Below are 140,814 nucleotides of genomic sequence, written 5' to 3' on the forward strand. Positions count from 1 at the left end.
CAACTCTTGGTTAACCACCTTTGTCCCTATTGTTCATTATCAGCCCCAGGTGTAGCTGATCTTGATGGTGCAAACATTTTTTTTAGTTGTTCAGGTATCCATTTCCTCTGCCCATTTCCAGCCCATTGCTCCTGGAACCACCCTGCCCAACCTCCTTGATAAAGACCTGGACATGAGTCACCATGAGCTTGGTGCCAAGAGAGTGAATCCTCTGTTGTATTAATAGGTGCAGTCTGCATCTACCGAGCAGAAAATGCTTCTGACTGAAGCCTCCCTAGAGCCAAGCTGAGCAATGTGCTGTTTAGGGTCCCCTTGTTACAATAAAAAATCAGAGAAAAATTGGCACGTTGAGAGGAGAGGAACCAAATGGAAGAAAGGCCTGAACAGGGGTGAGAATGGCCGGGAGCCCTCAGTGCCCAAAGGGAAAGTGGGATTGCTTTGTCGTACTTCTAGTGTTGTGTGTGCCTCAGTTTCTCTGCCTGCCTGTTAGGGTTTAAGGACTACCTTGGACTATGCTGAGAGAGGGGTATCACATGTAGTGATGTGGAATGGGGTATCAGGCACTGATTGGGGTAGTCACTTGAAGAAGGACCCCCTTGATGAAGTGGATGAAAACCCCAGCTACTGGAGAGTAACCTTGAACAACTGGCAACTGGGAGCTGGGATCAGACAAACCTAAGGGACAGCAAGAGGTCAGGGAAAAGCATAGAGGTGCTATCCAAAAGCATCTCCTGTGGTGGTAAGGACCCTAAGGGCTGAAGACCACAAAAGGCCTTGTAGGAAGGGCTCCCTGTGGGGATGGGAACTCAGTTGGGGTCCTGGCTGCCACTCACTTGCATTTAGGAGCAGTGCTTCTAAAACAAATGCCAGACATGCCCTGCAGAACTCACTGCTACAGGAGGAAGCATTTCTTGTCCTTTCTTTTGCAGTGAAGAGCTCTGAATGAAGGTCTTGACCTGCACTACATTAGCTGTGACGCCTGCTGCCACATATGCGCTAGGTCTCCCTGCCTTGGAGAGGTCAGGAGCGGATCAGCAGTTGGGGAAAGGGTCCTTGCTATGGTAATATTGCACCAGCAGGTGCTTCACTTGAGGTTTGTCTCCCCGAAGCGTCATGTGCTGTCTCTCTCTGTTTTGCTGGGCTGCTGAGCAGTTTTAGGGCTGCACTATCACTGACCTGAACAGAGCAGAGCCAGAGTCCTAACACCAGGATTGGGATCCTGAAGGCTGGGGCCTGGGTTTGGGTCATGGGTACAGGGAGACCTGTGGAGTGATGAGTAGACTGGGCAGGCTCCAGAGTCAGGAGAAAAGCGTCTTGATGTCTGCAAGTCTGGAGTGGAAAAGAGCAGAGGATTCAGTCATTCTAAGCCAGGCCAGACCAGGGCCCCAGCACTAGCAGATTAAACTGGCTAAGTAGCAGTCAACCGAGGATAATGAATTGCTGGACACGCTTTCCCTCAATGCCAATACAGTATATATTTAAAATTCCCCAGGCCCTACTCAGGGGCACTCATTTTGTAGTCTACTGCCATCTCCTGGGCAAAGCCTAGCTTTGCATCTCTGAGCCTCAAAGGAGGGTGTAGCTGAGCTGCTCTGGGAACAGTTTCTTTCCAGGGTTGTGATAAACAGCATGGAAAGGAAGTCAGTAGAGTGCTTTTTTCCAGGTGCGGAGCTGGGCATGCACCATTGACCCTGAAGCATGCTTGATCCTGTGAGATATGAGCCAGGGCAGGGCCTGTGCCCACCTCCTCATCCCCATGACCAGCTTTTCCCACGCTTTGCAAGTCAATGGGCTTGGTCTTTCTGCTGTGGGGAAAATGGAAAAAGGCAGGTGGAAGGGAAGGTGGTTCCACATGCCCAGGGCAGGTGCCCCTCTGCTCTGGTGCTGCCGCATTGCACTCTGTCGTCACCCCAAAGGTGACCAGAAGAACTCCCGGTGTGCAGAGACTGCCCCGGTGTTGCCAGAATTGTCTGGGTAATGGACACCCTCCAGCCTCCCCTCCCCAGCAGCCACCTGCCCCCACCTCACCCTCTTCACTAGGTCTTTGCTTTGCCTTGGCCCTTCTGTCTGTGTGCTGAGCCCAAAGCACCACTTCATTGCTTCTCCCATCATCCCTTTACCGAGCGACTTGGATGAGGGGGTGAAAAGCACCTTGTTCAAATTCATGGATGACAAAGATGTGGGGAGAAGTGGACATGCTGGAGGAGAGGGAGAGGCTGCAACTAGATCTAGACAGGTTACATGGGTGGGCGGATGAGAACAGGATGGGGTTCGGTACTGACAAGTGCAAGGTACTGCACCTAGGATGGAAGAACCAGCAGCATACTGCCTTCTAGTCAGCACAGAGGCAGAAAAGGATCTTGGAGTCATCATTGATGCCAAGATGAACATGGGCCCACAGTGGGGGGACACAGTCAGGAAGGCCAACCGCACCTTGTCATGTTTCCACAGATGCATCTCGAGCAGGTCCAGGGAGGTGATCCTCCCCCGCTATGCGACACTGGTCAGGCCGCAGCTGGAGTACTGCATCCCGTTCTGGGTGCCGCACTTCAGGAGGGATGTGGACAGTATCAAGAGGGTCCAGAGGAGGTCACTCACATGATCAGGGGGCAGCAAGGCAGGCTCTATGAGCAGAGGCTATGGGACCTGAACCTGTTCAGCCTCCACAAGAGAAGGCTGAGAGGGGACCTGGTGGCTGTCTACAGACTGGCCAAGGGAGACCAGCAGGCTATGGGAGAGTCCCTGCTCTCCTGAGCACTACTGGGAGTAATGAAGAATAATGGCCATAAGTTGACAGAGGGTAGATTCAGGCTAGATATCAGGAGACGCTACTTCACCGTCAGGGCGGCTAGGATCTGGAACCAACTTCCAAGGGAAGTGGTGCTCGCTTCTACCCTGGGGGTCTTCAAAAGGCAGCTTGTTAATCACTTAGCTGGGGTTGTTTGACCCCAGCATCCTTTCCTGCCCGTGGCAGGGGGTTGGACTTGATGATCTGCCCAGGTCCCTTCCGATCCTAACTACTATGAAACTAAGGCCTGCAGGACTTCAAGGGAGATAGGGGTCCTGTCCGGACAGTGTCTGTCCTCGTTGCAGCTGTCAGAAGACACCTTTGAAGCTTGAACTCTTCCCGCCAGCACTGCGTGCACATGGGTATAGCTGTACCGATGGCTGAAATCAGGCCAATACCAAGTCAGGTAATGCCCCAGGTACCCATGTCACCTTGTGGTCAGCAGAGAAACCCAGCTAAAACACATGCTGGAGGACTGACTCTTCCACCAGAGAGCAGGACTAGGTTTACCTGTTGAAAACCCTGTACCAAGGCTCAGTGTGGGGCCTCTGCTCTTTCCTAGATATCCAGAGTAAGAGCAGCCAGGAAAGTGCCTGCTATCAGTCAGTGCTTACTGGACCCTTGAAATCAAAGGCTACATGTGGGTGGGGTTGGAGGAAGGGCTCTTACCAGAGCAGAGCAATCACAGTTCACACTGCCTTAAAGTCCCCCCGCTTGAGATGGCTATGCCAGAATCGAATTAGGGTACGTTCATGCTCAATAGGCACTGGACACGCTCTGCCTTCTAGCAACAGCGTCTAATCCAAGCTCTGTGCATGGGCAGCTGGTAATAATCTCTCCTTATTCAGAGCTCACCCAGTGGCAGTGCTGCTTGGGTTTGAAGGCTAATTGTTTGGCAGGTAATGAACCTGAATATGCTGCTACCGCTGGAATAAGGCCAATGCAATTATGAAATCAGACCGGCTGGCAATGAGAATTTTAAAGGACATAAAGGCTTTGTGAGGGAAGCCAGTGAACTCAATAAGTCAATAAATCCAGAGGTGAGAGAAGGACAGTTGATACCCCAGAGTTTTAGCAACCTGTTTAACAGTCTTGGTGGCTTTGATTTTTTTTGTAGCCTGTGTTTTAGCTGGAAGGATGACTAACAGTCAGTGAGAGAGGAAAGTGGGTAGGATGACAGAGGTGGAGTGGGATTAGTAAGGGATGTGGGGAAGGAAGCACAAAGAAATGTTGCATCATGAGAAAGGAATCCAAGTGGAGTCAGGAGGTGCAGGATGCCTCCAAAAGGCAACAGGATGACATGGAGGGTAGCGAGCCGATCCCTAATGACTGGGTTATCCCTTGCCCTGGTTCAAGTGACACTCAAGGAGTTCCCAAGAGGCAAGGTTTCTGTAGGCACATCTACATGAGATGCTAGAAGCACACTAGACTAATTCTACTGTGCATTAGCACATCACAGCAAAAGCCATGCTAATGCACTAATGTGCAGAAGAACTAGTCTACTGCGCATTAGTGTCACATAAAAAAATGTACACTGGTGCTACTGTACAGTAGTGCTGATTACAGCACATTAAGTTAGTTCCAGTTATTACAGGTACTAAACTTAATGCACCCTAATTGCGGAGCATGAACGGACATGTAAATGTGCCCAGTAAGTCAGTGCCTCCCACAGCAGTGAGCAAGAGTGATTGCTAGGCCTGGCCTGAAGTGTGTTTAATCCAGGAGGTAGGGCAGTTCCCAAGGTTTAGGCCTCTCAACTACAGCCTCATGAACCAAAGGAGCTGGGCTAAGCAGCCCGGCTTGTTTCCTGGGAGCCCAGAGCTGCTGTCTTGTGGTGGAACAGGCCCTGTTGGCTGTGACTGGCGTTCAGTGTGGTCAGAGGGGCAGATTACTCCCCAAAGAGAGATGCCTGATCCCCTGGGAAAAGGACAATGCCCTGCTTTCATCCACCGCTGAAGGGAGGGGCAAGAAGTCCTCTATTCGTCTTGGGTGTATTGCTTTAGAGCTGCCCTAAGCAAGGCTCCAGCCAGAGGATTTATTGCTGTGGGCCATTTGGGAGCTCTGCCTGCACCCAAGTGACAATGATGTCCTTGGAGTTTCACAATGAAGCCAGACCCTGCTCTGAGGAGCCCCAGCTCAGAAGACAGGGTTGTGGATGAGAAACCACTGCCCCCCGCCCCTTGCTTAGGAATGCATTGGTTCTGTACAACTACTGACCCAGCAGGAGCCTTCTCAGACATGCCTGGGCTCCTGTGGGGCATCTCTCATGGGATTTTCCATCAATCATGACAGTTGAGCAGTACTTGGGTCTCTGACTGTGCCTGAGCATTTAGCTGGCAAGCAGGCATGCTGGTACTGAAGCTAAAACCCCAGGCAGCTCCAGGGTTCCCCCCTCAAGTGTGAAGCCATGTTGCTGCACCCTGTTACCCAGCCAAGCACGAAGCCCTCAGCCGAGGGGCCTGGTGTCCTCAGCTCAGTGCTGCAGAAGCTGGTCCTTATAGGCTAAGAGCCTGAGCTGTGCTCCCAGCCAGTCCCGTGGCGGGGGCCTAGCTTCCTTTTCCACCTCCCCACAGCCCTTGGTTTGCTTCAGAAGACCCAAAGACTTGCCCTGGGAGAGTGTCTGTAAACTTTAAATCACTATAAGAGCAGCTACAGGGATGCGGCAGCCCCTTGGCTCAGAGACTGACCAGTGACACCTGGTTTTTGCTCAGGGTCCAGCCCCATACCAAGTGCTCATTTTCCAATCCTGCTTCCCCAGCCTGCACCAACTGGGCCCCTGCTGGGGTAGGAGGCATCTTGCCCTCTGCAGTGACTGTCAGAGGGTAGCTGGGCAGGCTGCACTGCCACCACTCCTGCTGTCTCTGCTCTGGTGATCCCACTGGGCTGTTTGGCATGGATCCCTGTTGCGTGGATCCCCCTCACCTTCCCCTAAATTGGTGACCTTTGTTCCATGGGCCTGAAGAATGCTGGTCTCTAGCCCCCTGTGCCCTCCCCACCACACCTTGCTGTGCTGAACCCACCCCTGGGGCTTGCTCAAGGACAGGGGCTTGCTTTTCCCCTTGCCAGTCTCTCAGGCTGGTCCCTGTGGCTGTCTGACAGCTGGCCAGACGCCAGCCCTGCTTGCAGAGCCTCTGTGTTGAAAGCTCAATCAAAGGAGGCCCAGGGAGCATGGCACAAGTGTGGGCCTGTGTCCACAGAGTCCAACCCAGCAGCAGAGCCAGGGCGCAGCCAGCCTGGCTCCTCTGGGGCAGATAGCAGGGGCTGGAGCCGGGCTTGGTGAGCACGTGGGGCACTCGTGGGAAGGTGGTGTCCAGGGTCAACTTTCAACATGAGCTAAGGCGGCAGTGTGCTGGGAGGTGCCAGGCCCCTGAAGGATCTCTGCAGCCTTTGTACTACAAAATCCAGCCCATTCCATAAGAGGCCATGCCCCTCTTGGACCACATGTGAGCTGCCTTCACCCCATCCTGGCAAACGCTTCCCCCAGCCCAGTTAGCTTCTGTGCCTGCCTCAGCTTCCCCAGTGCAGAGCTGAGCAGTACCCTGAGCCAAGTGTCTTGCTCACCTTTCTGTAGCAGCTCCTCTGGCTCTGCCAGCATCAGCAGCATGGGTGGCATCCCAAGCAGAGCCCTGGTCAATGGAGAAGCCCCTGCAGTCCATGAGTGCAGGCCAGAGCTGCCTTTTAGCTGTGAACTAAGGATGTCATCAGATGCCACCCATGGGTGCCACCAGATCCTTTGAAGGATGCCCTTAGGTGTGAGAAGATAAGCAGATAAGGGCAGGCTCAGGCTTGTCTCTACTTGTGCATCCCTGCACCACCCCCTGCTCTCGCTTCAAGGATTAAGCATTGCAATATATCAATATATTTTTGGAATTGGGCGTCACTCAGTTCACCAAAGTTAGAGAAGGGTGCCTTGAGGCTAGTGGTGGTGGGGGTGCCTCAAGTCCAAGAAGGTTGAGAATCACTTATCTTTCTGCATCCCCCCACTACGGGGAGCCTCCCTGCCCTGGGACATGGGGCATTCATTCTGCACTCTGCAGACGTGGTGAGAGTGGGGTGTTTAACCACCCTGCACACGTCCGGGGAGAATGGAACTACACAAAAGCCTGCAGGACTCCAGCTCCCATGTGCCAAGAGACCTGCTTTGAAGTCCCTTCCATATGACACACTAGAACTTATATGCAACCCCAGCAGCTGGGTTTGGGCCAGGGACAGGCTGGCAAAAGTCAGTCTGCCTGCCTAGGCATTCATACCAGTAAGCAATAGTTTAGTCCCCTGTCCAAGGCCCAGAGCACGAGGTAGTCTGCAGAGAGCCTCAGGTTTGCTGAGCTTGTGGAGTCACTTGTTCAGTGCTGAGTCATTGCACTGCATGGCCCAGGGATAGGTGAATCTTATCCCACTAAAGCATAATGGAGACTAGTTCCTTTTCACAACACCTGGCAGAAGGGATTACATGTCCATGATCCCCTTTAAGCTTGGCTAATCAGGACTGACATAGCCAAGGGCTGTCATTTTAGCTTGATTATGAACAATTGTATACACTACACTCCTCTCATCTCTGGTGGGCTGGGGCTGTACAGACAATGATATCTGGCTCTTAACCCCCCAGTAGGCATGGGTGCGGTTGAGTAAGAATACAGGTGACCATGAGTTGCAATCATTGTGAGGGCCTGATTGCCAAATGCAATCAACACCCAGCATGGACAGCCCAGTACAATTTCCTCACTTATTTTGGTGTCTTAGGGGGAGATGAGCTCTTCTGAAAAATCTAGCTTAGAGTCAACATGGTTTATATGCAGCATCACCTGGAACGCACCAGACTACTTCACTGGCATAGACAGGGGCTTTTTGACAGCATGGTCTGGGATTTGGACTGGGAATTCCCAGGGCACCAAATGGACAATTGTTTGTATTGCAGCACTGCTGGCCCTATGTGGCAGCAGTGACTATTCTCCATGATAGAGGTTGAAGTCACTGGCCTTGGGGTCCAAAGGCCTTTCCACAAATCCTTGACTCAACCTCTCTTTCCCCAGTTGTTCTAACTTGTCCCTTTCCTGGCAGTACCAGCCCAGTCCCCACAGGGTTTCTTCTTGAGACATCCAGGCTGCTGTCTGAAAGGGGTGGGGGGATCTCAAGGTGCTCTTTGCCCAATGTTGGCTTTGCTTAAGTTAAAGTCTGGGTTTATCACCAGCTGATTATTTCAGGCAAATGTTTGGAATGGGGGGGTGGGGAGGGGAGCCCCAAGCAGCCTGGTACATGGCGGAAACAGTGTGCTCCCTGTTTGTTTGAACTGTGTTATGCTGCTTGAAAAGCTCCAGCGTGGAGTTTTTCAACACATTCCTATTCCCTGGTGCAGGTATAATTACAGAGGATAACAAAGAGCCCTTCAAACCGGTGGCCAAGGGCTGGTTTCCTTGGACAGTGGGGATCACATGGCATCCCAGGAATTCCTGCCTGGGATCAGTGGGAGTGACTGTGTGAGGCAAGGCTGGGTGCAGGTGGGTGGAGGGCTCGCTTTGCTAGCAATGCACCCATACACAGCAGGGATCTGGGCAGAGGCAAAACTAGCGGCTTACAGCTGAAAACAATCCAAATGCTTTCTGCCCCTGAACATGGGACTGCAGGCGTGGGTCATGGAGGCCAGAAAAACTCAGGCATGGAAGGTGCTGCTTTCCTTTGAGCCTGAAGCCCATAGGGCAGCTGGATTCTTCTAGTATAAGTCAGTCTAGATACCCCAGCCAAGAAACTATACTGCCAAGTGTACCACATGGCACCTTGACTGTGATTCTGCTCCACCTCCTTTGCAGTCCCTCAAATGAGCCTTTAATAAGGGATTAGCACTCCTTAATACTTCTTCCCTTCAGTCCCCTTGAATAAAGCAAGGGTCTGACAGTCACACACTACCCTCTATGTGAGCCCTTCCTGTTGGGCAAGAGCTGCATTGCAGCCAGGGAAAGCATCTGTTTCTGGATGAGGCACCAGCAGGAAGGGTGCAGGCTGCTGGCAGCTTGGCCTCAGTCAGAGCCCAGGCCAGAGACATGCAGTGGAAAGGGATGCTGCTGGTGCAGATGGACACAGAAAGACAGACTCCTCTGGTCAAACACTGCTGCTTCAACATGCCACAGTAAAATAGTGATTTCCCACCTGCCCCGGCTTGCTATCGGCTGCCCGACAGCCTCCCAGGGCTACTAACAGCTGCACTAGGGCAATGACATGGGCTGACATTGCCATCTGTGTGAGGAGCTGTGGCAGCAGTCCTGGCAATGGTCTGCTGGCTGGGTTCCCTGCCCATCAGTCAGTCCATGGTCTGCAGCAGGCCCTTGGCTGGGGGATGTGGGGGCTTTGCCCTGTAGCCAAGTTACCAATTTTGCAGTCATAGGGAGCAGAACATAGCTCAAATCCCTTCCTGCTTCTGAATTGATTCTGCTTTTTGTTAATCCAGCTGGGAACTGAAACCAGTTTAATAAAGCTCCTTTTTTTCTGCCCCTGGAGTGGCTCATCTCATGCATGGGAGCCTCTGGAAAAATCCCTCACTTGCAGAGCATGTTCTTTTCCCCTCCACAGTGTCTAGCACATACCTAGAGAACCCACGCTGTTCTCTACCATTCAGGCAGGTAGCTCCTGGCAGCCCCTGTTTGCTGGGCTGCCTCTATGTGCTAGTCAGAACCCAGGGAGCCAGGGGAAAATGAAATTACCACTCAGCACAGATTAGCACAGCGGGATACAGCAGTAACTGCCAGGGCCTGTCTGAAAGCAGCTGAAGAGACAGTGGATGAGGTGCCAGCTATGCAACTGAGCTGCAATCATGTTAGGATTTCATATCTAGGGGCCACTGGGTTGAAGAGAATGTGTGCCTGCATCCTCCTGCCTGCTGGTGCCAATGCCCTGCCCAAATCTGTGGTTACAGGGACCACTAATTTGTGCAGCTTCAAGGCTCACTCTTTGACCTGTGGCATGAGCAGTGCGCTGCTTAGGGTCAGATCCTCATATGCTGACAACCCAGCCGCAAGGCTCCCAGTGGTTCCCCCACACTGTTGCTTCTTCTCAGCACTGCAGCAGAGCTTGGCTGACATGACATGCATGCACAGCATTGATGTTTTCCTTGGAAGCAGTTGCCTGCTGCCAGCCCACCCCCTGCTGAGATACAAATGGTGCCTACTGCGTGTGTCTGTCGAGCTGTCTGTGTGGCTGCATCAGATATCAGAACAAATTTTCCCTTAGACAAGAAGCCTTGAGCTTCCCATCTCTGCCTGATCTAGGGGCTGATTCTTATCTGTTTATCACAACCCCCTGGGTTACTTCACTAACTTTGCTAATGCACTTCTGACATAATTATATCAGTGTGGGGTCTGCATTAGACCGTGATGCACACTGCCTGTTTTATGTGATTGGAGGGCACAACCAAGAGCCCCTCTCAGTGCTGAGGCCTTGGAAGCTGTCTGGAGACAGGTGTAGTCAGTGGCCTGACATCTGGAGTCTGAATAATGGGATGCCCCTGCCTAGAGAGGGCCACTGCTCCCTCCTGTGCCAGTGCTAGAGCACCCTGAAAGCAAGGCGTGTCAAGCTGCCTATTCAGCTGGATGCTTTGGCTCAGGCCTCAGGGTGCTGCAGCTGGGTGCGCTGCCATCTGCCCTGAAGGAGCTGCTGCCACTGTCCAGCATTGCGGGGAGAGCAGTCTGAAAAGAAAAGACACTGAGCTGAGAGGAGGAGAAGCCAAGTGCACTAGTTTAATAAGAAATGCCTTGCATCAGTTAGCAGGATGTGACACACCAGACTGGAGCTACCTGCCAGCTACTTGGGGCCTAGTGGGGAGTCTCCTTTTTATGTCACTAGAGCAAAATACAAGGCTCATGTTATAGAAATCCTGGGCAGAAGAGGGCCCACCAGGAGGACTTTTGCTGAGCGTGGCAGAAGTGGTGCTAGTTTAAAATGGATCTTGATCGGAGAAGGCCATTGTGTGGGTGGACGCGTGTCAACAGAAGAACAGCATGGTTTATGTCTCTTTTCTTCCTGCTTCCAAGCTGGGCTTGCCCTCTGTCTTCTCAGGGTGAGGTGGAGTTGCACATGGCTGAATGAAGGTGTTTGAAGCTTCCCCTTTGCAGCCAGCGTCTAGTCTTAGCTGGAGATCTGCACCACATACTTGCTCTTAGTGACTTCATCTGCCCTTCATAGGGCACTGGCTCCACCCAGCCTTTCCCCTTCCCAATGCTGGTTTGGACTGAAGGACTGTCTGTTATTCCCTTGTTTTCCTCTGAGGACTGCACTGCAGAAGCATCCAGTGGAAGCAGATCTTCCACAACAGACCTGCTGGAAAGGACTTACAGGGAGTGGGACTGATGTTGGCACCTCTTTTCCTGGAGCCAGTCACTGTGTGCACCAAGCATGGTGCTCCTTCCTCAGCCACACTGGACTCCAGGCAAAGGAGGGGCCCTCCTCTGCAGGGGCTCATTTTGAAATGGCTCAGAGTTGGATGAGAAAAGGCCTCTGAGAGCCAATTCATAAAACACACACGTTGGGGGACAGGGCACGGCCTCTGAAAGGAGATGACAGGAGCTCCGTGCTGAGTCTGCCATCCAGGCCGTTCTGTTGGCAGCATGTCTCAGGCTCTGTTCCTGGCATGGTTCCCCTGGGGAGGTTCCCAGGGCCAGCATCACTTTCTGAGAACATATTTGCATTTGACTGAACTCTGTCTGTGCATCCAAGTGTTGGAATTTCTTCTTTTTGATGAATTTCCTTTTCGGCCAACGCCCCACACTTCCCAGAACAGCCAGATCGCTCAGACTCACTGCCTCAGCCAACAGGCCTCTTGGGCTCTTTGTCACAAGGGCAGAGCACCCAAATCTCCAAGTGAAGGTGGTGGGAGTTGGGGATGCTCAGCTCTCTTGAGAGCCAAGGCCTTGCAGCACTAGTCCAAGCGTGTCCTCATCATCCCAGATTTCCTTTATTTTTCTAAACTCGAATGTAGAGGAGAAGGCATGAGATCTAATAGTTGAGTAGGGGGCTTGGAGGCAGGATTCCTGAGTTCTGTCCCTGGCTCTGGGAGGGGTATGTGTCCTAGAAATAAGAGAGGAGAGTCTCATGTTGACTTCTGCAAAGGCCTGTAGTTTAGCAGCTAGCATGGGAAGGCTGGAACTGAGGACTCTGAGAATACTGGTCCCCTGAATGTGCCTGAGTTTTCCCATTACAAAAATGGAGGTGATACTTACTTCCTGGGGAGGTGTGAGGCTCAGTTATTTATTGGTGTATGTAAAAGCCCTTTGATGGAAAGGGCTCAAGAAAGAGCAAAGAATTGTTGCTATCAAGCAATACCTAAAACAACCATGTTCTGTCCCATGACACCTGCAAACCGTGCTGGGCAGACCAGTGTCTCCTTGTACCTCTGATAGGCAGAGTCAGCATTTCTGGCTCTCTGAGATCTCTCAGGATTTCTTTACAGCTGCTCCATGCAGCTGAGTCCAAACACCTTATTTCCCCACCCCCCGGAAATGCTACATAAAGGATATTTTTCTGTTCTCTTTGTGGACATAATGGACCAAATTCTTGCCCAGTGTAACTACTCAAGTGGCTGGATTTATGCCAGCATCTCCAGGTAATTCTTCAAAGCCTGGAATAATTCCCACAACTGGGACTCATGCATTTGTCTTGGAAGTGGAATAAACAGCCATGTCCAAAGCAGGTCATATGTCCTGGGAGCCACATGAGAGAAGGGGTTACTGTTTAATTGGTCAAGTAAAATAAGACACAATTAAGGCTAATTTATTCTCTCAAGCCTTAGATACATAATTCTACCTCTTACCCTTCCACTGTGGGAGCAGGAACCATGGGAGGGGACATGATTTGCTCAAACTGTGTCCTGTTTAATTTGGCTGGTGCTTTTTGTAAGTGGTTGCTTTATAGACCTCACTTCTCTGCATTCATCCAGCTGGACTGTGCAGTTTTTAACATGGCTTTTTTAAATAAATGTCGAGAATGTTTTGGATCAGGTACAGATCACACAGGGCTCTGTGCACAGAGTGTGGGTATGTGCATGTACGCACTTAGTGGTGGGTTCACGTGGACGCTTGTGTGCATATGTATAATGTACAGCTTTGTTTTAAAATGTCTTGTTCCTCTGGTAAGACTAGGAGGGTTTTTTTGTGCAAACTTCCCCAAAGCTCCATCCTAGCCCCCTGTAGATTTACAACATAATGGTTTCCCTCCTTCTGGGCTGCCTTTCTTAGTAAAGCTGATGATGGTAGTGTAAAATTTTCTGCCTGATACATAGTGAGATCACAGTCTCGTGTGCATGATGTCACTGCCATCTTGTTGATAAGTGACTGTTACTGCTGAAGTCAATCTGCCACTAGAAAGAAACTGGATAGAAATGGAATAATTTCCCTGATTTGCAAATAACTTCTGGGTAACAGCACTGCCAAAGAGGAAGTGTCAGGAGCATGGGCAGCATTTATTGGTTGGTAGCTCTTTAATCCAGGAGTGGGCAGTTATTTTGGCTGGAGGGCCACTTAATAAGTTTTGGTGTCCTCTCAAAGGCCACACTTCTCTCTCTGGTGCCCAAATCACCATGAAGCCTGATCACGCCACCCAGAGCTGCAGCATACCATGATCCCCACCCTGCCCAGAACTGCAGCACGCCCCAATCCCCACCCATCCTGGAACTGCAGCATGCCCTGATTCCCACCCCTCTTGGAGCTGCAGCACTTCTTAATGATCCCCACCCCACCTGGAGCTGTCCCATGCCCTGATCCCCACCCCTCTTGGAGCTGCAGCATGTCTTAATCCCTACCCCACCTGGAGCTGTCCCACGCCCTGATCCCCACCCCTCCCCACCCCACCCAGATTTGCATGGAATCCAGCCCAGGGGCAGGCAGGGGTCAGGGCGTGCTACAGTTCCTGGTGGGGTAGGGATTGGACTGCTGTACCCTACACCCCAATTCCCACCCTGCCCAGAGCTACAGCACGCCCCAGTCCTCACCTGCCCAAGCTGCAGCACCCCGCAATCCCTTCCCTGCTGGGGACTGTAGCATTCCCTATCCGTGGGCTGGATTCTGTGAGTTTGTGGCTGCCGACTCATGGGCTGAATACAATCAGTTGGTGGGCCGAATTCATCTCACAGGCCATATTTTGCTATGCCTACTTTAAGCACTTTAATTTAGCTCAGTGCTATGTAATCTCTTTGTTCACAGTGCAAATACCATTTGATTCCATGAAACCCTAGTTAAAGACTGGTGTTTTGTCCCATCCCAGACTACCGAGTGGGAGAATGGGCTATGCAGGTGTTATTGCAGTGCTTCTCAATGAAGGTGCCTGCTTATTTTTTGCTTCTTTTGCCAGATGAATCACACTAAGGCCAGGCAGGTCACTGCAAACTTGGCATCTTGTGTGCACATCCGGTGGCTGCTGTTTCATGTAAAACTGGAGGGCTTGCCTGTGCCATGATCATAGCTGGCCACATGCCTGCCCTGTCTGCTAGACTGAAGCACCCAGTTGCAATACCCTGTATGCACTAGGTGCACAGTGTCTTTGGTGACTGCTCGCCCAAAAAAATTGCTTCAGTCATTCTATTGATACCTTTGCTTGGCCTTGCTACCCTATTTGCTATGATCCCTGATCTGACCAGGAAGCCAGCTAAGCCCTTACCTTCATTTCTCACTGGCAGAACATGAGACATTCATTGTCAGGAAAATGAAGAGGAAAATCAGGCTATCATTTTGGTTTCCCAGCGGTTCCTGGTAGTTTTTGTAGGGTGAGACCTGGTTATGTCTCAACTTAGTGATTCCACTGAGTTGGAGAAGGGCCTGTGGGCGTCAGCTTGGTTTGGGTGTTTATCAGGCCCTTTCTGGACATGACTTGAAGCAAGAAAATTGCCTTTGATATGAATCATGCATCACCTCCAACCTTGATCCCTGATTGCTTGGAAAGAGTATTATTAAAAAACTAAAGACAGGCTAGGAAAGTAGAGACCATTACTCAGGGAAACAAGTTCCACCATGCAAGCAGAGCCCTAGGAATGTTCTTCACAACATCACTGGTGTCCCAGCTAGGATGGGAACATACTCTACCAGTGGGACAAGCACTGTGCCCCTGCAGAAGAGTCTCCTTGGCTGATAGTACCCCGAGGGCAATGCTGCTTCTGCAGTGCTGAGCTAGTGGCTCAAAATCTCTTTGGATCCCACCCAGATAGCTAAGGGCATTGGAGATGGGGCACATGACATGACAGAAGAGGAAGCTGGCAGTGAACAGCGGCTAATTGGGAGTAATTGGATTCAATAGCCTGACCCTGTTGCCATGCCTGGGCGCACGCAGCTCAGCAGCCATCCAGCAGTACTGGGGATGGACTCAATGTCAGAGATGTTTTTGTCTCCATGGAAGTGTGTCCGCTGCCCAAAACTACTCCTCCAAGCCAAGTCTCAGAAGACAGAGGCCTGAGTCAAGGCCAGCAGGGTGGTTGAGGGACGCTGACGGCATTCAGTGAGGCTATTCAAAGGACACGCAGGGATGCGATGGAACCCAGGCGCCACCGGAGGCCTAGTAAAGGAGCAGTGTGAAAGAGCAAACAGGGGCTGAGGCTGGCTGGGCTGGCACCCTCTCTGCATTGAGCCCTGGGCTGCTTGCTGCCAGTGTTTACTCATGGCTGCTGCTCTGTGTGGTCACTGAGTGGATACCAGCTGAACTGCATGAGAGAGAGAGAGGGAGTGTGCCTCATGTGTCCAAGAGGCAAACCTCCAGCTGTCCAGGCAAGAGCCAGAGGACTCCAAAGAGCTTCAAGTTAACCCAGATGGAGGAAGCTGGTGAGGTGTTGCCTTGTCCAAAACAGGGACCTGGAGGAGCCTTGTGGGTGCCCAGGTTTCTCAGAGCCTAAGATGTGGAAGGGCTTGGCTCCTTTGTTTTAGGATCCCCTGCAAATCCAGCAAGATAACAGCACTGAGCAGGGAAGGGAGAAGAGTGGGTGGCAGGACAGGGCTGCAGCAGGGCACAGACATTGTGACAGGAGGAGGATGGCTCTGTGGGTGCTGCTGACTTCTCCACTTCACTACTGAAGGCTGCTCAAGTGCTCTGGGCAATCACCTGCACCACAAAGAAAGCTCCCCAGAAGGTATGTTTTCGGCAGCAGCTTGAGCCATCTTCTCTGCGCCCTCTCTTCTCATTTCAGTTACTTTGTGTAGGGAGCTTCCTGCTCCCCTCCACACATCTCTCCCCCATGGTGGCAGAAAAGGAGACCCCTGTCGGGTTTATGAAATGGGAATTGAGGCCTGGTCTTTTCTTTTAAAGTTCTGAAGGTAAAGACAGTAAGAGTGAAATTGCCTGCCTTCTTTGCATGAGTAATTGCTGCAACTGGGCATGGGAATTAGGCCTGCATTTTCCATGCCCAATTGTTTATCTGAGCTGTTTAAAAATCCACCTCCCTCTCTGGTGAATCCTGAGAAAAATTGCAATGCGTTTCTCTGGAGACAGCGACTGAAGAATATTGCCAGCAAACGCCCGATGTCGCTCCCCAGCACTGCTCTGCCTCCTGCCTGGCTTCTCACCCAGCACCCTGTACCCTGCCTGGACCTCCCAGTAGCACCGCAGCTTGAGAAGTGCTTAGCAGGAGCCTTAGCTTGATTTATATTCCTGTTTCCATGTCTGATGACTAGCTGAGAGCCATAATGCCAGATACACTTGTCCAGCCAGTGTTTATCGGTCTGCCTCAATGGCACACGGCCCATGCCCGGACCAGGAGCAGTAGCCAGCTCAGATCAGGCCAATAGCTCGGCTACCTTTATATGCTGCCTCCAGCCAGAGAGCTTGGAAGAAAAGAACAAAAGCCTGCGCTTTGGAGAGTAGAAAACCTCCTTGGCCCTGCCTACTGTTATCCGAAGACCTCCAGCATGAGGCCTGAGGTGCAGAGCCCTTCGCAGGAATCTACAGGGAGGTGCTCCACTCTTACTTCAGCTCTTCTAGTCACCGTATCATGAGACCTACTGGCATTTATTTCCAGCCTGTTGGCAGCAGACAATGTCCTGCAGACTCTGCCTGTCTTGTGGCACTGGGAAGCTTTTTTGGGGTGTACCAGAGGGCACATGTCCCACACGCTGGGGAGAGAGCAGCCTCAGTGTGGCTCTCTGAATGGCACCCCTCTGAGCAGTGTCTAATAATACCAGGGCCCGGTATCTGTTGGTAATTCTGGTCCTGGCGGGCATTTGACGTGCTGTGTGCTTACTGTTCTCTATGTTTGAGTCTGGTCAGCATGCCCATAAGCACAGGCAGCTTCTGATGTTCTTGGAGTCCTTTGAGGGGGTAACTGAAATTCCTAAGGCACATAATTAAGCTTGTTTTGGCCAATACAGAACGCCACGTCCAGCTGCCATTTATGGCCCTGACAGAAAAAGGGTAAAGTCAGCACAGGTTTCATGGGCGTTGCTGCTTTGCAAACCTGCAGTGTAAATATGCCGGTTGCCAAAGGCTGAAACATGGGAGGGAGGCAGAGTTGAGAAGACCTCTAAAAATGGTCAGCTAAAATGAGCAGGGGATTTGGTCTGATGTGAGCTGTGGCCTGCTGGGTAGGTTTTAGTGTTCCTAAGGCCTGCTGTGTAGGCTGAAATCCAGGCCTGGAACTCACTAGATGGGACATGGCCAGGGTTCACCTGCCTTGGAAGTTTCTCCATCACACATGCTCCCAGTTTAACGCACTGTGTCTGCACAGCTGTAGGAGGAAGGGCTGAAGTACAAGTCACTTCTTCCTGAGGATCTCCAGGTCTATGATGGGGCTGCCCTAGTCACTAAGCCTGCACGATCCCTTACCCAGGCTCTAGTTTGATATGGATATACTATGTGTAGTTCCACTGTGGATACCTGTTTCTCTCATCCCTGCGTTTGGGAGAACGCTGAAGGCTTAGCGGTCCAGTGCTCTTTTCAGCCCACAGCAGATGGGCAGTTCCCATATGACCACTGACACTGAAGCAATGGCTTTGATGTCATACATCAGCTTGGGAGGAGCTGCAGTTACCCCACATATTCAGGCAGCTGCTCTGGGCTTATCGAGGGCCATGCCATCTGTGCCAAGTTGCCTGAGAAGAAGCCCTCTCTATGGCAGAGTTTAATTTTGTCTACTACCCCCATCAACCCTCTGTGTCTCTTCTGAGTCATCATCCAAACACTTCCTTCCCTAGCAGCACTATCCTCCCATTACTGCCGTGGCTCTGTGCTCAGCTGCAAAAATTCCCCTCCGCTCTGAGTTTTTTTGTAGCTTGCAATTAAAAATTACCAAACGCTTGTCAACAAAATAAGTGCTTCTGACCCCTTCCAGGTAAAGAAGACTCTCCGCAAATTGGAATTCCAAGGGGCCTTTCTGAAGTTGGGTCATTATCAGAAAATGAAGGGGAAAGATGAATTTTTCCAAAGCTGTACGTTCACTCACAGTCTCCCACTACTGAACATGGGAACTTCACCTAGAGCTAGACTGTGTAGTCACTTTGGGCTTGGACTGCACATAGACACTGAGATGATACCGGAGGGTCTCAGTAGTCTCAGGCAGAGCTTGGGGATTTCTAGAAGATAGCAGAGTTCACAGATCATTTAGGCAGCTTTTGGATCACACTGGGACTTGTGGACTGTATGTGGGGTCACCTTCTCTCTCCGCAGACATCTGGAGAAATGTCAATTCATGCAGTAAATTCTCATTTGCCACTAGCTAGCTCTCAAATGACAATCCACTCTCTCCAGTTGTAACTGAATCACTGAATTCAGATATCGTGTGTGGACAACAAACAAATCACAGACTATCGAAACATACATAAAAAGGACGCACTGAACCCAGATTCGTTTCAAAGCTGAGGAGCTCTGACACTAGGGCAAGGCACACACAACAGGTAGTTAGCTCCCCTTGACACCACCACATCATAACACGAGGGCCACAAAACAGCCCTAGGGATGAAAAAAATTTGCAGGGGTTAGGCTAGTGTTTCTCAGCCTTTTTAGACTTGAGGCACCCCTCAATAGACTTGAGACTGCTCAGAAAATGCCAGCTCTCAGCTTTCACCTCTTTTTTTGACTACGGAAAAATAACAACGCAATTCTCGCATTGCAAAGAACTCAGAAGTTCAGGAGATTTTTTAGCCCTATGGACTCCTACGTGACAACTCTGGGTTCATCTTGTGAATCATGTTCACACAGTTAACAGTGCTAATAACATCACTAAATTAGTCTAAAAAACCTGGGGTGGAGGGGGATGCTGTGTGCAGTGTAGCACACTAGATGGCAGCAGTTGCTCTCCTAAAAAAGCCAGAACGCAAGGATTGGGTGGGAGGCCCCTGAGCTGATCCACGAGCACTGCTGATCACAGGCCTTAAGGAGGGGAATGTGCTTATGGGAAGCAAAAGCAAGCAATATAGTGCTGCTGCATTGTGCTGCCTGCTGACGGGGTGTAGCAGTATTTGAAAATATCGAAGGCCACAAGCCTGTCCCAAAGGTGAAAGGAGCACAGCTTCCAAACCCATCCCTGACTCATGCTTTTGCTATTACATTATGGGGAAATGGAGCCTGATTTTACACTTCCCTGCCTCAGTGTAAACCGCTGCCTCAGTGTAAATCCTCTGCTGTAATCAGTGAAAATCAAAGATCAGGCTCCTGACTTAAAAGTAGCTTGAACAAATCTTCAACAAAGCTTCAAATAAATTTCCCCACATGCCATGAGAGTGTTCAGCTCACTGGCTGCCTTGGCCAGTCTTCCTCCTGAAGACAGCCCACTGTGCAGACAGAAATGTAAGATTCAGGTGGCCAAGGAGGAAAAAGTACAGGCAGGAGCCTGATTCAGACAGGGATTAGGGCATTTAGCTAGGGCCAGGGAATCCTGAAGAGGTTATCAAACCCTCGAGCGTGTTCTGAGAGGAGTCAACCCCATCACGCAACTCACAGGACAGAGGCTGAACCCCCAGGCTGTACATGAGACCGTGGTTGAGAGGGGATTTTCCCACTCCCTACCTTGATACTCTGCCTCTGGGCAAGGTTCATGGGGTGGAAAAGAGAGAGAACATTAGAAGATCTCTGGTTTGGGTCCTTATCTAAAAGGTGGGAGGCCTCAGTTTTGATCTGTAGAATCAGTCCTTCAAAGACTTTTTTTCCTCACAAAGTTTTGTGCCTAGCAGCTAACCTCCTACATATTACACATATTTCTTTTAATAGAAGCAAACTTGCAGATGGCACCTTTTAGATCAATATGTTCCATTGTACAAAATTAAAGCAAGGCCCACCAGCAGGGCCTGAGCCATTGCAGAACACATATCTATCTTTAAGAATATGGTAAGAGAACTATAAGATTTGAAAAACTGATCTCTGTTGACAGGCCCTGTAATCCTGCATGCAATGGAAAATTTGGAAACGTGGACCAAAACTTACTTTTGTCCAGAAGCTCCACTGTAGCTTTGGAGCATGTTTCAGATTTCAGCCATCTGCCAAGAGCTTGACTTTTATTACAAAGATCCAGGACTTGTTTTTTTCTAATGATTTTCTTTTTAAAAAATGCACTGTGGATCTAAGTCTTTGGGAGAGATGTTTGGTATTTCACTTCAAAAAGTGAACCGATTATGGTTCTCCTCAAGTTGTGAAACATATCTCCCTGCAGGTCAATTTAGGAGAGTATCCCAAATGTAATGGTAAAAGATTGACTGTGTAGTTTGTTTGTTTTTCTGGATTATTAATGGTTCATTTCTTTCTTCACAATCAAACGTGCTCTTTTTGGCTACTAGTTTAAGTTGTTTTTTGCAGGAGAGGGATGGAGTGGGTTGGAGGAGGGGAGGGCAGGCTTCAGTTTATAGCTCATTAGCCAGTACATTAGTATGAATCAAGGCACTTGCAAGTCAGAACGGTAGTTTACAAGGAAATCCTTCAAGGCATGTAGGATGCATGGCTTGCTCAATATTCCCTTCAACTTCTTGAAAGGTTTTACTTTCAGTGTTGACTTCATGGGGTATATCATGCCAATATACTGAACCACACAGGGATTTATAGCTGCAGGTTTTGTGAGGCTATTTGGCCTCGCTTTGAGTTTTGGCTCCTGTGGGTCTCTTAACTTTGAATCATTGGCAATTGAAACCCAAGCATCACAGGCTGCTGAAACCGGGGACTAAAATATGCAGATCACATCATTTTGGCTTTCTTATCTTGTTTCACTTGTGGGTTTTGGGAACAGGTGGGTCACATGCTGGCATATTTCATTTTAGCATTGTGGTGCGGCCACAGAAAAGTATAATCACTTTGAACCATGTCAAAAATAACATCGCTTCAGTGCAACAGCTTGTGTATCTTCGAGTACAAGATTTAATGAATGTGCCTTTCATGAAAGAAAAATGCTTTCTTGCTAAGGCCCTAAATACTCTTTTGAAATACATTGGGTTGGTCTTTCATATTGCTCTATTGTTGTAACCTTAGCATGTCCAATCAGTGCATGATAGTCCCATGACTTTTAACTGTTCAAAGAGAGCTTCTGTCATGCCACCCCCAGTAGAATCTGTCATGTTCAAAAATCCAAAGCACTGATCTTTGATTGTCATGTTTCCTTCTTTCACCTCAACTGCTGCCTCTTTAGAAGTAAAGCCTAACAGTCATTGTTATCTCCTTTCATTTACCAATGGCTTGGGTGCAGTCGGGTATAATAGACTGATACTTAGTAGCTTTGAAGTTGGAGATAATTTTCTTGATCATCTTACCATGAATTTGAATGAATTTATTTTTAATATTTTTGCTGGGGAATGATCATGAATTTCTTTTGAGCTTATCCTTAGTCTGAGACGTTATTTCATCTGTCCTAAAACCCTCCACAACTTTTTTTAAGTCCCGTTATAAGATGAATAGATATCTTTTGAATCTTCCAGTAGAATGGTGAGCGATTCAAAAAAACCTTTCCAGAACAGCTTGCTACTGTTCCTCCAGAGAATTAATTTGGTGCTGTTTTCTTCATCAGTTGTACAATTTTATGTCAGTCTCATCTCTAAGGCTAAGTACATATGCTCAAAAAGCCTGAGGCGGAAGCAATCTAAGTTTTGCATTTTGCTCTAAGCACCCTTGGTTAGGTTGGGAGTGAACAGAATAGATGTTTGCCTTTCCGAGGAGGGGGGCAGCAGGCTGCCTGTACTGGCTGAGGCCAGCAGATTGGGGGTGTTCCCACACACCTCCCAGCAGGCTGCTGGAGAGTGCTGAGCCCAACCAAGCAGCCAGCCCCCCCGATTTGTGAGCACAGGGTCCCTCCCCAGCTTTGCCCCCCTGCCAGCAGCCAGCTGTCAGCAGTGGTGGGAAGGGGAGCAGGAGAGCAGAGGCCCCCATTGCATGGACTCAGCCCCCGCCCCCAGACCTGAGTCAGCACAGCTGGCGGATGCTGCATCGTGGGGGCTCCCCCTCCCTGCTGCCTGGCCTGGCTGGCCCCCAGCCCCACCCCTCCGCTAGTGGCTGGCTGTCAGCAGCAGAAGTCCCAGCCATGTGCCCCCCAGCTTTTCTGGCTTCGGTGTTGGGGGAGAAAAGTCCACATGGCAGGGGCCTCTGCTCTCCTTCTTCTCCCACCTCTGCTGCCTCTGACAGCTGGCTACCTGCGGCCGGGTGGGGCTGGGGAGAGGAGCTGCACTGGCCAGCCAGGCCATGCAGTTGGGGGTAAAGGGAGCCTCCAGTGTGCCATCCCCCCACAAGCTGTGCAAGCTTAGGCTGGGGCTGGGAAAGACCCCCCCACTGGCCAGCCACTTCTGACAGCTGGCACAGTCCTGCCTCCTGGCTGTGGCTGGCTCTGTGAGAGCCTGCTTAGAGCAGATGAGTGTAGCCAAGGCCAGCACACCGCCTTGCGATGGGTGCTTAGCAGGGGCCTGCAAAGCAGCTTGGGATGCCATGGGACTACGACCTAACTTAAATTGAGAAGGGATCCAGTACAGAAGTTTGATAGACTGGTCTAACCTAAATCGCTTAAGACTGATACTACATCCATCCAGGTCGAGCTTAAGACCAGTTTCTGCCATTTTTAAAACTGGTTTGTGTGCCAAACTTCTGTACTGTTTCGGATTTAGACTGATTTTTGATCACTGCTACCAGTTTATGTGTAATGTCTGTACCTGCCCTATGTCTCTCCACATATGATAGCTGAGCTGCCAATTTCTTATGTTTTAGCAGAATACTTACTTAATTTTTCCAGCCTTGAAAACTATTCCTGGCCAAAGTAAAATCTCTGGAGTTAAAAAACTCACAGAAGAAGAAATAAACAGAATCAGCAGACGTGGAATGGAGAAGCCAACCGTACTTCATTGAGCCTTCCATATTCCTTGAATAACTGTGCAGTTGCATCAAGTTATTATTGTCTGAAGACAAATATCTACATCTATGGATGGAGCTGCCTTGCTAGTAACAACCTTTTTATCTGTCTCTCTCTTCTTTTAGACCTAATGGGATAATCAAAAGAACCCTTTGCTTAAAAGGTTATTTCCAGAAATAAGACCACTGATATTCTGGTTGGATAAACATTCACAATGAGAAGACTCTGATACGTCAGTTGGAAATGAAACAGTTGGCATTAGCAATTGTAAAAGAGCTTGGTTTTGTTTTGCACCACTGGCATCTCTTTCAGCTTTCCTTTTGCAATAATTAGCTCTAGCCAGACATTTCCAGGTTTCTAAACGATTATTGCTGTCACGCTCAGTTTTGGTCAGGATGCTTTAGGCTATTGCTGGAGTCTTCCCAACTACCTGTATGCAGAAGCTCCAGATAATTTAGGGGCTTGCAAAAAACCAAGTGCAGATTGACTCATCCAGATAGAAAATGCTGCCTGTTATCTGCCGCTGTCTGAAAGCAAATTACGCAAATTACCAATTTTAGCAAAAAGCAATGATAGCTGATGAATAATAAATGCTTCTTGTATGCAGATCTGCTTTTTTTGCTGCTTACTTTGCCTACCTATAAAGCTGTCCCAGGGAACTGGTATGTGATCCACCATGCTGCAGGCTCCTCCAATGCACTGAGAGTGTAGGGTCCACAGGGGAAGTTGTTTCTAAATCTTGTTAAATCATGCATGGCTTGTCTTCCCCCTCTCATGCTTGACTTAGAAGGAGCAGGAAGGAAGCACATACTGCCATGAGCCAGACAAAGGATTTCTCTCACAACTGCTGAGGCCCCAGTCCCATGGGGCAGGTACCCTCCTCCCATCAATCAGGGTTTCACTCCTTCAGTGCTTTTTATTACTGTATCATCAGTGCCTCTCACCCCTGTGTACAGTGGGGAATGGGACCTACAGCTGCTCTTGCTCCCCCAAAGAGGTTGGAGGGCAGATTCTCCATGCAACTGGTTGGAAACAGGAACCTTCCCAAGGACTGGTGAATCTAACCAATGCTTGGTATTTATGGGAGTATTAAGACTGGGAGAGAGGCTTCTTCCCACTGCAGAGCAAACCCCTATACCGTGTCCCATTGATTTGCAATGTGACCTCTTGGCAGGTAGGCCATCATGAGATGGGCCCCATGACTGTTTCATTCTGTGTGATGAAATCTGGCCTGCAGCCTCAACTACCGAAAGGTCCAATAGGGGAAAGCAGACAGAGATTCCCTTGCCAGGCAATTGGGAGGGACAGGAATGTGGCTTTATCTTTTCAATGGGCTGCAGCATAAAAATCTGTTCAACTGCCAGTTTGATCCTACTGAAACCCTAAGAGTTGCAATACGTGGGCCCAAGTGTCTCTTGGGTGAGAAAGGTGCCTTGCCTTACAGCAGACTTCTGGGGAAAGGATTAATGGCAGGCCAGAGACTGAGTGCTGGTACACAACGCTCTTTTTTGTAATCTCAGATACACGTGCTTTACAATGTGCTCAAGACATCTAATTAATATTAAACTTTTTACTAACCTTGTAAGTTAGAACTATATGGATGCATATGTGGCTAAACTTGCTTGCATGGCTTTACTCTAGCCCATTTGTGTCTGATCTCCTGAACCTCGCCTCCCACACAACACACTCTGAATAACTTTGATTTCTGCTCCAAAGTTCTTACAATCATTATATTCTTGATCTAGATCCTTCTCAAATTGCCTCAGTACGCAGGAGCATAGGGAACTGACTACCCAGACAAACAAGGGAAATCGTTAGAAAATGTGGGAAACTATAGTAAATCTCAGCTGCTAACTTGTAAATTGACCTGTGCTACCTAAGCTGCAGGTGATGCTGCTCTTTTGTGGGTCTGTCAACCTTGTTCCTGGATCAGCTGGAAGTCATGTCTGAGGAGAATTTCTAGTGCTACTTATCCAAGTTGCAAAGGACAAAAACTCAGCTCCCTTTCATAGCAGTATTGCCAGCGAGCCTGACATTTACCCTTCATGCAAAACCCCACATTAAGGTGAACAGTTAGGGTGACCAACTACCCCTAACCGGGCAGGACAGTCCCAGCATGGGAACCTCAAGTCCCAGTCCTGGGCTGCATGACCCTGGGACAGTGTTTGTCCTGGATTTGCAGCGTTGTGCAGGGATCTGGAGGAAACGGCAGGTTCCCCCTTGCAGGCTGGCAGCGTTGCAGCCTGCAAGGGGCTGCCGGGAGTGGGATGCAGGGGGCACCATATGCATGTGCACATCTGTACACATGCACATTGCCAGGAATACAGCCAGGCAGTGTGGAGAGCAGCTCCATGAAGGTAAGTCTATGTAGGAGGAGGAGGAGGGGCTGTCAGGGGGGGCAGATCAAGGCCCCTATGGTGAGGGAGAGAGTGGGGCAGGGTCTGGGGGGTGCTGCCCAGCCAGACTGGGGCCTGGGGTTGGGGTGGGATATGAGAGGGAGCCACAGGAAGCTTGTTTGTGGGAAGGAGGCGTGGCTCCCCACCACTACGCATGCTCTCAGGGGGGCATGTGCCCTTCCCCCCAAGTTGTGCATGTTGCAAGGGGCAGATGCAGGCTACTTGCTGTGGGTTCGAGGCTGCCCTCCCTCTGGGAGACCCACACCACCATGGTGAGGTACCCCCCGCCAGCCTGGCAGCAGCATGGGTGGGGTCAGGGGTGGCATGGAGTTGTGCACCCTGCTGCTGCTGGGTGGGCAGGGGGCTCATGGCTGGTACGGGGTTCCTGGGGAAAAGGCAGCAGGGTAGGGAGTCCCAAGCCCACACTGAGCAGCCCACTGCGGCCCCTGACTCTGCTCCGGCCATGCTGCTGGCGGAGGCAGAGAGGGAGGAGGTGGGCATGTGCCCCGCCTTCACATTTTAAAAAGGTGGTCACTCTACCCCACACACTGGGACATCCATGCAGCAGTGGTACCAACTCTTGACATTTTACTACAAGTCTCCCCCTTCTTTGAAGCTCTTTACATCTGACGCTCTTCTGAAAACCCCAGATCCTGGATTCAGATAATTAGAGGAGCCTCTTAGCTTCTATTAGTTTTACAAAATAAGTTTCCAGCCCTGCAGGCTGGGGATGAAAGGTAAAACATGTAGCTTGACTAGATCCAAAAGGCTCAGAAAATACGTAAAATAAGCCAACACTGAATATATTTTTAAGCATTTCATGATTTTTTGAGGCCTGACTCCAGTTTTCTGAATGCTTGGGACTGGCGTTTGCTGCAGGGACAAGAGAGAGACTATGGAAAACCCCAGAGCAGGCCTGAAAGGAGAAGTGTGTTTTGGATTTTCCCCCACTGTCACAGACTGAATGTGCAGGGCTGGCTCCGTGCTCAGAAGCAGGAGTCCTGAAGGCAATGCAAGGGCCTATGGGCAGACTGGGCCAGACAGAAACTATCGGAGAAGGCTGGGCTCACGTTCCTCAGTGCTTGCAGGTTTATTTTACATTCTAGCAGGGAACAGGAACTGGTGATTTACAGCTCAGAAGTGAGAATTTATGACTGGAGAGCAGGCTTCTGTCAGAAACATCCGTGTTAATCAGCCATTATGCAAATAAACAGCTCAGACAGCCCTGCCAGTGCTTTGCAGAGACACAAAGCACATGATCCCCACAGTAGCAGGGTAGGAGTGGTCCCTTTAAGAGCTGCAGAACTTAATTTACAAAGCATTTGCAGGGCCTGGTGTGAAAAACCCAAACCAAAATACCCAGAGGCTGGTGGAGTTTCCGGCTGGTTTAAGGGAGACTGAAATCAATCCTGCCACGATGCCAGAGGACCGGCTGGGCAACCCACTCCAGTTCCATCCAACCCAAAGGAGCTGCTAAGTTTCGTTTCCGCCATGTGATTTAAATTACTGCAGATGTTTGCTTAATCCATCAGGCTGGAAGAATGCACTGCTTGCTGCCTCGCTGGCCCTTCCAGCAAAGCTCTTTGCAGTAAACAAAACAAAACTCTATTGTTCAAAACCCTTGATGTCTAGGAAGAATGTTCCCTCTTCCCATCAAAATGCAAACTGGTCCTAAATATAGCAGTGCGCTCTTTCCATTCACAGAGTCTGAATTACCCACCATGCTGTGGAAGCCACAAAGCGAAGGGGAAGCAGCCCCAGTGGATCCTTTGTTCCAATCATCCATCCAACAGAACTTGGGAATTTAAGGCACCAATTTAAAAGGCTCTCCCATCCGTTCATGCAAGTCCAGCTCTTCTCTGAGATCTGAGCATGAAGGCAATTCAGAAGGTGATTACTGGAGGGATACTTCAAGCTGGTGGGTGGTCTTCAATTAATATAGTGAGTTTCGGAGCAGTCCTGGAACCTCAAGGCGGAGGTCTCCGAAATGGAAGTTTTGTTCTCAATTTGAAAAACAGCTCCAGGATCAGTGCCAGGTCTGGGCTGGTGCTCGCTAGCTGTGCAATTCTACCGGTTGATCTGGTTGGGGGTCCATATAGCAGCCATGAAGCCATCTAGGTGTTGCCAGTCATCTGTGGAGCACTCAGGACCAGGTCCTCCTAACTCAGGAGTGGGCAAAATGCGGCCTGGGGACCAGAAGTGGCCTGCCAGGCCATTCTATCTGGCCCGCGGGGCCCCTAGCAAGTTTAGAAAATTAATATTTATCTGCCCTGGGCTGCCTGTCATGCGGCCCTCAATGGCTTGCCAAAACTCAGTAATGGGCCCTCTGCCCAAAATAATCGCCCACCCCTGTCCTAACTGTTGCTCCTTGGAAGCTTGTTGCTTTATCATTTCAGGGGTTTAAGGAAGATACGTGATACTTGAAGAACACCTGTCTTGAATATTTTACACTGTCAAAGGGCCTGTTTCTCCTGTACACTAAAGCACCTTTGACAGTTTAAAGTGGCCTTCAAGTGCATGTCTATATAACTTGCACATGTGAAGAATTGTCAAGATCCATGTATGACCTAAACATTTTCTTTTCAACTCACTACACAGCTGTTGTTACCTGTAATGAGCCTGCTGGAAAGTTTACATTGTTACTCTGCTGTGTATTTATTCAGGAGTGTGATGTGCAGGTAGGACAACAGCACCATCTCCTAGCTCTTCTCAACAGTAAATTGCAAAGAACCTAATAGTGGAGGCCAGTAACATTGCTGTCATTTTAAAACTAGGGAAAGCAAAAGGCAGAGATAGGAGACGTGGTTTGTCCCAGACTACCCAAGAACCCTGGGGCAGAACTGGGAATGGGTCTCCAGTCCCCTGAGGCCCTGTCCAGTCCTGTCCTCGCTAGATGCAATGCTTCCCTATTTAGTAGGCTGCAGGGAGGGTTTTATCATTGACTCTTCACACAGCCTGCATGGAGTTTTTTTGTCTGGCCCACTGCAGACAGGACCTGGGATGACCAGTGTGCCTGAAGAGAGAAGACAAACCTGCGTGATATTAGACGTGGTCTTGCTTGGGAGCTAGCAGGCTTTGAATTAAAGTGTGTCCTGTAATACGGCTGCACAAGATGCAGCTAGGTTGACCAGGAAACTTTAATGTTGGCATTTCCTAGCTTCTCTGTAATGAGCTGTGTGATCTTAGCAGCCCCATAACACATTTGGTGGTATATAGATAGAGTCTCAAATGTCAGTATTGATCTAGCTCTCTACGGGTACTTGTATATGTGACAGCATTACCATGTACATGTGACAAAAATATATATCTTTATGTGGCTTAATGGCATCACACAGTACACGTGCAAGAGTTTTGGGGGTTAAAATGACTTTGCATTGTTGCAAATTGCAATGATGCAGCTGTCAGCTTGCTGCCACCCCTCCCCCCTGCAGCTGTGGGAGAGGCAGTCAGGCTCTGCAGAAAAAAAAGGCTCAGGCCTCTCGCTGTTTCTGTCTTCTGCAGGCTCCTGCGGGTGGCAGGATGCCTGGGGCCACCCACGAGTGGGCTGGATTGCCCCTCAGGCAGGGTGGAAAGGTGGCAGGAGGGCAGCTGGGTTTGCTGGCAGCCAGAGAAGGTGGTGGGGATGGTGCATGGTGTGATGCAAGCCCAGGCAGGCTAGGGGAAGCGTTGGATCAGGCACCTCCAAGCTGGGGCAGCACCCAGCCAGCTAGCAGCCCACTTGGGCTTCCAGTGCCCCGGGCACCATCCCTGCTGCCTTCTGTGGCCACCCGCAAACCCAGCCACTCTCCTGCTGCCTTCCCACACTGCCCCAGGGGCAAAGCATCCTGTTCCTGGGCGGCCCTAGGCGTCCTGTGGGCTGCAGAAGCCTGCTGAAGGCAGAAGTGGTGAGGGACCCAATCCTTTATTTTTTGGCAGAGCCTGCTTGCCTCTTCTGCAGCTGTGGGGAGTGGATAGGGGGCAGGGGACGAGCTGTTGGGGGCCCTGGTCCTTTCCTCTGTGGCAGTGGTGTCCCCCAGGGCTGCCTGGCCAGGCTGCTAGCAGGCTGGGTGCTGCCCTAGCTCAGGGCTGGGGAAGAGTTGCATCGGGCTGGGTGCTGCCTCCAAGCTGGGGCAATGCCTGACCTGCTAGCAGCCTGCCCAGGCAGCCCTGGGAGTGCGCCACTGCTGCGGAGGGAAGGACCAGGGCCCTCCGCAGATATGGGGCTGCTTGGTCTGCTGGCTTCTACACCCCTCACCATAATATGATGGAAAAATTGAAACAGTGGGTTTTAGCTGAAAACCTACCGTTTCAGTTTAGGGGGTCATAGAATAAAACCCTGAGGACTAAACCCCTGTCACGTGTACAAGCAACCTAAGGTGTTGGGTTGCATCACTGAAGGCTCCCTTTGAGCTTGGAGAGCGAACAAAGCCGGTTCCTGGAATCCTGGGAAACATTCCTATTGCTACATCTCTTTCCAAAAAACGTTCCCTTCCTCTGCAGTGCTCTCTTGAGCCAGGCCCTCTGCTCGTGTGCGGCATCCCAGCTCACGGAAGGGGCTAAGGGAGGGCAATTTACAGCTTTTACTCATTGGCGCTCTGCTGACAATCTGGCCCTCTGTTACCGGTGTAAAAGCACACGTATCCATTTATGCATTTCCTTGTGCATTTGGCACAGGGATGTAATTTTAGCCTACTGCCTACTGCATTTCTCTGCCTTGCCTGTATAAATCAGTCCAGCAACTTTGCCAGCACAGAACTGGTCTCAATAAAGGAGAAATTGACTGGCCCTCAAGCCAGTTCAGGAGCTGCCTGTCCGTTGGCCTCACCTACTTGTAGCTGGAGCCAGCAGAGCCAATCTAACGTATTTTTCTTCGTTCCCCTCCTGCTGGAGCAGTCTGGGTCTACACATTGTGCCATTCATGCCTAATGCCCAGGGGATCGTCAAGCTGCCAGAGCTGCCTGGAGTTCCACTGTGCAATATATCTGCCCCCGTGTCAACAGAGAGCTCCGTTTTCAGTGGGGAGAGCTGCCGTTGTGTAAACAGAAGGGCTCTTTTCTCCCCTTTATGTGCTAAAATTAGAATAAACTGACAAGCTCAGTGGAACGCAGGAAGCTCCAGCATAGGGAGCAGCCTCCTGCCTCAAGCCCTGCTGGGACCACAGAGCCTGCTCAATTCTGACCCACTGGCTGGACACATTAAGTGAAGATGAAAGAGCAGGGGATATCCCAAAAGGAGCAAAGGGGAGGGGAGAGGTTAATAACCCTTTGCTCTTCCTCAGCACCTTCTACCTTCTCCAGGCACTCTGCAAACTGACTGGAAGTCAGAATCCTAAAACAGTAGGCAAGAAAGGATTATAAAATGATATCTGAAGAGCATGCACCTTGCCCAGGGGCACACAAGGAGCGTGGCTAGAAGAGAGGGGGCCTGTCTTCAGACACCAAGGCAGCCCCTGTACTGAAAGCCGTAAGTGCCAGATTTTTAAAGGTGTGTAAGTGCCTACTGAGATCTGCAGAACAACCTTAGTGCCCAAAGGCCATCAATGGTGCCATCAGTGGGCTCTGGGTGCCATCAATGGGCTCTTATCTGTATCTTTAAGTCTCCAACTTCCTTTGAAAATCTGCTTCTGAGTGCTTCTTGCTGTGGCTGAATCATGCCCTTCTCAGCTTGATGGTTATCTTTTTAAAGAGATAAACAGGCCCAGGGGATCTAAGCAAATGAGCTGCATTGGCAATAACTTGAGAGGTAAAGACAAAGAACCTCACCTACTTCTTCTCCAGTTGTTAGTTTCAGGAGACCCTTTCAGAGCGGCTCGATCTCGGGTTCCTTTCAACATACAATGGCTCACCAAGAAACTGGACAAAAACAATGCAAGGCCAAAGTAGTTTCCACTGCTGAAAAGGGAAGTAATAGGCATAGGGTGCATGTACACGTGACAGTCGTCATGATATCCAATGATGAAAATGTCATTTGTATGGCTTAATGGCATCACACATTACATGTGCACCAGTTTTGGGGTTTTTAGATAAGTTTGCATTACAGCTGTCAGCTTGCCCCCAGGCCATGGGAGAAGCAGGCAGACTCCACAGAAAAAAAGGATCGGGTCCCTTGCTATTTGTGCTTTCAGCAGCCACCTGAAGCAGTGAGGGGCCCAATCTTTTTTTTTTTTTGGTGGAGCCTGCCCACCTCTCCCATGGCCAGGGAGTGAGTTGCCAGTGGGCCAAGTGGCCCTTGAGCTGCAGGGGACCCTGGTCCTTCAATCCACAGTAGTGGCGCTCCCCAGGGCCACCTGGGTGGGCTGTTAGCGGGCCAGGTGCTGCTCCAGCTCGGAGGCAGCGCACAGCCCGATCCAACTGTTCCCCAAGCCTGCCTGCTGGAAGCCCTCTGGGCACTGCTCCCCGGGGGGCTCGGGAAGAGTTGGATTGGGCTGGGTGCTGCCTCTGAGGTGGGGCAGCACCCGGCCCACTAGCAGCCCACCTGGGTGGCACTGCCACTGTGGGGGGAAGCACTGGGGCCCCCTGTAGCTCGGGGCCCTTTCAGCCTGCTGGCAGCTCACCCCCCCAGCCATGGGTAGGCCCTGACTCTGACCAAAACCCCCCCAAAAAACCCGATAGGGCTCTTGCCGTAATGTGACAGACAAATTGAAACAGTGGGTTTCAGTTAAAAACCCATTGTTTCAATTTAAGAAGCACAGAATAAATAAAACCCCAAGGACCAAACCTCCATCATGTGTACAAGTGCCCTTTGAGGGCAAAGGCTTTGGTGTGCTTATTGTATAGTCCTGGGGTGAGGTGTGCAAACGCTGAGAGGATGCACAAAGCTAGGCTGGTTCTCCTAGAGCTTCAGACCAAAGTGTACAATGAAGGTGGAGCTCTCTTGAAATTAAAATGGTTGTACCATTGGTACAAATAGCAGAATTTGATCTGAGGTCTGGAGCAAACCAGATGCCTTTGTGACCCTCTGCTCCTGGAGCCCAAGTGTTAAATGTGATACAGAAAAATATGAAAGGCCACTAGACATAAAGATTCCATGTGGTGGAATCCAAACACGTTAGCCACAGGGTTACCCATGCCTGCAGAGCACACCCATGAGCTCCAGGAGTGGAGCTGTGATTAGAAGACTGAAAGAAAAGGCCATTTGTGGGGAATATCACCCAGCGCTCACAGGCGGCTGAAGTTCACTAGGCAGTGGTATGTTTCCTCCCTGGTTTACCATCAGGAGTTCAGTGTAGGTTAAAAGGCAGTGTGGTTTTGGCAATTGGGTCACCTCTGAATCAACCCCAACCTCCAAAACAGTGTGTGTTTCAAAGTATACTGTATGCTTTTTGATGCCACAGAGATGTGAGGACTCAGCATAAAGTTTTAAGTCCTGCTTCTGTGTGGAGGATTCAGTTTCTGTTCCATGGGGCAGATTCGTTTTATGGCACCCTGCAACGGAGAGTCTCCGGCTCTCTTTTACCTGGAGGGGAAAGCAGCCTAGCAAGGGAGATCTGTAGGCTATGCAGGGCACCACAGCTGCAGGCTGCCAAGGCAACTGGCTAATCGGTAATTAGCCAGTACCTGCAGCTGGTCCGATGACGGGAGGCAGGCAGCACCAGGGGAGCGTTTAAGCCCAGAGCTGGGACTAGCAGGAGCAGTCTGTCCCTGGGTGTCACCAGGGAAGGAAGTGCTTGCCCAGGGCAGCCCAGGGTGCTGGGTTAGTAGACGCTTAGGCTTTTAAAGGGGCAGAAGGCTGTTTATGTCATTGTTTATGTCACTATTTCCCAACCTTTTCCAGCTCAAGGCCCACTTACATTCATTGGCAATGTGTAGGGGGTGCATGTGCACCCCGAGACTGGCGGTGCACTCCCTGACAGAACCATTGCTGATGCTGCCAGCAGTGCCTGTTGGCAGTCACTGCTCACCACCCCCTCCCCCCCGCCTGCCCTTGTCACCGACACCACCAGTGGCATCTGCAGGCGGTCCCCGATTGCTGCTGGCCACCACCAGTGCTGCCAGTGGCGTCTGCGGGTGGTCACTGACCCACCCCGTCCCCGCTGCTGACACTGCTCTGGCCGCCTGTGGGAGCTTCCTACTGCCACACTCCTGCCGCTGCCACTGCCGCTGCCACCTGTGGGTGGTCACTATGCCCCCCAGCCTCTGGGGGCATGCATCATTCATGCTTACATTAATTAAAATTTTCCATGGCACACCTGTTAAGGCATTCCCCATCCTCATACCTATGGTAGCTCGTTGTAGCTTATTGCCATGGTAAATTCCATGGCACACCTGTTCATTTCTGATGGCATGCTGGTTGGGAAACCCTGGTTTATGTTATAGCCCAGGGGGTTGTATTTATGTTGGGGTAAACTGGTGGCTTGTGGAAGTGGCTGTAGGGGAGGTGGAGACCTCATTGGTGTCCAAGGGGGCACTTGACCGCCTGAGCAAGCCACAGTGGGGCCAGGGACATAGCGCCAGTGAGGGTGCATTCACAGAGGGGCCAGGGGCCCAGCATACAAGAGCCAGGGGCTCAGTAACGTGAGAGGACAAGGGAAACTAGTGCCTTGGAGCTGGGTCCTATCCAGTGGGCCTAGGCTGGTAGGCCTAGCTCAGGGGTTTTCAGCATTTTTGGGTCACTGTACCCCCGGCAGCTGGTTGAGAAGGAAGGAGTACTTTGGCAGCCAATCAATGAGTGGAAGGGAGGGGGTCCCCCAGCAGCCAATCGGTGAGCAAGGGGTGGGGGTGAGATGGAAGTGCTGGCAGTGCCAGCTGCTGAATACCCCCTAAGGCCACCCCAGGTACTTCCAGGGGGTATGCGTACCCCTGGTTGAAAACCCCTGGCCTAGCTAGATTGAAGTGGCAGAAGCCTAGGAGGCCGAGGCCCCAACAAAGGGACATCGCACTGATAACACCCGCAAGGCATGGGGCATGGTAAAGGGGAGACCACGGAGCCATGCAATTAGCCCATAAGGCTCTGAGTGTCCTGCCAGGGACAGTAGACTATAGAGGCCCAGCCAGGGTGCCTGAAAACGTAAAGGCCCAGCCAGGGGCCTGAGATTACAGAGGCTCAGCCAGGGACCTAAGACCAGTGGGACAAAGGCCTAACCAAGGTCTGGGGGGCAGTCTCCCTCTTAATTTATTATCCATCAAGGCATGGCAGGAGAGCGCCTTAGGGGTGGCACAAGGCACAGTTGCAGAGTCACCGGGGCATCACAGCCACCCTTGGGACCCCAGCATGTTACACACCCTTAACTCAGTAGTTTGCAACTGTGGTCTATGTTGCCGTGTGTGTGTGTGTGTGTGTGTGTGTGTGTGTGTGTGTGTGTGTGTGTGTGTGTGTGTGTGTGTGTGTGTGTGTGTGTGTGTGTGTGTGTGTGTGTGTGTGTGTGTGTGTGCTGGAAAAGCTCAGGCTGTTCCATTTTTGAGTAACGTCTCATTTGTCTTAAAAAAATAGACATCTGAAATCCCTCCTAGATGAGTCCCAAATAAGCAAATGTTTGGTGCAAGATTCTCAGCTGTTTGAAATCAATACATTCATAGCACGAATTTTTGGGTGCAAATCAATCACTGAAACTGATTGAATATTCACCAGTGAATATTATAATGGTCCATGTTAGCCTTCCAATATATGAAGCCTTTAAATGAAGAGATCTTTGAAGTTCTATAGTAACTGAAGACCTACATGATGAAGTCTACAAAATATCCAGTAAAGAATCATTTGAATGGGTGAAGAAGTCCTGGAAGCATGTTTTATTGTGGGCCCTTTTGTTGGTGAATTTTGCAGGAGGCAACTGTTCCTTTGAAAAATATTCTTATCAAATCAAAAAATGTGCTTCGTTTTCTAGATGTGGACAGAGTGCTCAGAGTGGGCCTAACCCCAGGCCTTCATATACATCGCGGGGACACTGGTACCCAAAGCTGAGAGCTGATGTCAGTTCCTCACAGATTGTACCAGAACTTTCCCAAGCCCTGTCTCTCTCTTCTGGGCTTTCTAACTCTGCATGAAAAGGTGGAAATTGGTCCTGGTGAATTCCTGATGGATGCTGTCAAGCAAGGCATCAGAGTCCTGTGGCAGCTCTGGGAGGACCTGCTGGCCAGGGAGAAAGCTCTGCTCTGGAGTATATGTAAAGGTGAATGTACTAGAGTAGATCAGTCCATCATTCCTTATCAGCAAAAGAGGGACTGTGATGGGGTATCTCAGCCATCGCCAGTCGCTGCCAAATGCAGAGACGTCGGGGACGACACACACTAAGGACTTGGAGTTCCTGCAACAGTACAAAAAAGACAGTCAAAAATATTCCTGGAGCTTTCCCAGAGAAGAGCATGTGTCCCTCATCCCTGTCCCTATCAGTGTCCTGGTGCAGCTGTTCTCTCAGGGGAAGAGAGTATGTCCTGTTATACCACCTACAGCAAGGAGGTCAGTTTTGGGATTAATGGAGAGTCCTGGTTTGTCCCGTGCCCCTTCTTTTGCCCCTTTTCCTCTCTATTTTGCAGGGATTTCTTTGCAGGGATTTCTTGAATTTTTCAGCCCCTGAAGCTCAAAGTTTTCAGCTCCTGATCCAGTGCTGCAGCTTGAGTGACAGTAGTAATTGTTCACCTCCCAAGTTGGCACCAGATGTCTTCACCCACAGGGGACCTCTGTCCCCTGAGATCCCTTGCTCTCACTGTTGATGAATGAGTATATATGCAATGGGACCCTCCTTAACTACTCTAGCTATGAGTCAGATGCCCTACAAGGGCTGCTATGCATCTGGCATTTCCAGCATAACCTTGCTTTGGATGGAAATAACGCTGAAGGTAGAATAGATAGTTCATAGAATCAGAGAGAAGTAGAACTGGAAGGGACCTCCAGAGGTTATATAGTCCAATTCCCTGCCTACTGCCTAAAGCAGGGTCATCTCTATCCAGATTTAAACTCTACATACGACTACTGTGAAATCTGACACAACACAGACCTAACACCCTAACCTGCCAGATGTAAAGCAGGGTAACCACAGCAGCTAATGTCATGCTTCGAATGTTATAATGGGCCCGACCTGCTTTATCTTCAGCAGGAATGTTCAGCTGAAAGGCCCAACCAGAGCAAAGCTCCTTGGTAGGCTGAGGGATCTTTAAAAAAGGATCCCAAATGCAGCTTTTAGGAACAGGGACATTTTTACTTCACCCACACCCCTGCCCATTTTCTTCTTATGTTCAAATGCCATCTTTCCTATGTGGTTTGTTGCATTACCTGTACATGGTCTCAGCTTCCACATCCCCAAACCAGACCTTCAGGTTTGCATGGAAATAATCGCCCTGCACCTCCAGCATGGCCACGTCCCCTCCACCAGTCAGCTGTGACAACCAGAGCACACAGCAGGGGTTACATGTCACACATGGTGTTTGAGCTAGCCCATAGGCCACATATGTACCTGAATGGTAGACCTGTGTGAAGCAGCTAGTATTTGCTTCAGATTCAGCTAATTCAGGGGACAGTGATTTGATCTGGTGATTCAGATCATTGTCCTGATTCGATTCGGTCGAATTTGATTTGGAGATTCGGCAGCAGCTGAATCTCTGAATCAGCCAGGCCAGGCCTATCCTCCACCCCTCTCCAAGCCCGACAAGTCGACCCGCTCACCCCAGCTCCCAGCATTTGGGGAAAAAAAAGCCTCGGCTCAGCAGGTGCTGCTGGGTGGGGGGCAATCCCTGCTGTCCCCCACTGCCCCACGCTGCGTGGGGGGCTCTGCATGAGCCGCTCGACCCCTTCCTCACTCCCCCAGCCCCCTCACGGGTGCCCCGCCCAGCCTTTTAAGAAAAAAAACCCTGAAGAAACCCCGGGACTCACAGCTTCTGCCAGCGGTGGCGATCCCCGCTGCCCCACACCACGTAGGGGCTCTGCAGGAGCCCCAGAAGCCCTGAGGCTGCACCAGGAGCCATGAGTCCCGGGGCTTTTCTCAGGTTTTTTTCTTTTTTTCTTAAACAGCCAGAGCCCTGGCCAGCGGGGCAGCTGTGGGGGGGTCGGGGGAATGGGGGAGGGGACGAGGGGGCTCATGCAGAGGCCCCCATGCAGCATGGGGCACTGGGAGGCAGTGGGGATTGCCCCCTGCCCAGCAGCACCCGGTGAACACCGGGGCTTTTTTTTTAAAGTACCGAGCTGGAGTGGGCAGGGGTAGCCATGGAGGGGAGCGGGGGGCTGCCAGGGGTCCCCCCATGGTCCCCTCCCCTGCCCCTAGTACTTACCAGCTCGGAGTGGCTGCAGCTCCTTGCTGCAGCCACCAGGGACTGCCCAATCATCAAAGCTCTCCAAATCTTTGTCGAAGATTCAGAGAGCTTTGAATTGATTCAGACCTTGAATTTAGCCTCCCGATTCAATTCAGATTCGGCCACCGAATCAGGCCGAATCTCCTCCAAACCGAATCACCACCCGAAGCTTTGCGCGGCCCTAGTGGATGGTTCCTGCCTTGAAGGCAAAACACAGCAGTGGCACCAGGAGAGGAGAGTGGAGCTGTGAAGAAAAATACTCCCAGAGCTTGTGTGGGAAGGGTGGTACTGGGAAAAATTGAGTTGTTAATAGCTCCAGTTACTGGGTGGGAGGAGACAGATCAGCATACTGATCCTTCAAATTATCTGTGACAAATCTGCTCTGCTTATGTGCACAGAGGGCAGCACAGGGCAACAAGTCCTGGGGCAAAGAATAAGGGGCACATGCAGAGGTGGTGACTTGGCTTCGTAGCTGTGATGAGCAGGGTTACTACAGCAGCCCTGGGCTAAGAGCAGAAGTCCTCCCCATACCTGCAGGGTGGTTATGAGTGGGACAGGGCTCACGAGGTCCTGAATACAGGCCAGGCTGTCGCTGAAGGTGTATTCCACAGTCTCTGTTCCAATGATTGTCCAGCAGGAGCCATCATTCAGCAGCTCACGGTTTGCTTCCTTTGGGCATGGAGATGCCTGCACAGAGTCTCCCATCACCATGCATGTTGAGGCAGTGAGGATAGGGGGCTGGGGACCAGGACTGTGCTCCTTTGGGTAGTCATACCACTTCCCTGTGGTTCACTTGCTCCATCAGCAAATGGAGATGATAATGCTCACTCTTTGCATGTAGTGGGAGGTGAATTGCAGATGCTATCTGCCCTGCGTTTGAGAAGATCACCCAGGAGCTTAGTCCCATGATGTGGATGGAGTGAGGGGGAAGCTGTGTGGATATGGGGTGACAGGTAAAGTTTGGGCAAGCCCACAACGGGCAGGGAGGCTTGATGGTCATCACCACACAATGGCTCCCATGTTACCTAAATTGATTAATATAATTTCGGGGTGGAGGGGGTTTCTGTTCATTGTAAGGCCCCCAAGTGATGAATTCAGCAGGAAGTAACAAGAGAGAGAGGAGCTGGACCTGAGGGTGCTTGGTCACCTTCGAACCAGGACAGTTCCTCACGGGCTGCCTACACGGCACTACCTGGAACTGGATCACTTTCTCCATTGAGAGGCACAAATACATCCCATCACTGCCCTGGAACTGGAACGCGCACTTGTGGAGCTGGGAGATGGGCTCGTCCACATCCAGCAGGGCATACTGCTTGGTGACTTTCCGAATGATCTGCGGGGAGCAGGCCCAGGTTGGTTGACTGGCAGCAGCAGGGAGCTGCTCAGTAAACACTTTTAACCCTTTGTGTGAACTCGCCAAAGAAAGCGATGTGAGGCTGGTGGTATGACCTCCCAGCCCCCTCCTTTCACTCAGTGGGATGGACATGGCACCAAGGCAGTGCCTGCCATTGCCACAGCCCTCCCTTTGCTACTGTTCCCAGACAGTCTGCACTGTGCTCCAAGTGACCAGCCTGAAGTGCATACTTGGACCTGTGCTATGCACAAACCACACTTCATTGCTGCAGGTGAGGGCAGCTGCAACCTGTTCCATTATAAGCTACCACTGTGGATCCCTGCCTGGGCAAAGTGGGGGCATTGAACCAAAGGTAGAAGCAGAAACCAAAGGGATATCCCACAGATCCTTGCCTGGGAAAAGAAAGCAAAGTCTATGCTTCCCTGCACAGAGGGTAAGTGACTATACCGCTAGCTCCCCCAGGACATCTGTCACACAGCCACAAGGAACACCCCGAGTCCATGACTGCAACCTGCACAGCTGCCATGCCTGCCCATGTGGATGATTTTTTTTTTTTTAAAGAATTTTTTCATGTTCCAAGCCAAATCAGCCAAATTAAGTCCAAATCCATGAGTCAAACCAGTACCACAAGTGGTCCTACAACCAGCAAACATGCTCCACCCCCAGCAGGGGCCTCAGATATTTTCAAAGTCCCTTGGCAGGCATCCAACATGCAGGCCCAAGCCTGGAGGCTTGGGGCTCAGATGCCCCCAAGCTTCCCCTGCCTTCAGCCATATGGCTGCAGGAGCAAGTTAGGGAGGAGCCTCCCATTTCCATAAAATGGATTTTAAGCCCCAACACCTTGGTGGGTACTAAACCATGCCAGAAGAACAGTTATCCTCAAAAGGGTTTAAGGAACACTGTCTTCATGGACCCAGATACATGGTGTTTCCCTTGCCAGGTAAGTATGTAGATGCAATGCAATGGCATGGTTAAATTCTGAATACCTGCCCACCCCTCATCCCCTCTCCTTGCTGGCTGTGGACACCTGAGGGTGAGGTTCAGAACAAGGAGGTGAGTGCTATAGCAAGCACAGGGCAAACCAGCTGTCCAGGGGAGGAGTTTGTCACAGCTCATGCCTACTTGAGTTAAGGAGCAGCTTGCTTGTCCTGTCTGGGAACTGAAGCCAATGGTGAGCAGTATCATGTGTTTGTTCAGACCCATGCAGCCAAGGCTTTGAGCGTGGGCTGCTGCTTCTTGAGTCTGAATCTCTTCTGAGCCTTACCAGGGGAGGCAGCATGACGCCGGTAGCTGTGCAGATGAGCTGAACTACTGAGCCGTAGCGAACGTACCCTTCCCGCAGAGGGAACTCACCCTGGATGCAGTGCTCATCGGCTTCCCATAGAGAGAAAAGGAGGCAGAGTTACCAACCATGAGAAGAAAGCAGCTTCTTGAGGCATAGCTCCATTAACACATTAGAAGGGAATGATTTTTGTCTCCCCAGAGAGCCTGCTGTCATTGAGGGCAAGGGTTTCTCTGGACACTTTCCAGGCAGCCACTGACTTTCTTAGTACGAATGCAATAACTTTTGTGGGCAATCCAGAATAAGGCTCTGGACAGATTAACTGTTTAAACTAGCATGCAAAAGTAGTGGAGAAATCACAGTCCCTTGAACTGGGGTAACACTGTCTGATCCATTGAAGCATTACTTCTGAAAGAATCAGAGTGGCATTGCCCCAGGGATGGAGGGAAACACAGAACCTTGTGCCCAGCAGGCAGAAGTCCCCTGAGATTCGTGAATGTCACATGGGGCATTGGGATCATTAAGTGATGCCTTCAAATTCAAAAACAGGGAAGACTGGGATGTTTCCCATTTCATGCAAAATAGAGCTGGCTATCAGTCTTTGGACACATTGCCCAGACAGGCACACCTTGAGCTGCCCTTGTCCAAGACCACTGAAAACAGTAGGTGTCTTTCCATTGATCTCAGAGGGCATTGGAGCAGGCCCCTAAGGAGGAAATGGCTTTGGGATTTGGAGATGGGTGGTGAGGTCTCAACTCAAACTACATCTTTGGGAAAGAGATACTGGGTGGAAGTGCTAAGACAGGCCCAGGGGAGAGCAAGAGACAGGGCAGGGGTTGTTGCTGCATCTGCGCACATCTGTGTGACACAGTAAAAAACAGGAGCTAAGGCAGCAAAGTGACAGCAGGCAACATGGAGGAAGCTGCTGCTCCTCTGGCACAGAAGAAGGATGACCCGTGTGCTTGGGAGCGCCAGTAGCAGGCATCCGAGAAACCGCCAAGGACAGACACTGCCATCTCCTGTCATTGCATCTCCACAGTATCTGAGTTCCTCCCAAAACCCCTGGAAGTCAGGGCAACGCCAATATAGCCATTTTATAGCACTAAGGTGCAGAGAGGCTAAATGACTTACCTAGGCTTTCACAGATAATTTGAGAAGGAGCAAAACAATGAGCCCAAGTCTTGCAGACTAACATCCTGAGTGATGAACTATCCTATACCCAACAGAACTCAGTTTGCAGGGAAGGGAGCACAGTGGCCTGTAGAGGCCTTGAGGGCCTGCTGGAAGCTGGCCTCAGAGATTCATGGGATTTAGGAAAAAGGGCATTTAGTGACCTGCGATTGTGACACTAAAAATCAGTTATCAAGGTGCTTGGTTGGCCAGATCCATCCCTGCCATTAAAGGCTACAGTTCCAGTGGCTCTGCTGATGTGCATCCCTTTACACCACCATGCATGTGGCCCCCCATGTGCTCTGCAGAACACATCAACTTCCTCACCCAGGTGGAGTGTAAATGCTGCCCACTGCCTTGCACTGGCGATGAAAGCGCCGCCTTCTACGGACAGGTAGCGGGTGCTGACCGTCTGGGAGCGCAGTCGGTTAAAGAGGGAAACCTTAGACCCAGATGAGATGCACACTGCAGAACAACAGACAGACAGACAGACAGACTATAGCATTAGTGCTGCAGCATTAAATGCGCTTGAACCAGCATCGGCTCTGGAGGGATTTTGTCCAAATGCCAGAATATGGCTGAGGTAATTGATAGCTGCATAATGCATATGCCAGTGACTGTTCTGCATGCAATGTGTCCTTCCTTTCCCCTGGAATGCTACTGTCTGGTTGGAGACTAGGGATGAAATATGCACTAGCAAATCATCTGGTTAAACATCTGGTTCTGTGAGGAGTCATGGTGAGCATGCATGAGTGGGATCCACGAGGGCAAGAGCATCTTGAAGAACCTCGTGGACTGTTAGGTAAGTAGCTGTCTTTGCCTTCCCTACGGAAATGTTGTAATTTCTTTGAAACAAGACTAGCTACCTACTCAATGAAGTGGTCACTTTTTCTCACTCTAAGTGATATTTGCTTACCCTCCATGCATTTTTCATGTTGGGCTTTTGTAATGGGTGGCCAACCTGTGTGTACAGAACACTGAACAGAAAGATTGCCAGAGCTTGATACATTCAACAGAAATACACCCCAATCCATTCTTCCTTCCACCGGTTTTGGAAAAGCCTGTATTGCATAACTGACTTCCCTAGCAGTAGAAACACTGTGAAGAAATCATGTGATGGTGTCTGGGTTCCTTTACACCAGGATCTGATTTTCCTACAGCACCTGAAACCAGTGTTCAGGGATTAGCTACCCAGCTAATCAGCAAGCTGCAACAGGACTTGCTCCTGCAACAGCACAACATGGAAAGTAACAAGAAAACCACTTTTCTCAGCCCTTCAGTCATTAGCTCCCATGGCTGAGTCTGCCTGCCCAGCTACTTACAATCTGTGTTCTTCAGAGACTGCTTCTTCTGAGAGGGCTTGGAGATCACTTTGATCAGCTTGCTGTGGAAAGTGCCGATCTCTTGCCCATTGCTGAAGAAAAGCTTCAGAACCAGCCGGAAGTGTTTCCGCTTGTCAGCATCTGAGATGTAGAGTGCCTTGGCACAGCTGAACTCCTGTGAATAGTAAAGGACTATTGCTAGACAGCAGAGGCTGCATTTGGAGCCTTTGGTCCAATGTCACTGAAGACACACCAACATGAAGCTCAGTTACCTAGCTGAATTAGTAGCAGCCCTGTCAACTGCAGATTTCTTTAGCTGTGGCTGGTGGATTTTATTTGCTGGGGAGGTGAGAGCCTGGCAATAGCACTGGTTAGATGCTGGTTTAGCATAGCAGATCTCCTTAAACTCATATTTTTTACTCATGTGACTCTCATACAAAATTCCTACTGGACTGGGGCAAGGGGCTTGACTGAACAGAGACTGACACTGATTGTTAGGCATGGTTAGGGAACTTACTGTGGCTATGGAGACCTGGAGGTTCCTAGGCATTGCAGTGGTGGGCACAGCTTTTAACATTAGTAATCATTATTATTCATATTACAGTACGGCACTGGGTAGGAGTGTCACTCAGGGACTGGGTCTCACTAAACTAGGTGCTGTCCAAACAGAGCAAACACAGTCCCTGCCCTAAATGCTTACAGTCTGTGCTGCAAATGGTTTCCTGATGGACAGGGCACTTTTTGGACAAATAAGACCCAATCTTCTCAGGAGGGAGCTTACCATGTTTAGATTAGGGAATCTATGGCCTTTGACAGGCAGGAGCTGTGGATCTATCCACCTTTCTGTCATAAGGAATTGTGTCAAATTAGCTGCTCATGTTTTAGGTGGAGGAACTTTGAAGTGATGAAACAAGCAAACACTCAAAAACCTGCAGAACTGTACAAAAGTTGTCACTGTTTTGCTCCAAACTATTTTGCTTCCTGGAGTGTTTCACTTTGCCTTGAAATATTAGCCTGGTGACAGATTCAAGGTTTTCTTGCTTCCATAAAATGTCACATGAGAACCAGCAAATCCACTTCCCTGTGAAACTTCACACTGAAACAGAAGTGCACTGCAATGGAACGGGCTATGTTTTAAATATGTTTCTGGGTGTTTAAAGGCACACTGGGTAGAGAAAGACTGAAAACAGTCAGTGAACACATCTACATGAGATGCTACTGTGCAGTAGCGTTGCCAGGCACTAACTGTGACATGACACTACTGCGCAGTAGTAATGAGCTACTGTGTGGTAGCTCGTTGCTACTGTGCAGTATCATCAGAAAAAAAACGTGGCGACAGTACTGCGCAGCAATGGCGGGTACTGCACAGTCATTTAGTACTAGCTTATGTCCGCTACTCATGTAGTCCACCACTTGTGTAGACGTGTATTCTCTCCTCCCATCTATTTAACTCTGTCTATCCATTTGTCAGAGACTTTTAGAATAAGCCGAGTCCTATAAACATGCATGAATACGCTGAACCTTACGTACATGAATTACTCCTGTTGGATGAACTGCAAGGTTGAATGTATGACAGTTGTAGGAGTGAAGCTTTAGGTTGTAAGTTCTTTGGGACAAGGCTTGGATCTTCCAATGTGCATGAAAAGTACCCAGCACAAGGAAGCCCTGATTGTAAACTGCAGTATTATGAAGAGAAGGAAAATGACCACAAGACTCCCTTTCATTTCTGACAAAATACAAAGCCATAGATAGGGTCAGGCAAACACTTTATGCAGCAAAGCAGCCCACACCAGAGTCTTCTCAGTGGGAGCATAACAGAACCAGTAAATCACCAGTGCAATCTTTACTTATCCAAAGGCCCCAGTAGAGTTACAGGACCCTATATACATTGTGCGTGTATACATATATACATATCCTGTGTAAAGACACAATAAGGCCTGTGCCTGCCCAAGAAAGTGTAGTTAAATCATACTCTCACTTTAAAGCATTTTGACCCAGTGAGGGACCCCTTCATGTGGCTGTAGTGCTGGGAAGCTCTCTGGGGGCTCCAAGCACTAGATGACAGTTCGTTCTTGTCTTTCCTGGTGTGCTTTGGATTTTCAGAAAGAACTGTCCACAGTCCTCTGTTCAGTGTGCATTTACAATGAATCGAAACACAATCCCAGGAGACAAGTCTTCCATCACCAGGCATCAGTGCCACATAGCAGTGCCTGCTATGTCCACCTAAGAAAATGTGCGGCCAGACAAAGCCTCTCCCATTCGGACATAATGGTGTCTATTCAAAGGTACCATAGGTTCATTTGAAAGGGGAAATGATTGGCGATGTTATTACAGGTGGAATGAAGAGCTCAGGAATGGCGGAGGCTTGTTGACATAGGGGGAAGAGAATTCCAAATGGAAATTACTGTTCACATGTGATTTACCCAACATAACATGAGAACTCTCCCTAGGTTTACAGCTTCCCAGTCATCTTGGCATTCTTTCTGTACTGATATGCCTTGCTCTAGCTGTAACGAAAGGCATTGCAAACACAAAGGTCCTTTTTGTAATGTTTCTGGCCCGCCTCAAATCCCACATTCTTTGGAGACCTAAGATAATGCTTTATATTTTTCCCTATAAGGAGATGCCAAGTTATGGCTCCAGCGCTTAAAGTTTGGGACAAGCTGGTGTTTTCTTTAGCTGTTTATCTGTAATTGAAACACACTTTTTTTTTGTGATGTGTTGCATTGGTGTTCATCAAGAGCCTACCATGGGCTGGGAAAGCTGTGTAATCCCTGGCACGCTGCCAGCACAGGGGCTGGGGAACCAAAGAGTCGGCAATGAAGAAAGATAGGTTTCTTTGCAAGCCATGAGAGCCTGTCTGACATTTCTGGCTGCCACATGTGCCACAAGATGATGGCAGAGTGAGAGAAGGAGATTGATTTATAAGAAGGGGAAAAAGCAACATCAAGAGGAAAATGGGAGAGAACCAAGAGACTTTACAAAGCTGAACTTTCTTAAGGCTGCAGCAAGCATCCAAACGACTCCTACATTGTCCAGAAAACTAGAGCTGTCCCATCAGGCTAGGAGTCTCAAGAGGAGCACAGGTGAGTGTTGCCTGCAGGAAAGGGAGGCAGAACCATAGGGACACTTGAATCCTGCTGCTACTTGACTCATCTGTAAGCACTAGGTTTTGTCCTGTGTCGGCTTAGGAGGTTGGTCTGATTCTCTAACCCCCGCACAGGTAGTACAATACTCTGCAAGTAATGAAATGCCTGCTCATCCCATCAGGAGGAGAGTACTGTAAAGGCTGAGGTTTTGTAGTCAGATCTACTCATTGCCACTTTTCTTAGACAAGACATGTGCCATCTGCATCTGCCAGTTGATAACAGGAAACTAGAGCAGGACTAATCAAGTGCTCAGGTAAGACAGGGAAGACTTTTACAGTCTATTAGACCCTAGGTGGATAAGCCAAGGCATAGCTTGGCTGCACTGGTCTCAGCTGGCAGTCTGTTCCACCTAGCCCAGGCAGCAGGCACTGGAACAGCTGCTCACCTCCAAGCCAGGATGCATTACCTGAGCCGCTGTGGCCTGAAAGTTGCCTTCTTCTGCCTGAGCAGCTGGGCACGAATGTGAGCTGATCTCTGCTGGAAAAAAACACTCTTTTGCACAAGTAATGGCTAGCAGCTTCTTCCCATATACTGTAGCAGATATCCAGCCAGGATGGCTCTGCTTGCTGCCAGATTGCAAGATCTTTGGGACAGGAACTGCCTTTTTGTTCTGTGCTTGGACAAAGCCCAGTACAATGAAGTTCTGATCTATGGCTGGGCCTTACATTAATATCCACTGCACACTCCTTTCCTGGGACAGAATAGGGTATTTGGGCAAATGGCTCCTTTCCTCCAAAGCTGCAGGTCCTTAGCCCCCCACTTTCCACAGCATGAGCACTTCTCTTCCCTAGAGCACAACACTTGCTCTGAAAAGAAGCCAGTGGAGACAGGAGCTGCCTGACCCTACACCCCTATGAGCACTCAGAGCTGAAAGTGGCATGACGTCCTGGCTGCCCTATATGAATGGACTGTGCAGTGCTCCAGCCCTAAAGCAGAGAGGCTTGGAAAGTGATGCTTTCCCAAAGTGACTGCTACAGTGTCCCATTCTCTTCTGGAAAATGGCTCATAGGTAAACCAGGCATGCCCTGGAGGAGTTATGGGAACATGCATGCAGTAGGGAGGAGCAGTTCATGGCACAGGGCTTTACTCCACTTACCTTGGAGTCAGGCTGCTCCTCAAAGTTCAGTTTCTGGGTTTCCAAATAGCTGCTGCCCACACTGTCGAGTCCCATGTATCCACACACCTTGAAACCAGCCTCTCCCAGATTACTCGCTGGAAAAGAGGAGGAGAAACATTCTCTTACGAGAAAACTGGATATGCCAGGACTACTCTCCTCTCTCTTCTTCTTCTGCTCCAGCCCCCTTCTTTTCCTCAAACCTCTAGCATTCCTGATTCTCCTTCACCCAGGCCCCTGCCTCTCCATATTCCCAACCTCTTTTGCCTTTTTATATTCTCTCCCATGTCTATCCCACACTCCTGTCCCTAGACACATTCCAATGGCTCCTGGTTTTGCAGTGTTAATATCATATCTGCATATGCTGCTCACACATATACTCAATACTCTGTAGGGACAGGAGAGAGATGCCCTGAGCCTTTGAAAACCAGACTGGGGATCTGCCAAGCTGTTAATGTCACAATCTAAAATGCCCATCTGAAAACACCTCTGCAACCACTGTTCTTCCCTCCTGCCAGCCCAAATTAATTTGCTGCTGTCACTTGTGTGTTTGACAGTAGTTCAGTTCATGTGGTCTCTGGTGAAGGGATTATGGCCGAAATCCTGGCTCTTTTGAAGTCGTTGGCAAAACTCTCCTGGCCTTCACTGGTGCAAAAATTTGACTCTGTTATTTATTTATACATCTGCATGGTACCTTGTAACCTCTGGGGTGCTGGGTGCCAGTAACAAAATAGGTGCTGCCACTCCCAGGGAGAGGTCTGCATGGGGGAAATGCTTTGCTTTGCCAAGCATCTGGGGAAGCAAACTTATTCTTTTGTCTTTCTAGCACTGAGACTGCCACCCCGTTCCACTGGCAACCAAGTGCAACATTTCCTAGCCTCTGTGGCATTTCTGCCCTGCAGATGCTAATTGTACTGTCATTATTCAGTACTTGTCATACAGTGTTCATAACCAGTGGGAAAGCAGTAGCAATGATTTGGCTTCTTCATGTATCAGAAGGGAGTGTGTCAAATTTCCTCAGTCTGACACAGCTGTCCTGATGTGGCACTGTATGCAGACCCCTTTCAGCAAAGCCAGATTTTGCATGACCACTTTTCTGAGCCTGCTGTGGCAACACATTTGGAGACTGTAGAGGGGGTTGAAGTATGGGCTGCTTCTTCCTACAAACTCAGTACTGTGTTTCTGTCTCTTCCTAAAATACTCTGCCTTTTCCTGGGAGCTTGCTAGAAGAGCTGAAGTGTTATATTTTGCTATCGTCTCCTTTTGGTCTGTTTGAGTATTTGAACTAAACATTCACTTTTCACAGCTGTTTTGTACGGTTAGGAATTGGGCACCCACATGCGAATGGGCCCTGTGGTGGAATGAGTACTTGACACCAATTTTCCCCACTCTGTGCCAAGTTCTGCTTATTGGGAACAGAGGAGCAGCAATAGTTCTGCTCTTACCTTTCACTTGTTCCTGTTTTAGTTTCCATCCTGGTCCAGTTAGGTAAACGCAAGGTGGGGGGCAGAAAAACCTGACGAGACAAAGCAGCACCTTGGTTAGCTGACTTGGACACTTAAATAAGGGGCTGCGCTCATTGGTGAGTGTGGATGCAGATTCTCATTCACTGCTTTAGAAACGGAGATTGGTGGAGAGTCACTGACTACAGCTTACACCTTAAGTAAGTCTGTACAATAGAGCACATCCCCTGAATGCTGTACTGTCTCTTTAGTGATGGGTAGATGAAAACTAGTACTGACAAGTGGTCTAGATGTAAAACCATGATGAGACCGTTTTAAAAAAGGCAGAGTTATCTGTGTTATTACCCATGGGAGCCATTTTAGGACAGATTTTAAAGGAAGGCAGAGCCATGCACACTCCAGCCAGGTGTGCACTACACTGCATTAGTTTATGCACGAGTAGACATGCAGCTAAGCTCATGGCCATGCAGACAGAATGGTGGCCTTTGCAGTCACGCTGGGGTGGGTGCACAGTGTATCCATTGGTCCCTTCTCTGTTTGGTCTAAGTTGTCTGCTGTGTCATCAGCCTCTTACTTTTCCTTTGCCTATGAGTTCCCTTGGGCTTCTCCACCCCTTTTTCTGCCTTTAGGACTCCATAGTACTGCTGGGTGATTGGACTGCTGTGGCTTTTCCCACCTTGGTGCATGAAAATCCAGAGCATTTTCCTAACCTCTTCACTTAAAGAGAGAGAGGAGGAAAAGGAGAAGACAGAAGCTGTTCCAGCATCCTTGCCATCCTTACCAGCAGGGTTAGCTGTGCTGAGGCAGCTCTTTTATCATCTCCACCAGGCGCTACAAACCAGCTACTTTTAGTGCCCTCCCCAGCACCTCCAGCCACAGCATCCAGACAGCTCTGTCCAAGGCATTTGCCAGCAGCAGCCACATCTATCAGATCTTCTGTTTAGCTGAACACACTAACCCTGCTCCCTGGAAGATGGCTGAGGGGAATGCAGGGAAAGAAGCCTTGAGTTTTCCCTCCCCTAAATCAAGGGAGAATTTGTCATGGTGACTTTTTCAGCGTGGAATGTGGGCGTTTCAGCAGGTTGGGAACAGAGTTTGTATTCACAGCCAGATTATGAGACTAATGCAAATAAATCTATACCCAAAGTTTTGGAAACACATTTTCCTGTGTTTTATTTGGGTTTCCACTGTCTTTACATCCATGTGAATGGTACAGATTCATCTCATATTGATACTATATAAAATGTTAGGAATGAAAACACCAATATGGTGTGGTTTGAGATTTTGGGGCCTTAGAGTCCTTGAGTCTGTATTTATTTAAATAAGCTAGCTACAGTGCAGAATGCTGAATCCCCTTAACCAGGAAAAATAGCATTAGCCCATTTAAACTTTAACCCAGAAGCTCTGGGCCAGCTTGTTATTACTTTTAAGGTTTTGCTTCTTTCTTTCCTGCCAAACCCACTAAAACCTGCTTCCCAGCATCCTTTGCACCATATCTGAAGCAGGGGGCCCCAGGGGTATATTTTTGGCTAGCCTCAGTGACGCAGCAACTTCCCTCACTGGCACAGCATCCCCAGAGGATCACAATCCCATGGCTATTGCTATTGAAGATGGTCCTAAACCAGAACTGCAGACCCAGACCCTCTGAGCTCCAGGAGAGGCTGGGTCTCTATCTGCCTTTCAGAGCTGCCTCCCTTCTCTGCCATGCATAACATGTACAATTCCCAGCTTGTCCTTCAGATAAGTTTGGGACTGAGTGTGTATCCAAACTCTACAGCCTCATCCCACCTCTCTGGATGTTATTTCCTGTGACAGAGAAGAGAAAGGAGTCAAGAAAAGCTACACCCCAGCCACAGTTTGGGTCGCTCACAGCATAACAGAGGGAGAGAAATGATGGTAAAGGAGGGAAATGAATGACAGAAAAAGGCAGAGGGTAGGAGAGGATACAAAGAGGAAAGCAGGTCTTCCACTGTTAAGTGCTACTTGCAGGTGGCACTCTGACTAGTGGTGTGGGGGGAGACTGAAGTGGCCGCTGGAGGCCCACAGATCCTCCAACCATTTGGGACACAGCATTCAGGAGATCATCAAATCCAACCTCCTGCTCTGGGAAGGATCACCTTTCTTGAAACCATTCAAGTATCTGTCTAACCTGCTCTTAAAAATGTAGAAGGCTAGAGACTCCACAATCATTCTAGGTCATCTGTTCCAATAACCACCAATATCTACCCTCAGCTGTTCCAATAATCACCTTTATCATGATACCCAACCCAAATTTCCTACATGGCAATTTAAGACCATTACTCCTTGTCTCATCCCCGGCAGCCACATAAAATTGTCTATCACCATCCTCTTTATAATCACTCTTTACGTATTTGAAAACTGCTATCAGATTCCCCTCAACCTTTTTTAATCGCCAGTCAATATAATTATTTGAGTAATTCATCAGTGTAAACAACAACAAAAATAGCCTGGTGTTGATGAGTTGGCAATCTTTCATCTTGAGCTATGGATGAGGGGCCAAGGTGTTGTTGCAGTATGAAGATGCTTTCAAATAACAGCCTTTTGGAGACTCTGGACACTAACAGAAATGTCCAAGTTATTCAGGTGACGAGGTCTAGCTCTTTGGTAGGGTCTCCAGGGCACTAAGATAACCGGGCCTATTTTAGCCTTTTGTCTCTGTGTTCCTTTTAACTGTATTCTGATTCGTTGTTTGGAGATCTTCTCTTCTTTCTGTTATTAATATTGGATCCATGAAGGCTGACAGGTATACAGAACGGGATATAACAATGGGTTATATTACTTTATCTGCTTCCTCTGAATGGAAACTCAAGGAAGTTTGAAAGGGAGTTCGAAGTGGCTGTTTTTGGAGGGACTTTACAGAGATGTAAAGAAGGCTATGCAGGGGCTTGGGAGTTAGATAAATGGCCTACCTTTTTTCATTGCCATACGATTTCTGTGCAACTTTTGCATGCAGTATCAGCACAGTCTGGTCAGCTGGAAGTTGCAGGTATCTGCGCACTCCATCTCGAAGCAGGTGATTTTGGTCTGGGATGGATCTAAAAGACAGTCCTGAGTCAGATCATAGCCACTGGGACACACAGCTTTGCTGCTGACTACTGCCAAGTCCTGCCTTGGAGGCACTCCAAAAAGTGAAGACAATGAGCAGGTCTGCATGTAATGCCCTCCTATTCTCCACCCACCTGCACTCTGGTGTTCATGCTGTGCTTTGGCTAACATGTCACCTTGATAGTACAACCTGTTATACTTAGGTCATATTCATGCCCGTCTCTGCCCAGCATTATAAAACCTGGTCTGCTCACTGCACTGTACGATATCGTACATACTAAGAACAAAGGTTTTACCAGCAGTTTTGAGACAACTCCTTCACTCTGTCAGTGCTTCTACTAGCAAATAGGTTAGTCTCTTTGAGGAGGAGCTGCCCTTTCAGTAAGACTTCCCACTCCCAGCAGGGGCCCCATTTAATAAAGCACAGCAGGACATGAAGAAGTCAGCTCTCTCATTAAGAAGCACTGGGAATCAGACCCATGCAAAGTTGTTGTAGGAAAGACCCCACAATTAAATAGCCTTTGGATAATGTAACAGCTGCTTTCCCTGGCCTTCAGAAGAGAGAGACTCTCACAGTTTACCAACGCTTTCGTTCCCAGTACTTAGGAAAGTACTTGCAGTTTTTCCTCTCTTTCTAGGACTTTCAGTTCCTCTTCTCTGCCCTGTATTTATGCAGGCAGCAGCCACCTGACTTACAATTAAATCATTTTGTTTCTTACATTTGGGTACTTGAAAACACCAGTGCCAGATTTTCTGAAGTGCTGGATCTGGACCTGGACCTGGACCTGGACTTGTCATATGCCCCTGTGCAAAGGAAGTTAAAATGTTACCCTGTCAGAAGGGTGGCATTTTACACGCTGGTGCTACTTAGTCAAGAGTGGCCTATTTTATCTTTAATAATTTATTTCTCATTATCATTGACCATCATCATTATACCCTTGGTTACACTACACTGGAGCTGTCTGTCATGGAATGCATTCTGCCATTTATTTGAATGCAGCCTTCTTATGTTGCATTTATTTTCCCCTCTCTCCCTGGTTCATTGTGAATATTTATGGTAGTGAATAACGAGCATGATTGGGGAGATATTATTCTTGGAAGCAGGAGTGGGTGTTTTGTTTCTGTCAGTGATTGCTGGTTGGAAATACTCCCATCGTGACCTAAGAAGAGAGGATCAAATCCTTATCTGGTGAAAGGAAAGGTGGTTCTGTTGATTCTAGTAGATCAGGGTGGGCAAAATGTGGCCCAGGGGTCAAATGCAGCCCACCAGGCCATTCTATCTGGCCCATGGGGCCCCTAAAAAATTTAGAAAATTAATATTTATCTGCCCTGGGCTGCCTGTCATGCAGCCCTCCATGGCTTGCCAAAACTCTGTAAGCGGCCCTCTGCCCAAAATAATCGCCCACCCCTGCAGTAGATTCACACTAGCTGCACACCTGGCCCACAGACTGATGTAAATCTCACAGCCTCACACTGTGCTTGACTGTAACCTGAACCAAACATAGGCCATTTATTTTAGAAGAGGCCCCAGCCAGAGAAAAGTTGCACAGCTAAGTGGCTTATGGGCACTGTGGAGATGTCTTGAGCTACTGTCTCATCTTCACAAGAGGCAAAACTCTCTGTTGAGCACAGCACCAGCCTCAGCCCCAGCCTGAGAAAATGGCCTATTTGATCCATCAAAACCTGGCAAGTGGAAACAGAAGGCTTGGGACTGAGTAGGGCAATGAGCCACTCACTACATGACATGAAATACTGGAGAGGATGGGAACAAGAGCTGTCTGGGTAGGATCCTCCTCATACTGCTGCTCAGGGAAAACATTCTCCGGCAGACATCAGGAAGAAAGTCAATGGAGATCCTGCCCATTCCCGGAGAGCTACATATGAAAAAGTTGTGACTTCCTCATATATTTCGTAGGAAAATGAAAATGCTTGGGCATGCTCCAAATACAGGGTTATGTGGATAAATACCCATGCTGTGTTCCTACATACAACCTGACAGACACAAATGGAGAGGTTTCAGACGCACAAGAAGAAGGACAAATACTGAGCATCTTTAGTTTCTCATAGATGAAGAACTTGTATGAAAACTGGATGGAAACAGGCTCCCAGTGTCTGGGTTGTCCCATTGCTGCTGGGGTCATATATGATGTCACACTCAGCCAGATGGCCTCTTCATACAAAAGAGTTGAACATGCCAGTTGTGGTTACTTAAAACCTGTGTTTTGCAGTATATCTTCCAGTGGCTCTCTGGTGCAAAGAGCTTCTCACAGCTCAAACTCCCAAGTTTCATGGCTGTGTAAAAGGCGGAGAAAGAAACTACCTCTAAAACCATGAGATTCTCTCCACATGAAAGCCTTTTCAGACACTTCACCTGCCAGTCCTGCACTTTTCAGTACAACACAGACCTATTGGGAAAGGGCATTGATCCTTACCACTTTCAGTAGCAACATTACAGCAGGGATCAGACATGCAGCCATTCATACCAAGATTCATAGATTTATTATCTTATGCTACAGTGCTGATGCTATAAGTCAGACAACCTGGAGTCCTTTTTATCTGACGTCTGCCCCAGAATAATTTTGCACTTTTGTACTCTACAATCTTTTTCACCTTTGATTTGTAGGTTGGTCTCTAGGTCCCCTGTTCCCAGTGAATGATCACATATATTGTCCAAGATGTGTCACTCAGCTCTTCAACTGCTGTGAATCAGCATAGTTCTACTGAAGTCAATGAAGCAGCAGCAGATGGACGTACATACCAGCTGATAATATGACCCTCTTTTAGCTGGTACAAGGCAACTGCTAATGTTATCTGGGAAGTACAGGTTTTCAGTTAGCGATCCCAATAAGGACTGCAGAGCTTGAATTGGCCAGAAGTGTTGTTTCTACTGATGAAATCCATACGTTCACACCAACTGCAGGTGCTTCCTCAGCCTGACTAAGGGTTTTTATACCTGAAAGCTTGCAAAGAAGAATTTTTCCAACTATTTGAGGTGGTCTAATAAAAGAGACCATATGTACCCAAAGAACCTTGTTTGCCACTTTATCAGCTTTCCCTGGATACTGATCAGTTGCTCCACCATAGCAGCAGTGCTTATTTCAATCTGTCAAATGGCTTAATTTAACCATTGATAGCTGCTTGGCTGTTTATAAGCTTGCATGGACAAGGACATTCAGTATAAAAGTTCTTGGGTATCTTGACATAGCATTGCTGTCCAGTCTGAGTCATAGATTTCATAGATTTCATAGACATTAGGGTTGGAAGGGACCTCAGAAAATCATCAAGTCCAGCCCCCCACCCGAAGGGCAGGAAGTCATCTGGTGTCACAGGATCCCAGCAAGATAAGCATCCAATTTACTCTCGAAGGTGTTCAATGTAGGTGCTTGAACCACCTCTGATGGCAAACTATTCCAGACTTTGGGGGCTTGGACAGTAAAGAAATTCATCCTTATGTCCAGCCTGAAATGGTCTTGCAGTTGTTTATAACCATTTGATCTCGTCATCCCTGGGGGAACAAATGTTCCCCCAGATGCTGGTAGTCACCCCGATAAACTTATAGGTGGCCACCAGATTACTCCTGAGCCTACGCTTTTCCAAGCTAAAGAGCCCCATGGCTCTCAGCCTGTCGTTGTAAGGTCTGTTTTCCTGACCTCTGATCATGTGCGTGGCTCTTCTCTGGACTCTCTCAAGCTTCTCCACACCTTTTTTGAATCATGGGGCCCAAAACTGGATGCAGTACTCCAGCTGCGGCCTCACCAAGGCTGAGTACAAGGGGAGAATGACATTCCAGGATTTGCTTGAGAAGCATCTATGGATGCAAGCCAGTATTTGGTCACTTTACTAGCTGCAGCATTACACTGAAGGCTCATGTTCACCTTGTGGTCAATGATAACCCCCAAGTCTCTTTCTTCCGTAGTGCTAGCCAGCGTAGCATTGCTGAGGCTATAAGGATGCTGCAGGTTTTTCCTCCCAAGGTGGAGAACCTTGCATTTTTCTGTGTTAAACACCATCAGGTTCTTGGCCACCCATTTGCTGAGCCTGTCCAGGTCAGCCTGGGTTGCCCTCCTGTCGTTAGGTGTGGATACTTTGTCCCAAAGTTTGGTGTCATCAGTGAACTTGGCCAGTCCGCTTCTGACTCCAATGTCCACATCATTAATGAAGATGTTGAACAATATGGGTTCAAGGACAGAGCCTTGAGGGACCCCACTGGTCACAGGGCACCAGGACGATTGACTTCCGTCAACCACCACCCTCTGGGTCTGACCAAGGAGCTGGTTCTGCAGCCAGTGGATCATGGTGGATCCAAGGCCACAATTGGCCAGTTTCACCAATCATGGGATACCAGATGGAAGGCTTTTTTGATGTCAAGACATATGACATCAATCTCTTCTCCCTTGTCCAGGTGATAGGTCACCTGGTCATAGAAGGAAAAGAGATTGGTCAAGCAAGACCTACCTACAACTAACCTGTGCTGGCTATCCCTTAGGATGTTGGCGTCAGCCAGTCCATTAAGGATGGCCTCTTTAATAAACTTTTCATCCAGCAAGCCATCATCCGTACCAACTGAGCATCATCCAGTAACCCAGAGGAAGAGACGCTGGGGTCATTGTTATAGGGGACTCCCTCTTCAGAGGAACGGAGGGACCCATCCCCTGTGCAGACCCCAATGTGAGAGAAGTGTACTGTCTCCCAGGAGCCAAGATTGGGGACATCACAGGGAAGATCACTGACCTCATCTGGCCTTCTGACTACTATCCTATGGTCCTCATTCATGTGGGAACCAATGATGTGGCCCAGAGTAGTCCGGACTGGATCATGGATGACTACAGGGCTCTGGGGGCCAAGCTTAGAGAGTCAGGGGCCCAGGTGGTCTTTTTGTCCCTCCTCCCAGTTAGTAGACACCGTCAGTGGCAGAGTGCCTGCATCCGTGAGGTGAACCGGCACCTCCAGAGTTGGTGTTGTCACACAGGATTTGGCTTCCTGGACCACGACCTGCACTTCAGAGCAGAGGGTGTCCTAGGGTGTGATGGTCTCCATCTCTCCTCCAAAGGTAAGAGTTTGTTTTCTTACAGGCTAGTTGACCTCCTCCAGCAGGCTTTAAACTAAGTTCGTTGGGGGATGGGGATCCACAAGAGAGGGAAAAAACTCAAGCAGGTGTAGGACCTGCCCATGTAAGAGCTCAGGTGTATACCAAGGGACCAGCTGTCTCTCAGGAAGCAGGGGTGCCCAGGGCTCCCACAGGGGGATTAAGGTGTCTCTTCACTAATGCAAGAAGCATGGGGAACAAGCAGGAGGAGCTTGCTCTCCTGCTTGCAAGTAGTAAAGTCGACCCGGTTGGCCTAGTGGAGACAGGGTGGGATGAAACTTTTGACTGGGCAGCAGACATAGAGGACTATAGGTTGTTTAGAAGAGATAGGAAGGGGAAAAAAGGTGGGCGGGTTGCGCTCTGTTAGGGAACAGTATACCAGTTCTACCTTCCAAATGGGACCAGAGGAAGGCTTAACTGAGACCCTGTGGGTCAACCTTCAAGGAGGGTAGGGGGAGAGGGATCTGGTGGTAGGGGTTTACTACAGGCCACCACATCAGGAGGAAGAGCTGGATCTGGGATTCTCCAGGCAGCTGGGGAAGGCCGTGCGTGCAAAGGATGTTGTGGTTGTGGGGGATATGAACTACCCTGACATCAACTGGGAGGAGCAGTCGGCCAGGTCTAGCCACTCACGAAGGTTCCTGACGTGCGTACAGGACCTACACCTCATGCAGGAGGTACTCGTCCCCACTAGGGAAAACGTCATACTGGATCTGGTGTTAGCCTCTGGGGATGACCTGGTGGGGGAGGCGCTAGTACAAGGGAGGCTAGGGGACAGTGATCATGAAATGATCAGAGGAAGGTGGGGTGGGTAACTAGCACAGCACAAATGCTTGACTTTAGGAAAGCCAACTTTGATGTGCTCAGGGCAGTAGTCAGGGAGGCACTCGGAGCCCAGGGGGTAGCTAGTATGGGGGTCCAGGAAAGGTGGTCCTTCCTCAAGGAGGCTATCCTTGGGGCGCAGCAGGATGCAATTCCTCTGCGCAGGAAGGCGGGAAGAGGGTCCAAGAAACCTTCATGGCTGAGTGCGGATATCCAGGCTGGCCTGAAGGCAAAGAAAAAGGCGTACTGGCGGTGGAAGCAGGGGGCAGGGACAAAGGAGGAGTACACCTCCCTGACCCAAGCTTGTAGGAATTTGGTGAGGAAGGCTAAAGCAGCACTGGAGCTTAGATTAGCTTCTGGGATTAAGGGTAATAAAAAGTCCTTCTTCAAGTATATAGGTAGCAAGAAGAAGTCTCGGGGTAACATTGGACCCCTACGGGGCAGGGCAGGGCAGCTGGTGACAGATGCATGAGTGAAGGCAGAACTCTTCAACAAGTTCTTTGCCTCCGTGTTCCTGTCTGCTGACAATGGGGTGCTCTTGGGTGAAAGCATAGAGAGGCCTGGGAAGGATGCAAGTCCCCGACTGTTAGTTCAGACCTAGTTAAGGACTACCTGGAGGGCTTAGATGTGTCCAAGTCAGCGGGCCTGGATGACCTTCATCCGCGGGTGCTGAGGGTATTAGCTGGTGTCATTGCAGAGCCATTGGCACGGCTGTTTGAGGACTCCTGGTGCTCAGGCCAAGTCCCCGAGGACTGGAAAAGGGCCAGTGTGGTCCCTGTTTTCAAGAGGGGGAGGAAGGAAGAGCCTGGCAACTATAGACCAGTCAGCCTCACTTCTATCCTGGGGAAGGTCTTTGAAAAAATTATCAAGGGCCACATTTGTGAGAGCCCTGCAGGGGAAGTGATGTTGCGGGGTAACCAGCATGGGTTTGTGCCAGGCGGCTCCTGCCTGACTAACCTGGTCTCTTTCTATGACCAGGTAACAAAGAGCTTAGATGGGAAGGAGGAAGTCGATGTCATCTTCTTGGACTTCAAGAAGGCCTTCGACACAGTGTCCCACCCAATTCTGGTGGGCAAGCTGAGGAACTGCAGCACTGATGAATGCACAGACACACGGGTGGCAAACTGGTTTCAGGGGTGCACCCAGAGGGTGGTGGTGGACGGGTCGATGTCGACCTGGGAGGGTGTGGGCAGCGGAGTCCCCCAAGGCTCAGTCCTTGGGCCGGCACTGTTCAACATCTTCATCAGCGACCTGGACGAGGGTGTGGAGAGCACCTTGTTCAAGTTTGCTGATGACACCAAGCTGTGGGGTAAAGGGAATACACCGGCAGGCAGGGGCCGCATCCAGGCAGACCTGGATAGGTTAGAGAAGTGGGCGGATCTGAACAGGATGTGGTTCAACAAGGACAAGTGCAGGGTGCTGCACCTGGGGAGAGGGAACCAGCATTATGGTTATAGGTTAGGGGCTGACCCTCTCGGCAGCACAGAGGCAGAGAGGGAACTTGGAGTCAGGATTGACTCCAGGATGAATCTGAGTCGCCAATGCGATGAAGCAATAGGCAGAGCCAACTGCACCCTGGCATGCATCAACAGGGGCATCACTAACAGGTCCAGAGAGGTGATCCTCCTCCTCTATGCGACGCTGGTCAGGCCACAGCTGGAGTACTGTGTCCAGGTCTGGGCGCCGCACTTCAAGAAGGATGTGGAGAACCTGGAGAGGGTCCAAAGGAGGCCACTCGTATGGTTGAGGGCCTTTGTGGCCAGCCCTATGAGGAGAGGCTGAGGGACCTGAATCTCTTCAGTCTCCACAAGAGGAGACTGAGGGGGGATCTTGTGGCTGCCTACAACTTTATCAGGGGCCAGCAGCAGGGACTCGGGGAAAGTCTGTTCACCAGGGTCCCCCTTGGAGTCACCAGAAACAATGGCCACAGGCTGATGGAGGACAGGTTTAGGTTAGATATTAGGAAGAACTACTTCACTGTAAGGGTGGCCAGAGCCTGGAATAGGCTTCCCAGAGATGTGATGCTCTCACCTTCCCTGGAAATCTTCAAGAGGAGACCGGATAGGGGCCTGGCTGGGGTCTTATGACCTCCCCCACCCCCAGTGCTCCTTCCTGGCCATGGCAGGGGGTCGGACTCGATGATCTGTCTAGGTCCCTTCCCACTCATTGATTCTATGATTCTATGATAAGACCTTCCCCGGGATAGAAGTCAGGCTGATGGGCCTATAGTTAGCTGGATCCACTTTCCTCCCTTTCTTGAAGATAGGCACCACATTGGCCTTCTTCCAGTCTTCAGGAACTATACCAGAGTGCCAGGAGTTTTCCAAGATCCGTGTCAGAGCTATGATGCTCGCCAGCTCCTTGAGTACCCTGGGGTGTAGATTGTCAGGGCCGGCTGACTTGAAGGTATCCAGCCTCTCAAGGTGTTCCTTCACAAGGTCAGCATTGATGGGGGGCAGGGGATCTCCCTCACCCGGACCTCCCTGTCCCATGTAGCGGGCATGGGCGTCCCATGGCACTGACGAAAGACTGATGCAAAGTACCTATTTAATAGGTTGGCTTTTTCCTGGGCATCAGTTGTCAGTTGTCCCATCTGGTTTAGCAGGGGTCCGATTGTTTCCCTTGCTTTTCCTCCAGCTCCCCACATAGCTGAAAAAGGACTTTTTTTTGTCCTTGATACTCGAAGCTAGTTGGAGTTCAGTTGCAGCCTTGGCTTTCCTGGTTTGCTCCCTGCAGGACCAGACCAGTGCAAAATATTCCTCCTTGGAGGTGAATCCCATCCTCCATCCTTTGTAGGCTTTTCTTTTTATCCTCAGGAGGTCTGCTGGATCCCTGGAGAGCCAGAGGAGCTGCTGTGCCCTCTTGCTGCCTTTCCTCCGAGATGGAATAGACTTAGCTTGTGCATTGAGGATCGCTCCCTTGAGGAGCAACCACTCTTCTCGATCTCCCCTCTCCCTGGGGTCATGGGCCCTTAGGGCCTCACTGACAAGCCTCCTGAGCTTGTCAAAGTTGGCTTTCCTGAAGTCACAGACTTCCGTGTTGCTGACTGACTTGCCAGCTGACTTGCCAGCTTTACAGTCACAGGATTACAGGCAATAATGGAAAAAGGAGTTGTCCAAAGGGATGATCTTCACTTGTGTATACGTCTATCCTTGCTTTTTGGTCAGGAAACAGCCTGAAATGAACTGCACACCCGGGAATTGGTCCTCAGTACCTTATCTTTACATATTTGTTTACATAATTGTGTACACATGAAAAGTGGGTGCACATGACTGCTGTTCACAGTTAGCAGCTAGTGTTTTACCTTTACTTGACACTGGTGAAAATGGTGACATTAGGGGCATGGCAGTAGATAATCTGGCTCAAAAGCTTGGATTGTTTTGCTGAGCCTCAACATGTCCTTGCACACTGGGAGTGTGACGCTATGAGTGCATTTGAAGACTCCAGTTTAAGGCTCGGTTGTGGTGATGCACATGGTTCAATGAAACCCCGCTCATAGGTTCAGCCTACTCTGGCGTTTGGCCATCAGCATTGAAGTTCTCCAAGTTTTTCCTCTGTGTGGTTTTCCATCTGCCTAATAGGCTTTGATCAGAAACAAACTTCAGGGTTATGCATTCCTCCTTGATGAAGGTCAAAAAGGATTGTCTGGACAGGGAGTCAAATGCTGAAGAAACAGCAACAAAGGGGCTTACTGTTTCATGAAGCTATCTTGATCTAAACTGAAGGAGCTGCTTCAGAGACAAAGGTTGGGTTTGTGCAGCATAAAGCAGTGGGAAAAATGTCCTGCTTTGATTTCTGTTTCACCCTTTTTACTCTTTCTCTGACTAAGCACTGAGGTAGAAGAAGTGGCAAAGCTCCCATCAGTCACCTGCGCGCTCTGGGACTGTTGTGTTCCACTTACGCATTTCTCATTCACCTGAACGGGGATCAAATTGCTCTTGATTTACAAGATAGCTAGAGATCCCCCTCAGCCATGAAAGTGGATCTGTACTGGTGCTGGCTAAGGGACCCAGGCAAGGCCCATACACCTTTTGTACAGTCAGATTCTGCTGTGGGAGAATCCCTGAAATGCCGAGAGCAGGTGGAACCAGGAGAGGAAGGCTGAGCCAGGGCAGTTATCCATCCAATGAAAACAGCTACCGGTAAAATTAACCAGGATGGCTATAGAAAAGGGAATAAGTGAGGTGATGGTTCAGAGGCAGTAACAGGAAGGGGTGCTTAGTCTTTGGATTAAGACATGCTGAGCTTGACATCACAGAAGGGTGAACCCTGCTGCATAGATTCCCATATGGCGTCATTTTGGACCGCTGTATTAATGTGAAATCATGGTATTACTGCAAGCACTGTTGTTATTTAGGACTCACATGGCCCCATGGGTGCACAGGGTGTTATATAAGGCTTATTAAAGTGGGCCTGGAATATTTGCCTGCATATTTTTACAGACACTGCTTGGGACTGATAAAGCAAGTATATAGCAGATACAGAACAGCAGATTTTCTTCAGTGGTGCAGTTTCAAGATCCAGTGCAAGAACCAGCTACAAAGACTGCTTAGAAAAGTGAGGTTTTGTCCCCTCTCCCTTCTCTACAGCCATTGCAGGCTAAATATTTGCACTAAATTGTTTCATTAATGTGCTTTCAAACACTGTTCCCCATTCTGAATGTAGTAGCGACCACCCAGAGCCCATCATCTGGTTTAAATTTACCATGTGAAAGTCAAAGAGCTATTACTAAAGGGAGCTTAACTTACTCGCTCTGCTCTTTCTGGCACCTCCTGCCTGCTTAGAGTTATAGGGAATTATTCACTCTTTATGACATTTATTATATTAAATTATTAAAAGGCTTTGATTATGCTGCTGTGTTAGTACAGTGTCATGTTCGCAGCCCTGCACAGGCCAAGCTTTCTGAGCTCCTTCTAAAAGTCTCCTTGTCAGAGTCCAAATTCCCATCTGGGAATTGAACAGTTTGCACAAAGTGAAGTATTATATAGAAGCAAAATAAGAAAGGAAGAGGGTTCCCTTCTCCACTCTCCCCATTCCTGACTTTTTCTGCTTGCTTGATTTTTGTCAATAACTCCTTAAAATGTTGGAAGCCCTGTATTTAGATAGGCGTTGTTTGTCCCCCGGGTGTATATCTTTCTATAGATACTGCATTTTTTTAAGATTCAGGAAAGGGTAAAATTGCAACTCGTGACCAACTGCCATTTGAGTCACTGTGTTTGCAGTACAGGCTGACAAACCTGAGCTGGCCTTAATCTTGTTTGCTTGGGTACCAATAGTCAGGACTGGAATGGGCTACCCAGGTCTCAAGGGGGAATGCTTTACTGCTACTGACACCCGAATGAGCTAAGTTAAGAGCATCTACAGCACGTCTGTACAAACTGCAATTACTGTACACCTCAAACCACGCCCTAGGCCTAGCATAGGAAAAGGTTGGTAAATAGCAATAACTTTATGGCAAACAAATAGGATCTGCTCCATCAGGCCATCTCAACTGATGCGTTGTCTCAAGTCTACCGTGTGTATGGGTCCTTCTTCCTTTCCTCCGCTTTCCTCTCTCCACGAAAATCATGGAACACAGTGAACTGACTGTAACTACTGCTTTAAAATCCACCCTGTGATGATTTGTACTTGAAGATCAGTTGGATTTCTGTGCCACCTAGTCCTATCATAGCCATGACTTTCACATCCATATTTTTAACATGTAAACAAAGCAGGGGTGCTCATACAATTCAGCCTTCATTTCACACTCCTGCCGTCTTGTCTATCCATGTGACTCCATCAGCTGCCCAGCAAGCCTTGCTATGTATTGTGTAATAGGAATACGTGGGATAGGAATGCATTCTGGATTGTGTTCAGCTGGTCCCCAGACTCACCCTCTATTTAGTGGGATCAGATCAAGTAGTTACTAGTCATACAACTCATATGTGTGTCTACAATTGATTGAAATTGCAGATAAAATATGAATGCAATTTTATAGGCATAAAACTGCATTCTCTGTGCCTTTGAAACTATTGCTCTTTGTTTCTAACAATAGCTATAATGTTTATGTGTGCCATTACAGCTATTAGCTGGTTTCAAATTCTCTTGTGAAGGAAATAATACAGCTATTCTGGTCTCCTTGGAAGGAAAGCAAACGTTTATAAAAATTAAAATAAATGATTCTCCCGCCCTCTCTTTTGGGGATGATCCATGCAAATTATCTTACCTCATGTGAATGCAGTTCTCATGAATTAGAACTGCTTCGATGAATGGAAGTTCGCACAGCTGGGTAGCTATATTTCATTTTCACTTTCTAATTGAAGGGCATGATTGTTATGTCTTTCTTATCTTCTCTAAACCTAGATGCTTTACAAATTGTCCTGGAGTCATTGTTACAGTGAGCAATTATTCTATCACCCAGTTAGAGAAACCAAAAGGCTTAATAAAAAATACCCATTGTGAAGGTCTGAGTCACACTTTGGACTGTGAGCCTGGGACAGGTGGTGGCTGCATCGCTTCTGTGAATGGAACCAATGTGACATTTGGCATGGAAGGGAAAACCTATTACTGTAGATGGGAAGCCAGCACCTTTTTTAATCCAGCCCAGCCAGACCTTGTGGCCTTGAATGTACATGTATATTTATAAATAGAAATAACATATTACTGTCATTTCATGCACAGGTGACAGCCTTTTTTGGGCCTGAGGAATATGCTGTGTACCCAGTTACCAGCTGCACCAACACTAGTTTAAGAACAGGGAGTGGAAAAAAATAGTCCACCTGAAATTTGCTAGGTCATGTAGGTGAGGCAGAGGGTAAAATTATCTGAGGCATAGTGTAGCCAGTCATACATCCCCTTACTTCAGCATCAGAAAAATCACCCAAGATACAGTATTAGCTGGTTTCCTGGGGAAGTGCAAGGAGGAATTGATGTTCCGATTTTCATTTGCCCTATATGTGGACTAATCATTTGTATCAGTGGCAGCTGAGTGCATAATGCAAATAATTCAGAGTGGCAATGGTTCCCACTACCATTTCACTGGGCTAGATAAAATGTAAGGCTAACAGAGAACCTGGCCATATGCATCGGATAGTGCACACCTATTTTTTCCACAGCCACAGCTCACAAAGCTGCACATCAGGTGATTTATGTTGTGCATGAGATCAGACCAAATGGCTACTATGACAGTCCCTTTTGGTCTTGAAAGTTATGAATCTCTGATCTCAATAATAGTCCGGTGGCACTACCTGTAGGATTCTAGTCTAAACCACCTGGTCAGTGCCTTCTTGTATAGCTAGATGTGTGAGCTCTCCTCCCAGACCTTCAAAGGTAAAGTGTTTTCCAAATACATTCCAGTAACAGAACAGGGAAGGATAACAAACCCACCTCTTGGCCCCATTTAAGCTGAGTGTAGATAAAGGCTGAAGAGGTATGTCTATTTTTTCAGCTATACACAGTTTGAATTTGATAGACTTCTTTTATGACTGAAATCTCCACTTGGGCGCAGCTTTGCCCTCCACCCTCTTCATCATGTGCGCAAACCTGAACAACTCAAGACAATCAAGTGGACGTGTCATTATGACCTGCCAAGGACACCCCCTGCAATTAACCACATCGCTACGGAAAGCAATGCAATGATATAGCTATTACAGTCCAGTTCATATGCTGGGCAGTGAAGTAGTCTCAGAATCAGACTCTCCAACTGATGCCAAATTAGGTTGGTGGTAGTTGTGTGTATTCTGGTTATTATTTCCCCCTCACACTCATGAAACTGTACTGGCTTCATGGGGGTGCCCCCACTTATGCTGGAGGCAGGAGAAAGTTTCTAATGGGGTGTACATCCCTTCAGGGGGGCCCTGCTGGCTGAAATCAGGAGGAACTCAAAGCCTGTAGAGCTACACTAACTTTTCCCAGCAGAGGATCTGAATCAGGGTTTGCTCTTGCGGAGGCTAAAGCGAGTCAGAAGCAGGACAGGACGCGGTGCAAAGTTGCTGTCAGTGGGCAGGATCAAGCCCCGCGCCTGCGGAAACACGCACAGTTCCTGGAAGGGAACCAGCTCAGCCCGTTTCCTGATGTACACATGCTGAGGGCCTGCGCCAAGGGGCAGAGGCGGGGGCAACAAGCGTGTGCCCTGCTCTGAGGCGGCTCAGTGCGTGTAGTTTATTTTCCTTTTGCAAGCATAGCTATAAATACAGTTCAGAGAAATCCCGGTGCCACGATGTCAGCTTCTACTGCAGAAATCAGTGCGTGGCCGTGTGTACAGGTGCATGCGTGCGCGTGTGCACACGTGCGTGGTGCGGTGCGCGCCCGCACCCGCGCCCGCGCCCGGCGGCCGGCTCCGCTCCCGCCCCGCCCCGCCCCGCCCCCGCGCCGCGGGTTAAATGCGGCGGCCGCGGCCCCCGCCGCCCTCAGCGCGCCCCGGAGCAGCCGACCCCGCCCGCCTTACCTGTGCCAGCAGCCCGGCGGCGGCGGCCCGCGCCCGGCCCCGGCTCCCGCGCGGCTCCGCGGCCCCTCGGCGCTCTCCAGCCGGCCCAGGTGGGTGAGCGGCGCGGCGGCACCTGCGGCAGAGCGAGCGTCAGCCCCGGCCCCGGCCCCGGCCCCGCCAGCCCTCACGCCCCGGCCCCGGCGGCAAGCCGAGGGGCTGCAAGGAGCCAAGAACATCCCGGCTGCCGGGGACCGTCTCCTGTGTCACCGGGTGGCCCTGGGCCCGGCCTGTGGGTCGGTGTCTGCGGGAGCGGGGTTAAGCCCACAGCAGAGGAAAGCCGGGAGCTGTCGGCTGGAGGCTGGCAGGGCTGCGGGACTGGAGCTCTAGGTCCCCTTGCAGCTCCAGGCCTGCCCGGCTGGTCCGAGCTCCTGGGCGGGAAGTTTTGCAGAGCGAGGAAGGAGCTCTCTAAGTGAGCTCTTGGAGGAGCTGAGCCCGCAGCAGCGCTCGGGGAGAGCACAAGCTCCCGGGTGCCAGGGCTGGGCAGTGGTCTGGGGGAGTTGGGGCTGGGCGTGATGCCCAGAGGCACCGCGAGCTTGCGGGAGCCGAGCTTCTAGGAGGGCTCCCAAGAGCCAAGCCCGGGCACAGGGTGATGATGAGGTGACAGGATCGGGGAGCTAGCACCATGGTCAGAGGGAGCTCAAGGGCTCCGTTTGGAAATGGCACAGAGAACAGGTGAGAGAGAGTTCCCAGGAGTCAAGGATTTTGTGCCGGCAGCATTTCTCCTGCTTTTAGACATGCTTGAATTTTCCTCCTGGAGAAGAAAGAAATGATGCAAAGATCTGAAGAATGAGGTCCCTGGGTAGAGGGAATATAGCATGGAGGAGAAATGCTCTAGCCTGCTTCCCCTGAGACCAGCGGTTTCCCTCGCTCTCCCCTCCCAGCTCCTGTGCTGTCCTCCCAGGTTGGGACGTGTGCTACGGGGTTCCAGACTGCCCCCTTCCCCCCCAACATGCACACACGCATGCACACCCACACACACACACACACTTTCCTTGCATACAGAGTGCTGCGTTAGGAGTATGCAGTGGAAATAACTGTGCGCCCAAAATTGTATGTGGAATACTTTGCTGCTTTCTTTATACCCATCCTAGGACATCACAGTTACACTCTCAGTTGCAGACATGAATGCATTTCCACTGGATATCTACACCGTCTGCCCAGGTAAAGGAAGCTTCCTGCAAACACAATCTCCTATCTGGATTGGCACTGAGGTTTACAGCCTGATATGCCTTGGCATACCCAGCAGTTGGTAGTCTAGCTTGTTCAAGATAAGTCTGAAAATGTGCTCTGCATTTGTGTGCATTGTTCTTGCCCTTGTACAGGCAAACTAGACAAGTGCACATGCACTTGTCTAATTAAGTCTGTTTGAACAAGCAGTCATCTGCTTTATGCACAGAATCATTCAGGAAAATTAAGGAAGGGCACTCTTTAAGCAATTATATAGAAAACTTGTTTGGAAAAATCAGGCTACTACAGCATTTAGGCTAATATACATTAATCTGAACTAAAGCAGATGGAGGATGTGACCTTATTTTTTCCTGAAAAATATATTGCAATTTTAGAATTAGACTGTTTTGATAATGTTAGGGGTTAACACTACCATTTTCTGGATTTACAGAAACGGCAGTGGATGTGCAGAAGGGAATAGGCATCTGTAATGTGACTATCTAATTTGGAGACAAACATAAAAAGTAGCATTCTATAACTTGGAAGGGAACCACCACATCTAGAAGGATACCCAGAGGAAAAACCCCTCTGGCCCAGAGACTGATATAGGGTCATTTGAGCCACAGCTGCCAGAAGGATGGACCAGATTAACATTGGGAATGCAGCCAGTAAGGACCTAAGCCTATACTACTGAAGTTAATGTAATTTTTGCCCCAGTAAAGCTCCAGTTTCATGTGGGCTAAAATTAAAGTAGAACCTTTTGTAGAAGTAAAAACTTTTTACCTTCCCCAGGAACCCCAGCACTTTGATTATTAACAGCAGATTTTGTAGAAACAGGAGTAAAAAAATAAAAATAAGAGACACAAAACTACAGTTTATAGCAGAATTGAGTTTCAGAAGTGGGTCCTTATGGTACAGTCTGGAATGTAATTAGCTTTGCATTTGATACCTGCCAAACTTGGAGCAAAATTCTGTGCTCAGATCTGTCTGGTGGATCTTAATTCTGGTATTCCCTTTCTGAACAGAGCTAAGTGAAGTGAATGGAGTTAACACCAATGATGAATTTGACCCTGTATGAAATATGAATTTCTATCTGGAAGGCATGGAAGAGAACTTGGTATTTATAGAAAAATAACACTCTTCACCTAAGCAGACGGATCTTAATGTGTCCAACTGGAAATGGTGTTCAGAACATTTCGTAACTTCCACAACAAGAATTAAAAAAAATCGGTTTAGATGAGATGAAGCGTGGGAGTTACTTTTAAAAATGCTTTTGCTGAAGACAATAATGAACAGAAAGAATGTAGCTAACTAGCAGCTAACTGCTGCTGTAGGCAATTTGTGGTCACAGAGGAGACGTGCTCAGATTGCTTATAATCTAATATTTCCCTGGAGTTTTCCAGTAGGGGTTAAAAGGTTTTCAAGAGAAGTCTTTGTTTAAATGTTTTAAAGGTTTCCAACAGGGGCCCCTATGTTAGATTTCTGAGCAGTGTGTCTGCCTTGTTAAAAATTGGTGAAGTCATAAAATGCAATTAAAAATGCTGGAATGAATTGGGCTGAAATGCATGTAGGGCGGAGGAGCAGAGTAGTGTGTGCTCACTTTTGTGAGTGTGACTTAAAGACTGACACAGTAGGGAGTAAATCAGAGGGAAATGAGTGACAATAATTCCCTCGTGTTGTTAGAGAAATGTTTGGGAAATCTGCTATTCCCAAAGAAACTGACAGTTTCCTTTGTACCAAATGTCACATACAGCTATCACAGACTGTGAAGCTGAGCTGCTCATATGACTTGTTGACAGTAATAATTATTTCGAGCAATTGTCTCTTCTCCATTTAGGGCCCAAACGGTAGCAGATTGATCATCTGGGTTCAATCTGCTCCGTGAGAGCTTGCTCAGCTTTTAATCAGAGTTGCCATAAGGATTTCATTCAGAGGTCAGTCACTGAAACCCAGCATTCACACTTCTTTGTTACCTGCTGTGGGGGCTGAAAGAATTGGCCCTCTGTGGATATTTGTAGCGCACACATAGCTTTAAGTATCATGTAACATTTTTAGCAGTTAGAAGGGTTCTTTTCCTTCTCCAGACTTGGCAAAATGCGAAGATTTTAAAAATAGCCCTGTTTAAAACAGGGAGTGGTATAGAAATGTGCATAGAATATGGCACACATACAATGTCACACAGTTGTGGGAGACTTCCTAGCTGAGCACTCCCCAGGCAGCTAGCTTCAGGTCCCACTGCATAGGCACTAGGTACTTTAAATTTCCCTCATTCTTAGAAGTCTGCAGACATGCGCTCTAGCTCTAGCTTTTTTTTATGGCACACTTTCTGGGTCAAAACTTCATCTACTACTCCTGTATGGAAATGGGCCCACATGGCCCAGCAGTGGTAGAATGTGGAGGAGTTGGCAGGATTGTGCCACTGGGCTGGACAGAAGCTGGCATCTCAATATTTCAAACCCAAACTTCACAAACTTATTTTGACTGCTTTCAGTTCTGCTGGGGGTCTTGCACTGGGCCTCTTAAGACGGTTGCTTGTTCTCCAGTGAGCTCCCTTGTAGATTCGAAGTGATTCTATTACTTGCTTTAAAAAGGTCCTCAGTTCCTGGCAGAAGCGTTGTGCCTACATTGCAAGTCCTGATGATCTGAAGGCCTACTCTCAGAAGCACCCTCTCCCCAGCTGTAAAGAGTTTACCATTTATCCAGCCTGAGCAAGGACCATGCATCCCCAAGGGATGTACTATGAGATTTATTTCAGAGTGCATAGTTAGGACTTGATACACTATAAGGTGAATGTGTGGAGGAACCTGTAAATATTCCTAGGCCCCTAGATGGAGCAGAAAATTTCCATATAGCTCTTGGTGAACACATGCCAGCTTTACAAATTTCAGATGGTTCACACATGCAGATCAAACTCAAACCAGAATGGCTTTCAAGTGCATTTGAGGTTCAAGTTAAATGTTCCTCAGCTGTGACCTAAATCTTGCTATATGGAACTGGAGAGATGTTTGCTGAACATTTCCTGTTTTGTGTCCATGTATGCCAAAGAAATGAGTTCTGCATTCAGATGAAGAGCAGAAGTAGACATGTAGATTAAATTATTGTGCAGAAATGTTTAGTCCAAGAACAGTGCTGGATGGCTGATGGTTAGAATTAAAAGGATATAAACACAGCCCGGCTGTTTGTCCTCTTGCTGGTGCATAGTACCTCCTCTTCCTTGGAACTGTCAATTAAGGCAATATTTAGAAAAATAAACAGATGGAAAATGGACCAGACACTCCTGATTTTTGCTGTGAACAAAGTGGGGAGGCACAGTGTTCTCCCAGCCATTTTTACAGAGGCCAACACTTACACCACCTCCCCAGAGTGAGAAATATGATATGGTGGTGTTGGAGAATGAGGTCAGTGAACAAACTGTTGCTTTGGGGGGACTGAATTTAGCAGTCATTCTCTGTGGTGGTCTGTGCTATGCCACTCACTCCAGGTCAGCTGCAGATATTGGCTCCAGCACATTCATTAGGAAGATGTCCTGCTGGTGGTGCTGGTCAGTCTTCCTGCTTCTTCCTGACATTAGCTCTGCGGTACTGGCAGCTCTGCTAATGTTAATGCACCTTCCATTCTCAGTGGTGACCTACCATTCGCCCAACACAGTTTTCCATTTCCCTGTGGCTGAGGAATGAATATATAAGGGCAAGAATTTTACTCCATCACTATCCCTTCCATAGCAAGTAAGTGGCAGCTGGGTGATGCGGCTGCTTCCTGATGCCCCAAAGCTTCTTTATGGGTTTAAATGAAGGTAGATGTCTTCTCTCCAGTCTGTCTGTGTTAGGGGTTCTTCCACAGATAAATCTTTGGTTGAAGAATTTTCCATTGAATGTTTCCATCAGAAAATGCCATTTCATCAAGATCATCAACACTTTTTTGTGAGAACTTGCCTAATTCAGTGAAATTTCTGAGGGAACAGTTTGGAAATGGATTATTTTGACTTGCTTCATTTCAACAATGTCATTTTGACAAGGTGAAAACAGTTTGTTTTAATGTTATTGTTTCATGTATTTGTTTAGACTTTTAGGCAAAATCAAAGCTAATGTTTTGATATGATCAAAATGTAATTTTTCAATATTATCAAAACAAAATCATTCACTGTTATTGCAACAAAACATTTGGATGCTTCCAAATTGGAGTTTCCATTCTGTGACAAACTGTGGCAGACTTTGATGTCTCTACTTTTCTTTCCAATTTGCAGTGTAGACGATTTGGAATGTCAGAATTACCTATAGGTAAGGAAGCCCAGCTTTAGCGTTAATATTTTTGTGTTGAGGTATGCAATCAGCCACAGGAAGGAGCAGACAGCCCTCAGAAGGTACAAATGAGGTGTGTAGCTGGCAGTTCCTTGCCTGCCTCTTCTGGTTGCTGCTTATTTTTATATTTAGCTGAAATCAGTGGATTGTCAGGATTTACCTGGGTCGTTTAGCAATGCTGCAAGTGCCGTCTCTCTGTATATGCCTGTAACACTTGGCAGCAGTCTTTGCTATAAACTTCCGTGACTTGACCATGCCATGTTTAATCCTCCATGAAATCCACAAACTTAACTCAGCCTTTTTCTTCTGGAATTTGTCAGACTGTTCCTGAACATATGGATCCCATGGGCACACATCCTTAACTTTGTCCTTTATGCTGATGCATTGTTGCACCTTCAGAGTCAAACGGAGACCTGGCAAGAGTGCACAATTTCCATTAACATTGTTGGAACTGTGCCCATACGACCTCAGGCCTGGCACTTGGAGTCCGTGGAGATTGGCATAACTTTAGAACCGCAATAGAGTAGAAAAAGGAATCGGACTCAGTAGGTTCTCTGACTGATTTGACATCCCAGGGATACCTTGATACAAGGGACTCAATTAAGGATAGGTTCCTTAATTCACGTGGTACTTTTTGTTAGACCTTTGATATGCCTTTTGAAAGCTAATGTCTCATTTTCAGGTCTTTATGGAGTTTATCTGCTGGTACTATGTTCCTGATTCAGAGCCAGGGAATTATCAGTTTCCAAACAATAACTGGGCTGCACAAGAGGCTTTTCATACTAGCCAAGATACTCTGTACTCAGAAGTACTTTAAGGATAGATCAGAGATGTAATGAAGTGCAGAAAAAGGAAGTACTCAAGATGTCAGAGAGAACTTTCAAAGGCATAAATTCCTTGAAAGAGGGGGAAAATGCTATCCAGCATCTCATCCCAAAATGTTCCTTGCAGAAATAATTCAGATGTTACCACTAACATAAATACTTAAACAGACCGTGCTTCCCCGAGTCCAGTCAGAAGATGGCTTAGTAGGATATAACCTTGCCATTCACCCTGCAAAGAATAGTGGACAAGGAGCTTCCATTCATACATCTTCGCTATACAAGGAAACCAAACAATACAGGAAGCTGTTGTCATCAGGGAGTCCTAAAGGAAGTGACTTCAGTTGGGGAATCGGGCTTTGAAAAATATAGCAGTGAGAAGCAAGAAAGGAGTCGACTTAACACTGATCAAGGGAATGTGCATCCAGGTTATATTCTTGTGATAGTGCTCAGGATGCATGCTGTTGCATTGTGCAGTAGCATAACGGGGAGGGTGTTGGCTGGGGCAGCTGTCCTGGGCACCAACTGCGGGGAGGGAGGTTGAGGGGGGACTGAAAAATATCAGCTACCACTGCAGCTGCACAATCATGCCAGCATCAGGGCAGCAGCCAAAAGTCACCACTTGCGTCACGCTGCCCTGGGCTCCTGGCTGCTTTGTTATGGCCCCTGGCATCATGTTCTAAGCCACTGTGTAAAGAAATTGTCTCCTTCCCTTCTAAACAAAACAGTATCTTTCCAGATGGGATCTGGCCCAGAAAGGCTGCCATACAGTTGTAATCTGAGAATGGTGTGATGTCCTGGAGATACCTCCCTTCTCTTTTCCCACACGCGTATCACTTTTGGGCCAGGATTTTGGAGCAACAAAAAGACAGACCATTCTGTGAGAGATCTGTTGCATGTCTTGCAGAGAGACCCTTGCTGGATGGACAATTCAGAAGTTTCAGTTAGTGCTGTGAGACACCTGGAGTAGACAAGCGGGATAATTAAAACTGCATTAATAGTATTAATTGCTGTGTGATTTGCAGTGTGTTACCTAGCAGTGCCAGGAAGATTGGTCTGAAATACTCAAACAGGGCACGCTAGGCCAGCGGCTCTTCTGTGCTTGTCTTGGAACGTAAAAATGATTCCTGATACGTTAGGGATGTGCTTTCTCAAGAATGAAGAGGACTGGGATTGTAGGCAGGGTGCCAGCCATCCATTAAACCAGAATGGGCCTATTCTTATTTGTGCGGCAGTACCTCTCAGGAGCTCCATTCACAGCCCACTGTGCTGATCCTGCCCAGAACTAGAACAGGCAAATGGTCTCTGCCCCATGCATAATCGTCCTGTGGAGTTGGCATTAGCAAAGGTGTGGGATGATGGGGCCCTTGACCTGCTTGGTGATTTCGCCTACTCAACCCCAATGCTGTTCCAGCTAGTTGGTTAAATTGCTTTTTTGCTATCTGCCTTGGGGAGGAGCTCTCTTGTTTGTTTTAGCATAAGGCACAAATACATTGGTAGGGGTCTTCAGCTGGACAAACAGGAAATATTTGGGTAATGGCGTTCTAGGGGACAGACATCCTCCCTGATTTCTAGCCAGAAAGGGGCTAACCCAGAGTCATGCTCATGCAAATGTGCAAGGAAAAAGATAAAGCCAGGGTGTTCAGGAAAGATCCAGGCTTTGGGAGAAGTGTGTGTGTGTGTGTGTGTGTGTGTGTGTGTGTGTGTGTGTGAGAGAGAGAGAGAGAGAGAGAGAGAGAGTGAGAGGAGGGATGTTTAGGGAACTCTGTAAGAGTAGCTGTTTGCTAAGCAGGAGGGGCAGCTTCCTGAGAGGCCAGGTGTCAATGTCTAGTGAGTGCAGGGTTTATTCCTTTTGGGAGTGCCATTGCTTGGCTTTGTTTTACCTTTTCTTTGTGCAGTGAATACCCCTGCAAGGCTCCATAGAATTCCACCAAGCTGAAGATACTTGTGGGTTATTCTGGCCCCCAAAGACACCATTTTTCCAGTGACTGGACTCACTGTGCCCTTGTGCTGCCAAGTCATTAGGTAGTTGGGGGGTGAGGGGGAGGAAGAAGGGGGAAAGGATTGGTCTGGCATGACTTTTTTTCATAAATCAACTGATTTCTGTTCCTCCCCTGGCTCTGCAGCCTGCCCTGCTTAAGGACAGCCCAGCCAGAGGCAGCTCTCTAGGTTAGGTGACCTGTGTTCTTTCCTCTGCAACTAACGTCCTGCATGACCTTGGGCAAGGCACTTCACCTTTCAGTACCTCAACTTCCCTACCTGAAAGAGAGCTGTTGTTGCTTGTCTGTCAGCATTTTGAGATCAGCTGATACAATGCCACGCTTACATGCAGCATTTTAAGAATGAGATGAAGAAGGCCATTCCATTTTCCTGAGGATTTAGCTGGCTTGAAATTTGGTTTCATTCTGATTAGGAACAAAAAAGCCCCAACAAGACTGAAAACTCTGCCTGAAAGGAAATGGAGTCCTGTCTCCCTGGCTGGCTGCATGGTGGCTGCTCCAGCACTATACACATTGGATATTACCTGGCCTTCCCTGCAAAATCTGCCTGGCAATAGGATCTCAACAGCACCCTGCCTGGCTTTCTTGGCACCTTCAGCATACTTGAACCTACTCAGTGAAACATTTTCATTTTCCCCAAACTGGCAAATTCTGACAAAGTGATGTGTATCCATTGCTCTTTATCATCTTCCATAAAGTTCCCAGTAAGTCATTCTTTCCCTCTGCCATATATCATGTGAATGACTTGCACCCCACTGCCTACAGCCCACTGCCCCCATGGTCTCCTTGAGCTCAGTCCCCCTTCCTGGCCATTGCGGGCTTAGCACAAAGAACAGACGTAAGACTTGGCTGCCCCTAGGTTGTAGAATAAAACACAACATCCAGAAATGCAGACAGGCCATGTGAGTCACAGGAACATCACAGCACATCCAAGAAAAATGGCTGGGGCTCAGGTGTCCAAACCAGAGTCTGTTTCTCTTCTTAAGGCAAAAGGTCTGAGAGTTTTCACAGTCAGTGAAAGTGTTTCCACCCCATCTTCCATCCTCTCTCTCTCCTGTCCAGTCCAGCATACAAGCCATCACACCCTAGGATTGCAGTGGGACCACAGAGCAGATCTGCATCTCCACCCTGCTGCTAGTAAATTGTGGCCAAACATCTGGGTCAAGCACCCTGATTTGGGGTTGCTTGGCAAACAATGTAGTCAGATCCCCAACCTGGATTTATCAGTCAGAAGTGGAATATGCAAAACATTTCTCTTAACCTGCAGCTGGGGAGGGAACTGCCAAGGAGGCCAAGCTGAAATCTGAAGCTGCTGTTTTTCCTGAGAAGGAGCCCTTGGCAGGCAATTCAGACAGACAATGAAAGCAGAGAGCAACACAAGGAATCACAGCTGGCAACTTGGCTGGGATGTGCCAGGGAGGGAGGAGGCAGCAGTACATGTGGGACATGAGTCAGGCTTACCTGTTTGCCCTTGGGGATCCATCGTGTAGCACCTGAGGTCTGCTAGCCTGTGATCACTCTGTGAAGTGAGTCTGGAGCCACCATTTATCCTCTGCCTCTTGTTCTCCGACTTCCCCTTTGTTACTCTCTGCAGACTAAGGCATCCTTCTGAGCAGCATGAAGCAGCCGACTAGTTCCCCGTGCCACTGAAAATCAGAAACTCTAAAGTGACGTTCCTCATTTTGGAGTTCTCTTCTCTAGGTTCCTGGGGGCTGCAACAACCCTGCCTGTACCTTGAGCAGTCGTGCCCTGCTCATATCTCTCTCACTATATAGCCCAGTGTTTATCTCCAAGGTCTCTTGATTATTTCCTAATTTTTCAGCCCTGATCAGTATTTGCTTTTTCTTTCAGCACCTGTTTCCCAGCTGTTTGCTTCTCACACATCTCCAGCTCCCACCAGGAAAGCAGTACTGGTGACAGAAATGGACAGTGCAGAATAGAGAGTAGAGAGCCAGTCAGACAGGGAGAACCTAATATTGAGTCCATCCTCTCAGACAGAGGGGAGGCATGACAAGATAATGGGTCGCTATGGCTGCTGCCACGGGGCAAGACTGCGCATTAATTTGAAACAAGGGGTGGCATGGATGCACTGTCTGTGAGCTGGGGCATTTACTCAGTCATGATAATAAATATTTACAGCCCCTTGTGCATGACTGGCTTAACATGAGATGGGGCATGCACTGTACAGACCCCTACACAGAAGTTAACCCCATGCAGCCCAGAGAAACTTTGGGAATTAACACAAAATGAAGAAGCCATATACCAAAATAAATAAATACAATCCCGAACTGTTTTTCTCATGATTAATTTTTCTTCCTTTGAGTTCATTCTTCTCCCTGTGCTGGCTTTGAAGTTAGATACAGACAGACCTGGGCTCTGTGCCAGGCTGCCACTGAAATGAGGCTTGGACACCAGAATCCTGCAGAAATGTTATGCATGGCACATCTGCCCCCAGAAATATTTTGTGGTTAGCAACTTCTTTCACCCCTCCAAAAAAAAATTATCACTGCAAAGAAATCCATTGAAAAAGATGGCGAAACCAGAATGATTTGGAAGAAGTGTCAGTTATTATTTAACTGTTTAGTTAACTGGGTTGGAGCCAATGCCCTGAAGCTGTGTCAGCCTGAGTCAGTGACTAGGTGCCTGGGTTTGTAAGATTTATTGACTCTATACTAAATACCTGAGGCAGATGCGTTCCAAGCTGAAGCCTGATAATGTTTCAGAAAGATGTGTAGTAGGGTTGTGCGAGACAGCATTGTTCCACTTCCGTTTCGACATTTCAGTGCAATAGTGTTTTATTTCGAGTTTTGTTTCGTTTTGAAAGCATTGTTCTGTTTCACTTCATTGAAAGCGTTTTGCTATTTTGATGCTGTTTTGACTTTCGCCAACCCAGTGCTGGGAAGATCGATGCTGCCGCTGGCCCCAGCCAGCTGGACCAGCTTCCTGTCACCTGGCAGGCAGATTGGGGGCCTGCACTCCCGGGAGTAGTCCAGCACAGCCCCCACAGCCCTCCCAGGGTGCAGGCAGCCCCAGTCTGCCTGCTGGATGACAGGAGGTGGGTGCTGCCGGCTGGGGCCAGCAGCAGCACCCGCCTTCTGTCATCTGGCAGCAGATCGGGGCTGCCTGGGCTGTGAGGGCTTTCCTGGACTGCTCCTGGGGGTGCAGGCCCCCATCTGCCTACCCTGGGATTGGGGTGGGGGTAGGTCCCCGCATGAGCTGATTTGCACTGGGCCCTGCACCCTCCTCAGGCCAGCTCTGAAACGGGGCCCGGGGCATAGCAGCTCCTGTGGGGACCCACCGCCGCCCCATTCCTGAGGAGGGGAAGGGTCCCTGCATGAGCTGATTTGCCCCAGCCCCATACCGGAGCCGGTTTGAGGGGATGTAGGGTCCAGGGCAGATCAGCTCATGTGGGGACCCTCCCCTGCCCCGAGACTGGTGCGGTGGGTCCCCGCACGAGCTGATCTGCCCTGGGCCTGCCTGCTGCTGGCCTCAGGCGGCAGCACCAGCCTCCTGTGATCCAGGAGGCCGATCGGGGGCCCGCACCCCCAGGAGCACTCCGGCACAGCCCCTGCAGCCTTTCTGGAGAAGCAGCCGGGCCCCATCTGCCTGCTGGATGACAGGAGGCTAGTGCTGCCGGCTAGGGCCAGTGGCAGCACCAATCTTCCTGGTGCTGGGTGCAGCTACACCCAGCGCTGGCCCCAGCCGGCAACACCAGCTTCCTGTGATCTGGCAGGCAGTTTGGGGGCCACAGCCCCAGAGGAGTCTGGCACAGCCCTGCAGCCCTCCTGGGGGTGCAGGCAGGCCCTGATCTGCCTGCCATATGACAGGGGGCTGCAGCTGCCAGCCGGGACTGGCGCTGAAGCCAGTAAGCCTGGCTTTGAAACTTGAAACATTTTAAAAAGTTTCGAAACATTTTGAGTGCCCTTGTTTTGTTTCGAAGGCTTTTTCTTTTTGATTTCACAGTTTCGAGCTCCAAATACATTGGAACAGCTTTGAAATGAAACACCAGGAAAAATTTTGCACAGCCCTAAAGTGTGTATCATCTGGTCTGTATAGCACAGGCCACAGCACCTCACCCCGACATTTCTGCCTCAGCACATAACTCCTAAACATATGGTCTAGTTTGAAAGACAACATGCTTCTCTCCAAGGTCCTTTGATTATTTCTTAATTTTTCAGTCCTGCCCAGTTTTTACTCTTCCATTTCCACTGTGTCCTCTGGTTACTCGTGCCAGGGGTTAATTATTCTCACTAGTAAAACAGTTGTGCCCTATTTCTCATCTGAACTTGCCCTGCTGCAGCTTCCAACCATTGAATCCCTCTATGCCTTTTCTATTGGATTAATGAGTGATCTACTGTCAGAAATTTGTTCTCTATTTAGATACTTGCAGACCATGAACAAGGCACCCTTTAACCTTCTTTTGGTTACATTAATTAAAGTGAGGTTCCTAAGCCTCTCTCTACAAGCCATGCTCCCAATCTCAAACCCTTCTTGTAGCTTTTTTTCCAAGTTACAGTCCCCTACAGCATTCCACCCTCCTTTTTGAAGTGTGCACGCCAGAACTGGTGACAATTTTATGATGTAGCTTTGAAACCAGCTAAGTGGGCCTGTTACCAACAAAGGCATTAGATTGAGGGCTTGTACATTTGCACTTGACAGCTCAAGGTAAACTCCAGTGATTGATCATGACTAAGACCTTAGAGCATTAAATCAATATTTACTGATGACTGTACTTAAAGTAAATGTCCAATACTGTTTTTAAAGTACTTTTTCAATATCTCCATTCAGTAGTCCTGCCTGTCTCTCAGAGGGATGGATGACTTGGTAACCATGGCACGTGACCATGCATAGAACTTACCCAACAACAGCTTGGGAAGTCTCTGATTTCCAAAGCTTAGCTATATAGGAGCAGCCATTCAGAATCAGACCTGTGGACCCTTTATTCCAATAGCCTTCCTCAGGCAGTGGACCAAAGCAGATGTTTTGAAGGAAGGTGTAAAGCAGTAAGGAGATGCCCATATAATATCTAACTATGGAATAACTGAAGACAAGGAATTGTCTTCCCCTGACTTCTAGGTTTCTTTTCTGAAGATAGAGGGCTCATATTGAAGCAAGGAGATTTCTAACAGGAAAGGTAACTCTCTCAGTTCAGCTCTGCATTATATGACTTTCAATTTGGTTGTTTGTTCATCATTCCCTCTTATTATCTTTTAAACACTTTGGGATGGGGAGGGACACCTTTTCTCAGAAAACTATTTTTTGTCATGACCTGTTGTTGCAACTGCTTGTACAGTCCATGCCTGCAGAGATTTAGGCACTCAAATCATAGAATCATAGAAAATGAGGGTTGGAAGGGACCTTAGGAGGTCATCTAGTCCAACCCCCTGCTCGAAGCAGGACCATCCCCAACTAGATCATGCCCACCTGGTTTTTCATACAGACATTCCTGAAGATCTGAGTACTAATGTAATTCCATTTTCATTGTAAATGGTTGACATGAGTGATTTGTTCTTCTCTAGCATGATGTTTTCCTTTGATCAAAAGGCACAGAGATCACTTCCCAGAGAGGGGCTTCATCACCCACCTCCTAGACTGGCATGGTTACTGTCTTTGGAGCTGTCACTAGTTGTCTTGTTTAATACCTTGTGGTAGCTTAAAAATATGGGACTCCTGCTGACATTTCTTGTCTACACTGACAAGGAATGACAGCTCTAACCAGCTGTTAGAAGTTACCCTGAACGACCTTACTCTTCCTAATGCAGTCTGTTAACAGGGGCTTTATCTTGACTCTGAGCAAAGGACAGAGACAGACTCTCCTGGATCAGCTTCATGGCTGATATGATTTACAGTGTGTTTGTTTGTACTTAAAACGGATGGTAGCCTCAAACCCCCATTTTATCATTTGCCTAATATTTCCTTTCCACAACTTTCAATCAGATAACAGGCATATTGTGCCAGACCAGGTCCCCTGCTACTGCTCTGACAGTGGCACCTCTTCCCTCCCAGCCAACCAAGGCTTTCTCTGAGTGGTAGCTGCTGGCTGCATTTTTTGCTTTGAGTTGCACTGCAATTTGCATTTTAATGGCCATGTATAGCACTCCCATGGCCCTGTAGGAATATGAGCTGCCTTCCCATATTGGCTTGAGTGTGGGCTCTCCTCCCCTTCTCTTGGCTGGAATATAACAGCCACTAAGGCTACAACACAAAGGCACCCATTGTGCATTGAGATGCAGGGTTAGCACTAGGTTTTAGTTTTATTTTGAAAATCTGCAAAAAGGCGGGGTCCAGTTATTCTGAATGTATCTGGGTAATTTGCTCCCAATTTGGCTTTCATCTAATATAAGATTGTATTATTTGGCCATTGGCATTGTTATTAAGTTATTCTACTCATATCCAGATGCTGCATGGTGCTTGCAGCCTGATCAATAATGCATTAATGAAAAGCAAATAAATAAGTGTGTCCCCAAGGAGCTGAAAAAATGTTCTAAATTCCAAGTTTAAAAAAAATGTAACCAACTAAAAAATAAGTAACATCTTGAGGTTTTGGAAAACTGGATCAAGTCTCTTTCATTCTAGGAGCCCAAATACTTGGGTATCCACATTAGACCAATAAAATAAATAGGAGAGCACAGAGCATGCCCTAGAAAAGCAACTCATGAAGAAAAAACTGCAAAATCCTGAAGAGAAGGATGAAGGTTCAGTGAGGTAATCACTTTCTGTGAAGAAGTGAAGGCAAAATTGTCCCTGCAAAGAGTTGGAGTCTATGGGAAATCACATGCCACCATGGACAGGCTGGTGGCCATTGTATTTTAGTATGGGAAGAGTGTTTGTACAGCACCAAGCACAAAGTCCCTGTCAGCTCCAACGCATGGTCACAGCATATAATTATGGAAGCAATTAACAGTATTAAGTGACTCCAAGAGTAGCAACTGCTCCAAATGGAGAAAAGCTGTGCTTATGCCCTAATGTACTTAATTATTGGGCACACAGTAGCAGCTGAATGCACAGTGATCAATCCTCACATTTCACACACCCAAGGGCTCAGCTGCATGAAAATATTTCTGAAATAACTTGCTGGATTAACCAGGGATCCCAGGCACATCAGGAAACTCTCACAGGGGCATTTTAAACTGAATTGACTTGGAGGCTATTGACTATAGCAAAAAAAGGCTATACTTTCTCAAATACAGGCAACTCCCGCTTAATGCTGTTTCACTTAGCGCTGTTTCGCTACAACACTCATTTGAAATTGATACCTGATTTCACCTAACGCTCAGCGAGTTTTGTTATAATGCTTGCGGTCGCCATCTTGGGTCGTCAAATACTTTTGGTTTCGCTTAACGCTCAGTTTTTCAGGAACCAATTAAGAGCGCTAAGTGGGGTTTGCCTGTATATACCTTTCAAAACTGCTTCCAAGAGAGCTTCCCACACAGATATGATGGTCTGTGAGTTTGTGTGGGATTTTAATTGGGCAGATATAGGCATGTGGAAAAAGGCCTTGGAATCAATTTAGGAGACTTCTTGGAAAATTGACTCTGCAATTTACTAAAAATTGACCCAATTCCAGTTTTTGCCGGGGTTTGTGGTTAATTTATGTGGACTGCTCTGCCCTGTGCACTACCCATGACCCTCAGCCTGGCCTGATGTTTATCTGCGAGAAAAGAGTGCGCATAGAGCCGTCACCCCCCTTTACTCAGCGATTTCCTGCTCTTCCATTGGCTGGAGAGGACAGAATTGCAGCCAGCTGTAAAGCACCTGGCTGCACATCCCCTCTGCCTAGTTTACAAGTGAAAATAGGCTTGTCCAGCTGCCAACCCAATTCCGTGTCTGAAAACCCAGCTGAGTTGTTTGTGTTTGGTGCATCCTCGCTGAGTATAATTAACTGAGCTGCAATGGACTTCCCAGTCCATAGCCACTGCAGCTCTCATCTGAGGTTTCCAAAGTTGCTTAAGACATTTGGGTGCCCTTTTCAATCCAAGGGAACTGGAATTGTGCATCTAAAGTCTTCTGGCTTGGAAATTTCAGTCTTAAGTGCCTTTTACTAGTCCTTGTGTGGCTCTTGATTTTTTTTAAATCCTTGGTCTAGCAAGATGATCATAGCTGACCTTGGGTCACATCTACTTCCATAATCACCAGGGACAAATCTCTTTAAGGAGCTAGCACTTCCATTTTAAGTTTTTCTGGGCCAGTAGCCCAGATCCTTTGGCCCTGGGCTGGGACAGAGCTCTGCTGACTTCTTGGCTACAGGCACATGTGAGTATATTTGCCCACCCAGATCCCATTGTGATTCCTCTGCCTTTCTTTCCCTGCAGTGAACACTTCAGCACCGGAGCTTGTGTGATCTTGGAGCTGAACAATGAAGCTGCTGCTTGTTGCCCCTCTCCTCCTGTCTGCCCTAACAATGTTGGAAGCCCGACCAAAGCCTGCAGGTGAGCAGCAAGCTAAAACTGTGTAAATTCTAAGGAGGAGACACTGTGCCAGCTGGATCAGCTGCAGGTATAGGTCTGAGTAACAGAAACCTCTTGGAGTGAGTTAAGACTCAGGGTTCCTCCATATATCACTTGCTCCAAGCTATCAGTATATCACCTCTTGTGTGACTGGGCTGAGCACAAACCCAATTCCCCATGCCTCCTCACTATCCTTTAATAGCAGCAGTTAAGGAAAGAAAGCAATTTCTAGGAACAAGGAGAGATGAGTGCTGAACACCTACTCAATCCCGCTGCAGCATGTGACATGCATTTATGATCTCCATGTGGAGCCAGTGGGAAAATCTATTGCAGTACCAAAACCAGCAAAAGACTCCAGTTCATGAGCCCAGAAGGGCCCTTCCCAAAGACCTTTGGCACTTACGAACCACAGAGATTTTGGTGCTGGTTCTGGGCAGCAGACATGGGCACTCTGTGACTGGGTTTAAGACAGGGCAAAATTCTTCAAATGCTCTGGAACACATTCACAGCTTTCTACATGCAGCCCTCCGCCCCTGTGAGGCTGCCTGTACAGAGTGTGTTTTGACGGCTGTGTTTTGGCATGACTCGCCCAATGTAAACCCCTTACTGAACCTCCTTTATCTCCCATTTTATGCTCCAGGGCAGAGGTTTCCAAACTTTTTCTTGTTGCCTACCCACTTCCAGATTTACCAGCTACCTGCATACCCCTACCAGTTTATATTTAACCCCTTAAATGCCGATTATTATAATGAAAATTTAAATCTGACATTATACAAGTTCTCCTGTGTACCTCCCCCTTGCCCCCCCACTCAAGGTATCTTGCACACCCCCAGGGGTATACATACCATAGTCTGGGAATCCCTGCTCTAGGGGAAACAGACTGTGGTTGGGCAGATGCCTGAAAAGCCTGACCTAAAACCTAGTTCTGCTGGGCTGATGGTAAGACTTGCACACGTCCATCTATTGTCTATACTGCCAGCAACACCATGACATGATTATGGAACTTTTTTAGTACATGTAGACTGATGCGTCTAAGGAGTGACTCTGTCACACGTATGTCACGAGTGCAACCAGTTAGAGGCTGCACCTGCAAGGGGCCTAATTCATTGCTAGAGGATTGATTGGCAAACTTAGTAACAGCTTACTCTTATCCTTTGACTCCACCGGCCGGTGCGGAGAGGGCTGTGCCCCTCCCTAAGAGCAGGAAGCTAGGGGTGACTGTTCTGATCCATTCTCTTCCCTTGCTCTGCAAAACTTAAAGGTTTTTGGCTCATCCATATATATTAGGGAGACAAATAGATATAGAGATGGAAGGCGTTTATGGAGAGAGAAAAAGAGAGAGAGAGAGAAACATAGGCATTTCTGCAACCAAGTTTATAGTTTCATAGTTGGTAGGGTCGGAAAGGACCTGAGCAGATTATCAAGTCCGACCTCCTGCCACGGCAGGGCAGAGTGCTGGGGTCAAATGACTCTGGCGAGGTGTTCATCCAGCCTCCTCTTAAAGAGCACCAGAGTAGGAGCCAGCACTACTTCTCTTGGAAGTTGGTTCCAGATCCTAGCTGCCCTGACAGTGAAGTGGCGCCTCCTGATGTCTAGTTTGACTCTACCCTCTGCCAGCTTGTGACCGTTATTTCTAGTCACTCCTGGCAGTGCTCAGGGGAACAGGGACTTCCCCAATGCCTGCTGGTCCCCCCGACCAGTTTGTAAATGGTCACTAGATCCCCCCTCAGCTCTGAGAGCTGCTCTAATTAAATCACCCAGAGTACCTCGTGTGTCAGCGTCCCTGTGCTGAAAAATGGCAGTTGGGGTGCTTTAACTAAAGCTTGCCAAATGAGCTTTAGTTAATGGTCCCGCACCCTCATTTTTCAATGTGGGGGCACTAATACATATGATGCTGGAGTCTGCTGGAGCGCAGTAATTACCAAGCTCCAGCAGACTCAATTAATTGAGTCTGCTTCAATGTGCTGTAATTGCAGCACGTTGGACCGGCCTTGCTGCATGTATATAAGTGCCCTGAGAGTCTATACCCACCCTTTGCTTCTCTCCCCAGCACTAAAATGTAAGACGGGACCTCTGGACATCGTGTTTGTGATTGACAGCTCCCGGAGCGTGCGCCCCTTTGAGTTTGAGACCATGCGGAGGTTCATGATTGACATCATCCACAACCTGGATGTGGGGCTCAATGCCACGCGAGTGGGGGTGATCCAGTACTCCAGCCAGGTCCAGAATGTCTTCTCCCTGAAGACTTACTTCAAGCGGGCTGACATGGAGAAAGCCATCAACAGCATTGTGCCACTATCCCAAGGCACCATGACAGGGCTGGCCATCCAGTATGCCATGAATGTGGCCTTCACCACCCAGGAGGGGGCACGTGAGCTTCACAAGAAGATACCCCGGGTGGCTGTCATTGTGACAGATGGGCGGCCCCAGGACCGTGTGACAGAGGTGGCAGCCCAAGCACGGGATGCTGGTATTGAGATCTATGCTGTGGGTGTCCAACGGGCAGACATGAACTCCCTGAGGGCCATGGCTTCCCACCCACTGGAGCAGCATGTCTTCCTGGTGGAGTCTTTCGATCTCATCCAGCAGTTTGGCAAGCAATTCCAGGACAAGCTGTGTGGTGAGTGAGGGGCACAGAACTGCCCCAGGTCTATTGTGGGGCCAGAAGTGGCCAGGATTTACAAGGAAGGTGTGGAGGGGTCGGGTGGATGAAGGACAAGCTGTGGAGGTCATGGAAAGGAGTGAAGCCTTTCCCCTTTGGAGCTCAAACCTAGCCCCATCTTATTAAATCACAGGCCAATTCATGGCAGCTGTTTTTTTGGACTCTAGAGAAACTCACTTGTGGAAAAGCAAAATGTGCTGTAAGGTGAGGACTTAAAGACTGAGTGTGGGGTCCCAGGCAACTGGGATCCAGGAGGTGCTGTAGAAACTGAGCCAAGGTGCATGGGTAATTCAGTGATTTAGGGTCAGGACAGGGAAACACCAGCTGATCTGTGTGGGGGAAGTTCTCACAGTATCTGTCTGCACCTTGCCTGTTTGTACAAAGATACAAGGGTCGGAGTGAAAATCTAATGAATGAATTGACTTTGGTGGAACCCATGGATTTTAGTGGGCTTTGAATCAGGCACCAAGTGAGCCAAACCAATCCATGGCTAAGTTAACTTCTGTTCTATAACAACTGATGTAGGGAAGCAACATTTGCCAAGGGGGGCAATGCAGATGCTTCCAAGAGCTCAAGCATGGTACTGAAGCACGGTATGGATTATTTTCATAGACGTAGACACTCGGGCTGGAAGGGACCTCAGAAGATCAAGTCTAGCTGTGGTAGGCCCTGGGAAGAGACAACCTGTATAGTAGAAGCCTTGATATTTTCCCTTTCAATTAAGTCTTTTTTGTCACCCTTCCCTGTTGATTAAAAGTAATCTTAAAAAAAGTGTCCAAACAATATGTTAGCTACCACGTTCCTTGCCTGCAACTGAAGGTGCGTACATGCTGCTCCAGCAAGTATTTCTGAGCTGTGCTCACGGGGGGCAGGGGAAGACAGGCCCCAAAGCGGTGATAACAGGAATGCCAGCCAGCAGAAGTGCAGAGCTGGTGCCCTCCACAGGGAGCAGGAGTGGTCAGAGATCCCCGCTGCGGGGTCTGGAGCCTTACTTGTCCCAGGTGATTCTGGGCAGCAGGCTTCCTGCCCCCGGGGCATGAGCAGTGCTGTGACTCACTGCACATTTCCACGTGCAACTGTGCATCTGTATCTAATCGAAACTTGGGATGAGACAGCTTGTTTGCACTCGTCTGGCTGGTCTTGGCCAGAAGAGGGGAGTTCGTAATCTTAAAGCCTGGAGCCTATGTGCAGCTTCTATGCTGACAGATGAGATCAGATCTTGGGGACTTGGCCAGACAGCCTAGGGTGCCCCCCGGTGCTTGGTTGCCACTGCCCTTTCTTTCTTTAGATTCTCATTTTTCCATCCCTCTTCCCTCATCTTTCATCTCCCTGTTCATTCCCTTCTCATCAGTTCCCCTTTGCAGGTCTCCTCTCTTCTCTCAGCGCTCATATTCCCTCCAGCCTTCGAGACTTCATGCTTCTTCTAGACTGGAGGGTTCTGTTTTATGAGGGAACAAAAGGACGCATCCAGCTTTTCTTTATGGGAAGCCTGAAGCCCTTCTGAGCTTCTGATTCCAGACCTCTGTTTGAAGTCCCATTTCTAGCAGCTCCCAGCTTTAGTATTCATTTCAGCCAAACCTGAGGCCTTGTCCATGCGCACACGAGCTGGTTTGATTAAACTGTGCGGGTACTTTTATTTTGGTTGAAGTGCTGAAACCTTGACCTACTTGACATAAGCTGAAAATAAACACTTAGCTTTTGGTGATTTTCATCAGTAGATTTAATAGCCCTATAAATAAGACCATCCTCACTATCCCCATTGTGCAGGTGGCAAAACTGAGGCAGAGGATGATAACCAGCTCCTGCAGAGATGGGGTCATGTCAGAACCTGGGTAGGTTAGGTTTCCTCATACATGCTGTAGCCAGTGAATCCAGCATGACCAGCCATGTCTTTCAGGTGTGGATATGTGCACAGAGCTGGATCATGGCTGCCAACACACTTGTGTCAGCGTTCCAGGCTCCTTCTACTGTGGATGTAATCCAGGATACAAGCTCAACGCTGATGGAAAGACATGTTCCCGTAAGACCTTTTCATTTCTCTCTAACACGCTTTCACTAAGTATGTACATTTTAAAACTGTTTACAAGTATCACCCCATTGTACAGACAGGGAAAGTGAGGCCCTGAGAGGTAAAGTGACTTGCTGAGCAGGCCCACAGCATGGTCAGAACTGGAACCGAGGTCTCCTCAGTCCTAGTCTGGTTTTCTTTCTCACTAGGCCCTTCTGTCTCCAGCTGCACTTGCTAGTTTGGTGGTGGAGATAATTACTAGAGGGAATTAGTTGTTGGCATGATGTCTAGGCCCTGAACTTTGAAAATGGTGTGTAAATGCACAGCTCAGCAGTGGGCATCAGGACCCTCTGCCCCATGCTAGTGTGTGGGGGAGGTAGTGTTAGGATTATCTGGAGCTGAACAGTCTCTCCGCTCTTGTCTGTGGGTTGGTAAGACCTGCCTCTTCCTCCTTATGTCAGACGCATCCTGTGCATGCTGGGATCTGAGCCTGTCTTTTCCCCTGGGTGTGGGAGCATGAGGACGCGAGATGGTAAAGGGGTGGGTGACCAAGTCTTTTCTTTTCTTCTGCAGCCATTGATGCCTGTGCTGATGGGAAGCATGGCTGTGAGCACCAGTGTGTCAGTGCGCATGGGTCTTATACCTGCCGCTGCCGGTTGGGTTACTCTCTCAATGATGATAAAAAAACCTGTACTGGTAAGTAACTGCCCCCTCTCTCTGCTCCTTCCTCCTTTTTCTCCTCATTTTCCATCCCATTTCCCTCATCTTTCATCACCCCACACTTTCCTTCTCTCCTCATCATCATTTCCCCTTTGCAGGTCCCCTCTCTGCCCTCAGCACCCATGTTCCCTTCAGCCATTGAAACTGTGTTTCTTCCTGACCAGAGGGTTCTCGTTCCATATCCATCTTCAAGCTAGAAAATAGTGGAGAAGTGTTGGAGATAGTTTGGAAACATAAACACACTTTTTTTGGCCAATGTTTGTCCTTTTTTGGTGATCTCTGCTTACTTCTAGCAGTCTGAGTCCCAAAGGAGAACTTCAGCTTACAGTGGTAGCCTGTGAATGCTTTATCTAGACTAAGATCAAGATGCACACAGTCAGCCACTGGCAGGAGCTCTGTTGCCCAGGTGGGTCATCAATAGACCCTATTTGCTTTCTTGAAGCAGGGCCTTAGCACAGAGACACCTGTGTGAGTAGGAACCCCATATTTCCAGGGGGTCTGAAGACACATGGTAGTGAAAGCATGATGTAAAATCACAGCATTCTGCCTCCAGGACAGACAGTGGTCAACTTAGCCTTTGAGATCTCTGCAAGGGTTGAGATGCAAAGCAGATGTCCCCATGTGTCTACTTCTCTTGCCAGCGATTAATTACTGCAACTTTGGGAACCACAGCTGCCAGCACGAGTGCGTGAGCCTTGTGAATGGGTACTATTGCCGCTGCAATGATGGCTTCACTCTGCAGGCTGATGGCAGATCATGTCAGGGTAAGCGCTGCATGAGCATCGCTTCTGCAGAGAATGGCTGTAATAACCAAGAGCATAACCGGGCCACAGTATGGGTAACTTGCTGTGGTTAGAACCCAAGCATCTGTCACCAGAATGGTGTCCTTTTGATAGATGTGCTCACCTTGTACATCAGTAAGTAACCCAGGATAGTCGTCCAGGGCACCAGCATCCTGGAGCTTGGGGAGTGCAGCTGGGATTGGAAAGCACATGCCGTAGCATCACACCTGGAAGGTTGGGGTGTCACAAATAGCTATAATGCATTCTTTCCAGCCCTGAAAAGAATGAATCGCTTAAGCTACAAAATACAGATCCTGATTTGGAACCTGCCCCGAAGTCTGGACATGAAATTTTTCTGGACTTGAACCCATCACTGCTTTCCATTGAGATAAATGCATGCTGCCCAGGTCCTGTGAAGGGATACTTTGCATGTACAGCAGGAATGCTTACTCAGCTCCCTGTTTGGCAAGCATGACCCACAGAGCTCCTACCTTTAAGAGGGGAGCTCACTGCATGGTTATAACTTATGTAAGAAGATTTGTGTTTTGATTTTGTGTTTTAGCTACTGACCTTTGCAATGGAGTAGATCACGGCTGTGAGTTTAAGTGTGTCAGTACATCAGGCTCTTACCACTGCGTTTGCCCAGAGGGACAGCAGCTCCAAACTGATGGGAAGACATGTAACAGTGAGTATCTGGGGATGGGGCCTGCAGACAGGTTTCTTACTAAAAGGGGCTTCATCCCATAGCAGCTGGCACCCACATTCAAGGAGTGTGCTCAGAGGATATTAACACTGGTCCCTGGGGGGAGAGGAGAGAGCCCTGTTGCATGTGGTAGAGATGAGTCTGACTAACAGAGGAGAGACAATGACAGGCTCTAAATGGAAGGGACAGGGCAGGATCTCATCTTCTTCTGACACAGCAGGCAGCAACACAGGATATTTGGGTATGATTTACAAAGGGAGTTATTGGGGGCAGGGGGGCGGTGTCAGGATTTGATGGGAGTGGATATATATTTGAAGGGGATATTTAGCAAAATTTTTCCCAATTATATTTTGCTCCGCTTTGCTGCACCTGCTTCAACTTGCCTTGATGGCTCAGGAGAGAATCTGTGGGGAAGCACCAGGAATCCCAGCTCCCCTTCATTCAACTGCATCCCCTGGCATTTCTGCCCTCTGGGGTCTCCCTGGGCAGGCCAGGCTGGTACCCTCTGACCTTTTGCCTTCATGTCTGCTTGCAGAGTGCAAGGCAGGGCACATCGACCTAGTGCTGGTGATTGATGGCTCTAAGAGCGTCCGGCCCCAGAACTTTGAGCTGGTGAAGCAGTTTGTGAACCAGATTGTAGATTTCCTGGATGTGTCGCCACATGGCACGCGTGTGGGACTGGTCCAGTACTCCAGCCGTGTGCGCACCGAGTTCCCACTCAACAAACACAAGACAGCAAATGATGTCAAGGCGGCTGTGATGAAGGTGGAGTACATGGAGAAGGGCACCATGACTGGCTTGGCTCTCAAGCACATGATTGAGCACAGCTTTTCTGAGGCAGAAGGTGCCAGGCCACTATCCCAGAACATACCCAGAATTGGGCTGGTCTTCACTGATGGACGTTCCCAGGATGATATCTCTGAGTGGGCCAGGAAGGCAAAGGAATCGGGTGAGGAGCAAAGGGGGTGAGAAATCTCAAAGGGTTTCTAACTCCTAGGGTCTTGTTGGGATGGTCCCGGTGGGGGGATGCACTTTAGGAACCCAACTTTCCAGGCCAATTTTGCACAATCTCTCAGGTGCCCAAAGGTGGTGGTTTCTGGGGGTAAATCATGATGTCTGGCATACTGAAGCTCCCATTTCCCTGAGTGAGCATGGCTTGCTGGTACTCATCACATTTATATACAAACCAGCTTACAACTGAAGCAGGCTGAATGATGCCTCTTGCTCTGTGGTGCAATAATGAATAGCCCATACCAACAGTTGTGATTTCCTTGCAAGGCTACACCTTAACTAGCTGGCCAGACAACTTTGGGCAACAGTATCCTACTGAGCTTGCTGGGCTGGTCTCCCCAGGTTCGTGCCCACAGGCCATGTCCAGGCAGTAAGGAATTGTCCTTTGCTGTGTTGTGTAGGAATCGTCATGTTTGCAGTTGGGGTTGGAAAAGCCGTGGAAGAGGAGCTGAGGGAAATCGCTTCCGAGCCTGTGGAGCAGCACTTTTCGTACTCTGCCGATTTCAGCACCATGACCCATATCGTTGACAACCTCAAACTTAACATCTGCCCTGGTAGGTGGGGGCAGAGTCTGCAAAGTAACCTCACCCATGATTGGACTGGCGTCGTTCAATAATACCACTGTGGTAGCACCAATTGGAGTTGGGTTTCTCTTGCGCTGTAGAAATACAGATGAGGCTATAACCACAAACAGCTTTCAAGCTTTTCTAGGACAGTTATGGTACCCATTGCCCTCCCATTCACATTCTGTAGCCTACTTCTGTTCACAGTCAGTGTGGGCTACAGTACAGTGTTATTCCATTTTGGAAAGCAGAGGCGGGGAGAGACTAAGTTATTCACCCAAAGCCACATGAGAAATCTGTGGTAGAACAGGAAGCTGAACATCAGCCTCATGACTCACAGGCTAGTGCCCTAATGACTGGGCCAATTTCCTTCTACACTTAAGGTAACAACTGATGCAAAGCATGTGGAGGAGAGGCAGCCAATGGATGTACTGTTTATACACACATGAGTGCATTAGCCTTATTCTTAAGAATTGGGCACCCCATATCTCCTTCAAGCCCAGGTTGAGTTCTCCCTGGCATTGTGACAGACCTGGGTCTTGAGGGAGGATTTGAGAGCAGAATGGGTGCCACTGGTGACAATTCTATGTATAGGGGGCAGTTGTGAGCAGCTGGCATCACTGATGTAGTATTGAGGAGAGTGGGGGTGCATGATAAGAATGGAAAAGCAGAGTGGGGCTGGATTTATTTTGGCAGCACCGATGTGGCTGTTGCCACAGCATCTCCAGTCATACATAGAATTAAGGCTATCTTCTTTTCTGCCGCAATTCCTCTCTAGCCAGTTCAGGTAACACACAGCTCCTCCTCTCTGTCTAATTAGGTTAAAAAGAAACAGCTTGGTTTATAGAGACCCTACCCAAGCTGCAGAGAAGATGACAGATACTTGGGGTAGATGGCTGCATTAAACTAACAGTAGAATCTGGCATCCCTCTTTGCTGCGAAGTCTTGTAACCAGAAATTCAAAGGCAGGTTAATTAGCAACAGAGTAATGAGTCCCATGGCCTGGGCAGTTTTCATTCACTCTATTGTGGATGCTCTGCCTGGAGGCTTGTTTGGCAAATATAAGGAGCCTGAAAAAGGAAGTGTTTTGTCCCAGACTGTTTGCCCATGGGCTGTGTTCCCAGAGATAAGCTTGTTGGGCCTTTCTTAGGTAAGCAGAGCTACTGCTTTATGAAAATTACCTAGAATTTAGAACCACTGGGATCAAGCTTACTGGAAAGAGACCTGGGAGATAAAATAAGAGATAAAATAGAACTCTCCAGGGCTCTTTAAAAGAATTAACAACAGCATCAGACCCAAATGGATAGACCACCTCATTGCATTAGCACAAACCCATTAGGCTCCGGTCCTTCCTCTCAGTGAGCTAGCACAGCCCCCCAGAATGAGCATGGGAAGTTTCCAAGGAGAAGGAGAGAGAGCCATGTCCCTGCAGTGTTTTGTGTTTTGTTCTCAGATCCTCCTGCAAACCTGAGGACAGAGGCAGTCTGCATAGTGGGTAAAACATAGGCTGATTGTCAGGACTTTTGTTCCTACTACTGTCTCTCCTATTCCTGACTCTTTCACCAAGTGGCTGTGTACCACTGGCAAATCACCTTCACCCCTGTCACTGGGAGAGGGGCTTACTTTTCTTGGGAAGCCTGCATGTTCTCTGTGTAAGGCACAGTCAGAGAGCACAAAGGTGCTCAGCAGAGCACTGATGACAATTCACCTGTTTTTTTTCAGAGGAGGGCAAAGGAGAGACTGAAATCCGGAGCCCATGCGAGTGTGAGGCCCTTGTGCAGTTCCAGTCAAACACTGTGGCCATCCTGGAGAGCTTGACAGAGAAACATATCCTTTTTGGGTAGCCAGCATGGGCCATGGCTGAATGGCAGCCACACAGGAACCAGATCAAGTCTGTTTTGTTCCAAGCCTTTAGGGCCAACTTCTACCCTGATTCTCCCTCTGGTCACCCAGCCGATGAGTGTCCGTGGGCTGTTCTCTTTGTCAGGGCAGAATCTGGCCCCTGCCACTTGTTATGTTGACTAGACAGTGACAGCTTGATTCCCAATTCAACTGGGCTTCCTGTTACCCTTCAGAAAAAGCAATGGGCTCCAAGCACATCTTAGCATGTGCAGCAACAAACGTGCCTTCTATGCTAACAGGTGGCCCTATCTGTGTCAGTGGTAATACCAGAGCTGGATCCAGCCTCCATCTGTGGGAGGAAGAAGGAGCCACAGCACAGGGACCCTTACAGTTTGGGGAAGAGTGAAGGGGATCTTTGAGGCCCTTAGGTCCCTAGAAGAAGGGGAAGAACAGACTAAAGTGGGGAGGGGAGGGCAGCGGCACATCTGATAGTCATTCTGACCAAGTATAAATAGAAACCTACTATGCCTGTGTCAGGGTGAGCACCTCCTAGAAAGGAAGTGGTTCCAGCAAGCCCCAGGAAGGATGTTCTTTGTATGGAGCCCATGAAATATTCAGTTCATCCTTTTTCTGTGTTTTGTTGGGCTGACACCAACATCACCTGAAGGTCATCCCTTGATCCTCCCTCAGTGTCAGGCCCCACTCCTTCTTTACTGCCAAGTTTCCTTAGTGTGACTACTTGCTCAGATGACAGCCAGACTCGAAGACTTGGAAAACCAGATTGCCAAAAAGAAGTGATCTCTTTACATGGCCAGGAAGCAGTCAAGCTTGGGGTACAGAAACATACTGTAGCTACACATCATTCTTATTTCTAGGTTATTGTAAAGGGCCATTGTTTGTTCTTATGTCACAAAATCCTGAGAGGGACTCAGAGATCTAAAAGAAAAAAACAAAACAAAAAACCCTGTTCCGTAAGTAAGTGGAGTCAACCTTCAATGCTGGGCCATTCCTCTGGGACGAGGCGCAGCAAGCGTGGCTGGCTTGGACATTCAGAGAGGAGACGGGCAACAAGTTGCATGGCATCAGGGATGAATCGACAGCAGTTGGCCTCTGGCTTCTTCATGGAGGACCAGATCCGAGGGTTTCCATTAGGCAGCAGAAGTGCTTTGCAAAGGCAGCAGTGCCATCCTGGACGTTTCCTGCAGCTCAGCTCTCACTTCAAACAGTCCTTAGACTTGGTGTTGATGGGGAAGGGAGTTTCCAATGTTCCCACTCTGTGTGGGACGTGCTGTTTGCTGCCCTGCTCATCCTCATTGGAAAGTGAGAGATCCTTCAGCAACCTCTTTGTCTCTAAAGCTTTTTGCTTGAATTGCACATGAATTGAATATTTGATTTCCATTAAAGGGGAGAGAACTCCAAATCGAAACCAGACAAAACATGATCAAATGCAGCTGGAATATTCCTGATTGAATCTCCTTTTCACCCATGATTCTGGCAGATTGTTGCAGAATTTATCATCTTGTTTTCTATCCAATATAAATATATATATAGAAAAATATATCTTTGTGTATATATCTTTAATCCTGAAAGCAAGGTAGTAATATTTTTCAACACCTTATATATATACTTTTCTATCCTAACAGTAAACCCCCTGAAGGTTTCTATGGCACTTTTTGGCTCTTTTCACTGGGAAAATAGTTAATTTAGGCAGGCATCTATGTATCAGTTCATACGACTTTGATCTCAGCAACTGGGCTGTCACCACTCTGGTGTGAGAGAGGTAAGAGAGAGAACTGGCCAGGGTAATGTCTTTGCTGTAAGAAATCCATGTCATATGTTGTAATGCATTGCACATGTAGTATGGTAACACAGTCTGATAGGAAGTGAGTGTTAAAGGCATCTCAGACTTTCACCAGAATGGCAGATCCGGACCATCAAGGGCCTGTCTTCTGTGTCATAGGAGTCAGCCAGTGTTAATCAGCTAAATCAATGGAGCTATGCACATTTATACCAGTTGGGGGTCTGACCTATCATCTCTAAGTCTGGGCCTCATGAATAAAAACTGGGGTGGAGCTTCAGAAGCAGCCCCTCTGGAAGAGTCATAACGCAAGATTTGTGTAGGGAGGTGCCATGACTGTGACCGCATTGAAGCTATTTTTCCTTATTATATAGTCCCATAGCAGCCTGCAGGGAACAGAATTTGTGATCTGGTCAGGCTTTGCTGATAGCTGGGGAGGAGGGAGTCAGAGATGAGGTAGGCGAAGGGAAAACCTGCTAATCCTCAGTTCCTGTCCTAGTGCTATGTAAGCCACCATCCTGTGTGACAAGGGGACTTGCCTGGGTGTGGCCTCTAATCCCAACCCCCAGCCCCATCCCACTCTCTCAGTACAGTGCTTTGAATCCTTTGTGGGGGGGCCTCCTGTTACTTCTGTCCTGAGACCCTTTGTCTCCTGCTTTTTTGGAGCACTTTCTTCCTCCTCAAATAGCAGAGGAGCTGGGTGAGGGGGAGAGTTCAAGGAAGGGCTCTGTGTGAACTTGAACCATATTCCTTCCAGCTGAACATTATCTAAATGTCCCTCATGTGCCAAAGCTCTCCTGGTCCTGTCACGCCTGTGATGTCATCTGTGAATGCAAACTAGTGTAGCAGAGCCGCCTCCTTGGTGGACCTGGATCTATTACAAAGGCTCCTGTTACCTGGCACTGAATCCCAGCAATAAAGAGACACTTTCCAGCCATCCCTTGCCTATGAATGTTGATTTATTGTAATGATCATTGTTTTGTTCCAAGCTGAGGGCACTTGTAGCCGGGTACTAAAACCACAAGTGGAATTCAGACTAGACTTCATGTGCACATCTCAGTGTAAGCAGAGCATGTAAACAGCTTTTAACAACTTTCTCCCCAGGTTTGAACTCTCATTCTGCTATGCAAACAGCTCCTGAGTCCATGCAAAAGAGCCCCATTGTGCTATCATCACCCTTCTGTGTCACTGAATTACCAGGCCTAGGGATGTTCATGACAGTCCTTTACTATACATTTCCAGGGGAGGGGTGCACATTTTGCCAGATAGACAGATTGGAGCACTCCCTTCCTCCAGATGCACCAAGCTTTCCTGATACTACCCTGCTTCTTGCCCAGTCTTGCAGGGACTCCCTCTAGCATGATCCCTACAGAAGTGGGACAGGATTGAATTTATATTTATGGTAACTCTCTTTATGATCAAGGCTCAGAAGTTCTGCCCAGCAGTCAGGAGATACTTGTCCAGCACTGATCTCCTCTTGTTTTCTGGATCTGATGGCGTTTGCTACCTATTTAGAGAAGTATGACTGCTACTGTTGGCTCTCTCCAGCATGGCTAAAAGCCCCCAAGTTCAGGAGAAGCATACTTTTGAGAAGATAACCATGCATGCCTTGCAGAAAACAGTGTGAGATCTTATGAGATGTATGTACTCAGACACAAATAGTAGCAGAGCAATGATAAATAGGCCTCTTGGGAGCTTGAGAATGGGGAGGGAAAGAGAAACACAGAGAGATGCTGTTACAATGAGGCAGGTTTTGCCAGGGGAGGCGAGGTTTGCATCAGGGCTCTGGAACTGATGAGCCTACGGAGGGGCCCAGTACCGGAAAGCCCTTTCCTCAGCTCCAGAATCTCCCCTTGGCAGGTTTACTCAGGTTTGAGTGATAACTGGCATTCAGGCCTGATCATCACCACTTCACAAAGGTCTGGATCCTCCCAGCAGCCCTGTTCCCATTTCACTGAGGGGGAACTGAAGCACAGACGAAGTGACTTGTGCAAGATTGCACAAGGAATCAGTGCCGGAGGAGTGCAGTTCTCACCTGCTGCTGGCCTAACCTGTGGGTCACCCTTCTCCCTCCTTAGAGACACAGGCCTGCTGCTGGGGCCCTAAATTAGATCCTTGGGCCCTTTTCGCCTCTAGACTAAAACAAAGAAGTTAAAAAGATAAATGGGCCTACGAGACCTTTTTCCCTGCAGTGAGCAGTCCCTGGCCAGGGGAACTCTGAGGCTGCTCTGAGCTGTGCTGAGGACAAGCTCTCCACGTTTCTTGGGGAGAGCAAAGCTGGCTTCATGCATTTCTGGGCTGAGCCCAGCTCAGCTGGACCCGAAGAGGAGGCCCAGTGTGTCTGCTCAGCTCCAGCACTGAGGAACGACTGAGATTCGCCCAAACAACCCTGTAACTGCTAGTGCTGACAGTGCAAACCCAAACCCAAGAATCAACAAAACCTAAGCCAAAGCACCAGGCTGGCTTGTGAGGGGCCACAGCACACACACGGGCACTCAGTGGCCTAGCTCCATGAGCAAGGGCACTCCCACAGCCACTAGCAACCCGCCACAATCTGCTCTGTGCTTTCCCCCAGGGGCCACTGAAGTTAACCCCCCCCCCCCCCCCCAAAAAAAACAACAAAACAAACAAAACCCAACCCCCCCGCCAAAAAAACCCAACCAGTTTCTTCTTTGAGTGCATGCAGGAGCTAAACAATTGGGCTGTTTGACTGTGTGGCTGAATGGGAGCCTGTGGGAGGTGACTGCCGTGTGGAGCCGAGTTCCAGGAACTGATTTTTCACTTGCTGCTATGAACAATCCTTGTTTTCACAGGTGAAACACTGAATGGAGCATTAAACTCCAGCTCCTCATTGGGCGCTGTTCTGTGTTAATCCATTACGGACCTGGCTCCCACCACACACAGAGCTGTTAGCTCAGCTCAGCATGGCAGGAGGCCAAAGGCCAAGACAGCCAGGCTGGTGGTTCTACCTATTTCTGAGCTGGCCTCAAATCCAAACGCAGATTCCTGTCCTGCACACGCAGACCCCACTTCCATGGACAACTACATTCACTCAGGCAGGAGCATCAGGACTCCAGGCTTCCCTGATCTCACCCATGCAGCATCCATCTGGGTTTTCCTCTCCCTGGACAGAATTAACAGGGGTCCTGTTAAAGGACAAGCATCTGGCTTGATATTATCCTGAGCGTGTTAGAAATAACTGCACCTCTGACCCACTGGGTGAATGACCCAGCCCAGAGAGAGCAACTTGGACAGAGGGAACCAACAGCTTCGGGAGGGCCAGTCAGAAATGGGACTAGCCACAAAGGGAATGTGCCCTTGACTTGCTGGTAGGGAGGCATTGCCAGACCCCTGGAAATATGTGCAGTGAGGACAATGTCAGGAAGGTGAGCTGAGGTGTCTCACTCCCCCCAGCCAGGTCTGCCTGAGAGTTAACTTTTTTGTTGCAGTTCATCCGAGACATCTATAACCATCACGGCTATCAGACACATCCATAACCATCACGACTGGTGCCCAGCTACTTTGGATAGGACCACATTAGAAATACTTCTTTAGGTAGAGAAGTGAGGCAGATTAAAGCTAATTCAGACCAGAGCCAGGCAAACTATCAGATATTAATAAGCCTGGCTCTGAGCATCCTTGTGCACTTTTTGTCTCATAGATCAACCAGAGTCCAGTGAGCCAAGGGTTGGATGTGCCAGCTTAGTTTTAGACCAAGAGATCTGGAGAGCACAGCACGTTGCACGCAGACGTCTCCACACTCCACTGCCAACAAGCCTCCAGCCAACCTGGAGGGCTCACCTGGGGCGAGAGGAGCTTCATCCCTTTGGTTCACTTAGTCCCTGGCTATCCTGTTCAGGCTGATGAGAGTGCTTCATGTGAGTGTGTGTTCATGTGATGTGGGCACTCATCCTGGGGGAAGCCGACCGGGATTCTTTCACAGAGGCTGCAGAGTAGCTGTCAGGTGATAATGGCGGCGTGATGCAGAAAGTGCCACTGTGTTGATCTCCCGGTGGGAGATCCTAGATGTAGGAGTGGAGCAGGGTGTATTTCTAGCAGAACGTACTTCAGCAAGGTTGTCTCTTCAGTTCTGAACCCAGCAGCTAAGTTCAGGGTTACTCCTTAGACAGGGTTTAAGGCATGACTTGATTTTTGATCTACATGACTGAAAACAGATGTCTCTTCAATCTACAAAAATAAGGTTTGAGGAGTGGAAGCTGAAGGCAGGCACATTCAGACAAGAAATAAGGTGCCATTTTTATGACAGTGGGGAAAAGTAATCATTGGGACAATTTACCTAGAGACACAGAGGTTTGTCTATCACTTGCAGTCTTTAAGATAAGACTAGATATGTATTTAAAACCATACCAGAAATGCAAACAAGCTTTGAATTTGAGACAGGAATCACTAGGGATGGTTCTCTTCCCCAGGGTTTGCTAGTGGCCAGACTAGATTATCTTACTGGTCCCTTCTAGCATTAAAAATCTGTGACACCATTGATCTAATTCTCCTACTTGTTCTTTCTTTCCCTCCTCCACAGGGACCTATTTCTGACCCTCCCTTATTCCCACACATCAAATGTAAGTGGAACTGGGTTTACACGAGCTTGGGGAGGTGACACAACACATTACAATGCTCATTCCTCTAGTCACCCCCCTCCATGGTAACCTTCACTGTAGTCATCTATAAACCCTACTTGGTTCAAGCCTGTAGGGTAACGTGGAGACCCCGGTCTCTCAGCTTTGCACAAAGCACAAGTCACTGTGGATTTGACCTGGAGCCCATTAATCATACAACACCTGTCTCTGATTAAAAGTTTGTAGCACATTGCTGGCTGCACAGAACAGGCCCATTCACTGCAGCCCCACAGGCCAGAGGGTCCCCAACCTTCAGCATTTCCAGGACAGAAAGGGATATTGTGAAGAACAGTCCTCCAAGCGTATGCTTTGAGCTGGCCCACAGTTAAGTAAATACACAAGCCAGGCAGGATCCTGCTCCTGGTGTCAGCAGAGCTCAGGTTTCTCTCTCTTACTGTGCCTTATGCTCTCTGTGTTTGGATCAAGAGACCCCCTTACAGCTATCCCTGCTCATTTTAAAGAAAACAAATGGTTTCCTTGCTAGCCGCCCAGGCTGACCTGGGGAGCCGCTGCCTGTCAGAGGCTCTTATTAATGGGTGCCAGGAAGCTGGGGGCCTGTGGGACCACATGGCCTGCTCCCCTGCCTCCTGTCCATTAATCCTGACTATGGCAGTGACAGCAGTCCAGAGTCCTGCAGTTATGGGGGCCCCGCAGCCCACTGCTTTCTTTCCGCTTCTCTACAAAGATAGTAGCAAAAAAACAAAGGCAATCTCACCAGGACTCACTCCAGGGGCAGCCTTTCCTCCCTCACAACCTGGACCAGCAGTATCTGTATTGCTTTGTCCCTTGCCCATTCCTAGTCTGGGGGGTTGCTGCATGGGAAGGGAATAGCAGCCTTGGGCCAAAGGCAGAAGGATCTTAGCATCTGATAAACAGTACCATAGCAATGAAGTTTGGCACCTGGGGCAAAGCCCGCAGCGGCAGCTCTCCCTCACCCCGTGCATAGATCCAGGGGGGCACACGCTTCCCCATGCTTGCATGCAGCAGCAGGAGCCGCCCTCCCCCCACCCCCGCACTCACCAAATGAGCCTCTTGTGGCTCTGTCCCGCACCCCACCCCAGCTGGGCAGCACCTCTTGGTGCCCCTTCGCTTCGATACCCAGAGCAGTCACCCTGCTTGCCCCCTGCCTTGCTACGGTAATGCCAATGAAGTAAGCTGCTGCTTACAAAAGTTTATGCATCACTGATTTTGTTAGCCTATAAGGTGCAGCTCTACCCTGCTTTCTGTCTGTCTGTGCACTAAGAAGACATAACAGGAATGTATGAACTTGGGAGAGCTGTCACCTTATCTAAGGATTTCACTGGGTTTCAGGTCCTAAACTGTCCCTCAGGGTTAACTTCACCCTGATAAGGCTGTGATGGACCGACCCTGAGGAACAATTGTTTGTGGGTTGTGGGTAAGTAAATAACCTGAGAACCACAGATATTTGATAAAAGGTGGTTAGGAGCTACCACCCAGACCTGAGCTTGTTTCCCTCCCATCACTCATAATCAAATGGTGAGATGTCCATTACTGGACCCCTCTTCTTATCAACACTGGTTAAACAACAACAGACTCAACTGACTACAGTGGCCAATGTCCTAAACGCTCTCCGGGATGCATCAGATGAGCACTAGGTGGCACCATGCACTGAAGTTTGGTGCCCTGCCTTTCCAGAGGTTGTAGATCATCTGAGAAGCTAAGACACCCAGGTCATGGCTGGCTATCAACCTCAAATCAGTTTGGCCCTTATCATCATTGCAGATACAGTCACGGGCCTCCAGCAAATAGGAAGGCCCAGTCTGAGTTGCAGGGGAGGATGACTGCCATGGCCCTGTCAGCAGACACATCCCCTTTGGTTTCCATCTTTATCTTTTCAGACTCCTCCCCAGATTTCTCTGCCTCATAAGAAGACAGGACTGGATGGGATCTTCTATGCCACTGAGTCCAGTCCCTTGCTAGTACAGGCAACCCCATCATGCAGTCATAGAAACCTAGTGAACTCCATGCCAGTGCTTCTGGCCCACAGCACTCTCCCATGAGAGGTTTGGCTGCTTTATAAATGGCGACTCACTGGCTAGTGGCCAGTGATGTCCTCAGCCCGGAACAAGCTAAAAACAAAGATAATGCCTGCCCCAAGCTCTTCATTCTAGGATTAACATTGTGACTTAGGCTAGGCCCAGGCTGTACTGGAGGGACACAGGCTGGAGAGCAATATCCATGCCTGCCTAGGGACTACCCCAGGGACCGCATATGTGAAGAGCAACACTGGGTATGTCACCATCATTCTAGGAAGGAAAAAATACATGCTTCACCACCCAAACATGGGAGTCACTGGGAACAGCAGCAATATCCCATCTCCACAGCAGTGATCTCCCAGTTCACTGTCATGGCTTACTGTAGGAACTCACACCCCATAACTAAACCTGGAGAATTATATAAAAAACCTGGACTTTTTTAGTCTGAGCCCTGGGATTGACTCTCTTCCCCCCTGTGCACTGGAAATATCCATGATACACATGTTTGGGAAGGGAGAAGAGATGCAGTTTCAATCTTTCTTCACATTATCACTTGAAGTGATGCCCTGTGGGGTCAAATCCTGCCTCGGCAGCACAGCAAGGTGAAGTTTCATATTCTGCTTTTCCTGATCATCATCCACAGCTCCATTGGGCTTTGGTCTTGTCCCTTGTGGCTGTCACAGTGTAGGTAGTTGAGTGCATGTGTGTTTGTGTGCACGTGTCATCTTTGGATGGAGTCGTGGGACTCTCTTCATTCTGTCCCTGACAAGACAATGCCATTTAATGAACAGGCAGGATCTAGCTGTGGTTCCTGGATGACATACTTAATAAGGTCACTCACTTTGTACCTATTTTTTCCTACCAAAACATTAACTGAAGTGTGCAGTTATGGGTTTGGAGACTCAGTGTAACTTTGTCTCTTACTAGAAAAGGACTTTGTAAGGCAATGTATAATGAGAGAGGTCCCCTTGTCACAGGAGGGCAGGGTTAATGTGTGTACAGGGATTTATCAGGTCGTATCTGTGTTCATTTTTACTCCTTTTCACTCATTTCCCTCAGCATTTAGGTTTCTCCAAAACCGGGATGCATCTGAGCTCAGGATGACTCATAGGAGTGAATGTGGTGAGACAGTTTACCGCAGGGAGGCAGACCAGAGTTGCCCAATCTGAACAAGAGAGACTCCTATGGAACGATTCATTCACAGCAGAGATTTGCCAGGAAGAGCCTTCAAAATGCTCTTCTCTTCCCCGCCATGCCTCCTATATGAGTGGCTGCAAGATGTGCTGGCAGAAAGCCTACTACTGGCCCTGGTTCTCAGGGTGGCATAGGGAGGTCAGTGGGTTTATGGCCCTGATGAGGCTAGAGACTTGGCAGAGAAGGGCTGCAGTGGAGGCCAGACCCAGAGCTATGGTGTTTTGGTAGGCCTTAGCAAGTAATACAGAGCTTTTGCAAACAGAAGGCATTAGCAGGGCAAACAAGGATGGCTGGCTCATGTGTGGAGTCAAACAACAGGGCCGAGGCTGCAGGATGGAGAGCGAGATGATATCAGTGATGTGGCACCACACGCTGGCATTCAGTAACACAGGGTTTGCTGAAAGACCATGAACTTCCTCTGTTACAGACACTCCTGGGTCTTGGCCAGTGATGACTACAGCTTGGCCCACAGCTGACCTTCCTAGACTGTGCCAAGAACACCGAGTGTCAGAGTGTAAGCAGTGCTGTGACACCACCTGTGGGAAAGGTTGGGTTTGGCCTGAGAAAGGTGCCCATCTCCTCGAGTATCAAATGCCTGTTTATCCAAGCTCTGCAGTGAAAGCAAACCCTGCTCTAGCTGAGCCAAGGGAGTGCCTGCCCATGGAGAAGAGGAATCCCAGCTCTGAGCTTGTAGCCCAGAGCACTGCATTGAACCAAGGTTATCCAGGGCTAAAACATGTGGCTTTACCTGGAGGGCAGGGGGCTGTGACTTCTGAGCACCCCCAGGCTCTCAATGCATGGGGTTACTGCAGCTAACTGGGCCCAGGCAGGCTTGATTTCAAGGATGATCCGCTCCCGTGAGCCTTCTGCCGTGGGTTGGAATCCTAAGGACAGAGGTAGCAGACTTTGCCCATGTCCAGCCTTGGCTTTTTTGTTTCACAAGCTCAGCTTTTTAGTCATGATCAGGGTAGACAGCCAGATCTCATGGGCACAGCATCAGGTTCTCATGATTCATCCTTGTTCTAGGGACCAGCTGTGGCCATGTTAATGGGTTCCATGGAGTATACATCACCTTTGGAAAGACAGCAATAAAGGTAAGGCCTGTCCACATAGCTCAGAGTCAAGGAGAACATTGTAACTGAGACCAGGCTGCAGGGGACCATACCGACTTTCTGTCAAGCCTGAATATTGATTTGTGCAGGGAAAGCTGCATTAGTATAGAGCAAGATTTGTGTTTCGCTCTTCTTATTATGAAGAAGTGAGCTTTAGTTCATGAACGTTTGTGCTCTCTATATATCTTATTTAGATAGTCTCTGAAGTGCATATCTACCCTGCCTACTGCCTAACTTAAGACTTTCAGGGCTAACCTCTCTTTCCTCTTATTTTTCCATCATAGGTTCTTGCTTCACCCACTGGGAAAAGGTACCATTAGGAGCAGCGCTGGCTTAGCTGGATCTTTGTGTGCTGGGGTGCAGTGGAGACTATGGCGCGGTCACAAGTAGACTTGGACATGATGGAATTATTGTCTCGTTGCCTTCCCTTCAGCTGTGTATTGAACACTTTCCTAATCATGGATGGGGGGAGTTGAGGAAGTGAGAAGACTGTTACTGGACGAGGATCAAGTCAAGCCTGTCTGACAGTGAACTGAAGCTCTGGGGGCAGTACCTGTAGAAACAGGACTGAGCTATTTTGTTTCTTCCATACCAAATGTACCTGGGTAAATCTATAGGATGGTGACAGATTCTAGAAGGTGCTTGAGGCATCAGCTGTGCCTGGAGTCCAACCTGCTCTGATTGAACCATCTGCTACTGCCACAAATGAGCAAGCCCCTACTCAAAACCAAGGATCCACTGAAGAAAAAGCCAATTCAACCCAAAGTGCTATCACTAGTGAGTTGAGAAGGAGACAGGCACGTGCGCACACACACTACAGAGCTACTCAGCCAGCCGTTAGAGAGCAGCTCCGCACGGCATCCTGCCATCTCCTCCAGGGATCTGGATGGAAGAAGCATTTTTTCTTCCTGAGATGCAGAGAAGAGCTAAACAAATAAGCTGCTTAACTGTGCTTATGAATGGGGGCCTGTGAATGGTGACTGCCCTCTTGGAAGGACCAGCCTGTGCTGGCTTCTCTCCCATTCTCAGAACATTCCTGGTTTTCACAGGTGAAACGTAGGGGACAGTGCAACCCGTGAAGGCCCAATCCCTGTCGCATCCAGAGGCCTCCCTCATTGGCTCTTGGGGTAGGGAGGAAATACAGAGCTCAGCAGTCCAGTCTTGTAGTCACTCTTCCTCCAGTTCCCTTTACTCAGCAGTGTTCTTTCCATTTAATAGCTTCATAGTTTCATAGGTGTTAGGGGCTGGAAGGGACCTTACAGATCATTAGGTCCAGCCCGCCTGCAGGAAAGACGACTTTTCAGAGTTTGAGGCACTCCACAAGCAGGGGACTTTGATCAGAAGTGCCTATTCATTCTGCAGAACTGCTCTCAAGGCATCATGCAAAACCCTGCATCTGTAACGTCTTTACTTTGTAGAACACGAGTGTCACCAAGTCGGTATCATGCCGAGGGTAATGTTCATCAAGCTCGACGTCCATGTCCTTTTTATGTTCCCTTGCCAGGTTAAGGGGGTAAAGCAGTATAAACTCTCCTGCAACAAGCCTATTTCCACTGGCCTGTTGTGAGCACACAAATTGGACTGACTGTCAGTCACTGACACATTTATAAGTCCACCCTCTCCCCTTCAGTATCACTCAGCGATGTTCAAAGACTTGAGGCCCATCCTCAGTAAATAGGTGCTGACTTCATGGGTGCTCCAGGGCTCAAGCACCCACTGAAAAAAATTAGTGGGTACTTAGCACCCACGAGCCACAGCCGCAGGCTGCTTGCAAACGTTAACCCCCCTTCCCCACCCCAACCGCACGTTACCGGAAGAAGCAATATGTTACTTCAACCCGGCTCTGCAGTGCCTGTAAAGATTGGGCACTTCAGTGGAGCCTTTCGGTCCTTTTAGCTAAAGCTGATTCAATCACCTATTAGATAAAAGCACCAAAAAAGTCCAGCTAAAGCTGCTGATCTTTACAGATGCTAGTGCCAGAGCTGGGTTGAAGTAACTTCTTCTCAGCATGCACAGAGCTTGTCACAGGAATGTGCCAAGTTTAAATAAAGAGCTGCCATGGGGTGATTTTTTTACATCTACAAGTAACCACCAGCAAAAACCAAAGTCAGTGCCTATGACTGCGAAGGTACGCGTGCACTTTCAGGAATAGAACTGGTGTCAGCAAACAGCTCGACATATTTTCATCCAGGACAAGCCTCAAAAAGCTGCTCCCTGAGGGGCTGGGATTCAGGCGAGAACATCAGGGACTCCAGACCTCCTTGACCTCAGGCCACATGCTCTGCATCCATGCCATCCCCTCTCTGGGCAGCATTAAAAGGTGCCTTGTTAAAAAAGAAATGGGCCTGTTATCCCTGGGAGGGTTAGTAAAAGCTGCAATTCTGAATTGCCAGTCCCAGCGAGAGCACAGACAGACAGGTCTTGAACTTAGCAAAGGCTATTCAGAGATGGCACTAGCCACAAGGAGAGTGTTTAGGGGGAGGTGTTGCCAGGCTAGCTATTCATTTAGCTGAGGTACGGTGGTAGCAGGAGGTTAGCTGAGGTGCTTCACTCTTCTGCCTCAGCCAGGCCTGCCATACAGGAGAAGTAACTGAGGTGGTTAAACGCTGGCACAGTAGAAAATTGCAGGGTCAACTGTTAGCCCTGTAGCAATGTACAACATAAGTTTTTTGACTCATGAGGAAACATATATTTGTTTCTATTTAGGGAAGGAGAAAAATGAATGTTTTGTGCATAGGTAACCATGTGTATTGGATTCCTTGCATAAATATGGTGACTGGCAGAGTACAAGATATACCCAGTCTCTGCACAAAGCATATGTACAACACTAGGCCTGTAAGATGTCAGAAATATACAGCTGGTTGGAAAACATCTGAAAGAAAATTTTAAGAGAATCAAGTTTTGCTCAGTTTTCTTTTTCACTTTCCATGGCAAGTTTTGCTTTTGGTTGAAAATCCCCTAATTCAATTTTTATGGGATTTCTTGGAGGAGCAATTGAAGCAAAAACGCAAAATTACTGAAAACCGAAAAGAAAATGCTAGGTGGAAGTGGCTTTCCAGTAAAGGACTTCAGAGGAAAGCAAGCAAGTAACACAAAAAAGTGTAGTTTAAAAATAAAATCCACTGAAAAAGTTTTGAATTGGTAATATTTAACCCAAGCAAGGTTAAATGAGCCCAAAAGGAAACTTATCAGCGGAAGTCCAAACATGTAGGACACCTTTTGTCAGCGACTGAATAATATAATCAGGAGTAATAAGGAGATTTTCTTGTTTTCTTTATACATTTCTCAACATCTTTGACTTCAGTGGGGACAGGAATGAGCCTTAGTTACCATCCAAGTCTGTGGCATTGGATTTATCTCTGTACCAGATTATTTGCTAATATAGTGCTTTAGGCTCAAATTTGAACATCTTGGTCCAAATATCTTTTTTTGCCCTTGGTTTCTAACTTGGATTTCTGCAGCTAGAAACTCTAGTTTCTTCTCATTTGTTGGCCACTCTTGCTTATTCCTCAGCTGCTTCATTAACTAGGGGAATTATGGGCTGGAAAGGATTTCTTCCTAATTGACAGTTGGAGATTGCTCTGGCTGAAGCATCTGAGAAGATCCTGGATGCTGCAATCCCTGTGTAAATTAATATTTCCCAACCACTTGGCCTGATTGACCATCGCCAACCCTCAACATTTCTCACAGACAATATGCAACTATATCATCAAAACTTTAATTGAAAAGAGGCATGGGGGGAAAGTATCTGTGGACTTCTTACCATGGTCCAGTGGACTACAACATCCAGAACATTGGTTCCCAGACTATCTGTTTTACTGCCGGGATAAGAGCAGTAAGTAGAGTTCAAGGTCTGGATGGAAGAGATGTCACTGTCTCATCCCCTCAGCTGGAGAACCTTTAAATATTTATCAAACGCATCAAAAGGTAAAGAAGAAGGAAAAAATATTTTGTCAAAGTGCCACAAACCAAAAAAAAAAAAAAAAAGAGGAACTCTTATATTTTAACTGGCTCCCAATTCTCTCTCACACATACACTATTTAAATAGTCTTTCAAAGAGAGATTCCTTACTTAGAAGTCTCCTGAAGAGCATCAACTACCTTGGTGGATAAAGGGAGTTTCAGGTGGTCATTCATCTCTAAGGGTTAGAAGTGCGCATCCTGCCCTGCAAATAAAAGGGTGCACGCACAGAGAAGGGGAGTGTTTTTTCTGTCTCCCCAGCAACATGGCCAGAGCTCATGATCCAATAACCACTCCCAGGCACCGACTCTCTGAGAATAATGCATGCTTCAAAAGGGCTATAATTTAGATGATACTCTGTGAGAATGGTGTCTCTGCTCCGCTTGGGTAGCTCATTATTGCTCATAGCTTGCCAAACTGGTTGTGGCCAAGTGTTGCAAGGTTCAGTTTGGCCTGGTGACTGTGCCAGGCTTCATTAGACAGAGGACAAAAAGGCAGAGACAGAAAAGAGCTGGGAGGAGCAAGGTGGGGTTGAAACTGCAACATGAGAATGGGAACATAGGCAGCCTCTCAAGTTTACTTGGGAGCCACTCAATTTGCAGCCAAAACAGAGAGCTGTTGATGTGATTTGGCTCCATCTCCTCTACTGATTAGGACACCTTTCAGGATCACAGAAAATGAAGCTCCATTGCTATTAACCCTTGGGCTTGTCTATACTATGGTCATAGCACATTGTGGGGAGCCTGGAGTTGAGTAAGACCTGCCCTCCACATAGCAACGTGAAGCATGGGTGAGTGGATGGCATAGGACTGGCTGCCACCTATGTCACCAAACAGTTTTTCATCAGAAGAATCCTTTAGGACAGCTTTTCAACTACTTTGCACTGCCTCAGCAGAATGAAGCAGCTAGAAGAGGACCTGACATCCAGCCCATGACTTGTAGGACTTAGTTAAACTAATGATGAGTTGAACACACCCCCAGTGCAGCTGTTCTTTTTCTTACACTGTGTCACCTGTGCAAATGTTCAACTTTATGGGACTAGTAAAGGGAAATGGAGTGGGGAAGCTGCTGGATAATACATGCACAAGACTGTATGAACAACAAAATATAAGCAGGAAACCACAGACATGCTCAGACTCATGAACTCATCAGGAATGAATCACATCCTTTACCGTTATCATCTCCACTGGTCAAGATCATTTTTCAGCTGACATTAGAGGGGGCCTTGGGACAGTCATTTCAATATGGGCCAAGGGGAAGCAAAGTCTAAACAAGGCTGCAGTTTATACCCATTGCAGGATTTGTATCGAGCAATTATAAAGCAGATACAATTCTTTCCATTATGATGCCACTCGCATATTTCCACTCACTTGAGAGCACTTAAACTGGTGTAAAGCTTATATAGGATAGAAGAGAATCAGGTCCAACAGGCCTTGAGATATCAGTGAAATAATCAATCGTTGAGCCATTTGTTCTATCCCTGTCCATCATCATGAAGCCTGATCAAGCAACTGGTCTCTTACATTGTGCTGACTAGAACATCCTTGGGGGTATGACTGCCAACAGAAGATGGGCTAGAGTGTTCTGGTCTCAACCTCTTCCATCCCTGAAACTACCCCAACTTTAAGTATTGGAACCTGGGCCTCTGAATGAGATTGTTTATCAATCATATGCTTTTGGTGTGGTTCGTGGCTGAGTCTGGCCTACCCTGGCTGGATCAACCTTGTTGCAGCTGTGTTAGCACATTCCTAAGTTAATCTTTTGTTAATCAGGGCCTAAAATGGAGTGATGTAGGGAACACCCTACTCCTGCATGTGCTGGCTGTTTTGTTCATCTCCAGGAAGGACTGAGACAACCACGTGAGCATGCTTGTGAAATAGCAGGAGGAGGTGGCCAAAGTGCTGACAGGAATGCAGGTGCTTCCCAGCCCCAGATGGGCAAGACCTTAAATCCCTGGGAGTCTCAGTTCTGGACATTCAGACTCAGCTCCTGGCAGCATCATGAAGTCTCTGGGTGTCTTCCTCCCTATGGGGCTCCTCACCTTCTGGACAACGCTGCTATCTACACGTAGTACTACTGCCTTACTAGCCTCACCGATGCCAGGTAAGTGCCAAGACCAGCTGCCTCCAGCCATGTCCGAGGATCAGAAAGCTGCAAACTTTTGTCACACTGGAAAATGTAGAGCAGTGCAGAGCTTTTCAGATTGTACTGAGAGTCCTACCCAAGACAGCGCTGATGGGACTACCCTCTGTACTGAGCCTCGGTATTCCAGGATTGCCACTGCTTCCATAACAGGGAAAAGAAATATCCCTGGGCCTTCAGCTCACCACGTTTGCCTGGCTCTGCTCAGGATTCTGTACTGACCAGATAGTGTGTCGAGAGCATGCATGGGCCATGGCAAGGGGAACAATGTCAGTCCTTCAGTAGGTGCGGCCAGTTGGGGTTTGCAGTGTCAGTCTTGCTCAACAAACAGAATCTAATCTGTCCAGCCACAGAAGAAGAAGGGTTTTCTTGTGCATTTCCCTGCATAGTGGAATGGAGGCTCAGCTTGCATAAACTCAGCTGACATCAGTGGAGCTATGCTGGGTCCCCTGACAAAGGTGCTGGCACTCTGTATTAAGCAGACTCCCATTTTGAGTAGCTGGGACTTGCGAGCTCTGAGGAGACCCACAGCAGCATAGTCCTGCATCATATGAAATAAGATCCCAGTCCCCTCCAGGCTGGGATGCTGGGTAGGTGTGTTGTCTCATTAAGTAGGTCCATTGGGTCGCAAGGGTCTAGAATTAGAGGGCCCAGAGAACTGTTCTGGAGGCTTGCTCAGGGTCACCCCCTGCCTTGGTTCTCATTTCCATCCAGCGAGATTTCAGCCACTAAACCTATAGAAACAAGGGGTTTGCCTCTCCTGTACTTGCCCTTCAGAAAATGGCAGCAGTTGACTGACACCAGGTGGAGGATCAGGCACCAGGAATTTCAGAAAAGGCTCTGACCCGTGGCAAAATTTCAGAGCCCAGGAGTCCCCCAGTGCCGACAGGTGCTGCCCGCAGGAGCTCGCTGCTGCCCCTCATGAGGAGCGGGTGTTTACCATGATCTTCCTTGCAGTGAAGCCAGGGACCTGCCCAGAGATTACCAAGAAGTGCAAGATGGAGAACCCCCCCAATCTTTGTGACCACGACAGCCAGTGCCCCGGGGCTCAGAAGTGCTGTGCTACCAGCTGTGGGCTGGGTTGTGTTCCAGTTCATACAGGTAACTGTCTTGATTTCCAGAACCAGAGGGGGCTCCCATCTGGAAACAGGGGTGGTACTTGAGCTGGAGGCAAAAGTAACATCGGGAACCTTTGTATCGTTGCAGTGAAACCTGGGCTTTGTCCAGTGATCAGGATGCGGTGTCTAATGTTAAACCCAAAGAACGACTGTGAAACGGACAGCGAGTGCTCAGGCAGCATGAAGTGCTGCATGTCTTTCTGTGGGAGGAAGTGCCTTGATCCCAGAGACGGTACTACATGGGGCCAGTATTTCTCAAGCTCAGGACTCTCAGGGATAAACCATGGCAGGAAGGGACTTTAGCGTGGAATTATCGTTATGGAAGTCTATAGCTGTAATCTCCTTATGAATCTCTGGGCAAGTGATCCATCCATTCCAGCAAGGGATGGCTATCTCCACGGGTGGGTTTTGCAGGAATCAGACATGGAGCAGAAGGAGCTAATGGACTTGGGTGGGGGGCGGCGGGTGTTCATCAGCAATTACGTGGCTCTTCTGCAGTAGAAAGTACTTCTCTCATGGGTTAACTAAGGGATGTGACTGAATCCATAGCCGGGGGCTCAACATAGCCAAGGAGTCCAGCCCAGCTCAGGCATTTCTGTCATCTCCGGGAGATGAGGCTTTCTGGCACTGGACCCCTGAGCTCTCAGAGCGCTTGGGGTGAGGCTTCTTAGATAAATCCTCTGTTAACATCAGCTGACACCTTCTTGGGCATGTATCCTGCCTCACAGTGCATAGTGCTTACACTGTGGTCTTCCTCCTTTGCAGAGAAACCTGGTACCTGCCCACCAATCAAAACGAAGTGTCACTCCGTAAAGCTTCCTAGAAGTTGTACACAGGACACGGACTGTCCAGAGAGCATGAAGTGTTGCTACACAGGCTGTGGGCTGCACTGTGTTGAGCCCTGCAATGGTAAATGCTCCCTTTGATGTTTGTATCTGACTTATCCAGACTGTGCAGGGAGCTCCCGCCCTCCTGCAGAGAGCAGCACAGCCCTGGGTCTCAGGCACAGATATGTTACTGATCTAAGCTGGTATCCAAGCCACACCAGCTGCTTGGGGAAGAAAACTGGGTACTTGGCATCTTCCCAGTTCTCCCACCACTGGTGATACTGGAATACTCAGGACAGGCTGTTGTTCAGGCTGAAGTATCCCCATTCAGCACAGAGATCTGCTCAAGGCCTATACAGAAGCAGAACCAAGTGTATATATCAAGGAATAACATGGGGAATCTGCATGAAGGCCATGGAGTCCAAGAGCAAAGGAAAGAGAATAGAGATTCCAATTTATAATGGATTAGTGGTTCCATTAGATGAAAAGTGTTTGATTCTTATGGGAAATGGGCATTCTCAGCTCTCACCTTAATCTGAGAGCAGAGCTTCTGAGTACTTTTCTTTTTTTTCCCTAGTGGATCATCCTAGTTCATCAACAGGTCAAGAGCACCCTCAGAAGCCCACAAACTGCGGATCCCAGCAGCCTCACCGAACTGAATCACCTCCAAGCCATGCCCTGAAACCATCCCATATCCCTCCAGCTTGAGGTCATAACACTGGGAGCAGGAGAGTGTTTTTCTCATTCTCCACATATCTCCTGTATCTTCATGCGGTATCTTTCTGGAAGAATACTTTTGTCAGTTCAGACTTGCCTAGGCAGCTCAGAGACACCACAGTGAGTACCATGCTATGTGATCCTGGGCTTTTTTATCAGTGACGTTTCTATGAATGACCCAGAGGAGAAAGAGATGGTCCTGGTGTGGATCTCAGTGTACGGAACCATATGATTCTTTCCTGGTGCCCCCATCAACTCATAGTCAATGGGGTTTCATTAGATCTGTTTAATTGTGTCACAAATAAAGGATTTGCTTTCATGCCTCAGTGTTGTTGATGGGGATTCTCAAACTTACATGGGCATGACCATACATTCAAGTTTTGAGAGCTCTGGCTTCTAACAAGAAGGGATTTCTGGACTTAGGGCATCTCAGGAGAAAATCTTTGTTGATGGGCAAATCTTACTGTGTGGTCATGTTCTCATATTATTTGCTCCTTCTCTTTGGAGAGATGGTGGTAAGAAATTCCTGAAGAGCCAGGCTGTAAGAACTGACTTCGGCCCTCTGGCAGTGATTCTCATAGCAGTATCGTATTTCATGTCAACATGAAGACAAGGGTCAGGATGCCTGATCATAAAGCGCTCCCTGGCTAGGTTTGGCAAAGTGGTGGATTGTGTTGCTCTGCTTGGTCTTTGCCAGATATTGGTGTTAATATGAGGCTACAGCCCAGAACCACTTCAAGATATTGTGGGAGTTTTCAGGACAAATAGAAGGTACTATGCAAGGCATTTGCTCAGGTAGAAAACAAACAGCTCTGTTTGTTTTCCTGGTTAGTTGGAGTCACCCTAACTTGTAGTAGTTTTCTGATAGTCAAATATTACATGCCCATTTTTCAGGAAAAGACATTTCCTGGTTTCTTCTGTCAGATAGACATTAAGGGTTTTTTTTAAGAATAATTGATGGTGGGCAGAGTATTGCTTTGAGGGGTACTTGTAAGTACCTCACTGAATGAAGCCCCTGTCCAGATGAACTCAAAAGACTAGGGCCTTTCTGGATCTGTCTTCGAACTATGACTTAGTTTGGTGGGACAGCCTGCTGCTGAAACAGAAGCAGCGTGTCATTAAAGGCATGCTTTGGAGACAACTTCTGGTGTGGACAGTACCAGGAAAGAACTGGCAGAGGGCAGGAAGGCACCTAGAACCAGACACGCCTGACTGGCTTTTGCATCTTTCCAAGCTATCCATGGGGCATGGACAACACCCTGCAGGAAGCAAGAAAACCAGTTCTGCAGGAATCCAGCACTCAGAATTAAGGCCTTGTTATAAGAGTCATCTTCTAAACTAAACCATGTTATTTTCCATCCTACTGGATTCTGCTGTGGTCATTATGCCAGACTCCCTTCTCAAACCAGTGACAGCCTTACATAGGACTTCACTTGCTAAGGACAAGCAGGAGAAGGAGGTGGGGGAGGAAACACAACAGTGTCCCAAGACGCTGAGGGGCAGTGAACCCCCAGCTGGGGTCCCCAGCCCAAAGCTCCTGAGAGGAGAAGAGGGCCATGTGGCTGTCTAAGGTTGCTGCATCAACCTGAAGGTGAAGTAGTGCAAAGGAGAATACAAATATTGAAGCTGTTGAAAGCACCTTCTTCTTGGGTCTTATCTGCCGTCTCCTGAATTAGAGATACAATGTCAGGTGGCCCTCAGACCCAGCTCCTGACAAAAGCCAAAAAGTAAGAGGCTGCTTCCTCCTCATGCGGCTCCTCACTTTCTGGGCTCAGCTGTCACCAACTCCTGATAGGATGTCTCCTCTTGGAGAGGAAAAGCAACTAAGAGGGTAAAGGACCTGGTTGAGAAAGAGAGATGAAAAGTGAAGTGGATAGGGTAGGACTCAGAGGCAGCACAGGATTGACTCTATCCATAAATACTTTTGGGTAAAAACCCCAAGAGAGACCAAGATGTAGTCCCCCAGCATAACATGGGGAGCAGTCTGTGGGTTGAGATGGAGCAGAGAAAATGTTGGTGTGAATTTCAGGAGAGTCTCCCTTGTGGAGACTCCTTCACAGATCACATCTGCCTCCCAAGTTGGAGATAAAATTCCAGCCGTCTGCCACCTCCTGAGCTAAAGAGAAAACTGCAGCATGCTCAGCTGCTGGCACTCAAATCCGGCTCCAAAAAGAACAGCTGTGCAGTGCATAGGCATCCTCCTTCTCATGGGGCTCCTAGCCCACTAGGCTAAGCTGCCACTGGCATCTGCTAAGATGGCCCACTCAGGTGAGTTCAAAGAAGAACAGTCAAAAATTGATGGGGCTGATCGTCAAAGATACAAAAGTATGCAGGGGCAGGGTAGGAAATAGCCGGGGTAGGGGTAGATCGTCTGCAGATACAGTTGCAGAGCCCAGGGGAGCTGAGGATGTGGCTATTGTGTCACACAGAGAGAGCTCAGCAAGGTGAAATGTGCAGAGGGAACGTCATGGGGAAGTTCAAGAGAACCTTGTTAGCCCAGGATGTACGAGGCTGTCATGATTGTCCCTAGGGAAGGGGAGGGAGCTCTATCCCTTGGGACAATTAAGACAAGACAGGAAGATGCTAGGGGCTGGCCTTTATTTCTCTGACTTTGTGATCAATATGGGGATGGACCCTGATCAGTCAGCCTGGAAATAATTTGTTTTGAGTCTTAAACCATTTCTAAAAACCCTCAAGTTGGTTTAAACAAGAATTGCCCCTAGGCCCTTACTCTAGGTGTATGATTTCTGGCCCCACAGCACTTGCTTCAAGAACACCCTGAGAGAGAGGGAGAAAGAGGGAGAGGCAGGGGGAGAGAGAGTGTGTCCTCATGCATGTGGCAGAGGGTGGCACTGCTTGGACTGCAAGCCCTTTGAGCCCAGAGCTGGCATGGGCCTGCAGTACAAGATGTCGTTCATCAAGAACTTACTTCTCCTGCAGGGAGAGCCTGGTCCTGCCCAAAGGTGAGCTTTGGCCTTCCCTCCAAACGACTGTGACTATGACAGCCAGTGTCCAAGACCTCAGAAGCGCTGCAAGACCTTCTGTGGGAGGAAATGCGTCTCTTGCATCCCAATCTATGAAGGTACCAGGTGTAACACTTCAGACACTCCCTCTTGGGCTCTGCAGTGTGGTCCCTCCTGCTCCAGCAGAGCCAGTGGGCCTACGGGATTAAATGTAGCAATCTGAGATCTCTGGTCTAACCAGAGGCCTCAGCGTTCTGCCTTACCAGAAAGGGATTTGGGCACTCAGCCCCTTCCCATTGCATCTAGTAGTCACTACACTGGGATGCGGGGGACAGGCTGGTGCAGAGCCTCAAGCATTCCCATTCCACACTGCCCTGGGGCAGAGATCAGCTCAAGGCTGATCAGGAACCAGCACAAGCTTCCTGGGAGCACCCTGGAGAAACAGGAACGCAGCAGAGCCACAGGCAGGAACTGGGGAAGGAAATACCTCTCCTGCTCAGTGTACTGTGTGGTGCTGCAGGATGGGAAAGCTGGCTCCACGTGGGTACAGGCAGAGGATCAGGAGGCTAGTTTGGGACATGGTCCTGGGAAACTGGTAGGACACAGCTTCTGGGACCAGGAAGAGGGGCCACACAACACTGTGCCTGGGCTTGCTCCATTGCAGCTAGGCTTGCTCCACTGATACAAGTCCATTGCTACAGCTTCCTCCTGCCCTGTCTATGAGCTCCACCCAGCGCCCAGGGAACAGACATGGTGCTTTCATGCTGTTTGTACAACACTTACAGCATGAAGGAACTCAATAGGTAGGGGCACCATAACTCTGGTATATCCAACATGCCAGACCCCACTCCAAACATGTGCTGCTTCTGGCAGGAATCACACCAATAGTTCCTGACACACAAAGGAAGTGGAGACCCACACAGGAGGTCAGACACTCCTTAGAGGGCTGGTCTTTTATTCCTATTCAGGAAAAATGGGATGAGAAAGAAAGGGAGATAATACTGGGATGTGTCCTGTGGATAGGGATGGGGTGGGGGAAAGGGGAAGCAGGGTAATGTTTCTTGTGTTCTACACAGAGATACGAGCAGGGTCAGAGCTGGCTGCCTGTGGGAGATGCTGTCATGGAAAGCTGATTCCTCAGAGCTTGTCACCTTCAGATTAATTGTCCCCCTCAAAGAAGGACCTGTGACACCTCACACCCTCCCTAAGGGAACTGGGCTGTGGGGTTGCTGGGTTGTGCCCACGGGGTTTGGACTGTGCGAGGGGCTGGGCTTGCAGAGCCAGATTTGCTCCAGGCCTCTCCGATCACTTTCTTCTCTTCCAGTTTAACTTCCTCCTCCCAGGCTGGGCTGAGCGCATCATGTCTCCGAGCTCCTGTGACTCTGCTCCATGCTGCAGGCTTTGTGGGTGCCCACAGACCAGCCTGAGACATTAATCGTGTGTGATGCCAGCTCAGAGCCAGGAGGATCCCTGTGTTGTTGTGGGAGGGAGGTGGGGCAGGCTACAGAGAACATGGGAGGTTTTGGTGGAGGGACAGTTTTCTGGTCGGGGCCTGCAGGGGTGGGCTCCCCTCTCTTTTAGGACATAAGTCTCATGCATTCCTTCTGCAGGGTCAGGCCCTGCCCAGTCAGCGTCTAGGGGACAGGGGAGGCCTTGGACTCTGATGCTCTGTAAGGGCTGATCTGCAGACCCTGTCCTGATGCGTCTTCTCTAGGCTCGGGGCTCTGTTCACTATGCCTGATTGTGTCCGGGGGCTATGCTGGGACCTCCTGAGCACAGTAATGCCAACTCTCATGAAAAAATCACAAGACTCCTGATTTCCAAGTCAAATTAATTCTGACTCATGATTTCCTGATAGGAAGATCAAATCTTAAGAGTTTTTTTTCTTTTGGTGCATGTAGAGACCACCAAGCTGGTAAGTCTGTGGAGGGGAAGGGGTAGGCAGATCAAGGCCCCCAAGGTGAGAGAGGGAGTGGGGCAGGGACGAGTCATGCAGCAGAGCCGTGGGTGGCTGTCTGTGTGTCTGCCCCTCACTCCCAAGCCACCCCCCCCCCCCCCCCGCTGCTGCCCCTCGCTCCTGACCCACAGTACCTCACATCCTGCCAGGGTGTGTGGGGACTCCCCTCCCCAGACTCCAACCGCCCCCCACACTCCCAGCCCCCTACACCTTCACAACTAACACACACACACTTTAAAAAATAGCATCTCATGACTTACATTCCAAATCTCTTGATTTTTAAGAATTTGCCTGATGATTTTTGTGGGGTTGGCAATACTGTGAGCTGCAGCAAACAGACACTGGCTCGTGCAGCAGTTTTGTCCTGTGCCATTCAGGTGCTTGGTGCATGCTCCTCCCTGCGATCCTCCCAGACCCAGCTGGGTGAAGGCCACTCAGGCCAGGCATTGCCCCTGCCCCTGCCAATTCTACTCCCAGATCCTGAGGGTACATTTGGACCTGGGGACAGATGGACTCAGGCAGATTCAAGTAGTTCTTGCCAGGTCCTGACAGGGACGCTGCCTTCTCCTGAGGAGTGAGCGGGCTCCACCTGCAGGGGCTTCTCAGCTTCCTCAAGTGTTGCAAGGTTCAGTTTGGCCTGGGGACTGTGCCAGGCTTCATTAGACAGAGGACAAAAAGGGAGAGACAGAAAAGAGCTGGGAGGAGCAAGGTGGGGTTGAAACTGCAACACAAACATGGCAGCCTGTCAAGTTTACTTGGGAGCCACTCAATTTGCAGCCAAAACAGAGAGCTGTTGATGTGATTTGGCTCCATCTCCTCTACTGATTAGGACACCTTTCAGGATCACAGAAAATGAAGCTCCATTGCTATTAACTCTTGGGTTTGTCTATATTATGGTCATAGCACATTGTGGGGAGCCTGGAGTTGAGCAAGACCTGCCTTCCACATAGCAATGTGAAACATGGGTGAATGGATGGCATAGGACTGGCTGTCACCTATGCCACCTAACAGTTTTTCGTGAGAGGAATCCTTTAGGACAGCTTTCCAACTCAGCAGAACAAAGCAGCTAGAAGAGGGCTTCCAGCCCATGATTCGCAGGAGTTGAATCAGGTTCCAGATCTATGCCTTGGGTTTCAAGCAGGAGCGGGGTTCATTGTGAGGAGCGGGGTTCATTGTGAGGGTTTGAGAGGTTGCATGAGCAGAAGCAGTGTCCAAATTATGTTCCCCAGGAGCTGAAAGTTTGAAGGCCCTGCCTTGGGGCACCTATGCTCTGTGGGTGCTGTGCCCACTCTCAGGTTTTGCCTCTTTGGCTGGTGGAAAGCTTCCACTCCGTCTCCTAGTGCAGAATGAGGCCATAGCACCACTTGGGCTGGGCTGTGTTTCTGGCACTGGGGTCTAGCAAGGCCTGGATTTAAGCAGAGCAAGATTTCTTCTTTCTTCCTCTAATCACTCTTTCCTTTTTCCAGGGTAAAATCAGCCATGGCACCCAGTCAACAGGCCCAGCCTGGATATTAGCAGACCTGCCACAGCAAATCATCTTCCACAACTCCAACTCAGAGCCACAGGGATCCAGGCTTCATAATGGGGTGGGAGGTGAGTTACTGGGAACTTGGAGGTGCTTGGACTGGGGAAAGGGAGATCTCTGCTCTGGGATCTGGGGATATTGTTTCCAGCAGAAGCAGCTACCCACGCTGGATGTACCTACCCTCTGGCACAGCCTCACACCCTTTGCTCTGCCAGGGTGTCACTGTGCGGGATCAGACCCTGCCAATGAAGCAGAGTGAACTAGGCTGAGGCATGGGTCTGTGCTGCCTCCGAGCACTACACATCACGATTCTGTTGCTGTTACTCACTAAGGACTAGGGGAGCTCAGGGTGGCTCTCTTCCCCATGTCTGTGCACTCTACTTTCCCTGCTGCCCCTCGATCTGGTAGAAATAAAGAACTGGCTCTGGTGGCTGATTGCTATTTGTGATCTTGTTCACTCTATCTCCTCCTTTCCCCCCATGGGTCAGCCCACTACACTAGTCTCTGCCATCCTCTAGTATCTGACGGATCCTCACTGCACATTTTGAGCTCTTCATGGTTTGAGTGGAATATGTCAAAGAACATTTCTATTTCCCTGACTGTCTGGTGAGGACTTTCTAGGAGGATGGGGACTCTCCACCTGATGTCACCAGTGCCTCACCAGTGACCTCAAGAACAGCATCAAACCATTGTTCCTGCCCTTTCTTCCTCCAGGGGAGAAGCCTGTGCTGGTTGCAGATGTTGGCTTCTAGCTTTCTAGGAACTGTTGGTCCCCCTAATAAGAGGTGAACAGATCCCAAGGGGCACCAGTGTCTCTGTACCCCCTGAGCACAGAGCAATAAAACAGCCCTCAGGACATCCCAGATGCCATCAGAAACCCACTGGATGCTATAGCTTGTGGGGGTACATATGACAGAGGGGTAGTGGGTACACCCACACTGCCCCTTTACTCTGTACCAAGGTGCCAGGTAGGGAAAGGTTCTAGGCAGCAGGAGAAGCAGAGGAGATGTTGTGATAACACAACCTCAAAAGTACAGCTCCGGGAGTAGAGGCTGTGCAAGGGCAGAGTTTGTTTGGGAGACCGTGGCGCTATACTAGGGAATGGCTGGCAGAGGGCAGCAGGGAGCTGTGAAGCAGACAGGCACCTGATTCCTCTCTCTCAAATGTCAGAGTTCCTCGTGGCACATCCAGCTCCTTTCTAAAGGAAAGAAGACAACCCAGCTCCCTACACTGCTTCTGGAGCCGCTACTCCAGTTTCTGGCTGACTGCTTGCTCTGCCTTCTGCAACAGACCCAGCAGGCACAATAGGCCATTTCAGCAGAGCTCTGCAACACCCACAGTTTGACAAAGCATTCTGGAGAAGGGACAACTCATAAGGGACAAAATCAGAAAATGCTTAAAGTACCTGGCTGTCTTCCCCCTCACAGGGCTGCTTGCCCTCTGGAGTGAGGCGCTGCTGGCATCTGGCCTGGTTGAAGGAGTGAGGGGGCAGGCTGAGAAGCTGAGGTAGAAAGGAAATGCTTTTATATATGGCCCAAAACCAGTGGAGCTTGCAGGCACTAGATATAATAGAGACCAAGGCTTTAACAGAATTCAGAACATGCTTAAGGTGCTGACTCTGTCCACAGACATAATAAGGTAAAGCCCATAAGAGGACAAGATCTCTTCTGCTCCAGGGCTCAAACCCACGTGTAACTCCTGGGGTTATGGAGTAACTTTCCCACAGGGGATGATGCTCCTCCCCATGGACCTATGAAGGTTGAAAAGTTGGAGAGAGACCAAAAAAGAGACACAAAATATTCTGTGGCTGGGAAATGTTTTATGAGGAAAGTCTGAAAGACCTCCGCTGGTTTAATTTATTGAAAATAAGATTGAGGGGTGACGATGACAGTGTTCAAGGGAGAAAATAACAGCTGCTCAAGCAAATGACAGCTGCTCAAGAGCTCTCTAGTCTAGTGGAGAAAGGCCTCACAACAACTAATGTCTACAAGCAGAATCCAGACAAAAGTGAATAGGAAATGAGGCACAGGTGTCTGACAATGAGGGCGATTAACTATTGGAAGAAATTGTCCAGCAAAATATGGATCCTGCCCTTTTTAGACTTTTCAAGCAAAGACTGGGTGGAATTTTGAGAACTTCGCTTTAACAAAATTAATGTTATTGGGCTCAACCCAGGATTAACTTGGTAGGACTCAATGGCCAGGGCTATACTGGAGTTTCAGAGTAGGCCATCTAATGATCTCTTCTGGATTTCTTGTCCTTTCCTCTAGAATAGCTAGTCCTGGATGCTGCCCCAAGTAGGATGTTGGAGTGGCTGGCTCCTGGTCTGATCCAGTGCGACAAGTCCCTATGAAACCAAAGGGCAGGTTGGTACATGTGATCCATACACAGCTAATAGCTGTTCATAGATTACATCATCCTCTATCATGTAGTACTATCAGCAGCTGTAAACCAGGATTTCCATTTTTCTAGTTAATTTGCTAATACTGTAATTATCATGGTTTGACAAGATTAAGTCACTAATTGCTTTGCTGATGAAGTTTGTGCCATTACACAATCCAAAATAATTTGCCCCAGCAGTCCCTTTGTGATGGGAAAATGAGATGATACCAGCACAACAAGAAGAATGGTCTCTGCTGGGAAGTGCTACCCAAGAAGGTCCTAAATTTGTGTAAACTGGAATTGATCCATTAGTATGAAGGAAACTACACCAGTTCAATGGGGCTTTTCAGAGGCTTAGGCCCAGGGCCCATAAAGTCTTTGAATGTGAAATCTGAGGCATGGGGATACTTGGTCTTGGGCCACATTGGTCTTTAGTCATGGAAGGGCTTTATGCTCTTAACAGCACTTCATCCCAGGTCATAAGCACTGCTTGGAGTTACTGTGCAATATCCAGTATCAATGGCCTTAACACCTGAACTTCTCACTTGCCTTTTAACTGCTGGGCACTGACAGCTGAACTACTGTCCTGCCCGGAGGCCAAAAGACCCAACCAAGTGCTTCCCTGGATAGCACCAATGGCACCACTCATATATTGGTCCTAGACATGCTACCCCTCCAAGAAATGTGTGGATACCTTCAAGAGTATTATGTATAAGTTGTTACATTTGCCCAGGGATTGCAGAAGGAACAGCAGAACAAGAAGCAGAGTACCGCTCTCTGAATAAACAAGCTTTATCATTCTATAGCTTAATTCCTTGGTTTTTTGAGAACAATACATGGTACCAAGATATGGGTGTGAAGACAGACAAAAAATGGAGCAGCTCAGAATTCCAGATGAGTTAAAGCTGTCCAGCAATGCAGTAGAAAACCGGAAGAAATTTAACCAGAGCTTCACTGTATGTATTATGGCCAGTGGAGCTACAGAGAAGGAAGATTGATTCAAAGTAGCTATTTTTTAAATACAGCAGGTCCAGAAGCTCTGTTTCTTTATAATAGCCTACAACTGTCAGAAGCAGAACAGAAAAGCTATGGCACAGTAATAAGAAAGTTTGAGAAATATTGTATACCCAAACCAAATGATATATTTGAATGGTATAATTTCCACATGAGGCAGCAGAAAGAATGTGAGCCAATAGAGGAGTCTGTCAAAGACCTTAGACTGCTGAGCTAGACATGCAACTTTGGAGACCTAAAAGAGTCCATGATCAGAGACCAAATAGCACTGAGTATAAGGGATACAAGCCTCAGGAAAAGACTGCTAGAGGATCTTGAGCTTAATTTGGAAAAGGCAGTTAGAATGTGCCAAGCGGTTGAGATAATATATGCTAGGCTACAGAAGCTCGAGGAAAAAGCATAACAAGTTGAACTAGACAGGAGTACAAGACTGGAGAAATCTGAGGCAACACACAAACAATACAGAAAGGAGGACCTCACTATGAAGCAGGCAAGTGGAGGCTAAAAAGAACTGCTCGAAGAAAAAATGGTCAGCAGCAGATGCTGTGGGGGCTACCACAGATTCATGCAATGCCCTGCATTTGTAAGCACTGCAACAAATACAAAAGATTCAATCACTTTACAAGAATTTGCAGAAAGGAGAAGGATGTACCACACAAGAAACAGCCACAAAAGAACCCTAAAAAACCCATTAAATTGTCAATAGACACCTCTAAAGAAGGCATTGGAGCAGCTCTGCTTCAAAAACATGGGGATAGCTGGAGACCAGTATCATATGTATTTAGGACACTCTCTAAGCCAGAGTGCCTATATGCACAAATTGAGAAAGAAAGTTTAGCTCTGGTACATGGCTGTAAGAAATTTCATATATTTATCTATGAGAAGCCTGTGGTAGCTAAAACTGATCATAAACATTTCGTAACTACAGCAAAGAAAGGGTTATCAGACATACCACCCAGATTACTGAGATTTTTCTTTCAACTGCAAATGTATGATGTAGACATACAGTACACACCGGGCAAACACTATTTGTTGCAGAAACGTTGTCCATATGGCACAACAAAAAATGGCAGAATTCCAGACTCAGACAATAGTACAAGTTAATCTAATTAAAAGAGTGATTCCTGTCACAGATAAAATGTGGACACTAAATGCAGCAGCTACTGCTCAGGACACCACATTGCAAAAATGTGATAACAGCTTTTGTGCTGGTTGGCCTGGAAAACATATACCTAGCTCCTTCTCTCAGTTCAAGGAAGGGCTGTCAGTGCTAGATGGCATTTTGTTCAAAGGCTCGTGACTAGTAGTTCCAGTACTCCTAAAGAAAGACATGTTAAACAGAATATATGAGGGGCATCTGGGCACTGAAAAATGCAAAAGGAGAGTAAGGGGTGCTTTATATTGGCCCAGCATAAATAATGATATAGAAGATACTGTAAAGGCTTGTACAACATGCCTAACATATAGATCAGTGCAAAGAAAAGAGCCCATGATAGTCCTGGAGGAGCCCGTAGCTCCATGGTATCAAGTAGGCATTGACATATTCATACATGCTGGATAAAATTATGTATTAGTACTGGATTATTATTTTCACTATCCTGAAATTGGTTTGCTGTTGTGCTTTCAAGCAATGCATGTCATAACTCGCATCAAATCAATGTTTGCTAGACATGGGAGTCCACAAATTGTGAGAACAGACAATGGACCTCAATTCAACTGTCTTGATTTTCAAGTGTTTGCGAACAAATATGGATTCTGTCACAACACTTCAAGTCCTAAATACCCACAATCCAATAGTCTGGTGGAAAACGGAGTACAAATAGTGAAGAAATTGTTGAAGAAAACTACAGATTCACACAGTGATATTTCGCTGTCACTCTTGAATTACAGGGCAACACGCATAAAACATGGATTGTCCCCTGCAAAAATGCTGTTTAACAGGAAACTCAAAACTAGGCTGCCAAATCCTGTGGATGATGCTCATCCGAATGAAAATCAAGACGTGAAAACATTTGAAAAATTCAACAAACTCAAACAAAAATGGTACTATGACAGATTCCAGGAGTTACCACAATTACACAACAAAGGTATGGTGCTTATTTCAGATGGACAAACATGGAAACAAAAAGCACTAGTTTCCTAGCAAGTAGCTCCCAGATCCTATGAAGTAGTCACACCTGAAGTTCAGGTGTTAAGAAGGAACAGATGGCATTTGCAGCTCATAAAGAGGAGAAAAGTAGTAGCATCATGAGATTCGCTAAAGGAAATAGAGCAACAAGAAACAACAGAGGAAATTGAAAATGACACAGAAATAGAGACATCTGAACAAGGAAATCAAAAAAACTGAACCAATAAGGACTGAGAATGCAGAGGATCTGTGAAGATCACTTAGAGCTAAAATGCCAACACAAAGACTAATACAGACCTGTTAAAATGTGCTTTAACTGTGGGTTGAACTAAACTCCCAGTGTTAATATTACATGAGGATGTTACATGTAAAGGGGAAAAATGGGTGGATACCTTTAAGAGTGTTATGTATAAGCTGTTACATAAGCCCAGGGAATGCAGGAGGAAACAGCAGAACAAAATCAGAGTACTGCTGTCTGAATAAACAAGCGCTATCTTTCTATAAGCTAAACTTTTTGGTCTTTGAGAGCAACGCACTAGACATACTGCCCCTCCAAGTCTCTCTGAAGCAGGCTTGTTAATCAGGCAGAACAAAGGAAGCTTGCATTGCTATTGCTTATGTTACAGAAGCCTTCAGTTTCCTACGTATCAAATCCAGCCTTTTCCACCAGCCCAGAATCCACCTTCCAGAATCAAGGAAGTTCAGCATCCCCCAGACTGATCCAGGCTCCTTAGCACAGAAAGCTGGCACTGACTTCCAGCAACTTACCATGCTGCTCAGGTCCATTTAGTTCTTTTCCTTCCCTCCTCACTGCAATCTTCTGATCTGCAAATGGCCCTGTTGATTTTGCCTGAAGGCTATTTCAGATTTGTAGTATTAATCCCTGCATTTCCTGCTCTGTCTCCAATTTGCTGCCAAGTCCCATTTCTGGTTTCCTATCATTTAATGAAAGTTCCAGGTTAGAAATGGAATTGCTGAGGCCATTTATAACCATAGCTTTCTTAACAAATATCTCTGCTTCATCTCCCTGGGGTCACTTCTGAGCTCTGTCCTAGACCTTTTCAACAATATCTTACTATCTGGCATCATGCCATTAGCCAGTCTGGTGCCAGAATAATGCTAGGCAGTTCTATAACCAAAACCCCTATAACTAATTTGGCTCTTTCACATCCCCTGCATAGCTAACGTTCTCTTTATTTAGCCTTTGCATTTAATGCAGGTAAGCTGGAGAGTCTACTGCAGTATCTAGCCAGAAGAATTTTTTTTCAAACGATATAAGTTGGTCTAATAAAAGATATCACATTCACCCAAAGAACCTTGTCTGCCTATAGCCAGAAGATGAGCATTATAATTTTGACTGACATTTCAAAAGGTCTTTTCAACCCCAAAGCCTCCAAGATAACCCAAGGCTGACAGTAGGATGAGATTTCTGCTGTGCTTGCTTCCAAACCATGCAACAGGGCTACACGAGGAAACTGGCCAAATTCCCAGTGTCAGTAAGGATCTCAGTGCCTGAGCCTTCTCTAAAACACAACCTGCATCTCCAGGCCTTAGGAATCAGTTAAAAGGGGCTTTTATTTCTAACACAGCTATCTGGGAGCTGCTCCAGCGATTCAGAACGCAGCCCAAAAGAGAGATGAATTCCCATTATCACCTCACGATGCAGTAACTCCATTTCTCTCCCTCTAGCAAGACAAAGGGTACCTCTAGATGTGTGGGATGCCTGCTCCAGTGCACTGTAATTACAGCCCATCAGAGCAGACTTGATTGAGTCTGCTCGTGCATGATAATTAGCACACGTCAGCACCCTTGCTGTCTTGTGTATTTGGCATCCCTGCGCTTCAAAATGACGACTGGGTGCTTTAACTAAAGCTTGTTGAATAAGGTTTAGTTAAAGCTCCCTTACCACCATTGTGAAGTGTGGGGTTGCTGAATAGTGAATACACATGCTGTGGGTAGCCATTGCTGGGCTGGGAGAGGGGTGGAGGATGGGCCTGGCCTGGCTGATTAGGAGATTCAGCTGCTGCCGAATCTCTGAATCAGATTCAGCCAAATCAAATCAGGACAGTGGTTTGAATCACCGAATCGAATCACTGTCCCCTGAATCGTCTGAACCAAAGCAAATACTAGCCGCTTTGGCACAGGTCTACTGGATGTATGGTAACTCTACCCCCTACCCCCAGAGCATGTGTAAAGACATCTAACAGCACAAAAGGCTGGGACTGTGCGACTCCCTCAGCTTCTAATGGTTGTTGTTCATCCTGACTCAGTAAAGGTATGGTTTGTCCAGGAGCTTCTTTTGATGTGGGCCCTCCACACGTGAGTGTGGGGAGATCAGGGGCAGTATTACTTTCCTTGCCAATACTGTTTGATGGGTGCTGTCTCTTCCCCCAGGCACGAAGCCCTGTAGCTAGTCACACTAGGAAGTGGCCAGGAGCCTGTGGCATGCCCTGCTCTGGAACAGGATTGGAGCCATTTCACCCACCCATCATTTGGATGAAGGCAGATGGTCCCAGAAAATTACCACCTGAGCAGCTTAGATCCAACAGAGTGTTGAATGCTTGGATCTGTAGTCACAGAAGACGAGGGAGGCTGCTGGGCTGATGTTTAAAGGACGGTGGAGGCCCACGGTGAGATGCTCCAGGTATTTAACTGCCACTTGCCTAGGTAGTGTGAATCTGGAAACCTCCAAAGCCCTGAATGCAGAACTCCACTCATGTTCCTCTTTTAGAAAACCAGGTCCTGTGAAACAAAGGGAAAACCTAGACATGTAGCAGGCCCACGTGCAAGTTATTAGCATGCAATCTGCAGGTCAAAGCCTGGATCTGTGACTGTACTACCTCGGTTTTGGGGAGAGGACTTCCTGGTTCCCTTTGCAGCAGATATGTGTTTGCTGTGTGAAGTAGCAGTTTTTTTCACAAACATGTAGTTTATATGAAAAAACATCCCAGAGACAAGAACAGGATTAATATGAACCAAAGGAGACCTGGTCTTTTTAAAACCAAGCTTTCCTGTTTTTTTCTCAGTGCTGCACTGTAGCTCCCAAAATTAACTCAGAGAAGTCCTATGGTGTGTGTTATACAGGAGGTCACACTTCAGGAACACAATAGTCTGGAGTCTGCTGCTCAGTCGTGCCTTTACCTCAGACTTGCTTCCCACCTGAGAAACAGCAGACTACAGATAGCAGAGACCCAGGCTCTAGCTAATTAAACAGACTGCTAAATAGCACAGATTGCAACAGTATATCACCTTTAAAGTATCCCCTGGCATTTTTAGCCAATAGGAAAATAGCAATTGGGTTCAGATACCATAGAGATGGGCATGAGGGGGAGAGGGAGAGGCAGAGAGTGCAGGTGAAATTGTATCTATAGATTTTAGAAATCACTGAACCTGGCATTGACAGATATCAAACACTAATAAAGCCTGTCTCTGACAGTAGTCACACCCGGATTTGCCTCTCTGCTGACTCCTGTGTCTGTTTGCACAGGGGCACAGGCTGTTTGCCACCCAAAGGTGCAGGCTGTGTGGGGGATATTTCATAGATTTCATAGACATTAGGGCTGGAATGAGATCGGGAGATCATCGCGTCCAGCCCCCTGCCCAAAGGGCAGGAAGTCAGCTGGGGTCATAGGATCCCAGCAAGATAAGCATCCAATTTACTCTTGAAGGTGTTCAGTGTAGGTGCTTGAACCACCTCCGCTGGCAGGCTGTTCCAGACCTTGGGGGCTCGGACAGTAAAGAAATTCTTCCTTATGTCCATCCTGAAACGGTCTTGCAGGAGTTTGTGACCGTTCGACCTCGTCATCCCTTGGGGCGCTCTGGTGAACAGATGTTCCCCCAGATCCTGGTGGTCACCCCGATAAACTTCTAGGTGGCCATCAGATCACCCCTGAGCCTACGCTTTTCCAGGCTAAAGAGTCCCACGGCTCTCAGCCTGTCATCGTAAGATCTGTTTTCATCGTAAGATGAAGAATAGTTTTGCTGAGTGCATGGTATGAAGTTCCACGACCTATTTGCAGCTGGCTGGACAAACCCTTAGAGCCAGACAAACAGGCAAAACCAAACAAGGCTGTGAAAACTCAGCACCTTGTTGCAGTTGCACTTTGAGCTGCTTAAATGCTTATCGGTGTTAGTGTTAGCTTGAGTTTAGAGCAATCATGCTAGGGACAGAAGTTATACATAACTGGTTTAAGTGATCAGAAACTGGTTTAAATCTGTAACAGAACATAAGCTCAGTGCACATAAACCAGTTTCAAAATGGCCAAAACCAGTTTGAGATAAAACTGATTGAATGTATTATCAGATTTAACTGATTGAGCTTAAATCAGTTTATGCAACTTCTGTCCCAGACCCCTTCCTGTTTTAAGTTAAGCCAGAGTCCTCCAGCATCCCAGCATGCTCTCTGGGCTGGGCTGTGCTCTCTGCTCCAGTGGAGCAGGGCTGGCCCTGACCCTCTGATCCCTAGCTGGAGCAGGGACAGGCAGAGGCATAGGCAACTGCTTGCTTCTGGAAGGGGGCAAGGAAGAGGTTTATCTCCCCTGCCCCCCTGTCCCACCTGCATTTCTTTGCTGGCTGCTCCAGTGGTGGGGCATGGCCAGCCCTGGCAGTAGCTTGGAGTGAACTGGCCAGGGAGGGGATTTAATTCCCCTCTCCCTGTCCTACTGGCAAGGACCCGAGCCAGGGTCTGCCTGGTCCTCACCCCTCGCTGCTGTAGCAGCAGGGCCGGGGGCATGGCGAAATGCTAGCCAGTATGCCCCCTGAGGCAGAGAGGGGGTTATTCCCCCTTTTACCCCTACTACCCCCAAGGGACTGCAGCTAGGGTCTGTCCGCCCCTACTGCTGCTCGCTCCCTGCAGTGAGCGAGCAGCAGGATAAGCCCCCCACCCCTACCAGACCCTGGGAGGAGGGAGAAAATAACCCCCTTTCAGCCCCCTTGCCTAAGGGATTCTGCCAGCCAGCTTCTGGCTGGGCCCCTGATCCTGCTGCTGGAGCGGTGAGGGGGCATGGCCCTGATGGGGCAGTGGGCCCTGGTGTCTGGAAAACACAAGTCTCTTCCCAGTGGTGGGGCTGCAAGCAGGGGTCAGAGCTGAAGCGGACTGTGGTGAGCAACAGCACTGAGGCTCAGACGGAGCCACTGAAAGATAAAACATTTTAAAAAGTGAAAAGAAGAATTTAAAAATAAATGAAGAGGAAGTAAATTTAAAGGTCTCATGTTTTAATAAATTGGGATGTAGAACTGGGGTGCGAGGAGTGCTGGTTGTGCTTCTCAGGGTGACTGGGAGGTGGGAGCAGCGAGGGAAGGTGCTTTTGGAAGAGCTACTGCCTCTGCCCTTGGAAGGAAACCATAGCTCATGGGGACACGATCTGCCCCCCACCTTGTTCCTGTCCCCAACCCCACTAGGCCCCACACCTGGACCCATCCATGCCCTGCTAGCTGGCATGTGCTCTTCAGGCTGTTTGCATGAGGTTGCATCTCTGGCAGTGGGAGAGGGAGTTGGCTTCATGCCAGAGCCACCCTCTGGGCTGTAGAGTTCAGGGCATAGAAAGTTTGCGTACATAGAGCAGGAGGGTGAGGAAGGAGACACGGCATCCTGGGATGCTGGAGGACTGCAGCTTGGGTGGCTCATCCATGGGGAGTGGCCACAAATTAATGGAACGCTAATTGGGTAACACAGAGCAGAGATAATCCTCCCTTGGAGTGGTGTAGTTTTAAGCTGCCTAAAGTGTGCTTAAAACTACTTCCAGGTGTTAATGCGTGGGCAATGCATAGATCAAGAGCTCCAGGAGCTACCTAACATTAATGTGTAACAAGGCCCGTAGATGTGTGTGGTCTTCATTTGCACAAGTGTGGCAAAATAAAGGGCAGCTTCTGGAGTCAGGAAGCTATGCAGGTTGGCAAAGCAACTCCTGGGAACCAGTTCATGCAGTGTTCTCCCCGGGCTGGCCCCCACATGCTGGAGATAAACAGCTGCCCCACACAAGTGCTGTGCATAGCTTGCGAAATGCAGCCTATTTTATACAGGGATTGTTCCCCTCAGTGCACCACAGACAGCCCTGTCTTCTCTGGCTCCTGCCAGCCAGCACAATTGGCTCATTGCTATGTACTCCTGGGGCCTGTTGGAGATAATTATGTAATCCCATTAGTGAGGCAATGAAGCACCATTCAACTTCAGATTCATGTCCCACCAGGAAGGGACCCCACAGCTCATCTACTTGCAGACCAGATCTCTGAGTGCCAGCCTGCTTCCTGGGTGTGTAAACACAGCAGACCGACCAGCTCTCTTGGACAACCAATATGATCAGATATGATAGCAGGCAGGAAGGTGAAGTCTATGAGATGCTCATAAACCCAATACAGAATGAACACTCTCATACAGCGTGTGTGCTTTCCACTTGACTGCTATGGGCACACTCAGGAGCATCATGTGGCATGGAGTCCAGCCAGAAGACTGGCAGCATGAGGCACTTGTACTCTAACTCCCCTGGGATATAGCAGCAGCATTTCAGAATGGAAATATTCCAGGAGTTGGTTTATTTTGCCAGAAATAGGACATTTTCCCTGGGAAAAAAAAATCTTCCTTTTCTGACTGGCAGCCAAGGGCCAATGTGACCTGCACACTGTGACCCACTGCATAGAGCCTCTGATAACTGAAAAGTTATCTTAGATTTCCCTGGCTTTGGGAGCTGATCTCTGACCCAGAGCCCTGGTGAACTCTCTGGGCAGGGGTGTTTGTGGTAGTTTCCTTCAGTTGCTTGCCATTTGTTTTAAATACAGTCAGGCTGGTGGGCTCAGTCCCAAGTAACTCTCTATCAATCCAGCCAGCAAGGATGGGAGGAGAGGCACTGGAAGGCTGGGAAGGGGTCTGCAGTATGAAAGGGAAAAGCAGGCCAGACAAGTCAGGGAACTATAATATCTGTCACAGAGGCCCCTTTTTGTCCACAAAACTCCCTTATAATCCTTTTTCTGTTTTATTTCCCCCCAGAGAGCAGGCTGCGGTGAGTGGATGATCCATGACTTAACACAGTACATGGGCTGGCCCCTGAGAGGATGCAGTTGAGAGGCACAGGCCTGCAACCTAGAGACATTTTCAACAGATGGCTAAGATCAGTCTGCTAAATATTACTGCAGACTTGGACACCTTTGAAGCAGTAGTTTTTAACTAGGCAGGACACTTCCAGCTACTGGACTGTGACTCTCCAGTCCCAGCAGAACATCGAATCTGGAGCGGAAGGACTACAAGGTGGAGCAGTTCCTTTCTGGTAGATGCTCTGCTGAATTTCTGTCTTGCTCACTCTGCCAGTGGTGCTAGACCAATGGTTCTCAACTTTTTAGACTCCCCCTTCAGCCTGAGACACCCTTTGTTAGACCAGGGCACCCCTTGGAAAGTGCTAGCTTTTACTTTGCATTTGCTTTTTGCCTGCAGAAAAATACTAGAGCAATTCTTCTGCTCCAAAGAATTCAGAAAGCCCGCAACAGGTCGGACTGATTTTAGTACTATGAAATCTCGGGGATTACCTTGTGAATCACATTTGCGTACCTAATAGTGCTAACATTGCGTGGCACCCCAGGGTGCCACATCACTTTGGCTGAGAACCACTGCACGAGACAGAACCCATCTCTAGTGCCTGCCGAAAAGATGGGGTGGTTCAAAATGAAAATATTAGGATCCTGCCCCTCGCTAGAGTGGAAGTAAATACATCAACAAACTCATCTCAGCTGCAGAAGGTCCATGTAGTTATGCATTTGCCCCATGCTCAGGTTGATTTCTACACACACAGGCCCTCACTCCCACACAGACCCACAAGAGCTACCTTTGTGCTCCAAGACGATTTTGCACCCCACATAAAAGTAAGTGCTGTAAGTCAGTTTCTCCTCAGCGGAGCTATGCTAAATCACACCAGCTGAGCATCCAGCCCCACTGCTTTCACTCTTTTGGACACACAGGCCTCATTGCTGCAGCCAGTTGCCAGCCCTGAAAACCCTGGACTGAGGAAACTGCCCTTAGATTGAGCTTACTCAGCACAGATATGCTTCTCATGACACTGCCTTAAGCACAAACATGGTCTGGAGCAGTGGCTCAGCACCCCGTGCTTTCAGCCTTCTGAACTGTGACTTTAGGGCCACGCTGGGTGCTACTGAGAGTCCTTCCAGCAGAGGAGGTCTAAGGGGGCATTCTGATCACAACCAACATCACAGCACTGTTGAAATCAGCGGAGCAACACTGATTTACACAGAGTGGGGCTTGGTGGTGGTGGTAAAGGAGTGCTCATCACAGCTTTTAAGCATGTGATGCCATTGTCAGGACCTTAGCTTGCCAGGCCTTGAGCTATGAGGGAACTGCTGCCTGGACTTGGGACTCTGCTTCCAAACTACTCCCAGTATCAGCACCAGGCTGCCATAGGAGGCTCCTGTGCCTATTAAGCCCTTCCCTAAAGCACAGCATGACACAATAAGAACAAACCGTTAGGACTGCTGCTCAATATACACCTTGTGTCACCCACTAGCAAGCAGTTTCATCAGCAGGTGGTTGTGAGCGGTGGCACATGTTTCTGGTGCTTCAGGTTATCAGCCTGCTGGAAACAGAAGTGCTGCTGAGAAGTTTGCCAAAAGTTACACAGTCAGCAAGACAGATGTAAAAGCAGCAGCATTTATCTGCAGAGATAATGAGCATCCATTGTCTATTTCTAATGGGTACAACAAAAGCTGATAGATACCCATCTGTGTTGAGAAGCAGAAATATAATTGTTATTATCATCTGTGTCATCCTAAAGAATTTATACACAGCGATCACAGCCACCATTGAAATGCACAGCTCTTCTAAGTCTCTGAGGTACTGTATAATGCGTCTGCTCAGCGTGGCATAGAAATGGCCCCAAGCCTACAATGTGTAGTGTCCAAAAGCCAAGAGAAATCCGAATATTGCCAGTGGGCTGAAAACTTCAAGGTGCATGTTCTCACCCAACCTGGAAAGTTTTGACCACTGGGGCTTTCTGCTAACATCTTCATTCATTTTTCTTTTGGTGCTAGAAACAGCAGTGACATTTTTTCCTAATTCCTGAAAGTCAGGGACAACTGCTCTAAACTGGTGCTGAAGAAGTAGAAAAGCAGCACAACACAAAAAACACCCGAGTCCCGTGTTCCAGATTAGACATTGGGATATAGAAGGAGCACTCAGCAGTAGAATGAGTACAACAAAATACAGTGATCTGGCCTAACAGGTGATGGGGCCCTCAGCTAGTAGGGCTGGCACCCATTTCACTGGCTGTAGATCTGCTTTGCCCAGGGTACTAAGGAGAGAGCCAATATCAGGTATTTGTTCAAGGCAACTCTGGCTCTGTGGAAAGTGAAACCAGGCTCTTTTCCACTTACCAGCACTTACATTTTTGAAGCAGAAAGGTTACAGCTGTAAAGGCAGAGACAACGTAAGTGCTATGACTGAATCAATATTAACAGAGTACACATGTATGAAAGCTTTGATAAACCACTAGATGCCTGAACAAATGATGGCACGGTGGTACAGTGTTGACCACAGACGTGTTGACAGTGGGGGGGACACACTGCAGCCCCTGCTGCTGCTGCGTGCTAGCTCCAGCTGGGCTGCAGCCACATGGTCAGTGCAGAAATCTGGGGTGGGGTGGGGTGGGGCAGGAGTGATGATGACACCTGCCCCCTGTGCCCTCCTATGCATTGCCTGTAGTGTTGTGCTCTGTGTGTGTGTGTGTGTGTGTGTGTGTGTGTGTGTGTGTGTACTTTGGTTTGCCATGAGGCACAAATCTACTCTGCCTTCTGATGTCAAGTTTGCCCAGAACTTCAGGATTCGCACGGGAAAGGTGTTGCAGACATGTAAGCCAGTATTCTAGAAAGAGAAGTGCTACAAGTAGTTTTCTGGAGCTAACCCGTTCTCAGCAGTGGCAAAACACAGAACAAGGAGCAATGATCTCAAGTTGCAGCAAGGGAAGTTTTGGTTAGATATTAAGAAAAACTCTCTCATCAGGAGGGTAATAAAACACTGGAACAGGTTACCCAGAGAGGTTGTGGAATCTCCATCCTTGAAGGCTTTAAATACCCAGCTAGACAAAGCTTTGGTTGGAATGACCTAGCTGAGGATGGTCCTGCTTTGAGCATGGGGTTGGACTAGATGTGACATCCTGAGGTCCTGTCCAACCCTACTTTTCTATGATTTTATGATACAAATAACATGCACCGTGACATGTCTATACAGGCAAACAACCACAAAGATCACATGCAACCTACAAAAGTACCATATACAAAGGACACATGCCTATCTGTACAGGATCTAGGTCATAAGAAGTGCCATGCTAGGTCAGACCAATAGTCCATATAGCCCAGCATCCTTTCTCCCTCAGAGTAGAAGTGGATACTTTAGAGAGAAAGCATTGAATGAGGTGTATAATGATCTATTCTCTATTAATTACCCTTCCTACATTCACCATCATTGGGTCACACACACACACACACACACACCCCCTAACCTGCAGATTCACACAAGGTAGCAGCACAGGCAGTGGGACACTAGCAAACACCTCATAGACAGAGATATCACCCTTCTGAAGCCAACTGTCATAGCAGGTCAAGTCCCTCTCTGGCAACAAGGACATTTTCTGCAGTAAGGATCATGGAAGAGGCCACATCCCTTTAGTTAGCAAGCCCAGCTGCAAAATCTGTCTCTAATGTACTTTGCATCATTTCCTCCTGACCGTGTCATCACACCTTCCCAAATGCGAGCAGCTTCATGCTGAGGAAATCCTCTTATCTGCCTTGTCTGTGCCAATGTGCAAACAGATGCTCCTTTTCTTGACACCAGTATATAGGTTAATCACATGCAATGTGACTGCAAGACACAGGAAACCACAAAGCTGTGTCAATATGTAGCTTTTACACATTAGCCAAATTAAAGAGCAATCAATGATTCCTCCAAGGGGTACATGCCAAAGCACTCCAATTTCCCTCAGGGACCAGAGGCTCCTAATTCACATGGCATAAACATCAGCTCATTATTGCTGGAGTTCACTGGTCACAAACAGTGTGTCCCAAGATGCTATTTGCAGGCACTGAATGTCAGAAATAATTATATTAAATAAGGCTCTATGAAAGATTCATGAAGCTGGCTTTAACATTTATCAGGGAAACAGACAAAAGTAGCACAGGACCACAGACAAGATTATTATAGTCCCAGACAGACAGACAGATATGGCTCCTAGCTACTGGGCAAAATCAGAGATGGTGTCTTAACTGGAGAAATACCCAGGGTCTCCACATGAGCTGAGCCTGGCTGACTGGAGATGAAAGACAAGCAGTGGTCCATTGCCCCAGTAGCTTTCTGCTTCATGTGTTCCTGTGACTCAATCGTCTTAATAAGGAACAGGCGGCTTGCACTGGAGTCATGAACAGCCGAAGACCCACACTGCTGCTTTTTGCATTAGCCCTCGTCTCCAAGAACTCACTGGATCAATGGTCCATGGCTTGGCGTTAAAGGGGTTAACTATCAGCTTCATGCCTTCGGACAAATGTCTTTGCTGGAATGTCTGCACAGGGCACCTCCCCAGCACTGGCTGCAGCAGAGCTCAGCATCCTGTCCCAGAATGCCCTAGGTCCAGTGTCAAACCTGGGGAGGTTTCTTAAGAGGGTGGGGGAAGGACACTTCTTCGGTGGTGCCAAAGTCCTGGTCAGGAAGATGGAGGGGATCTAACCAGGATGAAACACCTGGTACCTCTCCCTGCTTGAGTATGTTGTGGAGTTAAACCATCTTCAGCCACCACAAGAGCATCCTGCGCTGGCCCAGGCAAATTCTGTGCTCCTGCTCCAGACTGTTCTCAAGGAGGCAGCTGGGGCATGGAGCCCAAGGGAGAGTTCACCCTGTGAGCACATCTCTGCGGAGACCTTGCACTGGGTCCAAGCAACACCTTGGCTCTGTCACGCACAGCTGCGCCTAAAGCCTAGTTCCTCATGTCTTCATGTCAGACTGCACGGTAAGCTATTTCTTTGCTGGTTAAAAATAAAAGCCCCATATAAAAAATATATGTGACAAATAACCAGGGTCCCTTGCATGGCAGGGAGAAGCCTACGTTCAAATTTAGCAAATTCTAGGCTTACAGTTGAATGTGACAGTGACTCCCATTCAGCACCAGGCAGCCCAAAGACAAGGCCTAGAAGCTGTTACAGCTTCTTGCTTCTGGCCGTCAGTTCTGCAGCCCTTCACAATACCAGGGGTGAGTCAGTGAGGCTTGAATCACAGGAGCTCTCATTCCCTCATGCCAGCTCATTCAATTAGCAGGCTGGTCTATAAATGCCAAGCCCATGACTCAGCCTTCTAGCCAGAGGGTCAATGTGCTTTCCATATTTGCCCACCAAGTACTTTCGTTAGCAAGAGCCATTCCCTACACCTCCATCCTAGAAGCCTTCACAGACTATCGTGCTCAGAGAAAGCCACATTTCCTGAGCTATATGCTATTCGCTTCTCTCCCAGACTCACAGTTTGCCACAGCCATCCCCCTGCCAGTGTATCTAACCATGAAACCTGCTCTGGTCCTGTCAGCAGCTCAGGCGATGAGGTCGGTTCATGGGAGTCAGCACCAGTTGAGCTGCTTCTGCCAGAGAAAGCAGCTGTTACTGGAGGTGTTGGGTCTCTTTTAGGACCCAGAGCAGCACTGGCCAGAGGAAGGCACTGTAACAAGGGGTGCTGTGATTTGTAAGTGTGGATCTGCACCAGCCAGGGTTTTCGAAGGTGACTAGGGCAGTTAGCACCAGGCTTTGATGAACAGCAGGAGCTGGGTGTCTGACTCTCTCCGTGACTTTGCCAGTCCCAGCCTATAGCAGAAGCACAACATGTAAAAGTGCCCCCAGGGCCCTTATCCCTAAGAGAGCTGGATCCCCACTTGCTGGGAACCTAAGTGTGATCTAGTCTGCCCTGCTTGTGTCCTTCAAAACCAGCTATTGCCAGAGGTGGGTGGCTCCTTCCCCTACTTGCTGACCTTTGGGACTGAGGTCCTGAGGCTAAGATGAGGGCGTGTAATGGAAGTATGCGTATTAAGGCTTTTTCAGGGTGGAATAGGATCACTCTTAGATGCCTAATAGATAGCAGAGGGTCTCCTCTCCTCCCAGATTTACACACTGAAGATAAAGAACAAAGGGGGCTTTTTTCATAGGACAGTACATGTATTGGGGGGCAGTGACGTGGTTTGCCAAGGAGAAGAGTGACTGACTGGTCAGTGTTACAACGAAAGCTGTTCTGTGTGGGATGCAAGCAGGTGCCTGTGTGCGATTCACTCAGGACCAGGCATGCAGGGTTACAGCAGGGACAGGTCAGTGCAAACATGCCTCCATCCTCCTTTCTTGCTGCATGCTGGCTTCTGCTTTGATTCCTCTCGTGGGAGGTGAGTGAATGAAGGCCGCTCCTAGGATGGATAGGAACTGACAGTCGGCTTGAAGTCAGCCAGAGTTAGCAAAGCAGAGCCGAGTCCCAGAACACATGGGGGAAAGCCAGAATCAACCCTGGCAAAATGTCAACCCCTGTGGCAATGAGCTGCTGTGCACCCCCTTTGCTCAGCTCTCAGCAAAAAAGGGCCCCAGGGCTGCCCTGCCTGGTTGCCACATGCTGCAGGGTCACAGAACAAGGATGCAGGATTGTGCTGGGAGGTGACTGCAGAGCAGAACTGAGGGCCTAAGGCTCTGTTCTGCTGCTGCTACTGCCTGAGATAACTCCCAGTGCCGTCTCCCTGTCTCTTCCCATTGTGCTCTGTCCCCCTAGTGCCCCATAGGGCAAATTCATCCCCCGCTTCCAGTGACTCCCTCCTGTAGCCATACCCTCTCTAGGACAAGCTCCCTTAACTGACCTTCCATTTCAGATCTACTAACCCCCAAAGCACTTGTCCATAGCCAGCACTACTCTCACAGTCCCCCCGCGCGCGTGCGCGCACACACACACACACACACACACACACACACACACACACACACACACACACAGAGCCCCAGCAAGCATCTCTGGGAAGCCAGTCTCAGGGACTCAAGGCAGTGCTCTGCGAGAGGCCTGGGTGGCGCCTCACCTCAAGGAAAGGCAGGAGGGGCCTCACTGACGATGCTCTCTGGCAGTAGATCAGCCTCCCAAAGAGCCTACCAGGGGATGGCGGCAGGCACCTACATCCTGCTACCAGGCATTTGCAAAGCCAGTGGTGATGGTGCTCACCAATCTTTTATCACTGAGCAGTGGCAGGACTGTGCTTAGGGCACATGTTCTCCTGCATGTACTCAGCACATCCATTTCACCTACAGCAGCAAGAGGGCTCATTTTTCAATACATCAAAAATACAGGCACAGAGAAAGGCAGCGGAGAAGCATGCACCACCCAGGGCATGAAAGTGGCTCTGGCTTTGTCACACTTGGGATCTGCATGAGCCAAGCTGGGGGCCCCCAAGAAAGCCTCAAGTGAGCCACTGCTGGCATCCTCAGCAGCCCAGACAAGGACTGCAGGATGCTCCTTGGGAAATTAATTCCCTTTCCACACAGTCTCCTATATGAAACAAGGCGCAGAGGCTGGAGGGAAGGTAGGTGTGGTGTGAGGGAGGCTGATTCATCCCTCACACTTGCACACACTATACCTGTGCACCCCAGCTATGAAGCCTCTGGGAGCTCCTTTCCCCAGCTCTGGCTCCCCACTGAAAACTCTTTTAGGAAGTACCGACGGTGGATGCATTTGGCAGACTCATCTCTTGGAATCCACGCTCTGTGCCTCCATTAAACTTCAGCCTGTAATTGATTCTGTATTCAAACATACAGTCTAGAGCAGAGTTAATTGGAGGAAGCCCTGGAACAGAAGATATGAGCTTATTGAAAATGTGAAGCCACTGGGGCATTTTCCACTTGCAAACTATCAAGATCAGTGACAATTAATTGGCAATTAATAATTGTAGTTTGAATATACAACTGCATCCTCACAGGTAGGCACCTCCTGACCCAGACATGCCTGAATGGATCCAACCCATGGTGGACATTTTCCATGTTACCACCAGGCAGCAGCAGGAGCAAACCCCAGAAGCTAATGCCTCCCTGCTCTCACAAGTGACACCAGTGGCTGTGGTAGCTGACCACGTATTAATTTAACCTACAAATGTGATACTTATAACAAACTCAGGGGAACTGTACAACATGTTTACCCTAATGTATACAGATGCTGATTTCAGACTCATCTTGTTTAACCACTAATGCATATTCATTTACAAAAGGCACTTTCTTTCTGGAGGCTTCTGGTCTTTCATCCAGCCAAACGTGGGTCACATTTCAGAGAGAGTTCAGGTCCATCAACTAGTGTCAAAATTTGCAAAGCAAAACTTGTCATCTAGCAGCAAAATGAGATCCGGGCTCAGCACATTGAGAGCTCAGCTTTCAGGGAAAACAGGCCCTATAACGTGCACGTGTCTGTGAGAGAGAAAGCATTTCAGAAGTGCAGACACCTTGGGGAAGGAAGGGTCTCATCTAAAGGGACAGTCTGCACCTAGAATCCAGGTGGGCTGAGATTTTTGACTGTTTGCACCTGGATGAACCGAGATAAGTCCTTGCTGTTTTAGTAAAGGGGTGCTATGGGCTGTTTTACATCTCAGCTTTGTCTTAATGGGCTAGAGCAGTGGTTCTCAACCTTTTTTGTACAAGGACCCATTCGTAAACATTGATGGTCAGTCTCGACCCGGAGCCCCTCATTCCCGACCTGCTGCCCCTGCTCCCAGGCTGCAGCCCCACAGTGTGTGGGGTGGGGATGTGGGGCACGGGGGACCCCAGGTAGCCCCTTGCAGGCTGGAACTCTGACAGCCTGCAAAGGAAAATTCCAGAGTTTCCCACATTTTTATCCTTTAAAGGAGAATCCATTTTAAAAAAGTGTGTTGATCCATTTTTAAAGTTGGTTTGCGACCCTTTCATATATTCTTGCAACTTTTGGGTTGTGAGTCTTGCGACCCATGGTTGAGAAACTCTGGTCTACACAGGAAAAGCTGTAGCAAGGGGGCCGTGGTGCATTAAGACAGAGACAGAAGCTTTTCCCGTGAAAGGAAAAGACAATAGATATAATTAGAGCTGCAGAGCTTGTTCTAGCAACATTTCTTTATAGCCATAAGGGACACGTGCAATGGACCATTGCCCCTCATCTCCCAGAATGGGGGCATACAAGGCCAAATGGTAGTGGACCCCTGGCTGTAATGAGGCTGTAACGTTAGTGTAGCTGCGTATGGCTATAAAAGAAACACAAGACCCCGCATCAGCACCCGTATTATAGCAGCCCTAGGCAAGAGAACTGGGTCCTGAGCCATTCACAGCATTTTACCTCCAAATAGTTATTCACTGAATCCCATCTTAGAATCTCAACCTCATCTTAAACCT

At 48.6% G+C, this 140,814-nt stretch overlaps 3 protein-coding genes across 4 annotated transcripts; 2 read left to right on the forward strand and 1 right to left on the reverse strand.

Moving 5' to 3' along the window:
* Positions 1-34,552: 34,552 nt before the first annotated feature.
* RBPJL (recombination signal binding protein for immunoglobulin kappa J region like) lies at positions 34,553-77,206 on the reverse strand. Its single transcript, XM_090020919.1, has 12 exons — positions 75,681-77,206; positions 65,895-66,006; positions 51,426-51,551; positions 48,478-48,548; positions 47,015-47,130; positions 42,770-42,944; positions 41,775-41,912; positions 40,260-40,369; positions 38,834-38,974; positions 38,173-38,328; positions 36,629-36,732; positions 34,553-35,663 (listed from the first exon to the last, which is right to left on the reverse strand). Exons 1-12 carry the CDS (start codon positions 75,700-75,702, stop codon positions 35,390-35,392), a joined length of 1,545 nt encoding a protein of 514 aa, XP_089877045.1. The 5' UTR covers positions 75,703-77,206; the 3' UTR covers positions 34,553-35,389.
* On the forward strand, positions 65,825-94,515 carry MATN4 (matrilin 4). Of its 2 annotated transcripts, XM_090020918.1 has the most exons (12): positions 65,856-65,983; positions 67,025-67,094; positions 82,532-82,648; positions 84,717-85,286; positions 87,226-87,348; positions 87,910-88,032; positions 88,698-88,820; positions 89,401-89,523; positions 90,077-90,490; positions 90,954-91,106; positions 92,838-92,940; positions 93,695-94,515. In XM_090020918.1, exons 3-12 carry the CDS (start codon positions 82,576-82,578, stop codon positions 93,753-93,755), a joined length of 1,866 nt encoding a protein of 621 aa, XP_089877044.1. In that variant the 5' UTR covers positions 65,856-65,983; positions 67,025-67,094; positions 82,532-82,575; the 3' UTR covers positions 93,756-94,515. The 2 variants fall into 2 exon arrangements, with proteins under 2 accessions (XP_089877043.1, XP_089877044.1); XM_090020917.1 differs by lacking the exon at positions 67,025-67,094 and having other exon boundaries at positions 65,825-65,983.
* Positions 94,516-109,290: 14,775 nt separating this feature from the next.
* Positions 109,291-112,750, forward strand: LOC149856623 (uncharacterized). The gene is made up of 5 exons (XM_090065123.1): positions 109,291-109,758; positions 110,755-110,898; positions 111,004-111,147; positions 111,681-111,824; positions 112,320-112,750. The coding sequence occupies exons 1-5, from the start codon at positions 109,656-109,658 to the stop codon at positions 112,448-112,450; spliced, it is 666 nt and encodes a 221-aa protein (XP_089921249.1). The 5' UTR covers positions 109,291-109,655; the 3' UTR covers positions 112,451-112,750.
* The last annotated feature ends 28,064 nt before the right edge of the window (positions 112,751-140,814 follow it).

This window comes from Crocodylus siamensis, chromosome 10, assembly GCF_052110815.1.
Source record: "Crocodylus siamensis isolate JL-2025a chromosome 10, ASM5211081v1, whole genome shotgun sequence".
In the NCBI taxonomy this organism is placed as follows: domain Eukaryota; kingdom Metazoa; phylum Chordata; order Crocodylia; family Crocodylidae; genus Crocodylus; species Crocodylus siamensis.

What these genes read in the sequence shown, in the direction of transcription:
- LOC149856623 (XM_090065123.1), top strand. Translation starts at nt 109,656, where the DNA reads ATGAAGTCTCTGGGTGTCTTCCTCCCTATGGGGCTCCTCACCTTCTGG. An exon ending in TTGTGTTCCAGTTCATACAG is followed by an intron (nt 110,899 to 111,003) that starts GTAACTGTCTTG and finishes GTATCGTTGCAG; the next exon opens with TGAAACCTGGGCTTTGTCCA. An exon ending in GTGCCTTGATCCCAGAGACG is followed by an intron (nt 111,148 to 111,680) that starts GTACTACATGGG and finishes CCTCCTTTGCAG; the next exon opens with AGAAACCTGGTACCTGCCCA.
- RBPJL (XM_090020919.1), bottom strand. Translation starts at nt 75,702, where the DNA reads ATGGATCCCCAAGGGCAAACAG. An exon ending in AGGAGCAGCCTGACTCCAAG is followed by an intron (nt 42,945 to 47,014) that starts GTAAGTGGAGTA and finishes TACTATTCACAG; the next exon opens with GAGTTCAGCTGTGCCAAGGC. An exon ending in GCGTCATGCTGCCTCCCCTG is followed by an intron (nt 38,975 to 40,259) that starts GTAAGGCTCAGA and finishes TGCTCCCCGCAG; the next exon opens with ATCATTCGGAAAGTCACCAA.
- MATN4 (XM_090020917.1), top strand. Translation starts at nt 82,576, where the DNA reads ATGAAGCTGCTGCTTGTTGCCCCTCTCCTCCTGTCTGCCCTAACAATG. An exon ending in TGATGGAAAGACATGTTCCC is followed by an intron (nt 87,349 to 87,909) that starts GTAAGACCTTTT and finishes TTTCTTCTGCAG; the next exon opens with CCATTGATGCCTGTGCTGAT. An exon ending in CTGGAGAGCTTGACAGAGAA is followed by an intron (nt 92,941 to 93,694) that starts ACATATCCTTTT and finishes CTTAGTGTGACT; the next exon opens with ACTTGCTCAGATGACAGCCA.